This window comes from Anastrepha obliqua, chromosome 3, assembly GCF_027943255.1.
Source record: "Anastrepha obliqua isolate idAnaObli1 chromosome 3, idAnaObli1_1.0, whole genome shotgun sequence".
Taxonomy (NCBI): Eukaryota; Metazoa; Arthropoda; class Insecta; order Diptera; family Tephritidae; genus Anastrepha; species Anastrepha obliqua.
Window position 1 is genome coordinate 105,449,829 of NC_072894.1, and position 144,179 is coordinate 105,594,007.

At 35.3% G+C, this 144,179-nt stretch overlaps 2 protein-coding genes across 5 annotated transcripts; one reads left to right on the forward strand and one right to left on the reverse strand.

Annotated features, from left to right (window-relative positions):
• Positions 1 to 18,830: 18,830 nt before the first annotated feature.
• LOC129242957 (mucin-3A) lies at positions 18,831 to 84,373 on the forward strand. 4 transcript variants are annotated; one of them, XM_054879924.1, is made up of 6 exons: positions 18,831 to 19,497; positions 79,309 to 82,538; positions 82,613 to 82,741; positions 82,810 to 83,215; positions 83,369 to 83,497; positions 83,683 to 84,373. In XM_054879924.1, exons 2-6 carry the CDS (start codon positions 79,344 to 79,346, stop codon positions 83,829 to 83,831), a joined length of 4,008 nt encoding a protein of 1,335 aa, XP_054735899.1. In that variant the 5' UTR covers positions 18,831 to 19,497; positions 79,309 to 79,343; the 3' UTR covers positions 83,832 to 84,373. The 4 variants fall into 4 exon arrangements, with proteins under 4 accessions (XP_054735899.1, XP_054735900.1, XP_054735902.1 ...); XM_054879925.1 differs by having other exon boundaries at positions 18,831 to 19,411; XM_054879927.1 differs by lacking the exon at positions 18,831 to 19,497 and adding an exon at positions 24,694 to 24,914.
• Positions 84,374 to 97,358: 12,985 nt separating this feature from the next.
• On the reverse strand, positions 97,359 to 113,801 carry LOC129242140 (mucin-2-like). Its single transcript, XM_054878701.1, has 5 exons — positions 113,053 to 113,801; positions 105,748 to 106,376; positions 105,040 to 105,676; positions 98,304 to 98,986; positions 97,359 to 98,232 (listed from the first exon to the last, which is right to left on the reverse strand). Exons 1-5 carry the CDS (start codon positions 113,225 to 113,227, stop codon positions 97,504 to 97,506), a joined length of 2,853 nt encoding a protein of 950 aa, XP_054734676.1. The 5' UTR covers positions 113,228 to 113,801; the 3' UTR covers positions 97,359 to 97,503.
• Between the last annotated feature and the right edge of the window lie 30,378 nt (positions 113,802 to 144,179).

Consider the following 144,179-nt stretch of genomic DNA (forward strand, 5'->3'; position numbering starts at 1 on the left):
AATAGGTTTGTTGTTGGATATCTTCACGTATGCTTGCAATAGAGCTCTTGAGATTAATTGGCCACTAATACCGATCTCGTCGTCGAAAAATCGCCTTGGTGAGCAACTAAACTTTCTGAACTTAGGGCTTCGTGTAGATAGTTTTCTAATAGAGTAAGAAAGAATTAATTTCCCTAAAAATGGGTGCTCTACAATTGAGATTATAAAATACCACAGAGTACATGAGGTATGAATAGAGTGGTTAGAGGATGACCAGTGAAGAGTCACTCAAGTTATTTCTCGACGCCCATTTTCTGATGAATTCCGATTCGAGCAACACCAGATGAGGAAGCTTGCGAAACATGTGTGGCATCTGTAGCTGCTTGATGGATAAGCCGTCTGGCTCCGGCATTTGGTGTTTTCAAACCCTTCAAGTCCATCCCATCAAGATCTCTATGGTATCATAAGAGCTGCATAAGCAAGAGTTATATACCCAGGCTATGGAGAGCTGTGCTGCATTCATATCCTAGGTAGGCAAGAGCTCACATATATCCCATTGGGATTTTAGGCCAATCAGTATTTCAAATTTCTTGTTGAACACCCTTGAAAGGATGCCTTAGGGTATAGGTAGAATATCCCTGACATAAAATTGCTAAAGATATAGAGCAATTCCTATTTCAGGAAGCGTTTACAGTGAGTGTCTCGCTCGTCACTGAACGAGTTTCTGTTTTCCCGTAGGCAATCAAAAAATCTCTGGCTAAACTGGGGTCAGCACCGTTCTTATCGGGTTTATCTAAAAAGTATTTAGCGACAAAATGTGCGTGACAGTGTGAAGCGTAGTCTCTTTCCGCCGGCAGAATAGTGGGCACTAAGCAAGACTCCCTGCTCTCTCACCGTTACCCTGAGATCAAAAAATCCTCTTTAAGACGGGGTTTCGTCTATTCAAGAAGAGATGTAAAATACCTAGAGTTCATCGCTCATTAGGAGGCGTTCCGTTGGTGAATTAAATGGGTATAATCCTTGAGAGGTTTTTCTAATAGCGGTCGCCCCTCGGCAGGCAATGGCAAAGCTCTGAAATTATTTCTGCCATTAAAAATCTCCTCATAAAAAAAATATCTCCCGTTCGGAGTCAACTTAAAACTGTAGATCCCTCCATTTGTAGAACAAAAATAAGACGCACGCCACAAAAACTGCCTTGTTTTCCTGCAGGGGTGCCAGTGTCAAAGGACGTGGCCGCCACAATTATAAAAGCAATTTTTTTTGCATGTAGTCCTCATCTGTGGAAACTGGCTGAAGAAACGACTTCGCTCAAAGAAACTCTGGTCACACGTAGAACACCTTATCACTGAGCTCCAATGCAGCTCTCTGATCCACAAAGCCAAGTTCGTTTTCCGAATACAACCATATTCAAAGTGGTCACATAGAATGAGCTGCACGCAACTTCAATTTAAAGGAGCAGCGTGAAACCCCTTATCGGCTATTAAAAATATCATTCTTGTAGCGCGTACCCTGCACAAGAGCAGTTCGTGAGTGTTTACTAACGAATTCTATGCAGCTTCGAAATTGCTTCTGTACGAAATTGCCTCTGCATTTACTAGTACCTTTAACGAATTATCCACGCTACTTGGTTAACAATTGAAAGGCCCTTTTTACAAACTAATTATGTACTCTGTTTTGTAATACTAAAATAAATTAAAAAAAAAAAAAACATTTTGCTCTCAAAAATCAAAAATATGCGTAGTATAAATAATATATAGCAGTTTCGCCCTCATGTGCCTTGTTAACATTAAACATTCGAATTTCGTGCGCACTGAAACCTAGTAATTGTAATCTGATTAACACTTTGTGCGCCACATATCAGCATCCATGTAAAAGAAAAAAATGATTAAAACTTCGTAGAACTGCACGATTTTAGGTGTGATACAATAGCAGTCAATTTTAGTATTTTTAGCTTGTTCTTTCTTTTTTTTGTTTTTTTTTCATCACATTTTTATTCCATTTATTCTAATTGCTCGTTGCCACCTATTATTCTGAAACAATTCTTTTAACAATTAGTAATTTTCTTGCCTACCAAGTGATTTATTTTTCATATCTAATTTTTCCATAATTTTTTATTTTTATTTAGTTCTTTGTTCGTTTAATAATCCACCTTGAAATTCTAGTTATTGTTTAAATTGGCCGCTAACAAACCAATCAGTGTGGAAAAAATATGTATTCTAAGCAAAAAGCAGATCTCTTTAGGATTTTTTTTTTTGTCTTCGTTGTATCTGTTTCTCCGCTTCGTGGTACCAACCAATCTGTAAATCACCAGCAACGTTTTGGGAATTGCGGTCAGAACAAAGTGCGAAGTTTAGACATTCCAATCAGCCACTGGCTATGAGTAGTTGTGCTCGTATACCTATAAGCTCATACATTTTAAATCAAAGAGGTGTGCGAAGGGTGTGTATCGGAGCGCTCAGCTTACGCTTTAGTAATTTTTAATTTGCTGATTAATCATTACACATGGTGGAATATGTATTGAGGATTTGAAAACAAGCGCTGAATTTAGGTTTTTTTTTTTTTTTATTGCCCCTGTGCTTTCATTTGATGGTCTTGCGTAGATCAATTCCCATTCTGTAGTCACTTTCTTTTGTGGTTGGCATTGATGTTGTATGTAGATTCAGTGCGTCTACATAGTTTTCTCCTGTTTTCGCTTTTGCCGTGTATTGCAAAAAAAAAAAATGTTTGTTTTGTTAGTTCTAGTTTTTGTTTGTGTAGTACTTTCTTTGTGGAATTTAAATGATGTTTACTAAAGTTTTACTATTTAAATATTTTTTGCGCACTCAACTTTTTCTATTTTATTTGATTTGTTTTATTGAATGCAATTTATTTTAATTTTATTTTATTTTTGTTTTTAATTTTATTTTCGTTTATTTGCATTTATTTTATTTTAAGAGCTCTGACTGATTAATGTGTATTTTAGATTAGATTAGATTAGATTAGATTCACTCTGAGGCTTACACTTTGAGCTCATGGTCTTTTATGCCCTCTACTCAGCACAGCACCTCATCCAAACCCAGGTCCCCTATTAAATTTAAGTTAGAGCTGGGTTGGGCTCCGGCTATGAGCCTTTCTTCTGGTTGCAGGCTCTCTTGCCAATGAGAATTTACACTTTCGTTAAGAAATTCGGAGTTCAAAGAACATTTGTTCGAATCTCGGTGAAAGCAAAATTAATAAAAACATTTTTCTAATAGCGGTCGCCCTTCGGCAGACAATGGCAAACCTCCGAGTGTATTTCTGCCATGAAAAAGCTCCTCATAAAAATATCTGCCGTTCGGAACCGGCTTAAAAATGTAGGTCCCTCCATTTGTGTGAACAACATCAAGACCCACGCCACAAATAGTAGGAGGAGTTCGGTCAAACAACCAAAAAGGGTGTACGCGCCAATTATATATATAATATATAGCTCTGGCTGACCAATGAATTATTTTGATAAGAGTTTCAGTCTTTATATTTAATGTAAGTTTTTACTTTTATTACTTTTTGTTGTGTCTTATTTTAGTGTTCTCTTTTAATTTATTTAATAATATTTAATTTAATTACATTTTTTTATTCTATTTTCCTTTTTAATTATTTATTTCTAATAATGTAATATTTTCAACTAAATAATAAAGATTAACAATTCCGTAGTATCCCATTCTTTGTATTTAATATAATTTATTATGTCTACTTATTTCTTATTTCTTATTTTTTTATTGTATTTAAAACTTTTTCTATTTTTTATTATTTTATTTTTTACTACTATTTTAAATTATGTAATTTTGTATGCTTTGGTGGACTAATGAATAACCTCAGCTTTGATAAAGGGTCTTTATATCGATTCGTTAATCTATCTTTTTTTATATTTAATCTAATTATTTAGTGTAATTTCATTTAATTGGTTTTTAAATTTAATTTGTTTAAATTTAATTTAATTTCTTTCTTATTATATCAATTATAGGTATATCTATCTTTATATTTAATCTAGTTAATTATTTTAGGTTCATTTTATAGTTTTTTGTTTAAATTTAATTTATTTTTATTCTTTTTTTTCAATTCTATAACCTCTCTATTTTTATATTCAATCTAATTAAATACTTCAATTTCATTTTTTTATTTTTTATTTAATACTAATTTTATTTTCTTTATTTTGTTTTAATTCATTTTATTTTATTTTTACTTAGCTTATTAATGAATTCTTTTTATATCTCTATATATATAACTAATTTCCTTTTTTAAATTTTTTGGATTTTATTATTTTTTATTTAATTTATAAAATTTAATTTAGTTTATCTAATTTTTTGTAATTAATTAAGTCATATTTTATTCTGTACCGTTTCATTATATTTTGTTTATTTATTCATTCGATGTTAACTTATATTTAAAATTACAATATTAGCTTACAATTGTGGCAGGAGCAAAGTCAGCACAGACATTCAGTTATATTATTATTATTACATATTATTATTATATTTATTTTAAATTTATTTTAATATATTTTATTTTATTTCATATTTTATATTTTCCTTTTTATTCTTTTTTATTATTTATATTTTTTTATTCATTTTTATCTATATTTTTTCATTTTATTTTTATTTAATTTTATTTTATTTTGTTTAATTTTTTATATTTTATTTATTATATTGCATTATATGTGTTTCACTACTAGTCTGTATAGTATTATGAGATCTACATATGCATATATGCATAAATACTTGTATACTATATTATATGTGTATATTATATAGCCTACACCATGGCGTACACTGCGTGATCCCACGAAGGAAAATACAGAACAGAAAACAGCAGACTCTCATAAGATTGATAGTTTTCGTTATACCGCAATAGAAAGTATTAGCAGGAGTAAGTGAAAAGGCAATGGTGGTCGGGCATACCCAGCGTATGTCCAACATGCGAAAAAGTTTCGTACGTTTCTAATCAGCTCTTTACATGCGCACTGAGACCAACTCATCTAACATCTCCCTCTCTCTCTCTCTCTCTTTGCGCTACGTTTAATGACTGCGACGACCACTCTTACTGGCGCACCGACCGAGGAAAGTCTCTATAGGACTGCCATAACCGCAACTATATGCACTAGAATTCTTTAAGTTTATTAACTTTCCAGTCAGACATCAGTACGACGGCTATCACAAGCCTTTAATGCTTTTAGTGTCGGACTCTATCCAGAGGTCTTTTAATTTATGAAATTCCACCCTCTATTTACTAAGTAGTTTTCGCACCATAAAACCTCGATCTAGTGCCATGTCATAAATTCATGCCAGCATATCTCCAGTTCACTGGATCAGCATAACTCACTTATTGATACTGTTGGTGCTAAATACAGGAAGACATTAAGGTGGAGTTCGAATATATATTTACATACTTGCAGAAGTAAATTTAAATTTAAGTAAATTTAAAGTATTTACCTCGAAGAATGTACTTCCTACCATAGATCATAAAATTTGAATTTCTGCTAAAGAATTGTGATTCATCCTCTCATTGATATCTACTTCACGAATTTCGGTCCAAAAATACATAAGCTTTGGTTTCTCAAGCTCAATCTACTATCCATTCCAGATCTCCGATCCAAACCTGGCATGAATACCCCTTCACTTTGATAACTCCATACTTCTTTTTGTGGTCGAATGTATGCAGTCAATTACAAGTAAAGTCGGGTATGCGCTTAGATGAGCAAAGTTTGTGATAAAAAGTTAAAACATGGAGCTTTGAAATGCTCCGTATTACTAGATATTAATTAGTGAAAATTCAATTATTGTGTTTTGAAAAGCTAATAATCGAACTAACTTTAATATCTGATCGAAATATTGAAAGTCACTTTGTATACGAGTACACATTTTGCGCTTTTTCAATTAATGATTTAATAATATTATCACATCGGCTATAACATAAGTGAAACCTTTGCGGAACCTTTTAAAAAAGTTCGCAAGTCATATCCTAATCATACCCAGTTTATTTGAAAAACCGACTGCCCTTCAGTGCACTTTTCACGAAATTCAAAAACGTCCGCCCATGATAATCCAATTGAACTCATTACGTCCAAGCGGCAGCACAACAATAAATCACACATGCAAGGCAAGCAATAACAGCGCTTAGACAAGTTGCTTTTGTTTTTCTTGCTTCTTTCTTTTGAGTGTAGAGCAACGAGATCAACAGCAGCAGCAGCAACGGCAGCAATTTTTCACAATTTTTCTAACTAAATCAATCAAAACAAATTGCAATCAAAATCAATTGGCTGCATAAATGTTAATATATATGTATGTGTGTGCGTATATGTGAGCACATACACTTTAAAGATGACGATGGGCGAATTGTTAGTTAGCTACTGCTGAGTTATAATCAACATAATGACTGCCAAGATGAGATTTGTGATGTAGTAGTTGTTGTTGACTATTACAATTAAAATTATTTTTAAGTACTCTTATATGCATACTTACATATATACATACATGTATATGCGGCCATTCAAAGCCTGTTGGACATTGTGAGCCTTCAGAAGCTCGATGATATAATTCCGAAGCTCCGAAGCAAATAATGTTCACCCTGGCTGAATGTTCACATACCTATTTCCTTTGTAAGAATTCCTGGATGAATCTTCTTATGCCCAGGGTGCAGTTTTAAAATAGTTAAGAATCTGGAAAATACACTTAAAAAGTTTGTTCACTTGTTTCCTGCAAAGTCGTTCATATGACTTGGCTTGAGCGGAAGATATGATATGTCACAAAAGGAAGGCAAAAGTAGGACTCAACGCATGCCTTCATTATAGTGTTCAGAATCTAGACCTTAGTTAGTATGGGATAGCCTTTACAAGGCCTGTTTTCACTCAGCCCACGACTCCGCTTTTTAAGGTTCTGCTCATTGTGCAGCTAACAAGACTTGATCTAGACGACTTTTCTATAAGAAAACTCCCTCCAAGAGGTACATCTCGAAGAGAAATGATATAAATAGATTCGACTGTAAAATACAATAGATTTTGCGCAAAAAAAATACTGAAAGTAATAGAGAAAAATCGCCATCCACATCTGACGACGTAATCAAACTGATCAGGGACAGGTATACATCACAAGGATCTCACAGCAGCAGGCATCTATGGTTAAACCCTCTGAAATCTAAACTGGTTTACGTTCAAGGATTCTCCATCTGGTATCGCTAGGGACCAAAAGGTCTATGCGTGGCTTATTGTCAACCAGGCTAACCTAAAACATGTTCAAGGATAAATCGAAGTCTCCACACAGAGAATGTCATCTTAACTTCTATAAAGCCTAGTTGGTGTCAATGTCAATCAAGGTTGGGAAATTGGGAGCCAAGAGCCGTTAAAACATATTGCAATTTTAAAACCCATTTGAACTCCAGTAACAGGGCAACTGGCATAAGTAGTGCCTTAAAACTCATAATCTTCGTATCGAAAACTTCATACCCGTCAGAAAAATTCTCACAAATGATTAGCCGATAATGGACCCAATCACAAAATTTTACATAGATCCTATGGAAAGCACTGTCAAAGCCATATGTGCGACCTTCATAAGAGCTTACGTCGATTTTTTCCAAAACACTATCACTTCCGAGGACAGTAACATTGATGGTGATGAAATATTTCAGAGGTAGAAGAGATGGCTTTTGGCTGAGTCTCATCAAGCGTCAAATTTCTTAACTCAGGTCAAGCTTGGCTTCAATTCCATTAGTTAACTCGTTCTTGAGTACCCGCACATCTGTTCGATGCTCCCTACTCAATAATTTTCGAGCGTTAGAAAACGTTTTTCGAGTATTTTAAGCAATTTTTGCTTTGGTTTTTTTAAATTTTTTGCCAGAAATTTGTTTTAAGTTTCACAAGTTTCCAAACCAAAGAAATGCTGACACATAGAATTGACAATTTTCGTGTTCAAAAGCTCGAAAATTTCGAACAAACACTGGAGCAGTTTAGCAGTGAACGAGTTTCAAGCGAGTATCGAGCTACTTCCACTACTCGATACTTGGGTATTTAGAGCTCTACTACAGACAAACTGTTCTTTTCACTGGCTACTAGGTACTGAGTGCTCACGCAGCCGAATGCAAGTAGCTTATTTGCCTCTCATTGGTCTGCTCATAGGTGCCAAAAGGAAGGATCTTTTCACCGGAGCTTTATTGCTCATAGATATGAAATGTTCAAGCCAACGTAGTCATATTATTTTTATGTTTCCATGTCAGATCAACATTCTCACTTCTTCGGTAATCCTTTTTAATGAGAACAAAGACTCCGGGAATCTTCTGTAGAATAAAACTCTTACGTACTTCTCATTTTCGTTCAACAAAGTCCTCGTTCTGCGCTAAGGATTGGTTATGATGCAGGGCGAGTATGACTTTTGTTCGTCGATAGGATACTTTGCTTTCTGATTGCCTACTAAGCACGAAATATCATCTCTTGGCAAGGTTTTAGCTCAACTAACCTTCTGCTCACACTGAAGTCGAGTTACCGGTTGTTAAGTATCCAATAGACCCAGCTCCGGTAGATTTTTCTACATTTTCCTGCATAGGAAACTCAACACAAAATGCTCTACAATACCGACCACTCTCCTGCTCGGCTCATTGGAAGTCGAGTTACCGGTTGCTAAGTACCCAGTAGACACCAGTTCCAGTAGATCTTTCAACATTTTTATGCTTTGGTAGATCTTTCTCGGGTAGATATTTCTACATTTCTGGGCCTCTTTCCTGCTTGGTTCATTGCTGCTATCGAATTGAAAATCGCACTTTTGGCATGCGACAATCGCAATATTTTCTTTCTTACGCAAGCAGCTTTCATCAATTGAATCCAGCGGCGGTAAAGAACAAAGCAACGTCGCAGGGCAATAGTGAGAAAATTGAAAAAAAACTGTATAGAAAAATACGAAGAATACAAATGAACGCAATAGTTTGAAAATATCTGTCAACTGACAGTAAAATACGTCAACTGCGTCAAAAGTAACAATTTATTTGCGTGTTCATGAAGACAGTACACACACACACACGCATGCGCTCTCGCATACGAGTGCCTGTAACTACACTAGGCGACACAAAGCAATCAGTACGCCATTAGGGTGACCAGCAGCCACGTGGCGCGAAGGCGATCGACATCGAGCAAATGCGGAAAATATGAAGATAAATGCGTACATAGATACGTTTGGCCGTGAGTTTATCTAAAAGAGGCGGACAAATTGCTTAAAAAGTGGCATGGAGGGAGTGGCGTGCCCATTCAATGCGTTGCACAGTAGCCACTGGCGCATATTGTGTGGCATACACACAAAAGCAAGTTGGCGATTTCTTAATTGAACTTGGAAGTCGGCGGGCAACAAGCACAACAAACGACAACAAAAACAACGAGGCATTGGAAAAAAGCTAAAGGCAGTCTCCGTTGAACGCATTGAATTGAGCTCCATTGAAGTGCGCGTTATTAAAGTGTAATTAATAAAAATTATTTTATTAAAGCTCAGCACTGTCACAGTATCGAGGGCTGCAGCACTCTGTGGCATGCAATAAAGCTGTGCGCTTTTAAAGTGGATAAATGTATGTATGTACAGTTGCGTTCGCAATAATAGCAGCGCGATATATTGCAAATGTTTTACTATTTATTTATAATTTATTTTATTTTTTATTTTATTTTTTATTTTATTTTTCATAGAAATATTTTTTATAAAAATATAACTCAGTGTTTCAAGCTTTGCACAACATTTAAAAAAAATAAACAAGTTTTTTTCAATATTATAAACTTTTTAGCAAAGATATTTAGAAAAATTTCTGGTATGCAGTTTTATAGCCCTTTGAATTTTGATGCAAAAAAATGCAAGTTTAAAGTATCTCAAAAATCGGGTTGATTCTTCACATTTTTTTTTTTTGCATTTTCTCCTTACAAAAAAATTTCGAACATTTGGTTGTGGAAGAAAATGCAAAATACCGGAAAAAATGTTATTAAAAATTAATGCGAATTGTGAGCCACCTTAAACTGGCCCGTCAATGTTTCATAATTTAATGAGCCACAAAACTGCATGCGTCTGTAAAACTTTTAAATTTTGTAGACATTTTTTTGGAATTTTTTGAAATTAGGTGAAAAGTTCAAAAAAATTATCTTGAAATTCGGATTAAAACTTCGAAATTTTTTTTTTTTTAATTTTGCGCAAACTTTGAAACATTTTTCTAAAAATTTTAACCTAAATTTTTTAATTTTTTGTTTATTTATTTTTTTAAACCTCATATAAAGCTTCCGAGTACTACTTTTAAAATATTTTTGAAAGTTTTTTAAATTTTATACAAAGTTTGAAACATTTCTCTAAAACTTCTGAATAAAATTCTTGAAATTTTTTTCAAAATTTGTTTGAATGTAATAAAATTTTGTGCAAAGTTTGAAATACTTTTTGAAAGATTCTAACTAAAACTTTTAAAATTTCTTTGAAACTTTTTTAAATTTTGTTCAAAATTTGAAATATTTTTCTAAAAATTTAAACTAAAATTTTTTAAATGTGTTCGAACATTTTTTTGAAATTGTTAAAATCTTGTGCAGAGTTAAAAAATTTTATAAAAATTCTGAGTAAAATTTTGAAATGTTTTCGAGAATTTTTTGGAATTATTAAAATCCTATGGAAAGTTTAAAAATTGTCTAAAAATTCTGACTGAATCTTTTGAAATTTTTTAAAGTTTCATGCAAAAATCCTGATAGTGCTTGAAATTTGTTTTGAAAATTGTTTGAACTTTGTGCATAGTTTTAAATATTTTTCTAAAAATTTTGAATAAAACTTTTCAAATGTTTTGAACATATAAAAATTTGGTGCTACAAATTTTTTGAATATGACTTTTTTGAATAATGACTAAAACTTTTGATATTTTTTTGACATTTTTTGTAAATACTAAAATTTCGTGCAAAGTTCGAAACCTTTTTCTACAAATTCTAACTTAAACTTTTGTAGTTTTTTTTAAGTTTTTTGCACTTTGTGCATAGTTTTAAATAATTTTCTAAAAATTCTGACCAAAACTTTTGAAATTTTTTTGAAACAACTTTCATTTTTTAATTTAGTGCAAAGCTTGAAACATTTTCTAAAGATTCTGACCAAAACTTTTAAAATTTTTTTTGGGGAGTTTTTAGAATTTTTTAAAAATATTTGCAAAGTACTAAACCCTTTAATTATATGATATTTCTTGTAATAAAAACTAGTTATATATTTTTATAAAAAAAACAAAGTAAAAAAAACTTTGCAATATGTCGCGCTACTATTATTGTGAACACGGGTGTAAGTATATGCATACATATATGATATATTAATATATACATATAATTAGGAAATATTACGCAATTTGTTTTGTTCGATTGCTTAGCGGGAAAACAAAAATTACAAATTAATTTTCATTGACTTTCTTGATGGCCCCCTTTTTTTAATGCATACTGTATTTATTTATTCTTTGTTTCTTACTGATTTTTTTTTTTTATTTATTTATTTATTTTTTTTTTCATTTTATCATTTTTTTTTTTTTGCTTAAGTAAGCTGGTGCGCACAGTAGTCATTCGTGAGACATTAAAGTCAACAACAGTAGCGGCGAATTAATAAAATCACTTGCAGGCTTTGTGCCAACTGGTTGAAGACAAATAACGGTTGAATATACACATAGAAGAAGCTCAAGCCACTGGCTAATGAGCGTCTCAAAAAATTAGCGGGGCTCTCCACTCCAGCAGGGCAAATGTCGTCTTCTTTCTCTCATTTTTTATCATTTTTATTGTGTGTTTATTCACATTCTTTTTGTTTTGGTCTTTTGGTAGAAGAGAAAGTTTTGGTTTATGAATTGATTAGCTTGCTTTCGGTTTTTAATTTGAAATCAGCTTAAAACCACAGCTTAGGAAGAGTATTTCCATTTCGGAAGAATTCACTAAATAATGAAAGTGAATATTGTGAAAAAAAAGAACGCAGCCGCATAAGATTTAAAATCATAACAAATGGCTGGCTAGCACAGCAATAATGAAAAAGAGGTGGAAATAAGAAATGTTTCTCTCAATTAATGGGTAGAAAGGTATTCTATCAAATGCATTACGCCATGCAGATTACCTTTTATATTTTGCGCCCACTAATAAAAATACGGTAAAATAATAATGAATATGGATTTATTGTTGTTTGCCAATCAGAAATGGATAACTCCAAAACGAATTGCTAAGAGGTCCCAGTGGCCTTTGAATGTAAAAGAAGTTAAATAAAAAGTCTAAAAAATGTAGATATTGTTTTTAATTTTTTTCATTGTAAAAAAAAATCCTGAAAATACTGTAAATTTTCGAGCTCTCGACCACTGGGGCACCTTAAAGGGATCAACAGCTTCCTCAGGCGTTGGAAAACGCTGTCCTCCCAGGAAAGAGAATCTTTAGACGTGTAATCAGGGATGTAAGACAAATGACCCATTAGTTCAAAAACTCTCTCGTGTGAGCCGATACGTGAGAACTCGCATTGGCTTGGTGAATGATGGTGATTCGTCTTCGATGGTTAGTTTTCCTTAAATCTCTGCAAACTTTTGGCAAAAAAAATGTTTGTGTACCGCTGAAAATTGACTGTTTTAAGTTGCCTTGAGATGTAGTTGCCAGATGGCCCGATTTCCCGAAAAAAACAAGCGACTAATTGCTAAGATACGCCACCCGCGCTTTACGTCACTGCCGCTGAATTTCTTGAATATTTCTCTACAGATATCGAAACGGTTCGGTAGTCAACCAGCGCAAATCGTTTTGACACACGCAAGTGATTGGAAGCCCAAGAAGATAGTCTAAATTATGCACTTAGGTTTCTTTATTATCCACCACTTAATTGTCAAGTTCGCCAAAAATAACGTAGGGATTTTCGGAAGGCGCCACCTTCTCCATTCTCTACATGATAGTACGATTTTGTGCTTACTTCTTCGGGAAAAATGTTCTTTGTACTGGCTCTGGAGCTGGCAAATGGCACGCTTGTTCCCTTTTAAATCGGTTCTTTCAAGTTTATTTCCTACCTCTTTGCCTTGATATTATTTTATTTCATTCATTGTGACAACCTTCCATACTATGTGCTTATACAAGGTGAAGTCCAAAATAAACAAGACTGAGCTAAAATAGAAACGACAAGACCTTTGTTCTGATGACTTCGAGTTTACTATTATGCGTGATCTAAAAGCTTATTGAAAGTGTTTCAGAATATCGACCGGAATGTCTTTCAAAATGTCGGTACAAAACGTTTTCCTTTGATGGCCAAATGAAATTTTCCGAATAGGTAGAAGTCACAAGGAGCCACACCAGGCGAATATGATGAGTGATTGATGATTAAAATGCGATTTCTAGTCAAAAGCCAGTCACAAGTGTGGATCGATGAGATGGTGCATTAGCCAGTTGGCCTTCCATTCGGCACTTTGACGCTTCGCGTTTCATCACAAGTTACAATGTTGTAAAGGAAGTTCTCGTCTTTTCTCGCCTCTTTAAAGAGGTCTTTCGAATGCTGAATTCTGAGGAATTTTTGGTCCTCAGTTAAATTGTGTGGAATGAAACGTACAGATGATACCTTTCGTAATTCCAATTTATCAGTTAAAATGCAGCAAATCGATATTTTGGAGATATTCAACTCTGATTCCATGAATTTCAACGATGATTTCGGTTCATTTTTGATAAATTTACGAACAATTTCGATGGAGTTTTCGGTGATTACTGACTTCGTATGTTCATTGTCATTTATGTCCTTACAACTATCTCTGAAACGTGTAAACCGTTCATGAACTCTGGCACGAGATAGACAAGTATCACTATATACTTTTTTCATCAATTCAAATGTTTCGGTACATGTTTTTCTGATTTTAAAACAAAATTTGATATTAGCTCTTTGTTCGAAACTTATTTTTGTACCGATGACACAAACATATTGGCACTTTAGACGCAATAACTTCGCTTCTACTGTACCGAATGTCACAAAGCTTTCACTGGAAGTCAGCTAGGGATGTAACTACAAGCGCACCTACTCATTAAAAGATGGCGCCATTTAAAACACTTTTATAACGCCAGTCTTGTTTATTTTAGACTTCACCTTGTATAATATAAAATTCAATTTCACTAGCTTTCATATGTAGCTCTTCGCCATTCCGTTTCGTTTCATTCCTTATTGTTTCATTTGCCACAGCTCCTCTCATCTCCTTTTATTGTATCCTATTTCACTTCAGTTCATTTCACAACGCACTGCCCATTTAATTCGGTCCATAAAATTCCCTGTGTTTTCAATGCATTCCATTTTGTTCCATTTCATTTAATTCCATTTCCATTACTTATAATACATTGAATATAATTTCATACCCCTTCAATCCTATCAATTTCACTTCCTCATAATTTATTTACCCATTTATTATCCGGTTTTATTGAAAGTAAACATTTCTTCTTTCGCCTTTCGCTTTTCCGCATCTCATCTCGTTTGACCTACTACGCTCACCTGTTATTTGAATTTATAATTTTACGCTTGAAAAAAATGCAAAGATATTTGCGAATTTTATCACAATAAATTAAAATTTATCTACGCTCGCTTGCAAATTTCTTTCGCTGTCGTAGTTTAAGCGAATTTATGCTTTTTTATAACAAAAATGATTAAATTTTCTGCGCAATTTTACGCTCACGGTAGTTTCAGTCTGCTACTTAGTCCGGTAATAAAATTTAATAGATTTAAAATTTTGTGAACGAGTGATAGTTATTTTAGTAGAAATATTCTTCGGATCGAATAGTAGTAAAAAAAATATATACTTTATAAAAACAAAATATATACAAACATCATCAATGAAAAAGATGCAAATAATTTTAGAATTTATTGAAAAAGTTCTACCGGCCAATAAATGCTGCAGACGGCATGGAATGCTTAAATTATTATCCCTTAAAATATATTATAAAAAATCTGTTACAAATTAATCAGGCCGATAGCGTCGTCCTATAATTATATTTAAATTTGTTCCCCTTGTTCACTTCACTCGAGAGCATAGGGCCTCTACAAGACTCAGACTTGCGTTGGTTTCGTTAATCTATTTTGATTTCTGACAGAGTAGGTGATTAGCCTGCCGCTACCAGTCCTAAAGAGATGGAATGCCCACCTGTCGTTGCTTAGGAACAACGCCTTCTAACTGTTTGGCGCGTCATCGATGTTTCACATTTGTCCGTCATCAGGATCACACAGATGGTTGAGGACTTCGCTAAATTTAGTGTGTCTGCGCTATTTATATTTCACATAAATAAATAAATATTTTTCCATCAAAAAACCAGGGAAGTTTGCAGGGTAGTAGTGAATTCTCACCCCCCTTGTCTTTCCCTATCCTTTAAATACTCCCTCTAGGTCTAACGTACAATGAACAATATCTCATGAGTAGATGATTTCGGCCATTCACAATTCCATGGCTTTTTATTATATACTTGAAAGACTCAGGTCAGTAGAGATTATTCTGAAACTTTTAAATATACATCCCGTAACACTTTCGCGCACTTCACCTTGACGTAAAAGTCAACAAAATGCGTTTGATTATGTACAAGGATAATAGATTTCAAGGTTTACTCTTTAGCTGTGATGAAAAAGGGAATTGTGAGGTGAACTTTGACTGCCATGCCACTTGGGGACTCGGAAGCCGAATTCTCCACGATCATTTGACATCATCAGTCGCGGTTCACAAGGTTTTGGTGCAGCTTTAGCTAAAAAGGTGCCGAGAATTTCTTAAATTGCTTCTTTTTTTTACTGAAAAGTTGTATTAACTTCTAGTTTTTGTAAACGTTTTTGAGTACTGGCCGACTTACAAAGCCAGCATTTTTGTAATTGCTTTCAAATATCATCTGCTGGTCCATCGAGTGTGGCTAGTAAGCAATTGTTCGGTGCTGCCAGTCAGTTCTATACCGGTAGACGGTGCCGCTAGCAATGTGAAAATAATGATAAGTTTTGGTTTTCACATTACAATGCGAGTTTTTTGCTGTTTAGACTTTTCCTACGGGAACGCCAGTCACTGCTCTTAAATGTCTTTTACAAAAATTTGGTTGCGCGTGCGGAGTGTTGGGTTACCATCATCTTTTTGTTGAGTTCTGTGAAGTTATGTTATGAGCTGAAATTAATGTGATTGGGACTTATATACCTTTTTTTGTTTCTTTATCTAAAATATAAAAATGCTGGATCGCTTAAAAGTCATTCCTTGTTTATTATTTGGACCCTTTAAAATATTCGGTTCGATTTCGGCTGAAATTGACCGCAGTTCAGTTCGGTGCGGCTTGGCTTCAAAAATCGATGTTCAATCGTTCTCTAGTTATGATTGTCTCATCGAGAGATTTCCAATTTTGATAAATGCGAACAGTAGTGTGGAGCCTGAGAGAAAGTATAACTGAACAGATTTCAAGAAAGGAAATAAACTTGGACGCACGAAAATCGGGACTTTGCCTATTTACAAAAGAGAATTTTCAAAACTATACAAAAATTTGCATGGGGTTTTCACAGGCAACTTCTCTTTTACTTCTTGATTGGCGCGCTAACCGCTTAGGCGATTTTGGTTGAGTATAACAAAGTGCGCTTGTCGTTTTTTTTCGTGCTAACCGGCGTCAGTTAGACACACCAAGTGAACCCAAGTCATTCTTTACCTGAGCTTTCCAACGCAAAGAAGATCTTCCTCTTCCTCTGCTACTACCAGCTGGTTTTTTTTTTCTTGTTCAGTCCCCTCGGGAGCATAGGACCTCGACAAGACTCTTCTATCGAACACGGTTCTGTGCTGTTATTTTCGCACTGTCGACCGCGACGTCTGCTCCCTTGCGGGTTCCATTCCCGTGCCATTCTCGTGATGCTATCTGATGGTTTTCTCAATGTGTGACCTATCCATCGCCACTTTCTGCGTTTGATTTGCCTAAGGATGGGTTCCACTAGCTGGGAACGCATCGAATACTTTCAGAGATGGAGCGTTTGTATCCATGCGGACGGCATGATACAGCCAGCGTAGCCGCTGGATCTTTATTCGCTTCGCTATGTCTACGCCGTCGTAAAGTTCACACAGCTCATCGTTCTATCACCTGCGATACTGGCCGTCGCTAGCGTACAAAAATCCAAGAATCTGCCGCAGCTAACTTCAGCTAACTACTACTCTGCTACGGCCAAGGATAAAGGGAGCCTAACAAGCAAATGGTGAGCTTCTTATTTAGGTTCTCCACCGCCGAACCGGGCTCAATAATATGACCTTAAAAGACAATATGAAGTGTTTACGTATTCCATTTGTTAACGAAAAATTCAAAAAAATTATTTTCAATGTGAAAGCTTAACAAACTTTAAATACCAAAAGCAATTTCGAGCTATTCAACAACGAAAACTTAGAACTGTAGTAACTTGCGCTGGGAATGGCCAGTGCAAAAATGAGTTACGAAACATAAAAAAAGTAAGAAAAAATACATGCATACATACAACGGAAATATACACGTAATAGAAGTGTTGAAAACAAAAATAAAATTAAGCATAAAATAACAAAAAACAGCTAAAATTTCGCGTAAAAATAAAAACCAAGCTTTAAAAAGGAAAGAAGGTATTAATTTCACGGCGCGCCTGTGAAATGTGGCGGAAGGTATGCATAAAAAGCCAAAACAAAGCAAAGCAAATCATGCAAAGCTTCAGAATGAACTTGAAGACTGGCTGACTGACTATCATATGGCTACACTGCCCATACGATGACTACATACGAGTGTATCTGAGTATATCTATACATACATTTGTATGTATGTACATATGCGCGTACATTTGTCGTGTGCTCTTTTGTTCTTGTAGTTCGACGGCCGTTTAGTTAATGCACTTAGTTTCGGGGGAATGCCAGCGGGGGTACCAACAACACCGGCGGTAATTGCTTAATTTCTAGTTATGCGTACGCAAACGGTAACAGGTAGTGTAGGGCAAGGGTGCTGATAAGAGAAGCGAGGGGTAGTGCAAGAATGAGGAAGAGAGTACAGAGCAATGTGAGAGCGGTGCTAAAAAGTTAATGTTGAAGGTAAGTGGGAGCGTAACTTTTCGAAAGTCGCTTAAATGAGAGCGTGAGAAAGTTGGAGAAAACATGTGGAGTAAAATGAAACGGAGACTTTGAATGCAATGAGCGAAAGCAGCGCTGCAGCATAGCTATTCTAAGCTTGAGAAGCGCACAAGATCCTCTGCTTGAGTAGTGCCACTTGATAGTTCCTAGTCGAAGTTGCAGCAGTTTGATGCACAAGCGCTTGCTGTGTTTGAAGAGAGTGTAGCATTTTTAGGCTTTGCAGTGGAAGAAGTTGCTCTGTTGAGTGAAGATAGAGCAGAGCGCCTTGCATGTGAAAACGCATGGGTGAGAAGTTCTTGCATATATTTATGTATGTGTATGTATATATATTTCTTCATTTGCCCGTTAGCCGCTTGTGGCAGTTAACGTGCTGAGTTCTGCAACTTTTAATTGATCGCTCAATCGTTGCGCGACAGTCAGCATGCGCTGCTCAAACTCTCCAAACTCGCGCGGCGCATTGTCATCACCAACAGCCAACTGTGCCACAACTTGCCACTTTAGCTCCACTTCACCTCCGCTGTTAGAAGATCGTTGCTCGCTTAGCTTTCAAGTGCTGCGTTTCGTTTGCACAGACTTACACCCGCACTCTCGCGCTTTCGCTCTCCCGCTATCTCGATCTCTCTCTCTCTCTCTCTCTCTCTTGGCCGCCCACAGCACTAGCGCTCAGTTCTTTACCGGCTCGGTACTCCGGCACCAGCCAGCTCTTGCTGGAGCCCTCAACTTACGCCACACCGGCAGCTGTTGGACTTTGTTGGCTTTCTGTTGGGGAGTCAGTCTACCGCTTGCTTGCTTAACATTCTTCGCGGCCAGTCAACCAAGTTCAGTTCGTCTTTGTTGCTCGCGTCGTGTGGTTGTGTTTCACCAACAATCGCTTACCGCCGCTGCAGATTTACCAAGCGCATTCGTTACACATTCCGCTCGTTTTATTTTTTTTTGTTACTTACATCGCTGCTTCTTCAAGTTTTTTATTGTACGTATTTTTTGTTTTTGTCTTAATGTTGTCTGTTGTGTTGGCTGAGCTATTTTTTCTCACCCGCTTGCGGCCAGTGAACCTCGTCGTCGCATAGCGCAACAGTTGTATTGAAATTTTTCTTGCGTGCAAATTCTACAATTACAATAAAAACAAAGCAACACTAAAAAGAAAAAAAACAAGAAACAACAACCAAACAGTGTATTATTCAAGTAAAACCAATTCCACCAAACAAAAGAGACCCATCGCCGCCCCCTGCTCGCAAGTAGTGGGGCAGTAGCTTGCGCTTCGGTGCTGGTATCCTACAGCAACAACAAAAGCAAAGTGCAGAAAAAATTCGCAAAAACCGGCTGTGGCAATTTTACCTTCTTTGCCTTAACGTGAAATACAACAAAAACTAAACAAAGGCCAACTGTAAAAATATTTAAAGTAAGCCAGTAATTGCAAAAAAAAAAATTAAATACAAATTAAATGTGAAACGCAAACTGAAAAATATAAAAAACAACAGCAAAAAAGTAAGTGCGAGCATAAAAAAGTATAACAAAAAAAATCTTATTAAAAAATTGCTAATTTTGCAAAGCAGGAAAACGTCCATAAAATTATTTGCCTCACCACAAAAAAAAGTGTTTTTCAACGCGTTCATTCACTCGTTCAGCGCTCATATAATAACGCCAAAAATAAGTTGCAAAAAAGTTACCAAAAATCATTGAATTAAAAACAGTTTAAAGCAGTAACGAACCTTATTCGCAACTTTTCTCTGTAAACTTAATTTTATGCAAATTCTGCAATAATTTTTTTTTTAATAATTTATGGCAAAATGCTTTCGATTTCAACTTGATTGAGGCTCAGCCACCGCACTTGCCCACTCAAGTGGCTTAGTATCTGTGTTAGGCAGGCCCGTGCGAGTGACTGTCTAGTGCGTTTGAGGGAGTAGGCGAAGAAATTCTTGTTGAAATTTTATTAATGAGGTATTTTTCTTTGAATTTATGATTTTCATTTCGACAGGTGAGTGTGTAGGAGGTGCAGGTTGTATGTATTAGCGAAATTGAGTGTCCAAGGAATAAAATACGCGACCATCTCGTTTAAGCGAATTTAATTGTGTGAAAAATGTAATATTTTCCAATAGAAATACTTGGAGAGACTATTTGGAAAGTAGTCAAGTAGTTTTGCAGTTGAGTTGTGTACAGAAAACTAGGTGATTATGTTCTAACAGTGTGCAATAAAAATATAAAACAAATATTTTGTAAAATGTGTATTTAAGCTAGTTAATTTTTTTAACAATTATTCCTATCGGAAGATTTCTAATTTTTGCTATGGAACGTACGTCACTCATATTTGACACTCGTGAGCTTCACATATCCAGTATACAAACAGACAAGGAAGGAAGCGCGCAAAGATTGAAATAAAGATTTTAAAATTATTATTTTATAATAAATTATAAAATTATTTTTTTATATAATTTTTTTTAGTTAACAAATTACGCAAAAACACAATTGATTGATTAATTTCGCGCCAACTTGTATATCTATGCATTTGCTCATAATAAAATCCATTCAATGAAATTTCTAAGAACTCTTAATAACAACTTCAAGTTAATAAATTAATCCAAAAATGTAAGAAATTCATCAAATGAGCAGAGTAATGTAGAGTGGAAATTTTGCTTAAAAATTCCATAAAAAATTTTAAATTTTAATAGATTGCCTTATTCAACTTTCACAACATTTCCAACATTTCCCAACGCTTATATATCAACATTTATTAATGGAATAGTTTTTTAAATAAATAAAATATAAAAAAAAATACAATCATTTTTAATCGTTTAACTTTTTTTACAACAACAAAGTTCATTCATTACTCACGAAGTTATTTAATGGAAATTTCTCTCAAAAACTATTCAAAATTTCGCTTCAAAAATATTCAGTTTTAAAAAATCGGCAAAAAATGTGTGCATAAAATTTTAATTCTATAAGCGTTTTAGAGCATCGAAATTCATATATACTTTTCATATATACTTGAAATATATTCAAAATTTATCCATCAATTTTTCAATGCTACTTAGATATGCATCCATTTGTAAAGCGGATCACAATAATTTTCCTACGAATAATTGTGTTAAAAAAATGCATAGAAGTTAAAGAAAATATGCATGAATATTATCTTGACAATGAAAGTTAACTTGTATTTCAAAAATTGTTTTAAAATTTCTTTAAAAAAACATTATTAGTAATAAAATTTCCCAAAAGCAATTTTTTTAAAAAACTTTATAAATTTAAAAAACAAAATGCATACATTTCAAACATTTTTTATTTGTTTTTTTATTGTAATATTATTTTTTTTTAATTTTTTTTTTTTTGTTATTTCTTTTTTATAAAATTTTAAATAAAATGAGTTATATAACAATTTATTGCGTTTAAAATAGAAACTAGCATTTTTATTTTAAATTATTATATAACTAATCTTAATTATTAAGATTTTGTTTGCAAAAAAGTAAAATATTAAAAAAAAACTTAAAATAATAATAATACAAAAATCATACATCTTTTTGTAACAATTGAGATTAAATTATCTTTCAAACATTTTTTGTTTTTATTATAATATTATTATTTTTTTTTATTTGTTTTTTTATTTATTTTTTGTTTTTTTTTTTATAAAATTTTAATTAAAATTAGTTATATAACAATTTAATGCATTTTAAATCGAAACTCGCATTTTTTATTTTAAATTATTACATAATTATTTTTAATTATTAAAATTTTAACAAAAAATAAATAAAAATAAAATTATAATAATACAATACAAAAAAATAAAAATAAAGTAATAATAATAAACAGATTTCATACATCAATTGGTAACAATTGAGATTGAATTCTCTCTCAAACATTTTTTATTTTTTTATCATTATTATTATTTTTTTTAATTTTTGTTTATTTTATTATATTATTTAATTTGTTTAATAAAATTTTAATTAGTTAATTTAATTATTTTAATTTATACAATAATTTAAAACAACAATTTTAATTTCTGTTTAAAATGCATAAAATAACGTTTAGTTAAAACTAAATATTTATTTTTATATAAATTTTATTTAAATTATTTTGGATTTTTTAGATAAATTTTATTTAATTTTTTTTTATAAATTTAATTTTAATTTTTTTTTTTTTGCAAAACTAAAGTTTCGTATACTTTGTTTACAAATCGTGTTTGGTAAACAAGGAGGTCCCCGAAGTCCCAAAGTATTTTTTTTTGCAAATATCACAACAGAACCTTAAAGAATTAAAAACTACATTTTTTGGGTTTCCCTTATTATTTACACTGTCGCTGTCTACAACAAACTTTGTGCTAAAAAGTTACTACCTTTTCTCTTCTTAGTTGTATATATCAAATTAAAATTTCCGTATTTGAAATAATTCAAAAAGAGTTTTTGTTTGAAAGAAATTTTTTTTTTTTTCAACTCAAAAATGTGCCGAACAAATATGCAACGGAGCTGGGAGTTTCCAGCAAGCCACATGGCGGCAGTTCCCGACTCGTCTTCGATCCAAGCTTTCTCGGATTGAGCATTTTGTTCCCTTATCAATACTGGCGGAACTCCTTTTTCTAAGACCATCTGCTCCATTTTTGTTGACTTAGCTGAAAACAAACTTTTGAGTATTTTTACTCGTATCAGTTTTTGTGAATTTAAATTAAAAAAAATATGCATACACGACTGACTAAATTTATAAAAAATTTTGGCAAAAAAAATATGTAACATATATTTCAGTGAAGTAATAAATTTCATTGAAAGCATAAAAAAAATGTAATAAAGAAACGAGACTAGTTTTTTATTTTATTTGTTTATGAAGTAGTAAAACGTTCAATATAAAATTGCAAAAAAATGTTCTGTTTAATCTCAAAATATTTACAAAATTTGTTTTTTCTTTTTTTTTTTTGTTTTGTTATAATAAACCTAGCATTTGGTATTTTTTTAATAAATCCACTTGTTGCAACTAGTACATTTTTTATTTACTTAATTATAAAACCTTGACTACTAATTTTTTTAATGAAGATGAACTAGCAGCCAGTTCTTATTTTTGTTTTAGTCCAAAGGAGACTATTTTCCCAGACACAAGCAGGTAACTTTTTATGCTAATTACTTTTTCCACTTTCTAAGCAATTCATAGCTTAAAATTGAACAGGGAAAATCCTGAATTAATTTATATTTTTTAATCCAAAAATATTTCTTTTCATTTCTGCTAAATAAATAAAATGTAATATTTTGTATGGATGCAAAGCAAAACAAATGTAAATAATTTTGTTAAAATTAATTATAAGGTGGCGCAAAATAAATCTCCCTATTGGAAGATCTATAATTTTTGCAAATGGTGCCATATTCGGTACTTGCGAACTAAACAGCTGCGGCATACAAACAGAGCAGCAATGAAGCGCGTAATGGCACAATAAAGATTTCCATCACTCTAAAAAAATTTTTGTTTTTCATTTAATAAAAATTTTATTCTAAAAGAAAATTAGATGATTGATTTTGAATGATTTACTCGTATATATACATACATTTATTTTCATTTTTTTCATGGTAAAATAATTCAAATTATGAAGAAGAACATCAGGCAAATGACCACCACGACCACGCATACAGGACAATATCCTTTTCATGAAATTTTCCATAACCGAATTACAAAGTGGCTCGATTGCCTCACGAATTCCATCTTTGAGGTCTCGAATTGACCCTGGGCTATTGGCGTAGAACTTCTCTTTCACTTGGCCCAAAAGAAAAAAGTCACAAGGTGTTAAATCACAAGATCTCTGTAGCCAATTCTGATCACCTCTTCTAGAGTTAACACGGTCCGGAAACTTTTCCCGTAAAAGATCAATGGTTTCGTTGCTTATGTGGCACGTAGCGCCGTCTTCTTGAAAATAAACGTTGTCCAGATCAATACCATCCAATGACGGCCATAAAAAATCGATAATCATCTCTCCATAGCGCAATCCATTCACCTGTAACACCTGTTATTGGAAAACCCTATTTTGAATATTTGCCGTTATTGATGTTTCAGAAGAAAACGCATGAAATTCCTTTCACTATTCCACTTATTCTTCTAGGATTTGCTTTTTCCAATGAAAAAATACTTAAAAAATTATTACTGGTTTTTTTATTTATAGTCGAATTAACGCACGATTTGTGTTAAACTCGCTGCACAAAATGACTTTAGCTCCGTATACAACAAACAAATACGTAAAAACTCATTTCCCTCACTCAGCTTATTTCAGAAGAAGCCAGTAAGCCACAATTTTCCATATCCATTACTCTCGTACACATACATTTTTCAGTACATAGTACTACGCAGTGCTACTGGAAACTTCTAAAGGTTTCTTAAAGAACACCACTTCAATTTCCATTTTTCTTTGTTTGCTTCTGTTCCAAAAATAATTTCATGGTGCCACCTTAAATCACTAAATAAGCGCGCGCATGCGCAGTCATGTGTGACATTAATGACCTTATACGCCAGTCATTTGAAAAAAAGCAAGAAAAAGTGCATAATAAATAACGAACATTTCGAAAGCAAAAAGCAACGAAAAAAACGAAAATCAAACATTGAAACAAAAATTAAGAGAAATGTCTTCTTAAATAACGTGAAGCATTTGCATTATTCTTATTTATTGTTTTTATATTTGTATTTTAAATTTTGCATACATTTTTGTCACACGTTTGTTTTAAGAAAACCGAAAATCAAGGCAGAAAACAAACGAAAAAACAGTGAAAATTTGCAATGTAGAAAAGACGAAAAAATGGTTTTACTAAAAAGTGAAATTTTTGCTTTCAACAAAACTAATATTGTAATAGGTAGTAAATAATGCTGGGATGGTGTTTTCACTACACACACACAGGTATACGCACGACCATATAAATCATTGCCGACTGTGTGCATTCGCCCGCTAGGTGAGTGGTAAATTAATATTGTTATTGTGCTTGCGTTTGTGTGAGTGCGTGCAAGTGTGCGAGCGCGAATGTTTTCATACACGTGGCCGGTGTTTCTGTTGTCTGGCAGATGACTGATTTTAATGATAACATTAATAATATTTACATACAAGCGGATTAACATGGCAAAGCTTTGAAAAACAAACCAAAAAAAAAAAAAAAAACTGGGGAAAATAACAAAAGCAAGCAAACATTCAGCGAAGCGCGTATTGTTGTTGTTTATTAAACATCTGCAACAAGTACAAAAAGTGAGTGTGTGGTGGTGGTTGGTTATGAATATTTGAAAAACATATACTTTTTAGTAAAAAATAATACCCCATTAGCAAATAGAAGCTCGGGGATAATGAAAATATTGCAAAAATATAAAAAATAAAAAATATAAAAAAAAATTTATGTTTACTTCGGTCAAAAGTATGTGGAACAAAATTTCACTAAAAATATATTTTTTAACAACATTATTGTAACAACATTATTATACTAAATCATATTTTAAAATTTTGTGTTTTGGAAAACAAAATTTCTTGCAGTTTAATAAACATTAAAATAATAAATAAATAATCAAAATAAATAACCAAAGCACTTATCCACAAAATATTGTTTATGTGTTGGAAAAAAATCATATAATTTCATATATGCGTAAATGTTATAATTTTCTAAATATTTTAATTTTTTTATATATTATAATAATTTTTTTTTTGGAAACTGGTTTGTGGTTTATTTCTATTTTTTTTTTTATTTGTATGATTTGGCTTTTCTTTTAACCAAATAAACCTTTTTATGAAATATATTTTTTTAACGTAAATATCGGAAATTTTATTTTTCATATAATTTTTTTTTTTAATATTTTTGTATTGAAATATTTATTTAATTAAATTCAATTTAGTTTTTCGTTTTAATATTCAAATTTTGCATATAACCAAGGAAACATAGCCAAATATCGTGCGCCCCACAGTAGGTTATACGTTACCGGAACGACCCAATTTATATTCGGATTAAAACAGTCACAAATTACTATTTAAGAGTAGAGATTTCGTTTGTTTTAAAAATTTTGACATAACATACTATTTTTAGAAATTCTTTTATTTAAAATATATAAAATCAATTTTTATTTGGAAATATTTTATATAAAAGTATTTTTGCATATTTTTTATATTAAAATTAATATATTAAATTTTTTAATTTTCATTTTTGAATTTTTCTCGTAACCAAATATACTTAACCAGAAATTGTAGTAATTTTTTTTTGTTAAATTTACAGAAACAAATAAAATTTTTCATTTTAAAATATGTGTTTTTATATTGGTTTGTAAGGTTTTATTGAAAAATATTGTAATTAATTTGAAATATTAAATTATATAGTAAATTATAGAAATTATAGTAATTTTTTTTGCTCAATTAAAAACAAAATAAATTTTTCACTTTGAATTAGTTTTTTTTTTGTTTGTTACTTTTTATTCAGAAATATTTTAATTTATTTGAAATATTGTATTAAATTATGTAGTAAATTATAGTATTTTTTTGTTAAATTAAAAAAGTAATAATAATTTTTTCAGTAAAAAGTTGTTTGTTTATCACGTCTTATCGAAAAATATTTTCTTGAAATATTAAATTATATAATAAATTATCGAAATTATAGTATTTTTTTTTGTTAAAAAATTTTTTTTTGTTTAATTTTTTTGTTTTCTTGTAATTTGAAATATTAAATTAGATAGTAAATTATCGAAATTATAGTTTTTTTTTTTAATTTTTTTGTTTGCTCATTACTTCTTATTGAAAAATATTTAATTCATTTTAAATATTAAATTATATAGTAAATTATTGAAAATATAGTATTTTTTTTGTTTATTACTTTTTATTGAAAAAAATTAGATTTTTCACTTTAAAATATGTTTTTTTTGTTCCTTTTCAAACAAAAATATTTTCATTAATTTGAATTATTAAATTATATAGTAAATTGTTGAAATTATAGTCTTTTTTTGTTAAATTAAAAAAAAAATAATACTTTTTTCACTCAAAACAAATTTTTTTTATTCGTTACTTTTTATTTAAAAATATTTCAATTAATTTTAAATATTAAATTTTTTAACTCAAAACAGAAAATTTTTAAAATAACAGTCACCATTTTTGAACTTTGCAAACCATTCCTATACTGCATACTCGACTATGACACCTTCTCCGTACACGTCGAAAATGTGCCGGACTGCTTCCCAGCTCTTTGACCTCGATGATAAGCACAGAAGAGCAGGTGTCGGAAATGTTGATGTTTACCTCCTGGGTGTTCCATTTCTAAGCCTCAAAAATAATAAAAAATTAAATAACTCAAAAATACAACTAACACAGTTTTAGAGATCAGAAAGATTTCTTTCGAATGAATACTAAAAGCAGGAAACAAATTGTTGTAAAATAAAATAAAATTAAAATGAACTTCAATTTCACACAAACAAATTTTAATTTTTATTTTAATTTTTACAAAATGTTGGCTTTGAAAAATGCTCTTGTGCATTTTATTAAGCTTTTAATTATTTTAAAGCTCTCCTCGGTTTGAAAGGGTTTCGAGTATCGCTTGCTTCAACGCTTGCGTCTTTCATAATTGTTCCCTGTAATCTGTCTTTTTGTTTAGCCAGCTCTTCGTGTGACAGAGTCAAGACATCGTCGAAATCATTTTCGTATTCTTATTACATTCCAACCATATTCCAAAAACAAAATCCGTTTTCGATTGCTTGTTCGTAGCTCGCACGATGTCGCCGAATCGATGAACGCTTAAAAGAGACTTCTTACTTTCTTATATAAAATAAATTGCAACCAAAACCCATTTTAAGGCCCGCAATCAGTTCATATATTTTCAAAATTTCCATTTTACTCACCCATGTACCACTTGTGTGTTTTAAATGAATTTAACCGCCCATTTGTAAAGAATTTAGCACCAAAAGTGAGACGAAATGTCGCTTCGAAAAACGATATTTCTTGGTAATTGGCGCGACATTTATTAGTCAGTTCGAAAGTGCCACAAATACATGTCGGTATGTAAAACATAAACTTTCAAATTCTCCCATCATATTATCATATTAGCAGAAAATTCCCAGACTATGTAGGCGCAAACGCATCTGTATGCTTGTCACACAGCTGCGCGTACACATTAGTCGCATTTCTTCAAAGCTCTGATCACAACGATTTTCAGGCATTTCACCATCATTCAGTCCGTAATTTGACCATAAGCAATTTTGTTAACGTGTTAACAACCTCGTTACATGCCCTCAATACCCGTCATACACCCTCCTTGGGTTGCCGATTCGCTGCCTGGCTAGCTGGTGGTGGCTTGAATTTTGCACACTTCATTCAAAAATCAAATTATTCACTTTTTTCCCACTTTTTGTTGAGTGACTTTATATCAATTTACATGCACACACTTACAACAAATGTGCATATGTTTTTCCTTACTATTCACATTCACACATCCATATGCACTTACGGTCAAGCATATCTGCATACTTACACTCGACACTTTCATGCGCTGTCGTATACCTGTAGAATGCTTGCACTGCATTTTAAATTGTCACATCGCCACAGTGGCTCATTTGCGAGTGTGCATACGTATATGCATCTGTGTGTGTGTAGTTAAGTATATCAGCATATGCTAAATGGTCAGCAGCTACCGGCGAGTAGCTACCTCTCCACCTACCTTTCTACCTTTTGCTTCACCTGTAAGCTGAGTTCTGTGTTGCTGTGCTGCTTCTGCTGCTTTTTTGTTCTCTGTTTTTCTTTTTTCTCTTACATATTTCCTACACTTTTTCTGCTGCTCTCCTTTTTGTGGTTTTGTAATGCGATTTGGGCGTGTACTCGAAACATAAAATTTAATTCGAAAACAACTAAATCGTAACGAAGGCAGGGAATTGTTGAATTCGCAGTAATTTCCATTGTCAAAAATCCAATAAAGTGGTCGTTAACATACATACTTGCATGTGTGTGTGTGTGTGTGTAAATGTAACGTACATATAAACTTACAAATGGAGAACTGCTTAAAATTGCACGCACATACAAAAAACATATTTATACAGACCTGCTGCATACGGAATTAAGTTTTCAACTTTTCCAAGTGGTGTCAATTACTTTCCAAAATTAGTTTTTAATGAATTGCAGTGTTGAATTTAAAGAATGTTTGCCACTGTGAATTAAAATTAAAAAACAAAATTTTATGAATTTAAAGAAATTTGATTACTTTTAATTCTCGAATGCTATAAAAGGCCATAAAGAAGATCTGCTAAATTATTGCTATTAAGGTGAAGGATGTATTAAGTTGGCGAATAAGTTCGTAGCGTTTTTACCGTATATATCAATAAGCTAATCAATTATCTATTCGCCGTTGCTGTTTACAACCTCTACCCACCTCTCGACCAATTTGTTGATGCCGCTCTTCTAAAAATCGTCTGATCTGGTGTCAAAGAAGTTCTTGAGCCAGTTTTTAAGGACATCTTTGTTATCCAAGGTAATGCCTTTTATACGGTTTGACACGGAGTGGAAAAGATGGTAATCGGTCGGTGCAAGTGCCGGAGAGTACGGCTGATGCTGAAGGACCTGCTAATCCAGCTCTTTGAGTGCGACTTTGACGATTTGTGCAACATAGGGCCTGGCGTTGACAATCAGGTCTTTTCAGTCGAATAGCCTCATTCACGCGGTGCAGATGAGCAATGTAGAGCTCCTTGTTGACCGTGGCACTGTTTTCGAACATTTCCCAGTCACTATGCCTTCCCAGTCCCACCAAACACATATACTCATCTTCTTTGGATAAAGATCCGTCTTCACTACGGTTTTGGCGTATCTCCTGCAGTCACCCACTCCTTTCTTTGCTTCATATGGATGTATAGACACCATTTATCATGACCTCGTGTTGCTCGATGGCGGGCGAGATGCTGCGGAGCAATTTGAAGGCGACTTTCTTTGTTGTTTTCGTTGAGCTCGTGAGGCTCCCCGGCTCCCAATTTTTCAATAAATCCCTTAGAATGAAGGTGATTGAGAATCGTTTTATGATCGCAGTTCGTTTTTTCCGTCAATTCACGACTGGTTTGGCGACGATTCTCTTTCAAAAGTGATTCTTGAGAGGTGTTCTTCATCGAATTCAGAAGGTCTTCCGCCTTTCGCTGCGGGACGTATCATCGACGTCAAAGTCGCCATTTTTGAACTTTGTGACCCATTTTCGTGCTGTAGACTCACCTATGGGACTATGGGCAAATGTGCCGGACTGCTTCGGCAGCTTTTTGTCCTCGATAAAAAGCAAAGAAGAGATGTCGAAAATGTTGATTACTGCCTCCTGGGTACTCCATTTCCAAACCTAAAAACTAAAAACTTATATAAATAACTCAAAACTACAACTAACACAGTTTTGTAGAGCAGAAAGAGTTCTATCGAATGAATACTTACCCTTTGCCGAACAGCTATCAAATTGTTGTGAAATAAAAGAAACAAAAACGCTTTGAACTTATTCCCCAAGCCAATATTTAGCAAAAATTTTGCGTACTGGATTAGAAAAAATTAGCATTACGCCACCAAAAATTACCAGAAAAATCGATACGTGACGCACTAAGTCAACTGATTTGGGTTCTGTTTTTTTTTTTGTTTTGTTAGGTTGCCATATCTGTCATTATCATTCCGGCCGAAATTGTGTAGCCAATTCTAGGCACTTGAAAAAGTTACGCCGTATTGAGTAAATCTACCTCTGCACGTGATTTCTATTTTTTACAGTTTTGAAAATGGATTTAAATTAAATAAAAAAAAAACATCAGAGAGCTGGCAGGCGACTTGAACATTACTTATGGGTCCGTTCAGGACACTGTAGTTAATGATTTGGTGCAAATTTTGTCCCAAAGATCCCGAATTTCATGTAAAAAAGGACACCGTGTTGATATCGCCTAAGACGTGATTTCCAAGGCTGGATCCGACGAAATTTTGAACAAACGTTTCATTACTGAAGATGAAAAACTTTCAAAATTCATCCAATTTTAAACTCCTAGATAAATACAAGTGTATGTTAGGATAATGCTAAATAATCTAATTTTATCATAACTTTGTAAACTGCTATGTTAAATGATTTTGGGCAATAAATGAAATGAAATCCAATTTAGTACGAAAATCTTTATTGAAATTGAAAATGATTTAATACGAAAAGCTGATGAAAGGTTAATAAATAATGGTTCAACTCTCATACTTGCCGACGTTTCGATCTTTTTAAGCATATTTCGAGCTGCTCTTTTCTCAGAAAATATTCAAAAGAAAATAGATTTTTGACGGTAATAAGAGTAGTTATTTTTTAGATTTAAGCCTCATTACAAATACTGTGGGAAACTTTCAGAGAAGAAGACTGTTCAGCACTTTCTCTGTAAATGTTCGGGTTTGACAGCTAGACGATTAAGGTCACTGCTAGATGACTAAGATCTCCTTTCTTCGGCAGCCTGAGACAGTGCTCCAACCTAAATCCCATCACTCTTCTTCATTACAACAACTGCTCTGGCTGGTTGTAGATATCTGCCCGCTGGGGCTCTCATAATGTTATTAAAAGTGCACTTTAGTGCTACTTAGGAGTGCCAGACTGGTACTTCAACTTTTTCACGTACCTACCTAAGAGTAGTGTTCAGGTAAGCACATGTTGCCTAGTAGATGGTCGAGTACGGAGTTCTCACAACAGATGATTAAATGAACTGTTAATGATGACAGAAACTGTCTCAAATGTTTCATACTTAAACAAGAAACGAGGCCTATGGGTTACCCAAACGAGATTCCTTAAACGAGTTTTGGGCGATAAGTTAGCCAGATAGTTAGCCCAAGCCCGATAGGATTTATAAGCATCAAATTACGTGTACATACACAAAATCAGAAAATGCGTCGTATTTGGTGAATTGCCGCAGAATAGCTAATGTTGTGTGACCCAAATAATGGTCTTAAGAGAACATCCAACATCTGCTAGTGAAAAGTAGATCTGCAGTTGCTAGGATCGTGACCGGATTCTTGCCGGACTTTGGCCCATTGGCATCTCAGTGGAGACGTTGTGATTCCTTTGTTTTGGTCCAGTTTGAAATTGAAATTTGAATTGTCGAGCCAAGGAGCACCAAGAGATTTGGTGGTTCCTAAAACACTCAGGCTAAAAGCCCATTGTATTTAGAGCTCTGGAAAGACTATCTACCGTCAAGGGGGAAAGGAGAAAAGTGTCAGAGAAAGAGATAGGAAAGAATAGAGACAGAGACAGAGGTAGTTAGTCCTGTGAGAATTTTCCGGAATCTTTGGTAAATCTGTAAATATCCTCCAGTTTTAGAGAACGAATATTACTCATTCTCACGACATCGGAACCCAAAACTCGTAGTCTTGCTCTAGCAAAGGCAGGACACTCACAGAGAAAGCGCTCAGTGCTATCCGCCTCTTCCAAGCAAGACAGGAACACTGGATCCTCAATGATTCCAATGGTGGTCATATGCTGACCCCATGGGTTATGTCCTGTAATAATACTGACCACCAACCGAACGTCTTTCCTTCCAAGTAGTAATAGAAAGTTTGACAGTTTCTGTTCGGACTTGCCAGTTTAGTCTGAACCGCTTTACTAGAAATATAAGCAGCTTTTGTAGATATTTAGCAAAGCGAAGAAGTCAGAAGCACAAGGAAGGAATCGACAGATAAGCTAAGAATTCTAAGAAAATGATATGTATTTTACGATCGATATTGGAATACAGTCTATCACTTTTTCTTCATTTTCGATTTAAATTAAATAAAAAAATATTTACTATTTATTTTTATATTTTCTTACCTTTTAAAGAGTCAATGTGTTGTATTGCAGCCTTATACCGATATTTATAATTTAAATAACCGCAAAACTCAAACTACTCCAAACTCCCGACTATTTGTTCTAGCGCAAGTTGAGCATGGAGCCTAATTCGCTACTTCAGATTACGCAAGATTGTTTCCCAGCAGTCTCCATTTCATGACCTTTATTGTAATACAGGCATTTTCCCTACTAGTACAATATATTTTCCCCTCTTTTTTTCAATATTACTCACTTCAGTCGGTGTACTCGAATTTCTAAATAAGCAGAATAAGCGCGCAAAAAATGTTGCTTCTCTTCTACTACATCTCGATTTTTCCTTATTTTTTACACATTTTTTATTAAATAAATAATTTAATTTCAACTTCAACTACTTCCTAAATTATTGCCTTTCTTCACAAGGCGAGTTGTAGTAATTCGCATTCTTATGCCAGTAGAAGTTCTTAATTAATTTCTTCTGTACAAATCATTTTTCTTCAAAACTTCCCAGTGAATTGCAGCAAATTCTTTCTCGAATTCTCCTCAAAGGTTAACGGCAATTGGCCAACTAGCTGCTATTACCATTAAAGTACGTCTGCAATTTGCACTCACTGTCAAAAGAAAGGTGTATACCTGAGTCAGTGTGTGTATGTATGTGTGTGTGTGTGCATAATTGCCGTTTGTACGCCGCTCATCAGCGCTGAATCCTTCCGTCATTTCATTGACATTCCGTAAAGTTTATGGGATTGTAAATTTAATTTTTTTATTTTCCCTTTATTTGTTGTTAGTGCATTTTCCTTTTCGGCAGACGTTCTACTCACTGCCATTTAATTAAATCGCAAGCAAAAAAGAGCAATGAATAATGCAACAGTAAAAATGTTTTTTTTTTTTTGTTCTTTTTTCTTTTGTTTAAATATTACCAACTACATTTCTTTATATGCATGTATGTGTGACTCGTATGCACACACATACGTGTTATCTAATTGTGTATTTGAGTAGTTCGCAGTTCGCAGTTAGCATTTCGTTTTGAAACGAGGTGATGATGCGCGCGATTGCCAGTTTAGATGCTCGTATGCGAATTTTTTACGGGCTTGAGTTTAAGTGTTTTTTCCATAATTTTTTAAGTTTATTATAATTTTTTTATGCTTCTTTATGCCAGGCCTTGTGATGAGTGCAATGAACGAAGGTTGAAAAATTTTCAGAATTTTTCAAAGTTTTCTTCACGTATATTTTTCTGATTTGTACTCAAACTAAGCCTGGGAACAAACTCAGATAGTTGAATTGCAGTTCGAAAACGCAGTATAAATTCCCTGGGCATTTCAGTATTATATTAAGTTGATATTTTAGATCCCTCATTTTGAAAATCTGAATCCTTCGTGGCTAAATCCTGTAATGCTTCCAGAAAAGTTCTTTGTAAACCTTTATGAGAACTCAGAACTCATTGTTTCCTCAGTCAGTTCGCACACCAAGCGCCTTGCTGAACCACAAAGCGGAAAATAAATATTTACACAGACGAAAGAAGTTCTATCATAGAACGCAACAATGCCCAGTTGCCAAAAGAAAGCTCTAGACACCAAAACGCGGTGTTAAAATACTCAAAGAAAACAAAAACCGTGGCCAAATGAAAAACTTCAAAACTTCAAATGAACACTTCGTTGAACTCTACTGCTTACTGAAACTGGATTCCATGTAAAGCATATGTTCGACAGTCTCTTGTATGGAAGGAAATGCTCAACATTGCATGTAAAAAAATTTTTTTTCAAATAATTGGGACTTTTGAGCGACTTCAAACTTGCACTTTAATATACTAAAACTTAAGGGTCTATAAAACTGCATGCTGAAAAGTTTTCTAAAAATCATATTTTTGAACTTCGTTAATTTTTTTACAAAGTTGGAACTTATTATTAATTAATAAGGCTTTTGTTGTATAAAAAAGTATAAAAAATTAAAAAAAAAAATATTAGCATGAAAAGTACATATATTGAATATCGAAAAAAGGTAAACTGTCTTACTTATTCGAGCACAAGCATATATACAAAATGTAGTGTACTCCCTTTTAAGTGAACACCTAAGCGACTGATAATTTTCTCCGCTCATGAGAAAAGTATAAAAAAAGGGAGTAATAAAGTCTCCCATAACAGAGTTAAGGTAAATGGGAGGACTGTGCGTCAAGAGAAACACTTTTTTTTTTATTCTTAAGGATTTTTGGTATGTACTAAAAAAATATTCGCTTATGGGAGGTGTCCGCTTACGAGAGGTGTTCGTTAGGACAGAGTACCCTGTATATACGATATAATTTTTTTTTTTGTTTAATTTAGGTGCTTTTTCCGTAAATGGAAGGAGCTACATTTTTATATCGTCTCCGAATGGCAGATATTTTTTATGAGAAACTTTTTCATTGCAGAAATTCACTCAGACTTTGCCAGTGTCTGCCGAGGGGCGACCGCTACTAAAGAAAACTTTTTTAAAACGATTTGCTATGTCCAATATGGAGTTTTTCCCCTGGGCCAACTGAACTGTAATCAAGCATAAGCCTCCTGCGACCTGTGGTCATATCTTGTCTTCTCATAAATGGCACTGTGCAAGGCAAAAAGTTGGCGGAAAGTTTTGGTAGTTAATCTTATATATTTATAAGATTCGCTGCTATGTAAGTTGTCTATAATAATATTTTGATCTACTGCGTAGTTTTCTTCGGTTTCATCAAGCTGACCTCTAATTAGATGTATTATTTTGCACTTATCTGTCCCAAATTCCATTCCTACGTCATCACTGAAAGCTTTAGTGACATCTATCAGCTCATGAAGCTTATGCTTTTTGTTTGCGTAAAGTTTCAAGTCATCAACAAATAGGAGATGGTTGAACGTATGCTCTCGTATTTCTGTTTTAAGTGTAAAGCCGTTTTGCTTATGTGTAAGAAGCCTGCTAAGCGGGTTGAGGCCGATGTAGAACCATAGGGGGCTTAAGGCATCCCCACATTTGATTGAAATCTGTTTTGAAACAGTTCCATTTAGAACCAGTTTTGTATTCCACTTGCTCATTATGCGGCCCAAGAGGGCAACAGTGGCAGCATCGATTTTGTATATTCTTAATATTTCTAATAGGTAATTTTATTTTATTTTATTTTACTTTATTTTATTTTATTTTATTTTATTTTATTTTATTTTATTTTATTTTATTTTATTTTATTTTATTTTATTTTATTTTATTTTATTTCATCTCTTTTCATTTTATTTTATTTTATTTTTTAAATTATAATTAATTGAATTACCTTGCATACCAATTCTTGCATTTTACTCCATTTTATTACAATCCATTCCAACCTATTCCATTTCTCTCAGTACCATTAATTGTCATTCCATTTCGATAAAAATCTCATTCTCCCACATTCAGTCCCTATTTACACTATTTTCAGTCATGATTTCAATTGTGGCATTGCAATTTGCACTCAGCTTTGCAAATGCCAACCGTTTGCTCCCGCCAACACCAGCTTCGACGCCAACCGCACTGAACGAACGCCTCTTCAAAACACTATAGAATTAACACTACTATCCTACCCTTTCTTGGTGGCGATTCCTACTCGTGTTTTGTTTACTTTTTTAACCTTTTAAATTTATTTGTTGTTTCTCTATTTTACTTACAACACCATTGCAGTCATTGTCTTGGTGTTCCCCTTCTACATAGCTGCAATACTCATACGAGTACAGACAATTCGTGCTGCAGGCCTTTGACTCTTATTTCTCTGCTCGCCCCAACTGATGGATTTTTTCTCAACTACAATTGTAAGGGGTACGAATTAAAATTTTTATTTACATTTACTGATACTAAAGTGCATTGCAAACTTGCATGCCTAAGCACATGCCTACATACATATGTATATATAGTATGTTAACACTCGTACATATGTATGTTCGTATGTGTGTGCACTACATAGCCTCAACATCTAGTTCAACTTTAAGTAATTTTATTGCTTTAGTAGAATTTTTATTGCCGCAACACTTGTTTATATTAATATATTTTATGTGTATGTATTTCTATGCAGGTGTGTGTGTGTGTGTATGTGTGTATGCGCTGTTGTCGTGTTGCAAATTCGCTATGCATTCATTCATTCATTCATTCAACTGCTGAAGTGTTGCTTGACTCAAACCTGAGTTATTGTTGCATGACACTGCCAAAGAAGGCAAGCAGCTGTCGTCCAAAGTACAAAAACAGAAAAATTAAAAAAAACAAAACTGGGGTGGAAAAGTTATCGTTACTTATTTTTTTCGTAACGTTTTCTTAAAACCGTGCAAATACGTTGAAAATTTGTTCGCAGAATTTCGCCCGGTAAAAATTAAATAATGAGAAATGCATTAACTGTATTTTTATGGCTCATTTCTGGGAACTCATAGGTAGATAGACGAATGTACAAGTAAATAGAAATAATGCAGTTTGAAGGAATACAAATACGCATAAAAATAATTTGAAAACACTTTTTAGAATAGAATCAAATTGGTGTTTTTTTAACTGTAGCGCGTAGTCAAGACAGAAAAAAATCGACTTTGAACACAGGCAAAAATATTTATATTTGTCATTTACATACGTATATGTATCTTTAAATACGTATGTATAGGTAGTTTGCGGTTTTTTTTTTTTTTTTTGAGAAAATCAGCTATACGAATATCCAACACCTATGTATTTGCTCGTAACTATGAAGCAACAGCTCAAGATAGACCGCTTTGGAGGAGAATTTTGAAGGAAGCTTTGACGCACCCCGCGTTGTATCGCTATGAAAGAAGAAGAAGATTTGCTCGTATATCTTGCAAAATTAAAAATTTTTTCCCAGCTCTTACTTCAAAACTGCAGCAAACTATATTTCAAACCAAGAAAAAGCCAAAAACAATTCTTCAAAAAAAAAAATTGTACTAATGAAATCCAGAGTAAAAAATTCAAATTTCCTCTAAAGACCGCTACGGTCTCTTCCGCCGAAGTTAGAAGTGATATGAATGTATATATTTCTCGAAAAGCCTTCTGCTACAAATATGACACTCATAGTCTCTTTAATTTTCTAATTTTAATTTCTCTCTTTATTTATGATTTAGACCTGCACTAAATTTATATTATGAAAACAAGTGTACATTTGCTCAGAGGAACTCTATTCCTTCCTTTATTTTATAAAGTCCCCATTGCACTTTGTACCCTATTTTAGCGCTGATCTCATCCGCCTTGGTTGAGTGCAAAATTAAGTCAGGTAAAATATTACTTGTTTTTGTGTAGTTTTTGCTTTACTTATTTATTTTTTGTTTGTTTCTATTTTTGCGTTTTTCTGTGCCTTTTGCTGATAAGCGTACACAACTCTTATTTTGCAGTAATTGGCTGCACATCGTCTGGCTGCTGAAAGCCGCACTTCCAATAGCCTTTGTCAACTAATATTGCTAATGTGCATAAAACAAAGTCTATGAGCGACTACCCCGCAGTCCAACCTACTAGTTCTCAATTACTTAACCACCAGGTGGCTTTGCAGCTCCACTAATTCGTTTTCTACCTTTTTTCAATGCCTGCAATTCGTATGTTTAATATGACGAGTACCTGGCACGGCATGCCAATTGGCAGGCTCTGCATTAGCCCAATATCAGTTAAGGAACTAATTAGCCATGCATTCGCCTAATATTAGTTAAAGATCTGCTTCAGAATTGACAAAAAACAACTAGTCCGATTTGTGGCGAAATTCACCAGTTTAGGGTGAGTTGAAATTTGAAAAATTCAATGAAAAATTGAAAAAAAAGTTGTTAAATTAGCGTTTCATATGTATTTTATTACAAATGAGAATAGTTAGTTAACTAATTAGCACTGCATTCTCCTAATATCGGTTAAAGATCTACTTCAGAATTGGCAAAAAACAACTAGTCCGATTTGTGACGAAATTCACCAGTTTGGGTGAGTTGAAAAATTGGGGAAAAAAGTTGTTAAATTAACGTTTCATAAGTATTTTATTACAAATTAGAGTAGTAAATCAAAATTATTCTAATATTTGAATTGCCTATTTGACTTAATACGATTTTGTATTAAAAATTAAAATTTTCAAGTGTTCACTGATTCTGAAACTAAGCAAAAAGCAAGTTAAATATTGTCATTTAAAAGCATAGCAACAATAAAAAGTTAAAATTTTTTTTATATATACTCTATGTCGCTCTAATTGAACAATTTGCAACCGGTACAATTTCAAGCACTCTCGAACTAGTTGACTTCCTCCTCAAAATACCTGTTTATGAGCTCAAATATTCGCTGGCCATTTTCGCTTTTCACTGCAGGGTAACTAACGCTTCACTCTGATTACTTTGGCATAAATAAATGTATCTATATGTACATATGTATGCATGTATGTATTTTTCAGTGGACTATTGAACACAACAATGCTGATGACAACAACGCTTTTTCGCACTAAGCAGTCAAGGTCGCTTTTGTCCTTGAACAAAATAACGCACTCTGAAGTACGAATGTGACGTTAGGTTTAAATATATTGGATTTGTATCGCTTTATTGTTTTTGTAATGTAAGCAATATTTTGTTTACTGTGAATATGCGTATTTGGCGCAATTCTGCAAAACAGGTACTTGAAGTGTTTTATACATAATAATTTTTATATGACTTTATGTATGCAGGTTTAGGTACTTGCTTACACATATACATACATACATATATAGATGTACACCTACATACATATATATGCACTTCACATTTTGCTGTTTACGCCAAATCACTAACGTCAATCAACTTTATCTCATTTGACGATTTCGAGTGTCGCCAAGTGTGGTGCGGAGTAAGTGAAGCAAAGACAAGTGGGCGACGTGCGGTTGGCATGCGCGGAGGTATTCATATATGTATGTACGAGTATTTATAATACATTGAACAGCTTAGATTGCTATACAATTTATTGGCAAATAATTTAAACCGATTATTAAAAATATTTATATTTACTAGTACACAAACTTTCTGGAAAACGACAGCAACAAAATGGTTATCAGTCAATGGTAACTATAAATTTAGATTTTATGATTTTTAAATTTAAATATGTGATTGAGTCTCGCTGCTTAATAAGTTGCAAAAACAAAACAGGTATAAAGTTCGTGATTCGTGATTGCAAACTGTAAATAGATAATATTCGCTAAAATTAGAAAACTGAAAGCAGTGCAGTAAAACGTCCTTCCAAGGTCGCAAGCAGTTAAGTGGCGAATACTCAAGTGAGAACAAGTGCCGATGATAAGAAAAATATTGTCAAGATATGGCTTGCGGAAACTCGCCTTTAAGCATTGTCAACTCTAGATAAGAACTTAGAGAACTAAAACTAAGTGAGAGGCTAAACTAATGTGTTGATAGGCTGATGACTGGCCGCAACAGTGGCGTGTGAAAGTATAAGTACTAACTAACCGGTGCCCTATTGTTAGTAAGGAGTATTAGTACTAATATCATAGCAATGAAATTTCGTCAGCAACATTGATTGACTCAAATGAGAAGAAACATCAAAATGAAAGTTGAAGCAGCTCGTTTTTTTGTTTTAATTTAAAGCAAAATATAAAATCAAATTCGATATGAATTTTATTTCATTACTGTTTTCTTTTATTCCGGTTAAGTTTAATATACAACATACACAACAGGCAGAAAATAAGTTACAATACAAAAAAAAAATAAATTATTAGAATAAATTAATCGAAATAAATAAAAAAAAAATAAATAAAATAAGTAAAAATAAAATAATAAAATATAAAAAAATAAAAATAATAATAAAATAAAATAAAGGAAAATAAAATAAAATAAAATAAAATAAAATAAGTTATTTACAAAATACTTACGTCGTGCATAACTAACATCTTTTATGAGCATATCGAAACACATAATCTGATTGCAGAAGAGCAGAAAGGATGTATACGTGCATCACAAGGTTGTAAAGAGCAACTGATTATAGATCAAGTTGTCCTTGGGCAATCTAAACAGAAGAACAGAAACCTCTATGCAGCTTATATTGACTGGATGAAAGCATTCGATTCGGTTCCACACTCCTGGCTTATTGAAGTACTTCGTATTTACAACTTCAATTCCAATATCATACTCTTTCTAGAAAAAGTTATGCAACGCTGGAGGACAAGAATAAAAATACCTGGCCCGGAAAGCTCTCAATACACAACCGAAATAAACATTCGAAATGGTATCTTTCAAGGTGACTCGTTGAGTCCGCTCTGATTTGTTCTCAGCATGAACCCCTTAAGTCACATCCTGAATGAGACGGGACATGGGTTTGTATTAAAACACGGACAGTCTGAAAGATTCCGACTGAGCCATCTTTTTTACGTAGATGATCTGAAACTCTACGCCAGCAATTCCAAACATCTAGATAAGCTTTTGAGATGTGTCGAAACCTTCTCCAATGACATTAAAATGCCTATTGGACTTGATAAATGCCGAAAGATCACAATAGTTAAAGGTAAAGTGGTTTATCGACATGTAACCGCGGAAAGTAGCGGACTCGACATAGCAGAAATGGAGGCAGGAGAGGTATACAAGTACCTTGGAGTTATGCAAAGCAGCAGTATAAATACGATGCAAATGAGGAAAAAACTGATAGCAGAATTTAAAAGGCGCCTTCACGCTATCTGTAAAACCCAACTTAATGGGAAAAACCAAATCCACGCCATTAATTCATTTGTCGTCCCGGTGGTATCGTATAGCTTCGGAATTGTAAAATGGTCATCTACTGAAATAGAAAATCTACAACGAATAATACGCACAATTATGACTAAATACAAGTCACGTCACCCAAAAAGCTCTGTCGTTCGAATGATGCTACCCAGAGGACAGATTGATGTTGGAGCACTGCATGACAAACTTATCTTGAACATAAGAGCATATTTCCAACATAAGTGTTCCCAATCCGAGCTCCACAAGGCTGCAAATGCTGCGGATGATAATTATACCCCACTTCGGATGAATCAACCCTACGAAATCAAGAACACAACCACAATAGATGAAAAAATCCAAAGATGGTCTGAAATGGCTATCCACGGCGTATATCGAAAAGACTTGCTGAGCCCACATGTCGACCAAAAATTGTCGCACTTATGGCTTACCAACAGGTCGATATTTGCCGAAACGGAGGGTACCATTTTCGCCATACAAGATGGTGTGATTCCAACGAGAAATTACATTAAATACGTAATGCGAGATCCAAATGCCGCTGCAGACAGATGCCGAAGATGCAATAGTCGAAGTGAGACATTAGACCACGTGCTAGCGGGATGCACCACACTGGCAAACTCTATGTACCTGAAGCGACATAATGACATCGCGAAAATAATCCATCTAAAACTGACGCAGATGTACAACTTCAATCCAAGCAAAATACCGTACTTCAGATACACCCCAGAACCTGTTCAAGAAGACTCCAACTACCTTCTATATTACGACCGAACAATTTTAACAAATGCCACAAGAGACCACAATAGACCAGATATTTTCCTTATTGATAAATCTCAAGCGACTGGTTATATAGTTGATATTGCTGTTCCTCTAAACAGAAACATGCAAAAAACATATGCAGAAAAAATATCCAAATATTCTGACTTAGGCATTGATGTCAAACGCCAGTGGAAGCTAAGGAAGGTGCACATACTACCAATTATCATCTCAGCCCACGGACTAGTGCATAAAAACTTAGCAGACAACGTGAAAACTCTCCAACTCCCAGAATATTTAATTTTCGACATGCAGAAAGCAGCTTTACTCAATTCTTGCCATATAGTCCGAAACTTTTTACAGTAAACGTTTTTCTTGTTAGTAAATTTGTTAACTATTTTGTATAATATTTATATATATATTTAATTGTAATATTTTGTACCTGTTATTGTATAAATTATTGGCTTGCAGCAAAGCTGTCGCCAATTAATGTAAAACACTCCTTCTTTGGGATGCTTGGTTGGTTGGTTAGAGTGGTGATTCATCCAGAATCCAACTAGCGCTTCCGCACCATTTTGTTGCCACATCCTCGTTACCAAATTGTTTAACAGTTATTCGCAGCAGGACTATATCCAGTCTGTGCGGTTTAGGAACCTTATTAGGTTGTTGACGTCTACGCCAGACAGTTGCTCGAGACTCTCGAACAGCGGTTTGCCCAGGGTTAACATTCTGTCCTTCCATAGGGCAGGGCATTCACAGAGGAAATGGAAGATTGTTTCTTTTTCCTCCGGTTGTTTACAACTATGACAGTATTGGGATGCAATAAAAAAAAAAAAAAAAAAAAAAAAAAAAAATAAAATAAAATAAACTAAAATAAAATTTAAAAAAATAAAATAAGACAAAAAAAAAATAAAATACAATAAAATAAAATAGAATAAAACAAAAAATATAACAGAACAAACTAAAATTACATTTAATTAATACTTCCTTGTGGCTTTTCAGTCCTCTTGTAGGCCATTTGTGTGAATTTCGCCCCCAAAAGAAAACCGACGTGCGGCAACTACTCCAGAAGTAACTCGAAGTGTTGTAAAAGAGGTTTAAACTTGAAATTTGAGCTAACTTTGCTTTTCTTAATGGTAATGGTTGTACGAGCTATGCTAAGGCCTTTATGCAATGCGACCAGATTGATCTATAGCGCGCCCCCAATTACTTAATTATAATTATTTAGTACCAGCTCCTTAGGAGGGAGCAATTGTAGGTCTTCCTTCTCTAGTAGGCACGAACCCAGAATTCTGCGTCTCCTGTGGCTTAAAGCCTCACGGTTGCTGATTAAGTGTTCCATAGACCCTTCATCACAACTGAACCTGCATGATCTTGTACTAGATAACCCTTTGCTTTTCTTAACTCCACAATATTATTCATTTGCTCTACAGTTTTCTGTGCTGAAGTTTGTAGAGTCGCTTTAGAGTTATTGGAGCGCTTTGCCAATGAATAGGTGTCGACGTCTGGAAATAGAACGGGAATAATGTTCATTAAATTATTTATCAATTTTTTTAAAATTATAGTCGGAGTTATCGAAACTCGAATCGTCGAAGCTGGTGACTGCTCCTAGACCGCCTATGCCTGAAAATGTTCCCCTTTGTCGTGAGATACATATGAAATTTCATGCATATTTCACGACCATATAATTTGTATGTATTTTGACATACATTTTAAGAATTTTAAATTTGATGGCGTAGGTGACCAGCATGATAAAGTGTTTATATGAAAAAAGTTATGTACTGCAAACTTTGTTGTGACAGGTTTGCGATTTCGATAAGTGGTCAAAAATCAATGCGCGAAATTTTATAAATATAATATTGTTTAAATCATTAAAGAGGATAAATGTATTACATATAATATACTAGCAAATACTCCATATGCCTAGCTCTGCCGTTAAGGCAAAGTACTTTATTCTATTTATTCTAAAGCGTAGTGGAACTCTTCTCAGCAGATATAGAAATTAATATAGAAAGCTTACAATTAGCAGCTTTACTTTATCTGTAATTTGGCGCACTACAAAGAACTACGCAAAAAGTATTTTTGAAAAAATGACGCTTTATGAAAAACATTTTAATGATAATAGAAAATAATTGCTAAATAGTTTTACTGCAGAGTGATAATAAACATCTCAAAGTTTTATAACAAAAAACAGTACACTTATCGGCTGAGTCGTTTATGATTTGTTGAAGTTTGAACGAAAATTTTATGATTTTTTAACACATTTTGGCTCAAAGACAAAACTCGTTTGTAATTTTAAGCAATTTATGGAGGAAAACCCATATGAGAGAAATAAGCTTCAAATTACAGAAATTCTTGTGCAAATCGGAGCATTCTGTGTCTAGTTATTAGCTTACATATAAATTTTAATGATTCATTTTATAAGATGTGGGGAAATAAATTTTTTAGAAAAGCAATTAAAAGACATACTCAATATGTCCAGCATGTGAAAGCACACCGCACGATACTAACCATCTACTCACATGCCCTCTCAAGCCCACTCACCTAATAACCCTCTCCCGTTGGGCCCAACCCGTAGAAATGGAAAGTTTCCTGATCTTATAGTTAGATGAGTTAGTCCCGCACTGGCAGGGACTAGTAAACTGTTACAACAACAACAACAACTCGCTGAATATTACATATAAATTATTAAAGATTAAGATTAAGATTACTATTTTTTTTCTGGAACACATTTGATGCATATTTTTATTAGAACAAATGATTCTAAATAAGAAACAAACACGACGCGACTTTATTCCGAATGTGCAAATTGTAGTCAAAATGTTTTTAGCGCCAAAATTTCAAACAAAAACTCTTTATGTACCTATCAAATTTTTAAGACCAACTGAATAAATAAGAAAATAATGGCCTTGTATGGCTTGCACTCTTGTTAGTAATGAATTCGCTAAAAAATAATAATAAAAAAGTAATAATAAAAAAAATAATAATAAAAAAATAATAATGAAAATAGTAATAATAATTAGATAAAACGCCTAATATAAAAAACAGTTCATAACCTCAACGTTTGAAGCAGAAAAATTAAGAACCTGGGCGAAACAAGAACAAAACAAGAAAGTTTTTTTTAAAATTGTTAGCCGAAATCAAAGTGGACTCGCACGTTTTTTTCCACCTCTTTCCACAAATCACTGATTATTGGGTATGGGAATAAGTTTCTTAGCCAAAGTAACGAACTATTTAAATAATTATTGTAGATTAAAATGTTGAGTATTAGAGAGCCACTCAAAACTTGTTCCCCCTTTTTTTGTATTTCAATGTGAAATTTTCTGTCTTTTTATCTTTCCATGTTATTGATACTGCACTTCGGCATACCAGAATATTTAACTGAGATAAAGTTCGGAATTTTGCTGCTTGTGAACATTTAGCAGCCCTTGAACCCTATTTTGCAGATGCACGCCTTAAAAAACCCCCATGAACTAATACTTGCGGGGTGGTATTTTTTTTTTTTTTTATTTTTTAAAAATTTTGTTCGCTTGAATAAATTGCACGTACTTTTAGCATAAAACAAATTGTCTTACAAAATTCCAAAATGTAGTGGACGGCAAACTTTTAGACAAAAAGAAACACTCCAAAAAAAAAAATAAAAAGTAATGGAAAATAATAATAAAAATATTTGATTCAGTACAATAAACATTTTTGTGAATAATAAATGAAATAGAATTAAAATTGAAATCAGGTAAAAGAAATTAATTAAAATAACCATTGAGAGCCAAAAGAAATTTTTTTTAGTGTAAACAAATTTTAGTGTAAAAAAATGTTGTTCTTGATATAAAGGTTGAGGTTATGATATAATGTGTGGGATGAACCAAACGTAATGCTACGGTGCCTAAATTTAGGTTTTGTTTTAGTGTAAGCATTTTTTGGTGTAAAATTTCTTTTAGTGTAAAATTTTTTTTCTTGATATGTAGGTTGAGTTTATGATATAATGTGCCCAGTGGACCACTTTTGGTAAACAAAACTGGTAAATAAAAAAATTGGGTAAAAAATTATTTAGTAAAAGTTAAAGTTCCAAAAATTTTTTTTACTTGAATATTTTCACTTATAAATGAATTACTTTCTTTGTTCTTCCTTTTTTCAATATTATACACTTAGAAAATTTTAAAAATTTCTGGAAAACAAATTTAACAGAAATATTTCTGTTACGTAGCACAAGGCGCAAAATTTTAGCCAAAATAATTTTTGTATTTTTTTGTTTTTGGCAGACAAAAGTGGTGCCTAAAAAATAAGGGCATGTCATTTTTTTTAATAAATAAATATTAAAAATACAATAAAATATCGAAAAAGTAGTATAATAATATATTAAAAAAGAAATAATAATAATAATAATAATAAAATATTAAAAAAAAAAATATTAAAAATACGCACACCACAAATAGGAGAAGAAGCTCGGCCAAACACCTAACAGAAGTGTACGCGCCAATTATTTATTTATTTTATTTATCTTTAGTTTTCTAGCACACTTTGCTAGGGAAAAAAACTTTGCTATTAGACACAAATTATTTCTGTAATTTGATGCTTCATGCATGGAGATTCGAGCCTGCGCACTTCCGAATGGTAGTCACGCACCAACCAATTTGGCGTAAAAATATTTGCACTCAAGAGTTTCTCACAGCTTGTCAATTGCCCACAGTCTTTAGGAAAAAAATATTATTTGACTATTTCTTATCCAAAGTAGGAATTGCACTTCCTTAGTTTCGCTGTTGCAACATTTAGGTCCATAAATATTTGTAAAATCAAGAGTACGGAATAGTTAATGAAAATTCCTGCTTCTTGATTCTTGGTTTTCTCTTAAGCTTTGAGTAAAAATGAGTTTTAGTAAAGAAGGGTTTCCATGAAAAAAAAATTAAAATTGGGACAAAGTTATTTTTTACATTCATAAATCTGCAAGAAAGTGTGACATACTCGACAATTATTTTTGGCACACACACACCTCTCACCTCCAATTGCAGTGCCCTAAAAACTTGATGGTACCTACCTAATAATTTTTCACGCAATTAGACCATGAACTATGGGACACTTCCTCTAAAGGCAGCCAACAAAAACGGGAGCATAAAATTAAAAGTCACTTCATTACAGTTATTTGCGCCTTATGCGACGGAATTTATTTAATAGCAAATTACATATACGAAATTTCTATACTCGTGTGGAATACTTCCCGCATTCCAAGTAATACAACTTAAATGTGGTGCAGAGTAGCGACTCAGGTTCATCTGTAAAGCATTAGGGTGGAAAGTTTGGAAAGTTGGGCAGCTGAGGTTACGGTGCTGCAAAAAATAGTAGACTTGGTTGCCTGGTCTTAGCAGTGGTGTGAGCACTTTCGAACTTTACACTCATCCACGCACATATGTATGCATGAATGTGTGAATGTATCTGCACAGATACATATGTTTTGGATGCATGTGTGTATACCCATGCGTACGTGTACTCGTATGCGTGCTAGTATGCGTGTAATTACGCATGCGTGTATTGACGAAAAGAGCCATAATTGCATTGCCTTTACAATTGTTTGGTATTTTTGCGGTTTTCAACGCAACAAATAGAATAAAGGTGAAAAGAAAATATTTGTAAAAATTCTTACTTGATAAAAAAAGAAAGAAAGAACGCTCATTGCTTCGATGAGCACTTGAACAATTTTTTTTTTAATTTTTAATTCATTTTTGCTTTCCTTACATTTGACTGCATTTCGGTTACGCCGGCAGGCAGCCATCCAATCAGCCAGTCAACCAGCCAGCCAGCGCTGCAGAACTTCTCGCCTTTGTGCTATAAAATTTGGTTAAGAGTTAAACTTTTTCCATTGCCAGCAATCGACGCAGCACCGAAACACCACGCAACGATCAACGGGTGTGTGTGATGGTGTTAGTAGTTGGCAGTTGGCAGTTGCCACTTGGCTGTGTGGTCAACGATGGCCATCACCTTTGGCACTGCCACTGCATGGCCATTGGCCGCGGCTGCCTGGCCGCCTGCTTACTTAGCGGAATGGCTGACTACCACGACAACCAGCAGAACCAAGTGGCGCAACGTTTATTATTGGAGTCAGCCAAGCGTGTGGTTTGTTGGCGTGACCGCAAAAGAGAACCCTTTTTGTGAGCAAAAAAACAAATAAAATATTCTTTAAAATGAAAACCATAAAATATCAAAAGAATTTGCATTCATGAATTAAACTAATTTCCAGTGATCAGAAAAAGTAGATTGGCGCAATTTTAAGCAAAATTTTTCTTGAATTTGTTCTCTATTCTATTAATAAAAAACATTAAAAGTGTTGTTGCAAACAAAATTCGTACGCAGTTCTCTAAAATTTCAATACCAAGAAATGCAAATCTTCAGCTGCTTAACTGTCAACGCATTCATCCTGCCGGCCGGCACTCTAACAGTTCACTGAACGACGGGCACACACTTGTTGCACTTCAGCGTTCTCCGTTTCGTATTTGAAATGCCACAAACTTATTGGCATGCACAACAACAACAACATTAACCACGTAAACGAAAACAAAAGACACATTTTATAGTAGCAACAAAAATTCTCACATCAACCATCCGAACAATGAAGGAAGTGAATTAAATTGCGGTGGAAGCCAAAGCTGCGTTGCGGCAAAGCATAGAAAATTTCGAAAATGTTGTAAACGCTTTTGAGAAAACATTGACAACACACAATCGACAAGTTGCTGTCATTTAGCGATTGCTCGCCGCTGTAACAACAGCAGCTCATAAAAGAAGCAGCAATTAAAGTAGCAGTCAGCGCGCGAGAGAAGCGCAGAAGATCAAACGCGCAAATGCCGACAGAACGCTTGAGTGTTGTTGCTGCTGTCATTGCTGTTTTTGTTTTTAATATTAGTATTGCTGCTAGCTTTTGGAATTTTTTTTTTTTTGTGTTTTTGATTGCTTTTGGTTTTATTGTTGGCACTTATGTCAAAGCTTCAGGTTCTCAATGGCAGTCGGATGGCTGCTGCTGGCTGGGCAACGAGAAGTGTCGGGAATTATTTCTAACCGCTGACTGACTTTTTTGTTGAAAACGTGGAATTTTACTTATGAAAAATTATTAGTGTTTTATTAATGTAATAATTAGTTATTTATTTATATAATAATTATGTATTTTATTTCGGCTTTGTTCTTAATCTTAAGTTGATGGCAAATATCGAGAAAAAAATTTTCACAATTCCTGTGGGTGCAGCCTTCCCGTATTGAACCCTCGTTAGCCTTTGCAGCTTAGAAGTCTATATTAAATTACTTTGTAATTATTTGAATATAATATTTTATAAATTTTATGTACGAATTCACTAATAAATTTTTTCTTTATGTATTGAAAATTTCACTGGAAAATATTTAATATTAATAAAAATATTTTATTGGTTATTTGAACAAGTTTTCATATCTAAGCTTACAGGTATGTTTAAAGTGAAAAAAATAGGAATACTTAAAATGTTTTTAAGCGCACGACTATTACGACGCCTTCAAATGCCAGATGCTTTCAGAAGCTTTTCTAAAGCGGAAATAAGCACGGAACTTTATTATGATCCAGAGGAAGGTGTTAGAATTCTGTTTTCAATTTTTTTTGTTTTTGCACTCCGACCTCTCGGACCCGTGTGGAAGGGATATTAGCGAGATATGTTTGAAAGAACATGTCAGCCATTTGTCCGGATATTCGTTCCTCCTAGACAACTTTTTATTAGGTATTAACAAAAAAATAGTAGTGTTAGAATATTACAGAAAGCAAAGAAATAAATAAGTGAAAGGTTGGCAGATTTTAAAAGCATCAGCTATTCAAATGGAAATACAATAAAATCTCATTCAGGTCCATTGAACCCGGCCAGTAGGCATAGTATTAAGATACGTCTAGTTTCGTGCGGGATTTCTTTACATCGAATAAATTGGAGTTCAACCTACTACAATACCCAAACGTGCTAGTGTGCCTCGGGTTTCATCACGCAACTTGAGCTTTTCGCCTGCGATGGAGTATGTTTAGTTTCCGATTACGGCTTTACTTGATCAACAGCTTTGGAAGTTATTATTGCGGTCTTTTTCTCGCCCTGGAACTATAGGGATAATAATAATAATATTTATCTCTTGTTGAATGTCGTTTAATGACTGTTGGTAGTCCGTTGATTCCAACAATTGGCGTAGGTATTGCTGAACCTCAACATCTGACTCATAGAGGTGGGCTCTGATGTGTTAGAGAGATAGCTTATATATATAGGTATATACGAGGGGTGCCTTTTATATGTCGGGATTTTGCAACCCTGGTGTTGCAATCTGGCAACTGAGAGCTGCATCGCAAAGTTTGACATTTTTTGGCTTTTACGTACTCAGAACGTTTTGAAATACTAGCGCTGTTTGTGTTGTTTACAGTAACTTAAAAGATTCATCTCGGTCCAAAAATGGAATTAAATCGTGAACATTTTCGTGAGATTATTTTTTACAACTTTCGACGTGGATTAACTCAGCAACATTGCATGGATGAACTTAATTAATTTTTTGGCGATGAAGCTCCATAAAGGACCAGTGTTTATCGATGCTAAGGTGAATTCAATCGTGGTTGTAGTTCACTTCAAGACGAATTTCGTGATGGTCGTCCAAAATCAGTTGTTGTTCCGAAAACCATTGATGCTGGTCTTAGGCATTAGTGGGACCAGCATACATTCAATATTGCATAAACATTTGACTGTCAAAAAAATTTGATCGCGTTGGATCCCACACAATTTGTCAATAGCTCAAAAAGAGGCTCGTGTCGATTGGTCGAAGGAAATGCTCAAAAAATACGATCGCGGGGCTTCGAAACACGTCTATGACATCGTGACAGGTGATGAATCATGGATTTACGCGTATGAGCCCGAAAGTAAACAGCAGTCGACTGTATGGGTGTTTCAAGATGAGCCAAATCCAACAAAAGTTGGAAGTGCACGAATCACTTCCAAGCAAATGGTCGCCTGTTTTTTCGGAAAAACTGGACATGTCGCAACCGTACCACTAGAACAACGCAGAACAGTAAATTCTGAGTGGTACACAACCATTTGTTTGCCAGTTGTCTTCCAAGAAATTAGGAAAACCAATCGAGAAAGACGGACCACTCCTCACCAGGACAATGCGAGCTCTCACACATCGGCTCAAACAACTGCATTTTTGAGCACCCAAAACATCGAATTAATGGGTCATCCGCCGTAGAGTCCTGACTTGGCACCGAATGACTTCTTTTTATTCCCGTACGTAAAAAACAAACTGAGAGGTCAACATTTCGACACCTGAAGAACCGGTTGCGGCATTCAGAATGCATGTTTTGGAGGTACCTCATTCAGAGTGGCAAAAGTGCTTCAACAATTGGTTCAAACGCATGCAAAAGTGTATAGATCTTCATGGAGAATATTTTGAAAAACAATAAAGTGATTTCCGATGATTAAAATTTGTTTTTGTTCTCTAATCCCAACATATAAAAGGCACCCCTCGTAATTGGCGCGTACGCCACTTTTGGATGTTTCGCCGAGCTCCTCCTCCTATTTGTAGCTTGCGTCTTGATGTTGTTACACAAAGGGACCTAAAATTTAAAGCCGACTCCTTTTTATGAGGAGCTTTTTCATGGCAGAAATATAGTCGGAGGTTTGTCATTGCCTGCCATCGCGGAGGAGCGACCGGTATTAGAAAAACCTTCTTCTTAATTTCTCTACGTTCTCTCTGAATTCCGAATGATAGTCACGCACCAACCGGCCGCTTGGCTTAGATATCTACAAATATCGTCTCAGGTTGACTTTAGGCGGACAAAGACTGTTGCGTCAGTGTTGTAAGCCTCTTTAGTTCGCTGAATCTCACTATTTTAAATTATATTCCTTTTCTAGTATTTTCGAGCAGTTCTGTGTTTTCTGGAAGTTTTCGCAACTCTTGATTTCTATTTATTATTTCTAAAAAAATTTATGTTTTCTCGTGAATTTTTCTCCACCTATTTTCCTATGGAGTTTCCTGCATTTTGCTAACGCCTAACCGCCTAAGCTCAACATTTGCGCTGTTGTAAAGGTCAGAAATTGTTTCATGTTAAAGTATTCATTTCCCTTACATTCCCATCAAACAAACTTTTACCATTTATCAACGGCGTTCACCTGCCATGAGCACAACGACCACCACCACCATCAGCACTACTACTACTTTTATACTATTATTGGCGGTCAGCCGCAGTTGCGGAGCGTCACTGGCCACTCAGTAGCCACTTAGCATACAACTTACGAATAAATATTTAGCTCGGCGGTGTGTGTGTTTTTTTGTTAAATTGTCTCAAAGAAATTCCAAGAAACTTTTTACGGCACTAAGGCAAAGGCTGGTATAAATTTAAAAATATCCAGCAACAACAATAACTAATTTAACTTTAACAAAAAACGCTTTCAATTGCCACAGTTTCAAAAGAAATTCGATTGTTATCATTCAATTGCGCTGGACCGTGTTTATATTTTTAACGAGCGTCGCCTCTCATTGGTCTAAGGAAACTTAAATAATAAATAAAGATTTGGCAAGAAAAAAGTAGAAATTTGTGAGGCAGTAAAGCATTTAAAAAGACATTAATTCATGTGCATGAAAGCATAAAGCTACGAAATATTTTCGAGATAAAAAATACATTTTAATTTTTATAATTATTTTGTGTGATTTAATGGCCGGCGTATAAAAATTTGTTTTAAATTACCATGAATAGCAAATTATGGCAAATGTAAAAAGTTTTTTTTACGCTTTCATATAAAGTTGTTGCATAATCGAGGGATTTGTCGAGAGTGAAGGCGAAAATATTTATAAATTGTGACTTAACAAAACCAAGAAAAAAACACCCCAATTGACATAGCAATGGAGTAACGTCGAAAGTAAAATACATTTTTTGATAAATTGCGGGTGAAAAGACACCAAAACTATTACACCAAAACATAGATATTAAGCATCTCAGCGTAGTAGTAATTAATGTTTACCCAATTTGGCAACATTCATATGAGAAAATAAATTAGTGTGCAGGAAATTGCAGCTGGTATTAGTATTTGCTATCATTTTTGCAACTTGCTTTTTAATAACTACTTTTTAATATACATTTTTTAGTACTAATTTTTTTATTAATTTTTCACAGCTCTTTTCACATCTCACCAATAAAGTAACTTTACTCTTTTTTTTTTTGTTGTCGAGACAGACTTGCAAGTACAGCACTCAGACACAATTAAGTCCATTGTACTGCATCTTTAAATCTACCCGACCTCCGAAGAAATCTGAGTAGATCTTGTGGTGCCAAGGAACCAAGGTGAGCGCTTCTTAACACATCAGTACCAAAGACCTCAAGCCTGATTCAAGCCTCCTCTCCACACGCTGGGCAGAGAGCACTGTATTTTGACCATAGAAAGTGGTCCGCCGTCTCAACCAGCCACCTACATTCCCCTCTGCTTAGTGACATGAGGATAAACTATTCCTAACTTTAAAATGCCTGTTAACTCTTTGAGCCCGACAAAGTCAACTGCGGTAAGGCTAAAGTAAAAGTACACTATTTTGCTCAATTATTTGCAAGACAAAGGAATAAATAGATTTGAGGTTTACACTTTGACCTCATGGTCGTTTGTGCCCTCTACTCAGTACAACACCTCATCCAAACCCAGTTTCCTTATTAAACTTAAAACAGAGCTGGGTTGGGCTGAGCCTTTATTCTGGCTGCGATTGGCCGAGTTGTCTGAACCTTCTCCGCGCTATAGCGGCAGCCTTGGCCAAACAGAATGAAATGGACCCACTTCTTAAACGGATGGTGACTGGGGCTGAGAAACGGATCACATACAACAAAATTGTGCGAAAACGATCGCGGTCAAAGCGTGATGAAGCAGCTCAAACGCTGGCCAAACCAGAACTAACGGCCAGGAAGGTTCTACTGTGTATTTAGTAGGACTTGTAAGGAGTAATTTATTATAAGTTGCTTCCATATGGCCCAACACTAAATTCAGATCTCTACTGGACCAACAACTGAAGCGTTTGAACCTAGCGATTTACAAAAACCGGACAGAATTGGCAAACAGAAGTGGTGTTGTATTCCGTCTTCCGTCACGTCTGTAGTGACTCGCCAAAAACTCCGGGAACTTGGATGAGAAGATTTAAGTCTTCCACCCTAAAGTCCGGACCTGGTACTAAGCGACTAATACCTTTTTCTCTCGTGCAAAATTTCCTCAGTGATAAAAATGTTTATCAAGAGAAGATTGTGAAAATCGATTACTAGAATTTTTCACCAATAAGAACCAAGATTTCTATGAAAGAGACGCATTATGAAGCTACCTTTAAAATGGCAACACATTTTACCGCAAAATGGTGCAGATTTGATCCAAATCATACGATTCGAAACATCGTAAATAAAGTTTTGAATTCTACGTGTTCAAGCTTACATTTTCTGATACCAAAATTAAATGAGCTAAATATAACCCTGCATATGCCAAAATTTTCTAAAATTCTTTTTAAAAACTAAAAAAGTGCAATTTATCGGAATGTACGCTTGGGTATTTTCAAATACTCCTACAATATACTTTTCACTCTACACTGGAGATATTTCATGGCTCTTCAGAACTTCGCTCAAGTCTGCACTCCGTCTCGATCGCCTATCGTCCCGGACCTTTTCATTGATTTTATTTACCAGTTTTGAGTTAGTAATTTCTCATCTAAATTTTTCGCTATTCCTTGCTATTTTTTGCTTGGCTAATGTGGCAAAAAAAAAACCTTTCCCTATCTTCTCTGATATTTCGTGGCCAAGCAGTTGGGGTCAACCGCATACTACAATAAGTTAAACGCGATCTGATGCAGCTGCGGCAGCCGATATATTTCATATGATTTTTATTTATTTGAAATTTAATTCCTCGTAATGCGCTAGTATTAATTTCCATTTACTAAATTGTATATATGTTTTTAATGCGAATATTCTTTTGTTCCGAGCCCAGGTGTTTTGTGTTTTTTTTTTCTTCTATGAAACTAATTTTTTTATGATTTACCTTTTATCTCCACATTGGAAATCATTGGCATTTACTAATAATATTTCCAAAACAGTATTTTAAGCCAACTTTATGGCGAACACTTTACACGTGCTCAGAGTTATTTTATCAATACCTATGTATTTACATTAGTGCGGATCGCTTTTTGCCTATCTTGTAATAAAAAAGCTAGCAGAGTAATTTTAGACAATAGAACAATGCGCTATATTTATTGAAACTTAAATATAATGAAAATAATCTTCCGGCTGAGTCGACCATTCAAAGGTTGGTTAAAAAATTTCAAGAAACTGGTGCTTTCGAGGGTGGAAAAAGGATAGGCAGACAAGACTGGGATTTTTTGGAAAGTAAGTCTATTTGCATAAGCCAACAACGATTCCACAGCTGATAATCAACCTTCGGATCGCGAAATTACTTATCTCAATTTGTGAGCGAATCGTTGATAAGGTCCAATTCTCGTAAAAAAGCGACTTGAGCGAAATCTCCAACGAAGTGCCAATCAAATGGTGAAAGAACCGTACCATCCGCCGCGTACTGAAGAATCGAATCAAATCTCAAAGTCAAGCCCTACAAGATCCAAAATTCGCATGATCTTACACCAAAGCAGCAACAAGTCAGACTTGAGAGAGCGAAGGAGTTTCATCGCTTGGCCGAAAGCGGCCAATTTCCGAAAATTGTGTTTTCTGACGAGAAAATTTTTCAAATTGAACAATTCGTAAACTCTCAAAACTATAGGGTTTATTTAACCGACCGTTCATACGAGAATTTGAGTCATCGACTGTCCACCAGGAGGTAGCACCCGCCACAGGCAATCGTTTTCATCGAGCCTGGCGTCAAGGTAAATGCGAAATATTATCGGGAAAGTATTTTGGAGGATGCTTTGAAGCCGTGGACAGACAAACATTTTAGTGACAGACCAGCAGACCGTTTCAACAGCACTCGGCACCATCTCACAAAGCTCGAATGAACCAAGAATGGCTAAAAAACAACGTTCGGAACTTCATAACGTCCACACGATGGCTCTCAAATTCACCAAACGCGAATCCGATAGATTATTCTCGTTGGGCCATTTTAGAGAGCAAAGTCCGAACTAAATGATTCATAAGTCTCGAGGCGCTGAAAAAAGCCACTATCCGCGAGTGTGCCAAAATACCGGCAAGTCACATTGGGGCAGCTTGCGATTCGTTTCTGGACCGTCTCAAGGCCATTGTCAAGACAAAAGGTGGTCATATCGACCAAAAGTAAATTGAAAAAAGTATTTTTTTCACACATTTATTACTTTGCATTGAATAACAGTAGTTTTCCAAACTAAAGCTATTACCTTTTTAATTGGTTACACTTCGACTGTAATTGGTTACACTTCCACTCCCGACGCTGTAAATAAACATAAACTTTTCAACGCAACATCAAAACTATCATAGTTTCGGACTACCAGCTACTTAGCTGTTCGTTTTTTGTAATATATAATTAAAAAAATCGATACAATAGTAAATTTTATAATCTATTATTTATCTTCCAACTTAAATGATCCGCACTAATAATCGATTTGATGTAAATATGTCCACATACAAACCTCCAGCGATTGAAATTAAGCTCATCTATAGTCTATAAAATAATTTGACAAATAGTCTGCGAGAATTACGTCAAATTAGTATTTTTGTATCATTAATAGAATGGTAATTTAAGCGTAATAAATAGCCCAGCATATAATTTTCACCCTCAAGCTATAAGCAGTACGTGTGGATGTGGATGGTGATGTGGTTGGAGACATGTGTGTGTGTGTGTCTGTGCGGTGGGGAGATTATATAAGCCTTAATTATAATGTAGGTATGTGTAATTATAATAAGTATTGGATATCGTAGATGAGCATTAAACACTTGCAGACGGTCATTTCGAGTTTACATTTATTAATGCATTTTTTTTTTTAATTTTTTACCGTAATGTTGAGACACACACAAAAGGCATTTTGCGTTTTGGATGTTCGATACAACTACTGCCTCAACTTAGAAATTTCTTAATGATGGTTTAGCTTCAATTTTAATCCATACTACTGAAGAAAATGGAATGCTTTAGAAATGGAAACATTCCTTCTAGCATTTTAAATTAACTACTCTTGGGCAATTATCAGCTGAAAGTGCACATTTTTTTGATGTGAAACGTAGCACGAAAATTCTTGGCTCACCTATAAAGCTGAGTATTAGGTGCCACTTTACATTTTTAGTACTTATTGCAACATCTTCGCAGTATAACGTAAAATATAAGTGGAACGAATTGGATTGGTATGCAAAAACAAAATCTTTAGCGACTAGTCAACAAAATAAGAGTATAAAATTCTTGCTCTGAAGCAATTATCAGAATACTTTGCTATGAGGAACAAAATGGAATTGAATACATAATGTGTCAATTTTTTCATTTCTGACTCTAAGGCAATTATAAGCTTAATTAATATTGAAATAGGGTAAGATTCAAATCCTTCCTTCTTGAGTTTCTAAAAAACATTTTTTTCTTTAATTTTTAGCTTAAAACAAAACGGCACCGACTTCTTAATCGACATCTGACTTCTTAACTGACAGAAAAATGTTTAACTTTCACTCTCCAGCAATTGGTTTGATATTTTTCAAGTGGAACGAAGTGGAATAGAATACGAAAAACAACTTTTCTCAATTCTCAACCGAAAATGCTGTAGCTCTCCCCCTTAAGCACTTATTAACTTAAATTTGATATTTGGCAATGGAACAAATGGAAATGGAATACGAAAAATACCTTTTCTGACTTTTTAGTCAACCAAAAAATGTTTAGCCCTCACTCTTGGGCAAGTATTAACTTAACTTTGATATTTGTCAATGGAACGACTTGGAATGGAACACAAAAAATACCTTTTCTGGGTTTTTAACTCACCAAAATCTTTTTTACTCTCACTGTTAAGCAATTATTAACTTAACTTTGATATTTGTCAATGGAAAGTCTTGGAATGGAACAAGAAAATACCTTTTCTGGCTATTTAGACAACCAAAAAAATTTAAGCTCTTGCTTTAAGGCAATTACTGACTTAAATTTTGGTACTTGTCAAGTGGAACGACTTGGAATGGAATACGAGAAATCCCTTTTTTAGCGTTTTTAGAATGACAACAATTTTTAAGCATTTATAGGCATAATTTGTATATTAACTAAGTGAAACGAAGTGGAATTGAACAAAAAAAATTTAGATGAGATAAAAAGTTCCATATCTCATCTTGCGCATTGACTCATTACTCTCCTAAAATAAGAGCAAATTCGATACAATCTTCAACACACTACGGCCATGTTAGAAAGTTGGAATGGGCCACTATAAAAACTTTTTCAACTCAACCGCAAAGTAAACGGCAATTTGTTGAAATAAGATAAAAATAAAATAAAATCATGAAAACCGTCGAGTCCGACAGGCATGCGAGTACTTATTCTATTGATCAGAAATTGAAAAGTTATCAGAAAACTGTTTGGAAATATTTGCATAAAGATAACTATTAACTATTTTATTGAAATTGTAAAAATGTTGAGAACTTATTACTTCATTAAACACTTTTTGCCTTGCTAATAAAACTTCTAAATTACATTGATTAATTTTTGAGCAACTATCGACTTACTTTTGCATTTCTCATGTGAAACGAAATGGAATAAAACGGTTTTTTTGAGAATTTTTGCAAAACTCTCGTTTTTATTTGCTTCATTGTGAGAAATTTTAAATTCAAATTTTTATATTTTTTTAGTAGAACGAAATGGAATGGAACACGAAAAGTTGTTTTCAACTATTAAAAAAAAATATGTTTTACAATTATTTCGTTGTAGACAGTGTTATTAGCTTACTTTATAAAGGGTTTTTCAATAAGGGCGGGTAGATGTTGAAATGGAATAAAATGGCGTTTGCTGTGTGGCACTTAGCGCCGTCCTACTGGAACCACATATCGTCTAGGTCCATATGGTTCAATATGGGCCATAAGAAATTGAAAGGGCCACCACGTCTACCGAAAAATGGGCGCAATGCGCGCAACGTTTGCGTTAATGAACACTCATTTTGATAATAAAGTTTTACCATTTGAACGTGCTGTTCAATCGTGTAACTTGCCATGATGATTTGGCATAAACAACTGAATAATAAACAAAAGATTTGGCAGATGCCACCAAAACAAAATGGCTGCCACAGTGCGCCAAAATCAACCCGGGCCAATCGAAAGACCCTTTATTTTTCAAGTGGAACGTGCTTTGTCTTAATAGCAGAAAATGGAATGGAACGCAAAAAATGCTTTTCGAAAGACCAAAAAAAATTTGAGTTTAACAATTACTTCCTTTTTTGAACAATTTTATTAGCTCAGTTTATATTTTTCAAGTGGATGGGGATTTCTTTTAGTAGAACGCAATGGAATGGAACACAAAAAATCAGACAAGAAAAATTCAAGTTTAACAATTACTTCCTGTTGTGCACAGATTAATTACCCTATTTTTATATTTTACAATGGAACGCGATTCGTCTTAGTAGCACAGAATGGAATGGAACGCAAAAAATGCCAACAAAAATTTGAGACTACTAATTTCTTCCTTTTTTTGACAGTTTTATTAGCTTACTTTTATATTTTTCAAGTGTAACGTAACTGCGTTTAGTAGAACAAAGTGGAATGGAACACAAAAAATACCTTTCAAACGTCCAACAAAAATTTGAGTCTTGCAATTACTTCCTTTCTTGGACAGTTTTATTAGCTTACTTTTCTATGTTTCTTATGGAATGTAATTTTTCTTAGTAGAACGAAATGGAATGGAACAAAAAAAATACTTTTCCACAATCCAACAAAAATTTAAGTTTACCAATTACTTCCTTTTTGGGCGGATTTACTAGCTTACTTTTATAAGTTTCGATGGAATGAGTAAAATGAAACATAAAAGGTTAAACAATTTTTAAGGCAATGCAAAAAACATTCATATCTCTTCATTTTATGAATGTGCATTGCTTAATTTTTATGGCCAACGCTGCGAAATGAGGCTGCACAAATTGATCGCGTAAATGCATTCGTTGATATTTTAACGATGCCATACTTTACATTCACACACTCGCGGGGTGCATCATCACTGATTGAGTGAATCATCAGCAGCAAACAGCAAAAGCACATGGCCATATTTGTAATTCGCACTGCTCACTTTTATTCCACATTTCCATGTCCGTTGATAAACTGGCATACATACATACATACGCGCATATGAATGTGCTATATAAGTTGCATGAGTATTTAGGTCTGTATGTAGGCACATATTTGCAGTATCTTGCAACGCTACGGTTATTCAACTCACATACCTATCGACTTCAAGCTGAAATAAATTCATTACTTAATAGTGCGTCTTTAATGCGTTGGCAATAATAAAAGCACATACATACATATCTACGTACGAGCATATGTATGTGAGTGTATATATGTATGTATGTATATATGTATGTATTAAAACAAGAAAAGCAGTATATGGGTAAAACGTACAAGCATTAATACAAAAGTCGACAGACTTACATATGTGCGCATACTTGCCCTGAACATACATACATACATGTGTACGTATGTATTTATATATTTGTATATTTTACTTGGCTATTAATAAACTACATGCTTCACTGCAACAACAACAGCAACAATAACAATAAACCGTTGATTTTTGTAGCTCGCTTTCTTGTCGCTGGTTTAATGCTTCACTGCCTTCACTGCCTTTGTGCCAGCAACCAGCAACAAACAACCAGCAGCCAACAGCCGCAGCCACTTCCACACAGCTCTACACTCAATTCGCTTTAGACTCCACCCATTTGTCATAACATTTTACCACAGTTGGCCACATTCTTTCCCAGGCCTTGAGCTTCCGAGGAGCAGCAGCCCCACCGGCAGCTACGCAAATTTTTCACTTATGACGGCCACATTTTTGCCTTTTCTTCTTCATCTGGCTATTCCAGTTTTATTGTTTGTTTGTTTCTTTTTTCCCATTGTTGGTATTCCTTTTGCCGTGCCGTTGCTGCATTGAAATACAGCAATTCCTTGCTTACTGGTTTGCTTGCTTACGATTTCCGCGAAGGATTTTCAAACCGCTGCATTGCAAACCGGAAGTGGCAATAGTGTCGCCGCTTCACAGGCGTAGCGTAGTGATAAATCGTTTCGCTGGAAGCTGCTTTGGCTAATTTAGAACTTGAGCACTTAAGTGCTTAAGCGCCTAAAAGGCGATTATAAAGTGGCGCCGTGGGAAGCGCTAAGCAGCGTTGGTGACGTTCAGCGACGTTCCTTCCTACAACTTTGCTGTGGTCTGTCCAATTACAAAAAAAAAACAAAAAATAAAAATTAAAAATAACGAACAACGCATAATACAAAATAAGAGAAACAAAACACCTACTTGTAATTTATTTAATTATTAATAATGCGCTTTGCTGTAGGCAGCATGCTACGCTTTGTTGTTTTATTGCAGTTCTAGCTCTTTTTTACTCCGCACTTCTGGCTCATTACTCACTTGTTGTTTGCCTTTACCATTAAATCCACTAGAAATTGCCAACATTTAATGTTTTGCCGCTGTAAAGCGCAGCAACAACATTGTTGTTGCCGCTCTGACTGCCTCTTACCTGACATACAAGTTTTAATCGGCCTGACTTAAATTGGCTGGGAAAAAGCTGCTTAAGCGGCATGCAACATCGTAAGACAATGTAATTTATATTAAGAATAGTGGCTGTGGCTTGTCGTTTTGTTGTCTGGTTTCCGCTGCCGCTATTGTTGCTTCTTTTTACAGCATCAGTGTCTACAGATTTTTTATCAGCTAACCAGTCTTTTTTCGCTTTTATTTCCTACTTGAATGGTGCCGCTTATCTATCACTTTAACGTGTGTTAGTCGTTTTTTTTTTCTTTTTTTTACAATTTGCCTTTTCTCAAAAAATTTTCTCAGCACCTATTCTTCGCTAGAACTTTTTCTTCACAGTTGCATTAAAATTGTTTTATGGAAGGTAGCGAAGAATTGTGTAGCATGAAATTTAGAATGTAGCAAATTATACAAATTGGCTTATGGAAATCAAATGGCATTTACTTACATTACACGCTTTGTAATTAATATGAGAAGAATCTACTTTTCGCGTGAAAGAAATAAACATTCGCAGCCGATAAAAATTTGTTACGTTAGGAACTCATTTTCGACTCAAGTGCACAAGATTTCCGATTTTTGTTTGACACACTCCATTTTATGCGAATTCATTTAATTTTATTCCCTGTAAACCATTTTTTTTATTTTAATTATTTTAAATTTTTAGCCTACTTCCACGAATATTTTCATTGCAGTTAAGAATTCTGTTACGACTTCTGTAGAAGTTGTCTCGATGAGGAAGAGAAGGAGACAATCTTGCACCTTCTGTGCCATTGTCCTGCTCTATCCAGACGGAGATTTACTATTCTAGGCAAACAATTTTTTAACGAATTGGAAGATTTTAGTTCCGCAGAAATAGGAGATCTTCTAAAATGTTTGAAAAGCGCACAATGGTTTTAGGAGAAATAGGGAAAGCTCCCCCACGCGGCATCACAATGGGCTATGAGCCTGAGTGTGTCCCACAAGACAACCGCTTCAACCTAACCTAACCTAACCTAAGAATTCTGTTACACGAGTGTTTTTTACTTTTCAATAAATAATTTAAATAATTTTTTTTGTAAGTACTCGTATATGTATTTTATCATATTTGGTTTCGTTACTTTTATATTTTTATATTTTTTCGTTCTCAATCAAAAAATATATAATATTTTCTGAAATATTTTTTTTATATATATTTTATCTTAAAAAAGTAAGAAGAAAATTAGACAAATTATATTTGTCATTTCATATTTTTCGTCATTTATATTCATATACCTATGAAATGAGACTTTCAGATGTCGCTAGGAGTATTTTTAAACCTTCCAAATGTCTCGTTTTTTTCGTCTATCATCTGTCAACAATATTCAGTTCATTGTTTGTTACGTTTCATACAACAATGCATTTTTGTCGATTTTAAAAATGTCGAATTTCGTACCTTCAAACTACGATTTGCGGACATCGAAAAACCACTTGTGAAATGCTGCTCTCCCGGTTCAAAAGGAAATATTTTTTGCATCGAATCGTTACGGGTGATGAAAAATGGGTGTATTTCTCCAATCCCAAGCGTAAACGACCGTACGGTCCGCCCGGCCACAAGCCAAACACAACGGCCAAACCAAATCGCTTCGGCCGCAAGGCAATGCTGTGTGTTTTCTGGGATCAGCGTGGTATGATTTGGTACGAGCTATTAAAACCAGGTGAAACAGTTGACGGTGCACGCTACCAACGACAATTTGCCGTATTGAACAGCGCTATACACCGAAAACGCCCAGAATATGCCGATCGGCGTCACAAAGTAATTTTGCTTGATGACAATGTACCGCCACATCGAACAAGAGCGACCCGGGAATTGGTGGAGACGTACGATTGGGAACTGCTGGTGCATGCGGCTTACTCGCCAGACTTGGCGCCTTCCGATTATCATTTGTTTGCATCGATGGGCCACGCACTTTCCGAGCAGCGCTTCAATTCTCACGAAGAAGCCAAAAAATGGCTCTATGATTGGTTTGCGGCCAAAGACGGCCAATTTTTTTGGCGCGGCGTCCACAAATTGCCTGAGAGATGGGAAAAATATTAAATTTGTAACCATTTTTTGTTAATAAACGTTTGAAATTGAAAAAAAAAGTTTCAATTCATAGGCATCTTCCAATAAAAAAATAAAATTTTCCAAATTAATTTTTTTAAGTATATTTTATCACATAAAACTTAAAAAAATTATATAATCAATTATATTTACAATTTCATGTATTTTCACTTTTTTTTAATAAAAGAATATAATTTCTCTCAAGTAACATTTACGAAATATTTTTTTATTTTTTAAGCATATTTTATCATAAAAATGTGGGAAAAAACTTGTAAACATTTTGCATTTATAATTTTTATATATATTTTTTTTTTTTTTTTTTATTGCATCCCAAAAAAGGAGTGTTTTACATTAATTGGCGACAGCTTAGCTGCAAGCCAATAATTTATAACAGGTACAAAATATTACAATTAAATATATATATAAATATTATACAAAATAGTTAACAAATTTACTAACAAGAAAAACGTTTACTGTAAAAAGTTTCGGACTATATGACAAGAATTGAGTAAAGCTGCTTTTTTTATATTAAATTTTTAAAATTAAACTTAAGTTATTATATTTTTAAGTTTTGAATAAAACAATACATTTTCTGTCAAATAAATTTTTTTTGTATATTTTATCACCTAAAAAATTATAAAAATCTGAAAATTATTACATTCTTCAAATTTATTTTACTTTATTTTTTCTTAACTCCTTTTTTCTTTCTTTACTTCTTATTGTCCTAAATACTTGGATAGTATCGATTCTAAATTCTGCTTTACAATATTCTTTTGGGTAAAAATTCTGGACCAAATGTGAAGCAAATTATATTATAAATAATCTAAATTTCTTTGGGTCATAACTTCAAAAAGAAAAGAAATGCGATTCTTAGAATTTTTAATACACAATTTTGCAAAGCAGTCCGTGATATCTCAATAAAGAATTTTATCAAGTAGAACCTTTTACCGTACAAAACATTTTACCGCAAAAATTTCGTGCCCAATCCTTCTTACACATACACGGGAAAGAAGTCATTCAATATTTCATATTTAGTTGCACCAAAAAAGGTTCATCTACTGAAAGTTTTTTGAACTGAAGTGCTTGTAAAATGTGGCGCAAAATCAATCACCTAATCAGAAGGTTCATAATTTTTGCAAATAACGTCGTACGTCAATCATATTTGACACTTGAGAATTAGACAGACAAGCAATGGATTGCGCAAAGGTCAAAATAAAGAAATCAGTCAAAAGCATTTTTTTTTCTTATTTAGTAAAAAAGTTATTCAAAAACAAAATTGGATGATTAAATTTGCGCTATCTGGTACCTATAATCTGAAATTTATTATGGAAAATTTAGAAGAAAGTCTTCTCTTAAAAAAATATATCTATTCTCACATCTGCTGAAGCATGTGTGAAAATTTTTGAGTTAATTATGGACTACTAGAAAACTCAATTAACCTAGATAAGATTATGACTCAGTATTTAACATTCCTTATCAATATTTGGAGTTTGGTTCACTTCTTCCCTCTTCCGCTCTCTATTTTATCGAATGAAAATAAATCATATCTTGCGTCGATATCAAAAGTAGCCATTGCGTGCCAATTCATTTATTTGATAAGAAAAAAAAATGAATTATGCTTTACGTCACTCTGACTTTGGCCCAACAGTATTAGGTAAATATAACTTATTACGTATTGTGAGATTTTTCACACTAAAGTGATTACTTCATTCATGAATCAGCCACCAAAGATCGCGATTTTTTATATTATTTACCTTGACAAAAATAATGAAAAAAAGATTAGAAATAAACTTTTGAGATCACTCACCAGGTTGTATTTTTTTTATTTTTAACTTTTATTTTTACTTTATTTTTATTTTTTTTTTTTTGGTTTGAAAAACGATAACTAAATACGAAATCAACATTAAATCATCATTTAAAGTACAATAGCCACACATCGACTTTACCTCTTTTCACCGGCCACAGGCGCACAGCACAGCACCCTTGTCAAATATTGCACCTTTTGGCACATACTGACATACTGGCATACAGTGCGTGCGTAGACTTTTTGTAGCCCATGCATGACTCATTTGGTGACTGGTTGGTTGCTTGTCTTGGCCTACGTTCCGTCATTGCGGTGGAATGGTCTGATTGTCTGAAATGTTTTGCTTTGTTTATACTCGTATGTTTGCATTGACCGAGTGGTGCGACTGTTGGCTTGTCTCATTGTTATTGACATTTTACATTTGGCCAAGAAATTCTGAATCAACCGTAAGAGCGGGTTTTTCTGCAGTTATGCACACATACGAATATACAGTTATTCATATATTCACAACGAAGTGTTAATGTAGTACTTTTATTTGGATTTAGTGTTAACTATATTACAATTTTTTGGAAAAAAATTCTTTTTTTTTTAATTTTTTTGAACAACTTAAGCAGCTTAAAAGTTTTACACCACTATGTTAATTATAAGTTCCGCAGCTTTGCATAAAATTATATATAGGGAAAGTCAAAATAGATGGATGATGGTTTTTTGTGTTTTTTTTTTTTTTTTGTTGTATATTGCGAATCTTCTCAGTAGGAGTAATTAAAATTTTACCTGTTAGTCGAAAGTCTCTACTATCTAGAGGGACCTACAGATGAATTCTTTACTTTATGCACCTTTCTCAGAATTTTCTATATTTACTATTGTACTTTAAATTTTTCAAATTTTGAAATTTTTTAAAGAAAATTCAGAAGAAGAAAAAAATGAATTACCAAACCGCTAATGTCGTAGATTCAATACCGGCTTCTTGGTCATATGGCCTAAAAAATTATAGAATTTTTCACATATACAATAAATCGTAATTGGCTGAAAATTTTCTAGAGATTCCGATTAAAAAGTTTAAAGTTTTGAGAACATAAATGGCAAGGAACATACGGGCCGTCCAAAATCAGTAATCACAGAAAACTCCATCGAAATTGTTTTTAAAACTTTATCAAAAATGAACCCAAATCATTGTTGAAATTCATTTTAACTGATCACTTGCGCTTACGAAAGGTCTGTGCACGTTTCGTTGCGCACAAGTTAACTGAGGACAAAAAATTGCTCAGAATTCAACAATCGAAAGGCTTCATTAAAGGGGCAAGAAAAGACGAGAACTTCCTTAACAACATTGTAACTGGTGTTTCCAATATGAAACTAAAACTAAGTATCAAAGTTCCGTATGGAAGGCCCCAGACGAGCCATCACCCAAAATCGAGAAGTTAAAAACCCAGTCGATGCTCATTTGTTTTTACGATTTCAAGGGAATTGTCCACAAGGAGCTCATGCCAATGGGCCAAACCGTCAATGCAATTTTCTATCATGGCGTTTTGAAGCGTTTGTTGCATCGCATTCATCAAATTCGCCCTGAATACCGCAAAGGAGGAAGCTGGCGCTTATTGCATGATAATGCACCATCTCATCGATCCACTCTTGTGACTGATTTTTTGACTAAAAATCACATTTTAACCATCAATCATTCACCGTATTTGCCTGATATGACTCCTTATGACTTCTGCCTATTCGGAGAATTTCATTTGGCCATCAAAGAAAAACGTTTTGCGCCCGTAGAGGCCATCGAAAAGGCTTGTACCGACATCCTGAAGGACATTCCGGTCAATGGCCTGAAGCACTATTTGGAAAAGCTTTTAGATCGCGCAAAAAACAGTGTATCGAGGCCAGAGCGGGCTATTTTAAATAAATAAACTCGTTTTATTTTAACTTAGTCTTCATATCTGTTATTTAAAATTTTACTATTTTTTCTTACACATTTCATAGTTTGTTTTTCTCGTATTTTTTTTTATAAAAAAGCTGATTACCTTTGACACTCTTACAACACACTTATTTTTGATTATTAAGTGTTTTGTTTAAAATTTTCGTTACGTTAAAATTAGTTTTTTGTTGATACATAATTTGCATATACTCATACATACATCCATATAAAATATATATACATCTGCATGTATTTCGCCTATCTGTGTGCGCTTAGCAGTTCAGTGAGTTCAACGCGTCTTCTTGACCAAAGCTGGCAACCCGTTTGGTGATGCACCGATTCTCAACTGAAATGTGCGAGTTGAAATAAAAAATGTTAAAGACGATCCAAACTGAAATAATGAAGTTGATAAAATTACTATAAATGACAGGTTTTTCTTCACGAATTTTGAAAATTTGTTCTTGAAACAATTTTTTCCCCAAGTAGGAGAAGCAACACTTTGACACATCGCTGGCAGAATCATTTATTAAAAATTTGATAGCGTTAGCAGTGTACAGCAGTTAATCAAATAACTATGCGCAAACTATGCGAAAACTTAATGAAATTTGACAGAGTGTTCAAAAAAAATGGTAACCTTCGCTAAATATAATTTATTTTGCTTAAGCACAATTTGTCAAAAGTTACGCTAAACCTGTTTCAAAAAATTTTGTTTTATATTCTTTTTCCTTTTTTTGAGGACAAGATTAATTGATCAACAAAACTGTGGCAGGCATTGCTTTATGATATAAAAACAATACGAATTTAAAAACAAAAATGATTTGAAAAAATACTTTGAAAAAAAAAAAAATTATTAGACAAAATGCTGCCAATTTTTTTTATTCTAAATTTTTCTTTTAAATTTTTTTGAATTTTTTTTTTTTTGTTTTTACTCAAGCTTCTTATTATAAAATATTTTTTATTATCACACAAATATTTCTAAGCGCATAAATTGTTGGAAATTAACGAAGTGTACCCCTGTGATTAATTGATCCAGCAGTTGCCTTCAGCTAAAGGTTAATTTTTTTAAGTATTTTAAATTAAGACAAAGCTAAGAAAGGGCCGTTTTAAAACGGAGTAAGAATGTAAACAACAACAATGAATATTTAAATTTTTAAGCAATAGAAATCTGATAGTTTTTATAATTGTTTTTCTATTTAATTAAAAACTAAACTGTTTAACAAAAAAAAACAAAACAAAAGCAAAATTTTTGGCTAATTTGCAAGTTCCAGTGGGCGCCAAATTAATCACCCCTTACATACATTCATACATAATTGGCGCGTACACTTCTGTTAGGTGTTTGGCCGAGCTCCTCCTCCTATTTGTGGTGTGCGTCTTGATGTTGTTCCACAAATGGAGGGACCTACAATTTTAAGCCGACTCCGAACGGCAGATATTTTTTATGAGGAGCTTTTTCATGGCAAAAATACACTCGGAGGTTTGCCATTGCCTGCCGAGGGGCGACCGCTATTAGCAAAATGTTTTTCTTAGTTTTGGTATTTCATTTATCACCCCTTAGTCAGATTTATAATGTTTGCAAATGTTGTTGCACGTCAATCATATTTGGCACTTGCGAACTAGGCAGTTGCACTATATAAACAGATAAGCAGAGGAGCCCGTAAAGGCCAAAATAAATATCACAATTTATTTTTATTTACTAAAAAGTTATGCGAAACCAAAATTTTATGATTAACGTCAAGAACAAATAAAAAAATATAAAAAATGTTTAAAAAAAATATAAAAAAGTATAAAAAAAAACTAAAAAAGTTAAAAAAAAATAAAAAAAAAATAATTTTTCAAAACCAAATTTTTTCATTAACGTCAAATAAAATTAAAAGAAAAAATAAACATAAGAAAGTATAAAAAAAAAATAAATTTTTCTTTCAAAACCAATTTTTTTTTTTTCAAAACCAAGATTTTATGATTAACATCAAGACCAAATAAAAAAATATAAAAAATGTATAAAAAAAATATAAAAAAGTTAAAAAAAGTATAAAAAAATTTAGAAAAGTATAAAAAAATATTAAAAAAAAATTTTCAAAACCAAATTTTATGATTAACGTCAAACAAAAATAAAAAAATAAATTTTAAAAAGTACAAAAAAAATAATTTTTTTTTTTCAAAACCAAAATTTTATGATTAACATCAAGAACAAATAAAACAATATACAAACAAATAATAACAAAACAAATATAAATAACAAAACAAATATAAAAGAGTATGAAAAAATATCGAAAAAAATATAAAAAAGTATAAAAAAAATTAAAAAAAAAAATAAAAAAAAACATATAAAAAGACTTTTTCTCAAAACCAAATTTTATGATTAACGTCAAAAAAAAATAAAAAATATAAAAAAACTTTTTCCAAAACCAAATTTTATGATTAACGTCAAACAAAAATAAAAATAAAAAATAAATATAAAAAGTATAAAAAATATAATTATTATATAAAAAAAAATTCAAAACCAACGTTTCAACATCAAACAAAAATAAAAAATAAATATAAAATGTATCAAAAAATATAAAAAAATACAAAAAAGGCAAGAAAACAATAAAGCACCCAAAAACAACAAAATCAAGAAATAAATTTTGCAAAAAGCCCAACAAATGTAAAGACAAATCACAATTTTATTTTCCGTTCACTTTTATGGTCCTCCAACAGAGGAAAAGTGAAAATTAAAAAAAGTGAAACTATCAAGCAAATTATGCTCTGGAAACTCTTAACCTTCTAGTCACCTCCTAAGAAAAGAATCAAGAAAAGTAGATGTGTTCTAAAACCATATTCTTGGCGAAATTTTACTACATTCGTTCACTAAATATGAAATTTCGCTCAAATAAAAATTTTAACCATTTTTTTGCACTTTGTCAAAAACACTAAAACAGATAATAATTTAGTATTATTGAATTACAACAATAAATACTTTAACCCGCCGTTGGGCACCCGGATCTGTCCGGACTGGCTCTTTCGACTTTGGACGTAAATTTAACATATTTCTGATTCCCCGGCCTTGATAGCAACTTTAAGAATGAAGTAGCACTGCACTGGGAATCTCTCAATCCATATTGGAGCGAATTTACTGTAAATATTTTAACCTTAGCTCTGACGAACCATTTGCTGTTCGAAGTCCGCTTGAAACTGTAGGTTCTGCCGTGTGTGTGGAACAACAACGAGACGCACGCTACAAATAGGAGGAGGAGGAGCGCGTTGAAACACCTAACAGAAGTGTACCCGCCAATGTTGTTTTTTTTGTTTTTTTTGTTGTTGTTGGTTTTTAACACTGACGAGTTCACATTAACTCAATAAGAGAAGCCGTTGGATCATTTAAAGCACTGGCCCTTTTTAGAGATGCTGAGGAACGCATTTGTTCCGCACGATATACTCATATGTAGAAATATTATGGAAAATTGGAGTTGAGCCCAACTAAAAGGAAAACTTTTATGAAAATTACATACTAACGCACACATTTTTATTCTTCAGAAACCCGTAGTCATTACAGAATTGCTGTAACTTTCATTTTCTTTTCGAGTGCGCAAAAATCATTCATTTCTATTTCCAAAAAAACAAAAACTCATAAAAGCATCAATGACACCCGAACATCCACCGAAAATGAAATTAACAACTTTCCTTTTTCGTTTTCATAAACAACAAAAACACCAACATGCAAGTGAAAAGAAGACTCATATCTAATGTCATAGCGATTTTTCCTCGTAAATGTGATACGGAAAATTACAAAAGAAAGCTATAAATAATTCAGAAGAATAAAAACCACAGCGCATTGTTTTAAGGTTGATTTTTTTTTTTTGTTGCAAATACATTATTTTTTTAGTTCTCGCTTCTTTCTCTTTGAACTCCTGAAACGAAACCGAAAAGAAACCAACTTTTTGGCTATTTTTTCCATATGCAATATTTTTTTGTTGCAATTTTGTTTACGCTATTATTTTCGGTTGGTGGTTACCTTGTAATTAAAGTAATTGCATATGGCACTTTTAACCAAAACGAAAAAAAACAAAACAATAGCAACAACAAACCAAAATGAATAACAGCACCAACCAAATATGAATGATGTGAGGAGCTTTGGAAGTCCAAACATGAATGAATTTGTAGCTTTGTGATATACTTACATACATACATATATGTGTCTGTATGCATGCACATACACATATGTATGTATTTATGTAGTCACAAAGAAGGGCACACCATTTGACCAACTCGAGCAGAAACAAAAGATAAAAAATTGCCAAATACATTAGCAGTAAAGGTCAAGCGGGTGCGAGTGTTGTAAAAAGTTAATGACCATTTTGTGTGCTTTGTGATTGCAATAAATGAAAACGAAGATGACTTTTTGTAAATGATTTATTTGTTTCACTGCTTTATAGCTTTTTTCTTGATTAACAATTTCACATATCGCAATATTTTCAATATATCTGGACCGAAGAGCCAAAGAGCCAAAGATAGAAATAGCCAAAGAGCTGATAGAAACTAAATTTGGGGAGGGTCTTTGGTGCCTAGTGTGCGGCTTGGACGGCCAATGAAGTAAGAAAAATCATGCACAAGTTTCCAAAGTGCCCTAATATTTCAAATTAATGGATTTGTTTTTAAATAAAGGTTTTTATATTACACTTAGTTATTGTTTTTGTATATTTTGTTCAGTTATTTTTCTCTCATTTATGAATATCTCAAACGTTTTGTAAATCTTTTATCTTTTTAAAAGAGTTGAAAAAATATTTCATCTTAATATTCTATATACATACATATGCATGTTTTTGTACAAATACACAATCATGCATATACATACATACACGGCATATGCTCACTATTTGTAATTGATTGTCCTATCAAAAGTGTGCCGCAATTTATTGCCAAAATCTTAATCAAGATTTTAAAAAAGAGACCCGAAATCAAAAAAAGCACAAATGTAGTGGAATATCGAAAACAATCCACCAACCCGTGCATGGAAACTAGTTTTAGAAACAAATTATGCATTTTGCGCGATATTAAGCCATTCTATCTGGCGATTATTTTTGGTGATTTTTCTTATGCCCACTGACACTTGAAAAATGAATGCTACCACCACAAATTTTGGGGATTTTTGGATTGGTTGCTCAATGCAATTGAATCGAGTTTTGGCAGTAGTGGAGAAAAAATTAAAAAAAAAAACAAATTTATTCTTAATTAAGTGCAGAATATGCAAAAAAAGGGAGGTTAGGTTGGGTTAGGTTAGGTTAGATTGGTATGGTTGCCCAGGGAATGAGCACACTTGGACGAAGAAAGATTCGTCCTTTGCGATACCATTATGAAGGAGGTGAGGTGAAAGAGAAAGACCGATGTGATGCAGGGAGAGGGCGGGGAGAGGTGGTGCTGGGATGGTTAGGAGCGTGCGGATTATGAACGATGACTATGTTTGCGTCTACTGTGTTTGTTTGTGCTGCTGATGAAATTCATCAGATTTTTAATGTCAGCGCCAGCTATATCAGCAGGCGTGGCAAAGAAGCAAGAGCCAAGATGCCTGGATTGTAGCCCCGCCAGAGCAGGGCAGCTAAGCAGAAGGTGCTGAGATGATTCCACCTCATCCTCCATACATCCAGCGCAAAAAGTACGCGAGGTGATTCCAAGTCTCACAGCATGCATTCCTTGTGCATTGTGTTCTGTGAGAGAACCCACAAGATTAGGGAGCTGATATTTTGTCAGCCTCAGAAGCTCGCCCGAGCGCCTCCGGTCCACACGTGACCAGAAGGATTTCGTGACCTTACATGTTTGTGTACTTGCCCAGCGCTCGCTGAGTTAGCGTGATGCCCATCTTTCCAGGAGCAGACCGCAGGTAGTCAGGTGGCTGGAAAATCCCAACCAGCCATTGTTCGTAAGCTCAATCACCTCAAAGTGAACAAAATGTTTGTGTATCGCACTATAAAACGTTACAATACACTGGTAGCATTGCAAAATGTTATGGAGGAGGACCAAAAAAACCGCAACAACGCCAGAAATGGTTCGGAAAGTGAAGCCTCGACTTGAACGAAATCCACGTCGAAGTGGTCGAAAAATGGCCAAAGAACTGAAAGTATCGCAAGACAGCATTCGACGCATATTGAAAAATGAGCTCAAGGTCAAGGCTTACAAGTTCCAAAAACCACACGATCTTTCACCCCAGCAAAAAAAAGTTCGGTGCGAAAGAGCAAAGGAGTTGTTGCGCTTGCACGAACGTGGCGAATTTCCTAACATTGTGTTTTCTGATGAAAAAAATTTCCCAACTGAGCAGTTCATAAACACTCAAAACGATCGTGTTTACTTGACCGAACACTCATACGAGAATTTGAGCCTACGTATAGCCACTCGAAGAAATTTCCCATCGCAAGTAATGGTTTGGGCCGCAGTGACCGCTGATGGACGCTGTCCAATCGTTTTTATCGATCCTGGTGTCAAAGTGAGTTCGACTTATTATCGAGAAAATGTTTTAGAAGCTGCTTTAGAGTCGTGGACACGCAAACATTTCGGTCGTAGACCATAGACGTTCCAACAGGACTTGGGACCGTCTCATAAAGCTCGTGTGAACCAAAAATGGTTAAAAAATCATGTTCCACACTTCATTTCGTCCACACAATGGCTTTCGAATTCGCTAGACGCAAATCCGATGGACTATTCCATCTGGTCTATTTTGGAGAGCAAGGTGAGGACTAAAAAGTATGCCAGTATGGATGCGCTGAAAAAAACGATTATTCGAGAATGGGCCAAAATACTTCAAGATCACATTCGTGCAGCATGCAACTCATTTTTTGACCGTTTGAAGGCTATAGACAAGGCAAAAGGTGGTCATATCGAGCTAAAGTGAATATATGTAATGTAATAATGTAATCATTTTTGAACAATTTTGTCTTTGAAATCAATAAAAACTTATTTCACACAAAAAAGTTATGGTGTTTTGAATAGGTAACACTTCATATCGTTCACCCTGTATACTATTTTTCTTTTTTTTGCGTTATTTTCCACAAAATGGATTTTTTTTAATATTATAAATACGTATTGCCCACTGGAAAAAAAACAAAACAAACAAATTTTTTGAAAAATGAAAATTTTTTGAAATAAGAAATAAGTTTGAAAAAATTTAAATTTTTTATAGAAGCCCAAAAAGCCCCCATAAAACGAGAATCTAAGAAAAAATCGAAAAACAATATTTTATATTACTTTTATGAAAATAGTTAATATAAAAAAAATTAATTATTTCATAATTGGTTGTTATTCCCTGACCAATTATGAAGAGAAACTGAGTTATCCGGTTAAAATATATTCATTTTCCAGGTTTTTACATGAAATCTACGAAAAAGTATTTTTTTCCCATGCAAAATACATGGGATATTTCAAAACCCCGGCGGCACCATTAAATATGGTCTGATTAAAAAAAAAAAAAATACGGGTCTTTTTATTTTTCATTCTTTACTATTTTGGGGGGCGGCAGCATACAAATTTTTTTTGGACCACCCTAATATACATGTATACATTAGGCCGGGTCGATTTGCGGGGAGGCAAAAAAATCGCCCATTACTCTGTGAAAATCATATTTTAGGGATCAAAATAAGAAACTTTGCCGAAGGAACCATACCTCTAAAACGAATTTTGATGTCCCCCAATTTGGGTCGAACTTTTCAGTTTTTTTTCTCATGTAAAGGCCAAAAATGGTGATATTTTGAAATTATTGTATGGGGAACCCCCCAGGGGAGTTCCAGGGGGTGTGCCACTGGCATGGGTGGATCGGCCGTCCAAACTTAGTGGGGGTCGGTCATACATTTGGACTCGATTGGAGCACTCTAAATGGGTCAAAGTGGGATTTTTCGTTCGACCCAAATTGGGGGACATCAGAATTCGTTTTAGAGGTATGGTTCCTTCGGCAAAGTTTCTTATTTTGATCCCTAGAATACGATTTTCACAGAGCAATGAGCGATTTTTAAATCGACCCGCACTAGTGTACATATATATTGTTTTTGTTTTTGTTTGTTTTTTGGTTTGCATTGGGTTCTCCTAATTACCCGCCATCGACTTTACTGTTCTCAAAATTTCATTTCAATTTTTTTTTTCTTATTACCTTCTGTAATTTATTGCTTTAGTCCAAAGAGCACTCATATAGAAGTACAAGTACGCGTATGTAGGTCCATAAATAAATTTTATTTTCGTTGATTTATGCACTTTGATTTGTTTATGAGTGGCACTTTTGTTGCAATTGCGTACGCTAGTGCGACAAAATCATTATTCCATGTGGTTGTTGCACCAGCAGTAGCGATTTGCATACATTTTTGTCACATGTGGCGCATAAATAACAGTTATTAATGTTCAAACAAATGAGTATGACCGCTGGCTTTATTATTATTATATAAGCTTTCTTACGTACCTATGTATGTGTGGGTAGTGCATTAGAATTGTATAAATTTGGAAAAACTGAAAAAGCATTAATAATAAGTATTTATTTTTTCTTTTTGCTAAACTAAATTCACATACAAACACACACACATATTTAAATATATATAAATATATTTGAAATCCTATACTCGACACAGATTACTTTTGTCGTTCATATTATTTGTGATTGCGAAATTTGGATACGAATGCATAGATGTGCAAAAAAAATGGTCACATAGGCATACATATCATACATGCATATATATATATATATGTATATATGGATATGTACCCTTAAGTTAAATTCATTACCTTAAAACCCCACTTATATATTCCTCTGCTTGTGACACATTTTTTAATACCAAATATTAACACAATTAAATCCAAACCCAAATAAAAGTTTCCCATTGAAAAGGAAATTTTAAGATTTCATTTATATGGCTGCCTCTTCTGGCAAGCGGCTCACAATTACACAGGCCTGCGAAATTTAACTTTTTTCAGTTTCTAGAATGGCTGTACTTGTTTCTTGTAGTTTTTTATGCGCTGAAAACGAATCTGACCTTCAAAATGCTCCATCACGTCAGGATTTTTGGTAAATGAACCCTAAAAGGTCAATAAATGGCCATTTTAGCCATTTTTGATAATTTTTTTTGGGATAGAAAATTTTTTTTTTCAATTTTCGACGAGAAGGTTGCATAGTACAACTCTTTCGCTTTAAAACCCATTTTTTTAAATTATTGTACGATTTTTGAAAAAAAAGTTATAACATTTTCAAATTAACAGTTTCAGTTACGTATACGTTGGGTATAACGTCTATTGGCGTAACTGAAACTGTTAATTTCAAAATGTCATAATTTGGAATAAAAATCAAAAAAGTTATAACAATGAAAGCAAAACGTGTTGTTGCAAAGGAATTATTAAAAAATGTATTATGTCGAGAAGAAGTGGAGAAGTCCAAATTGTCCTCAGAGGAACTCGCCCACCCATACCTTTTGAAGCAGTTGTTTCTTTGAAATACTTTGAAGGTATCATTAACCTCTGCAATTTTACCTTGGAAGAAAATAAGTCCTTTGAAAAGTTTATATGAATTCGTGTAACTATTTTGATATCGAATGCAATCCATCTACGATGAACATCCTTTTAAATAAAAAGGCATGGACAAGAAAGATAGCTGCCGAAGTGAATTATCTAATTAAAGGGCGTGCCATGGGAGCATAGCACTACCCAATACCACAAACATCTTCTACTCAGTTCATCTTAAAGATCTGAATCACTTCAGCATTGTGCGCATAGCACAACGATCTTTTCGAATAGCAGACAAGAAAGTCTAACGTAAACTCCCGCTTTCAAATGTCATGCCTTCGGAGTACACTTCACTCGCAAACGAATTGTCAGTTTTCGCTCAAGTTTAAATGGCATGTACATTGGGTGAAAAAATGTTACTGGCATCATGTTACTCGTATCATGTTGCTAGCATGTTGCGCGGTGTTCCCACGGCGTGAACTGAGTACTACTTTTCAGTGAGATGCATATGAAATTCCACGCATATTTCACGGCCACATAATTTGTGTGGTTTTTGACAGCCATTTCACGTGAAATGCGAACTTAGTACTTTTTTTTTTTTAATATGCTTGTTATGGATTTTTATAATTAAATTTAATTGTATAACTTAATTAAAAATTTCTTTTTAGTCCACATTTTTAATGTTAATCGGTGCCATATAAGTCTGTCTCACCCTTACGTGCATTTTTTTTTAATAAAAATAGTTCCTTACTATAAAACGAATGAACTCTGCTCTTATTTTGTGAAAAAAATACTTCAATATCGTCCTTATTTGAAAATTTCAATGGCTTTATTTTGAGTTTATACCATTAAACAAATTTTGGCATTAAAATATTTTTTGGCGATTTCGAAAAAAACAAAAATATTCTTAATATCTATAAAAAAGTCAGTGTTTGACAAATTTTAAAACCAGTTTGTGAAGAAAACTTTTTTCAAGAAGTTTTTTTTTCTCGTTTTTATAAATATTTATGTTTTCAGTACATGCACAGTTGCCTGTGTAAAATATTCTTCATGTCAAGTTCTCGCTCAAAATAAATTTTTTTCAACGATTTTTTCTGCTCCCAATTCATTTTAATATTGAATTCAGGGCTTGTGCACTTTAAAAGGCTTGATTATTTTTTTTTTAAACGGAAATTTTTCTAAAAAAATATTTCAATATTAAATTCAGTATTTAATGCATTTCAGAAGGTTTCATGATTTTTTTTAATGAAAAATTTTCACAAAAAAAATATTTTAATATTAAATTCAGTATTTAATGCATTTCAGAAGGTTTCATACATTTTTTTCAACTGGAAATTTTTCACAAATTTATTTTAATATTAAATCAGGGTTTTTGGATTTCAAAAGGCTTTATGATACTTTTTAAAATGGAAATCTTTTAATATTAAATTCACTGTTTTATGAATGTCAGAAGGTTTCATACATATAATGGAAATTTTCAACGCAAACTATTTTTTTAAGCTAAATATTTTTTATTATTAATTTAAAAATGTTTAAGTCGCAAATTTATAACACAAAATAATTTTTAGAAGCAGATTTTATTTAATACAACAACAACAATAATTTCAATACTTTCTGGTGGAAAATTTACTCATTTTCATGTGTACATCTGCGTTCAAAATAATTGCTACGCAACGAATTTCCAAGTTTTATTAAAAAAAAATGGTATTTAATTTTTTTGATGTTTTTATAGTATATTTTACATCAATGTATATTTTTTTTTTTTGTATTTAATTTTTAATTTTTTTTTTGACATACGTTCTACAATATTCCAAAGAATTTAACAAATTTCAATAAAAATTAATTTCTAACATTTTATGCTTTAATTTTTCTAAAATTCTGGATATGCAGTTTTATAGCCCAATAAATTTTAGTATAACAAAGTGCTAGTTTCAAGTGGCTAAAAATTCTGAGATGTTGAGCTTTTCTTCCATATGAAAGGCTTCCGAATATTTCCTTTATATACAAGAAAGCTCTCTACATCGTATGCAACACAAAATCCTCAAAAATCCATGCACTTAAAACTTTTTAATTCGTCGCACTTTGCATGCGTTCCAAATTATTCAATTTTTATTCCTTTTCCTGAAGTTATTGACTTAATTTATTCCTAAGATCCGATACCCCATTAAGCTTTTTTTATAATATAATTTTGTATGTGTGTATGTCATCGCAAAAATTAATTTTGTTGCCTTTATTGTTTGCTCGTGACTAACCAATTATTTGTTTCTCCTTCTGTTTCTTCCACTCCCTCCCGAATAGATCTTGACCAAACTCATTTGAGTAGCAAAAACAAAATGGAGAACGGCATACAGGTGGTGCCGCAAACACCGTTACTCGTCAGCGATTACCTAACACTCAGCGCACCACCCACATATTCACGTCTGCCACCCGACGGCCATGAGTTTCCGCCCAATTTCAGCGAACCACTTATAATGCCCCCGCCCAGCACAAATCTCTTGAAGACAGCAAGCCTCATGCAGTCCACCACCACCACCATGACGATGTCCAGCACAAAGGGCAACAACAACAACACAAACACTGTTTACACAGAAAAACTGTACACAGCAGCCAGCGCCAATGGCGGCCAAACAATGGTCGCTAGCACACGCACCACGCACACACACATTAGCAATGCCGCTAACAGCACAACAGCCACAAGTATAGGTACCGCAGCGGCGACGACGACGACGCCAATGACGTCGTCACCACCAACGGGCGCGTTGAAAGTTGGTAGTAGTAAAGTAGAGCAGCCCACGCTGGAATTTACCACCACCAGCAGCGGCACTAAATTAACCGAAAGCACAGACGCCACTGTACCACCACCGTTACCCAAATCCGTCCCTCCACCAACTGTGCCACGTAAAGTGTATCGGCAGGATCTTGTGGTGAAAGTGGAGGATGCGCGTCACGCGTCTGATAAGCGCACCGATGTGCTCGCCGATGCCACCACACCCTCGGGCGCTAGTAGCGGTAAATTGGTATTCGAGTCACGTCACAGTCGTTCGACACAAAATCTTTCGTCGAGTGGCAGTAGCACACCAACAGCCAACAAATTGGAGCCACCCTCATTTGAATTGGGTGGCAGTGGCAATAGCAGCGATTATAAGCGTTCGTTGAGCGCACCGCGTCGCCACAGCGACTGGCGTAAGGATGAGAAGTCGGAGAAAAGTGTGCGTGACAAAATCGCTATGTTTTCAAATGACGCCGAGAGCAGTGGTGCTGAAACGCCAGTGAAGCCTTTGAGTTTCTCTCGTACACAAAACGCTACAAAGCCACTCAATCTGAGCACTGAGAACTTACTTGATACATCAACAAGCGCGCGGTATGCCACAACAGCCTCCAATCTGACAAAGACGCGTGCAATGAGCGTGGAGAATCTCAATGATGTTGCGCGTCAGGTGCAATTGGCCAAACAGCTACCAACGCAAACATTTTCGGATTCAATGTACGCACTGAATACGCTCGCTACCGACTACACACAGAGCTATGCATCGTTGCCGCGCCGCCACATGCAGCACTTGGAGCGACGCATTAGCTTTTCGGGTCAGCCAACCTACATGCCGGACGAGGCTTCGCGTAAAGCCGCCATAACGAACATACTGGAGCAGCGACGCCGCAGCATGTCCAAATTGCGTGGTCTGGTCATACCAGAACGTCCCCACGTACCGCTTGAGCCCATACTTGATCTACCGGAAATCAAAAGTCGTGATAGTGAGAAACTAAAGTCAGGCAACACGTCATCCACAGACTCAACAGATAGTGGCGTCGGTTCGAGTAGTGGATACTTCTCAACAGTGCCACGGCCCGCCAAGCGCACTGAAATAATGCACAACTCACCGCTGCGTCCACTTACTGTGGCCACAACAAGCAACACAGCCAACATTGCTGCCAACAATGGCTATCGTAGCATTTTCTCTGCACAAACTGCCGCACCACGGCACGCTACAATGGTACAATCACCACTGGCCATGCCACACCAGCCGCGCCGTTTGGAGCCGGCGTTAAATAGCATACCGCCTGCCAAACCGCCACGAACTTCGCTCAGTGTACCACCACGTCAGCATGCCATGCACGAAGAGAGCGACTCAGATTCTGTATTCTCTTCGAAGGTCTCCTCACCACCCATGTCGCCCTGTGTGCCACAGGTGCCTGAAAAATTCGCGCTCACACGCACACTCTCCTCAGAGACTAACACATCTATTGCCAGCTCCACGACTTCTACGCTCACATCTGGCTCGGGTTCGCAGGCAAGCTGCTCTTCGGTGGGCAGCACACCAACAGTTGATCTATCGCGACGTGTGCTCAAATCGGGTTCCAGTGACTCAGCAACGAATCGCAAGAATATACTGGCCTCAGCTAAGTGTCGCAATGGACGTGGTGATGCTTCGGCACTGCTACGCAATCGTCCATACGACGATGAAGACAGCACTGACGGTTATGATGAAGATGAAGTGCGACGAGTACACAAATCCAAACCGCGTTCCACATCGGGTGCGTCGTTGGTAATAATGCCCAATAAAGCAGTGCCAGCCTCAGCGCCAATCAACTACAAACTCGTATCCAAGAACGAGCAAAGCCTCGTAGATAAGGTTATAAATGTAGCAGCCTATGTTGAGGTTACCTCTGATACGGACGACAGCAGCCGCAAGTCAGACAGTACCTCGCCATCGAAACTCAGTGCCATGTTCATCGATGAAGAACGCAAAGCTAGCTTCAAGGCCGATCCCAGTCAAAAGGCCAGTACACCAGCCAAAGTGGCAATCAAACCGAAACCAGTTGCTATCTTGCCAGCGGTCAGTGCTGTACCGGTGCAGCCCATCGCACCACGCAAAGCCATTGAAGTATCGACTCCCAAGAAGGCGCAACCCGAAACCAACAATGAGTTGACACAGTGGATGAAAGTCGAAGTCGCAAAGAAAGCCACACAGATGCCGGGAAGGAATATGCCAGAACGCAAACCGCTAAAGCCGGTGCTAGAGAAATATGAATCCTCAGTGGTGAGCACAAAAACATACAGCAGCAAAACGTCCTCAGCAACGAAGATCACCACCGCCGAAATACGCGAGAAGTTCGAACGCACAGCGGCCGCAGAGAGAGCTGCCGCAGCAGCAGCAAATGCTGCCTCAAGCGTATCGCCAGCTGTCTCAACGAATAGTCTGCTTGCTGCCAAGGCAATCGGAGGCAAAGGTGCTAACTATCATGAGCGTTTCCCTTCGCTCGATTCCATAGCCTCGTCATCGTCGGGTGTTAGCTCGAGTACACAAAATGTGTCCACTCAGGAGAATACTAACGAATTCGGCAGCTTCTCGTCGCTTGGCAGCAATCAGAGCCTGATTACTGCGCAAGATATACAACAAATCATCGAGGAGGCTGAGCCGCCTCTCAAAACACCGGAGGCTTTCATTGTGGTGTTACAACGTGATACGCCCGAAAGTAGTATTGGCGTCACGCTAGCCGGTGGCTCCGACTATGAAGCCAAGGAAATAACGGTAAGTAATAGATAGCATAGATTTTAGTGAAAGTCCACAACCTAATTGTCGTATTTACTACTTGAATCAAACAGATACATAAAATCTTAAATAATACCCCAGCGGCGAAGGATGGACGCTTAAAAAAGGGTGACCGCATTTTGGCTGTTAATGGTATGAGCATGCGTGGCCTGACGCATCGCGAGTCCATCACCGTATTGAAGGTAAGTGACTTCTCTTTAATCTCTTAAATCTCTCTCAATCACAAAATTTCTCTCCATACCGCTTGCAGACACCGCGTCCCGAAGTAGTGCTCGTCGTAACACGTTCCGAGTCCGTCATCGTGAAACCGCTCACCAAGAAACGCTCCTCTCTCGGCTCGCTCACTTCCTTGAATGAGAAACCCACTGAAGTGGATTATGAGAAAAAGCGTAACTATCACAAAGCTTCACGTTCACTTGACTTGGACTTGGATATTGTTTCCGCAAGCGAAGATGCTAGCGCATCGAAGACACCGAGTACGGTTTCGAGTGCAAGTCCTACGCCGACGATGGCCGATACTACTGCAGCGACGCTGGCTAGCATACGGACACGTCGCCAGCAATCACGAGCCGATGCGAGCAAACTGAGCACCAGCGAACTGCTGGAACGTGCCGCCGAGACGCGTAATGCCATTGCGGCGGAAATACGTGCGCAAGGTAAATAGGGGATTAAAATAGACATTAGAGCTTGATAAACTTGCTGGGAGAGTGAAAAGGCTGTTGCAGTCCTAAAGACTCTGACCAAAGCTAAAGATTAAAAAAAACATTTTGTTTCTTAATTTTTTCATTTTTCTCTTATTCTATCAACAGAAGACGCGGCTGTTGGTTCACGCACAGTGGAAATCGTCAAGGATAGCTGTGGACTGGGTTTCTCCATTGAGGGCGGCTTCGATTCGCCGTTAGGAAATAAACCGCTGATTGTGAAGAAAGTATTCATGGGTGAGTAGAAAAATTATGTGAAAAAATATGAGGACTCAAAATATGATAGCCAGAAAAATATCGTCAAATAGTGCCCAAAACTAGACTGCAAATGTTAGGAAAAATTCTTTTGAATATACCCAGTTTCTTGCTAAAATAAATTACTACGTAATATCATCTCATTATTTATCTTATTTGTCCCCTAGGTGGCGCTGCACACAAAACTGGCCAAGTGCGAAATGGTGATGAGATACTGAGCATAAATGGAACATCCACAGCGAAAATGACACGCGTCGACGCCTGGAATTATATGAAGCAGTTGCCCCTGGGACCAATTAAGATTGTCTTCACTTGAAGTCCAAGAATAGTAGGAAGGAAAGGGGGGAAAGAAGAAAAAGTATGAAATATGTTATTGTTGTGCAAGCTGCAACGACTTGTAATTAGTATATTACATAAATTTGAGAAGCGTTCATCTTTTTTTTATACGTATATTGAATTAGAAGAAAAAATTTGATTGAATTGTAATGCATTATTTTTAAGCTTTGCTTTACTTAAAACTTAATTTTTGTCTGAAAACTGTGCTGTTTGCTGATTTTCGAGTTAAACTAATTATAATTTCTATTATGATAATAATCTTGCTAACATTCGTATATTTAAGGCTTTAAAAATCTGAGTTGTTAATTATTTTGTAATTAAATTTTTTTTTTTTTTGTTTCTTTGAAATGACATAAATGTTGAGACTGTGAGACATGTTAGCTGAATATTCGAGGACAAAGCGAATGATAATTATTTTGCTTGGCAAAATATGTAAACAGAACTACATGCATACATACATATGGACATTCGAGTATGTGGATATAGAAGTAAATAAAGCGCATAAAAATAAATAATGGAAAACATGCTTTGTTAATCTTGCCAATTGCAGCGCAGGCACGCAAATTTGCCAGAAATATAGTTTTTGAAAAAATAATAATAAGTAAAAAAATATTTTAAAAATTTATTAAAATTTGACAAAAAGATGGTTTTTTGAAAAAATTAATAAAACATATTTTTGAACACTTATTAAAATTTTCCAGAAACTATTATAATATTTTGAAAAAAAAATATTTAAAGAAATTTATTAAAATTTGTCAGATACACAGTTTTTGAAAGAAAAAAAAAACAAATAACTAAAAAAATATTTTAAAAATTTTTTTAAAATTTGACAGAAATATAGTTTTTTGAAAAAAAAAAAGTTTTATAAAAAAACACTTTTAAAAGGCTTATTAAAATTTGCCAAAAATATAGTTTTTTGAAAAAAAAATATATAAAAATTTTTAAAGAAATTTCTTAAAATTTGCCAGAAATATAGTTTTTGAAGAAAAAAATATATTAAAATTTTTTAAAATTTATTAAAATTTGACAGAAATACTATTAAAATTAAAAAAAAAAAATTATAAACGAATATTTTTAAAAGCTTATTCAAATTTGCGAAAAATATAGTTAAAAAAAAATAAAAATATTAAAAAAAAATTCCAGAAATACAGTTTTTTGAAAAATATATTGAAATTTCAGGCAAATTTTTGGAAAAAAAATCATTAAAAAGTAGAAACTAATACTTTAGTGGCCTTACAGTTTGCACTTATAAACCTTTACAGCAAAAGTAATGGAAAAAAATGTTACTTAAAAATATATTTTTACGTTTATTAAAAAAAATGTTTATGTATTTTTGCAGCTTGTGCAAATTTATATTGAAAAAATGTTTTGTTGTTGCTATGGCAGTAAGTGTCGAAAACAATAGTTGCCAGTATCAAGAGAAAGAAATTTTTTAAATAAAAAAAATTACTAAAGCACCACAAATTGACAAATGTTGACCATTTTTCATTTATTTTTTAATATAAATTATTTTCCTATAAAAATACAATTCATTTCATAACAAAACTCATATTAATACATTTTTTAAACTTTGTCAAAAATTTATAAAAATTTATAAAAATTGTCAATAAAATTCAAAAATTCTTAATAACAATTTAGAGAAAAAAATGTGGGTACGCAGTTTCGTAGCCCAAAAATTCTCAAAAAATTCTAAAAAAATTAAAAAATGTGAAATTTTCACACAGAACGACTGAATGTTTAAAAATGTGGCAAGCTTTGTGAACTTGGGGATATGTGGTTTTCGTCATAGAATGAAGAATATTTTTATAAAAAAATAATTCAAGTTAATTTGGGAGCTCAAGGTCGGCTTAACTATAAAACAAATTCATTACCGCATCTATTTGTTGTTTTATTGTAAAGACCGCGTGCTTATGTAATAATATAAATTCGAAAACTAGTATGTGGCGACCATTCAAACACTTAAAATCATGTTATCGCTAGAATAAAAGTAGAATTTTGAAAACAAAAAAAAACATATTTTTAAAAAATATAATAAAAAACAACAATATTAAAAGAAGACTAAACATTTTTTTTTTGCCTGCTGCTTAATGTTAAATGAATTAGACATTTTTTAACAAAAAAAATATTAAAAAAAATAAAATAAAGAGAAAAAAATTGAATAAAATTGGAGTTAAAAAAAACCAATTTTTTTTAATATTTTTTTCAAAAATTTCAAATTAAAATTAAAAACAAAAAAAAATTTTTTTTAATTTGAAAACAATTTTTTTTAATTTGAAAACAAAAACAAAACAAAAAAAAAATAAAAATTTTTAAAACAATTTTTTTAAAAACAATTTTGAAAACAATTCCTTTACAAAAAATTTTGAAAACAATTTAAAAAAAATTTGAAAACAATTTAAAAAAAATTGTTTTTAATTTTAATATTTTTTTGGATGAATCTGAAATTTTTGAAAACAAAAAAAAAATATTAAAAAAAATTGTAATTAAAAATAATATTTTGAAAACAATTTTTTTAATTTTAATTTTTTTTGTTTTCAAAAATATCAAATTCATCCAAGAAAACATTAAAGTTGAAAAAAAAATTAAAAAAAAAAAATTTTTAAATTTCAAAACAAAAAAATCTTTTTTAATTTAAAATTTTTTAATATTTTTTTTTTTGTTGCGAAAATTTCAAATTCATTCAACATTCAATAACCAGCAAAAATTTTTTTTTTTTAATTTCGTAAAAAAAATGTTTTCTTGCTTGGTGCTGAATGTATTATTTTTCCATATTTTAAATTACAATTAAAGCTCCAAATACTTAGTTATTAAAAAACAAAAGTGGCGCCACATTTATATTTAGCGGATAGTTTTATAATTTACTTGGCTATTCTTCATAAAAAGAATTTTTGTATTTGAAAAAATTTTTAAATTCTTCAACCTTCGTTGTTTTTTACTTTTTTTTATAATTTACTTGGCTACCCTTCATAAAAAGAAATTTTGTATTTGAAAAATGTTTAAAATTCTTAAATTTTCCATTTTTCTTTTTATTTAATAATTTTTTTTTGTTTGTTTTTTGTGTTTGTTTGTTCTTGTTGAGTGTGGAAAAATAGCATTTTAAAATTTATTTTTTCATAAAAAATGTCTTCTTTCTCTTCCAATTTCCATCAAATCCCCAGAGAGAGCTCAATAAGTTTGCAAATTCAATGTTTATTTGCCATGCCGCAATTCTTAGTTTCTTTCTTTAAAACTTCCAGATTTTTTTTATTTAATTTTTTTCTGTTCAGTGCAGAAAAAATAACATGTAAAAGTAGAATAATATTAAATAATATATTAAAAAACTAAAAAATAAAATAAAATTTCAAAATTGAGTTTATCCCAAAAAAATGTTTCTTATTTCTATTATAACTTCAAACAATTCCCTAGAGCAGAGTTCAAAAAGTTTGCAATTTCGATTTTTATTCGACAGGCCGCAATTTTTGGTTTCATTCTTTTAAATTTCCAGAATTTTTTTTTAATAAATTATTTAAAAGCAGCGCCACACACTTTTTATGCTTATTTGTTTTGTCCTCGATAAACTTCAAGCGCTTACTTAACTGTAGCTTATACACTTAACAAAGTGTGTAAAGGTTTTTCTCAAATGTTATAGTAAAAGGAAAATATTATTTCCATAATAATTACATTAAAAAATTACATCCATATATTTGTTTGTCTCAACATTTTGTATGAATATTTGTAACTATTAATGACGTATTTTTATTCAATGCAGAAATATTAAATCAACAACAAAAAACGAAAACAAGCGCGCAAATTGTTGCGTCATGGTCGGTCGTGCTACCGTGCGTATACGTAACCTTTAGTAGTTCTACACACATACACACATATACACGTGCAAGTGCAAGTGCAGGCAAATGTGCTTAAAAAAGATGAATAAAACAAATGAATAACTAATTTTAAATATTTTTATTATTAAACACAGGCCTACTGCGAGTTTTGAACGCTGCTGTTAGCTGTATGAAATATTTTGTGAAAAGTTTATACGATTATTTTATTGAAAATATATTTAATTACATACATACGAGTACATACTTATGCTATATTATATTACTACATTAAATTATATGGTAAATACAATACATATATACTTATATACCCATATATGTTTACTGTATACGTATATACATACATATCTACTATATAAATAATTATTGTTTAATCAATAAAGTGCTTATTAAATAAATAAATTAATTAAAAAAAAGGAATAATTTGTTTGCTTTATAAATTACCGCAGGAAGTTATAGTTTTATGACGCCACTGAATGGTAGATGGTTTTTATGTGGCGCTTTTTCATGGCAAAAATGCACCCAAATGTTCATCAATGGCTACCGTAGGACGACCACTTATAGAAAACAAAAACTTCTGTTCATATCATTTGCTCTTCCTTTTCTTCCTTCGAAAAAAACTCATCGTGCTGTTTGAGTAGCTTTCGATTATACAAAAAAATTGTATTTCTTTTCTGATCTTAGGTTAGGTTAGATTGAAGCGGTTGTCCACTGTGGCAATCACTCAGGCTCATAGCCCATTGTGATGCCGCGTGAGGAACTTGCCCTTATCCCTCCTAAAAACAGTGTGTACTTTTCAAAAATTTTTTGAAAATTCTCGGCAGAGCCGAGATTTTCCAATTCATTAAAGAATTGTCTACCCAAAATGACGAGTCTACGTTTGGATAGAGCAGGACAGTGATACAGAAGGTGCGGGATCGTCTCTTCCTATTCCTCGTCTAGACAACTTCTGCAGAAGTCATGTGTACACTCGTTTCGCTGCACAGTTATAACTGAAATCAGTATGTTAAGATTGTGCTTACTATATATCTTCTTAGTAGAAGTTCCATGCATTTAGCATTGAGAGTTGGCCATATCTGACAGGCGATTTTGCAAGTGGCTTCATTACGACATCTTTCATTCGCTACTCTTACAATTTCTTCGCGGATACGTAGCTTACATGTTTGTAAGAGTATGCATATGTCATAGTCTATGAACTCATCGGTCAATTCTCGCTAGTTCATCGACTCTGCAATTCCCCTCAATGTCACATTGGCCAGGAACCCATTCTATCATTACGTGAAATGACTCAGCCATCTCGTTAAGAGATGCGCGGCATTTCATGGCTACCTGAGAGGTTGTCGACTGCTTTGTTAGGGATTGTATCGCCGCCTAGCTATCGTTGAAAATGTAGATATCATCTCCAGGTATCGCATTACACTCTAACAGTGTCACGGCTTTCATTATTGCCATCAGTTCAGCCTGAAAGACACTACAGTAATCGGGAAGCCGAAAACTAAAGGAGATCCCCAGGTGATCGAAATATACACCTCCGCCCACCCTCCCCTCGAGCTTTGAGCCATCTGTGTATACATGGATGGACTCGCCCTGTCTTACCACGTCCCGTTCCCACTCTTCCCTCGAGGGTAGGAGGGTCGTGAACGTTGTAATGGCAAGTATAGACGGGACTGTATGGTCCACTGGCCCGGAAAGCCCCAACTGCTATCCAGGGTTTTACCGTGGTCATAGTTTGTGTTTGACCATTTGCTTAAAGTGCTCAGCCTTATTGCTGCCCTGCGTGTAATGTATATTGTCTGCAGGACTAACGGAAGGATGTTTAATATAGCATACAGAGCTTGCGATGGTGTGGTTGCCATTGCACCGGTTATGAGAACAGAACCTTGTCCACTTCTTTAATGTTCACGCCTTTCTCAAGGGGATTCCACCATATTAGATATGTAGGTGGGGTGGTTGTCATAAAGACACAGTTAGACCTTTCGCAGGTCCATTGTGATACCACTGGAGCTTATCCTTACTCTACGTGTTCCTTTCAAACCATCCGGTTGCTTTAAGGGGGTGGTAGGGTTTAGCGCTAAAAAAAAACACTTTTTTTTTGAATTTTTTACAGAAATATGGCTTAAGATACTTTAATAAAATCAGTTGCATGTTATTGTACATCTTTTCAATAAGTTTTTTAAAAAAAATTAATAATAAAATATTGACAAATAAGCCCATGACAGAGTTTTTTTGGAGATATGTTTTTCGAGAGGTAATGTATGACGTAATGCTCCCCCCCCCCCCCCCCCCCCCCCCCATGAATAAATTTATTTTTTTTTTTTCATTTTTGTAGTTTTGGTGGCAAACAAAACGTAAAACGAGCATTTTTGACGAAAAATTTCACCATATTTGTAAGTGAAAAACAACCTTAAAAAAAAACAGTGTGGGGGGGAGGTATTTTTGATTTAGAAAACGTTTGCCAAATTTGAAAAGAATCGGTTGAATAGTTTCGGAGTTGTGATTGGCACCGACTTTTAAGAAGTCGTTTCGGGAAAAACGCGTTTGAAAAAATGACTCTGAAAAATTATCTATGCTCCGCATTCGAGGTAGAGTGCCTACAAAGGCTATAACTTTGAGAGTTCTGCTCCGATCCACTTAAAATTTTGACACAACATTTTTGAAATGATTTACTATAAGATGAGTGAAGAAAAAAAATTTCGATTTTGTGACCCTACCCCTCCCCTTAATAAACGAGCAGAGCTTCGTTAGTTTTAGATGGGCTATGTCCGCTACATCGGTTAGAAATGCTGTATCAAGAGTGCGTAGCCTTCTCATAGCTAGGCTTTCACACTTACATAAAAGGTGTCTGACTGTTTCCTCTTCTTTTGTATTAATGCAGCTTCTACAGAAATCGAAGTACGGGCTAGCGTGGCTGCCTATTAAACAATGACCAGTCAATACACCTATCATGTTTCTTATAGCTTCTCTGTTAAATCTTAACAAAATATTCCTGTGGCCTGGCACCCAGATAAGGTGCACCTTGTAGAACTTAGATACGTCATTTAGTAGTTTAAAACATTCTAGAACTGTTTTTGACGAGTGCGTTTTTGATTCAAGCGCTTTTATTGCTGCTTGATTGTCCGAGTAAATGAAGACATCATTTGTGGATAATACTCTCGTTTTTATTTCTGTAAGTGCCTCTTTTATGGCAGTGACTTCCGCCTGAAATACACTGCAATGGTCAGGTAAGCGAAATGATTGGCATACTCCGAGTTTATCGGAGTAGACCCCTCCACCTACTTTGTTGTCCAGTTTTGAGCCATCTGTGTAGATGTTTACATCATTTTTCTTAACAATAAACCCGTTATCCCATTCCTCTTTGGAAGGAAATACTGTGACAAAGAATTTATTTAAATTGATGTCCTTGGTCTTACAGAAATCCGTTGTGCCGGGAATGCAGGGGAATTGTTCTAAAATTAAAGAGTGTCCTCTTTGGTTCGTTCTGAGTAGGCCGATTTCTCTTAGTCTGAGAGTTGCTTTGGCAGCTGTTTGCTTACCGAATTGCTCTATTGGTAAAATGTTAAGCATAATATTTAGTGCATCTATGGGTGTGGTTCTAAGGGCCCCGCAGATGCAAAGACTGGCCATTCTTTGTACGTGTACCATGGTTCTTTTAATGTACAATTTATCTAAAGCCGGCCACCATACTAATATGCCGTATGTTAGGATTGGTCTGCCAATTGCTGTGTAAAGCCAATATACGATAGATGGGGAAAGACCCCAACTTAGTCCTATCAGCTGTTTACAAGAGTATAGTGCTATTGTCGCCTTTTTTACTCTATTTTCGACATTTGCCTTCCCAGTTAGTTTTCGGTCTAGTATTAGACCTAGAGCTATATTTGTAATTTTGTGTTTCCTGGTAAATAGGATGAGTTCATTTTTATTGGGGTTGACGCTTAGCCCATTTGCTTTTGACCAGTTTTCAACCATGTTTAGTAATATAAATCTTGCATGACTTCTCTAAGTGTATTGGGAAATTTCCCTCTTACTACCATTGCAACATCGTCCGCATATGCTACGACGTGTTGTCCTCTCTCTTTAACAAGGAGTTTAATGCCAGCACCCATAGGAGAGGGGACATCACACCACCTTGAGGTGTTACTCTGCTAACTTTTTTCTTGATCTCTGAGGCCCCTAGGGTTGCGATCACAAATCTTCTCAAGAGCAAATGGTTGAGGTCGTACTTCAATCATATTTGACACTTGTGAGCTAGACAGTTGCAGTATACAAACAGACAAGCAATGGAGCACATAAAGTTTCGTAGTGAAACTCCAAGTTTCCCTTACTAAAGACTTTCGGTCAAAATTCTAAAGGGTTTTCCAATAACAGGTGTTATTTATGAATGGATTGCGCTATCGAGAGATGATTATCGATTTTTTATAGCCGGAATTGGATGGTATTGATCAGGACAACGTTTATTTTCAACAAGATGGCGCTACGTGTCACACAAACAACGAAGCCATTGATCTTTTACCGGAAAAGTTTCCGGACCGTGTTATCTCTCGAAGAGGTGATCACAATTGGCCACCGAGATCTTGTGATTTAACACCTTGTGTCGATTTTCTTTGGGATCACGTGAAAGAGAAGTTCTACGCCGACAGCTCAGGGTCAATTCAAGACCTCAAAGATGGAATTTGTGAAGCTATCGAGGACATAGGGCAGCCACTTTGCAATTCGGTTATGGAACATTGCATGAAAAGGATATTGTCCTGTAAGCGTGGTCGTAATGGTCATTTGCCTGATGTTATTTTCCACTTTTAACGGTATAGCTTCCTCTTTATAATGAAATAAACATCCGATCATTTATATTGTATAAAAAAATAGCATTTTTTTTGAATATCAAAATAACACCTCTTATTGAAAAACCCTTTAGTTTTCAAGCCTGTATGCAAAAGGAGTCTCTGAAATTTATACTAAGATCATTAAAATTTTGTGATCATATCCCATCTTACACATCTCGTTTGTTATTGGTCGACTTGAAGTCTTCACGAAGTATAGGAGCGATTCTTGCTCTCTCGTTTGTTTTCCCGTTTATCAAAGGTGACATTAATTGCCTTTTTCTGCTTCAAAGAACTAATTTCCTTAAACAATTCATACCTCCTTATTACTTATAATGTTTTCTTGACTTCTTGAAATAAATAAAATGAAAAATTAAAATACCACATTTCCTTGCAACGAAGCGTACGACGCCCAATGAGATTCACTGCCAGCTATTTTTGTTGTTCCTTTTCAAATTGCTGCAATTCTTAAACGGTGGTGCTCTCGTACTTTGTAAAATTTAGTATTGTTACGCTTAGAGAAACCCCCTAATGTTGGAGAATTGAAAATAACTCAACTTAACCTCAAGTTGATCTCGATTGGACGTCCATCTTATTTGGTTGTCCAATCAGATCGCATTCTCAGTTCTCCAACTAGACTAATTGCAGTAAACAGTTCATAGTTATAATGAAAAGTCAGAAGCAAAAACAAAGTCAAGAGTTTTCATACAGTACAGCAAATGAGACTTTTTCGCTGCTGGGAGAGGTAACACGAAGGACAAAATTCAGCTCCTTAAGTTTTCCTCTGATTTACTTGAAATTTTTACACAAAATTTGGGAAGCGTTAAACTTTAGAAAAATGTAAAAAAGCACAAAAATCTGCGTAAAATAGCTTAGTCTCGCCGCGTCCAAGTTTCCCGTACTAAATTCGTTCAGTCAAGGTTTTATATCTGCTGATTTCTTCTCTGATTTGTTTGAAATTTTTATACGCTTTTTCCTCGAGTCCTCACCACAAAGACTTTGGACGCTTAAATAAAATAAGATGAGATATTGTGTATGATTAAGTACGTAACCCGTAAGCGCTTTGCGATGATTTTATCACAACTGAATCCAGCCCCGAACAAGTAAACCTAACCAGTGTGAAGCGTACATTCTGCCACAAAACCCCTATAATCCATTTGGCAGTATACGGAGAGTAGACAAATATAACTTTTTTTATTTCATTCATTTATTGCCCAAAATCATTTTAACATAGCAGTTTACAAAGTTATGATAAAATTAGATTATTTAGCATTATCCTAACATACATTTGTATTTATCTAGGAGTTTAAAACTTATTTTTCTTTTGATTATACAATAGGTTATAATTAAAAAAAAAAAAAAATATAACTTTTACAAAATTATAAAGACACACTTAGAGGATTCATTTAAAATATTTTTTATTTGCTCCCCATAGTAATGTGTGGTATTTCCACTCTTTTCAGTAACTTTCAAGACCCTGTTCGGCATTGGGTGAAATAACTTTTGCAATATTTGTGCGCTAAGGGAGTCCCGTGAATGAAGAATGGCATCTTTCAACTCTTCCTTCGTAAATTACTGCTTAGTTCTTCCACAAACTGCTAGAACCAATACACCCCACAGGTTCTCCAAGGCTTCGAGATCTGGATAAATGGATAGCCACTCGAGAAATATTTTTCAGCAAATCAACTCAAAGTTGCGACGAGTTGAATAGCAGCCCGCATTATATTGCTGGGAAAATAAGATTTTCGCCAGAATGCACATTGAGAAATGGCAGCAATTCATCCGGAAGTAAGCTTATGGAATCTTCGGAATTCATGCGTGTTAATGAGAAGTAGTTATCGATCTTTGCAAGTGTGAGTCCTCACATCTTCCCAAACCATAACAGATCTACTGCCGAAGTTTGTTTTCAAAAAATCACTTGGCTCTAAACGCAAATCTCTCCAATACTTCTTAATCCATTGGGCTTATCGAACGTAAATTTATTTTCATCAGAAAAGATAATATTAAAAAAAATTAGCGAAATTTGGAAAACTTGCACATTTTTGAAAAGTTGTTTTATTTATTTTAAACTACCGGATTCCGATTACGAACCATTGCGTGCATAACGAGCGCAGGTTTTCCGTCTCGTTTTGTGGTCAGCGCCAAGTTTTGCTCTGGCTTCATTTTAGAGAACATAAAACTGCAAGAACGTTTTAAAACTCGACTTAACGTGGCCCGAGAAACTTTGAGGTCACATTCAGCCTTGATAATGTCACGTAAGCTCTTTGTACAACAACAACTTTTTGCATTTCACGGGTATTGAAAATTTATCTCCGTCCACGCTGATTACACAGTGCGACAATTTTCAGATCATCGACTCGGGCCCAAACCAAATCAATTGCAAATGAAAGTACTCATGTAGAATAGTAAAACCTCAACTGGGTTTTGGTCTACCGGGTCACATTTTTTTTGAGAAGGTATTAAAGTTACGCAATATTGATCAAATGCCATATTGAATTAATTATGGCTAATCTAGTACAAATATTGATTTTTCTTAAAATTCGTCTTAGAAGACTTTTAGTAAAATTCAATGATAAATTTTTTTGGAGAACATTTTAACCCGTTGAATCTCACCGTTATGTGACTATTTAACCCATTTTTTCAATAATTGTTCAAAAGTCCTCCTAAACTGGGTATTAAAGGGTTAATATGTTCTACAAAAAGATTCCTTGGAAAATTTCACTAGGGGTTGTCAAAGACATTGAGCACCTATGGGTTAGACGCACTTGAAAAAATGTAACAAAATCGAATGTATTTCATGTGTTCCATATCAAATAAAACTCTCAGATGTTTTTGGTGAAAAGAGCTGGGCTCTGAAAAAATCACCCATTTAGAGGCCTCTGTTTTTTTTTAATATCTTTTTAGATTTATGAGGTTTTTCAGAGCCACCTAAAATGTAGTTAATTTTTTTTTTAATAAAATATTTAAAAAAATATAATTAATTTTTTCGGCCACAATAAAAAGTAGTTATAGCATAGAAGAAGGAAAAATATTTTTTTAGCCGCTCTAAAGTACGAGGGTCGGTTGAAAAATCCGTGCACAAATAAAAACTAATTAATTTATTTATTTTACTTTTTTTATTTTTATATCTTTTTAGATTTATGAGGTTTGTCAGGGCCCCCATAAAATGTAGTAATTTTTTTTTAATATTTCTTTTTTAATATTATATATGCAAAATGCAAAAATAAAAACTACTTAATTAATTGTTCGGGTTAGACGGGATGTGAAACGAGTTAGAGCCCTATTTCCATTAATTTTGCACCCACAACTGCTGAGATGTGAGCTGTAGTCCGGGAGCCAGGAGTCGATTTTGGACCGCGTTTTTATACCGTTAAATTCTTGACTATATTTGTGATTTAGCTTTCATGAATAACGAAAGTGAACGTCAGCTGGCGAACTCGCGGTGGGTGGGATTGTGGGAGGCTACGAAACGTGTCGAAAAAAAATTTCTACCAACTCATTTTTTTGGTCATTTTTGTCATCATTGCGCTCATACATCTCGGCGGCGCGCGGAATTTTCAATGCTTCGGCTGACGGTCTTCCCACCGCTATAAACGCAGCTGACCATCATTATTATATTTTCATATGTGTCCAAAATTATGTAAAAAAATTTCAATCGGCATAAAGTAGTTTTACTTTTTAGTTTATTTTACAAGTTCGCCTGTTCAGCTGACGTATTAGTACCATGACTGACTGACTTTACACGGACTTTCCAAACGATCCTTTTGCGTATGTTTTATAACTAAATAATTTTATCAACCTCTTCTTCACATGGCCACTCGAAACAGCTCATCTAACACCTCGCTTGGGCTAAAAAGATCTTAAGGGGTTACATGGGTTTCGTCGGGTAAAAAAAGGCCTATTTTCAATATTTTTTTTTCTATGTAAAAAATTATTTACCATATTTAATTCAAACTTTTTTCTGTCTTATAGATACATATTTAAAGAATAATTTCTGAAATTTTCAAAAAAAAAATTAAAACTCCTCCATTGTGACGTCATTTCCGGTGACCCCTCGAAAAAAGGTGCGTCCGCATTGTCAGCATAACTCCTGACAGACTCATCAAAAATGAGAAACCAAAAATAAGTGCTCTTAACTAAAGAGCATAAACTCGTGCTTGAACGAAGGAAAGAAAAAAAAAGTAAAAATTGGAATTTTGGCAGACATTTTTCCAAAAAAATGAAAATTTCGGTCAAATTTGCTTGACATTTTGTTTTTTTAAATAGTTGTAATTGAAAACAAAAAAACAAAATCCTTCGTTCAAGCACGAGTAAATTGTATTTCGAACACCTGTGTAAAATTTCATCAAAATCGGTTGAGTAGTTTTCGAGAACATTTGACGTTTAAAGATTTGAGTAACAATAAAAGTGGCTTGGAGCACAACCTTCCAAAGGCTGTATCTCCGAATTTATTATTCGGATCGAGTTGAAAATTTAGGATAATATTCCTGAGATGTTGTAGAAATTAATAAGCCAAAAAAAACAAAAATCGATTTTTTGAACCAACGAAACCCATGTAACCCCTTAAGGACGAAGTGCAAAGCTCCATTTTGTTATAACACTTCTCTTCTTCTGATCCGGTATCGTCGTTACAGTCTGGGCCTATATTTGGAGCATTTTGAGAACAACACTTAACGGAAAGTAAGACTTATCCTTCCACACCTTGGATATACATAAATCCGGCCGAAAGACTTGACTAAAGCAACATTTTCCAACAGTTGAGGAATATTTTTTACTACTACACTAACAATAACATCAGTTACAAGAAGTTAACATGGTTTTATCCATTCGGTAAAAAATTGTGAATTTATTTGAATTGTTCATAAATATTACACAATTATTTACATTCTTACAAAGATATCTAATTCTTCGGTAAAATTCTAAAGCTACATTTTACCTAAAGCATGAAAAAGTTCCAACTAGTAAAACACACTTTTAAATAAAAAAAAAAAAACGAAATATATTTGCAGTAATTGACTCATTCATCCAACAACTCCTGCTTGACTGCTTGACTGGTCGCTGGTGTTGCTGCTGATGACCCACTGGCAGTGGATGTAGGGAGCGCCAAACCATTCACCATTGAAGTGCGAAAAAGATTTGAACTGGACCGCGTCATTGCGCCCCGATGTACGCTGACCGTCGCCGGTGATAGTGGTGAGGCTGTTGTCAGTGTATTGCTGGTGGTGCACCCTGCGGCATTCTTCGGCAACGCTGTCATAGCGCTGTTGCTGCTGCTAGGCGTCACCGTCGGGCTCTGTAACAATGAGCTCAGGCGACGTAACATCGCTAAATCGGTCGCATTTACAACGGTCGTTGGAGCGGGTGATGCGTTGTTTAGGGTATTCAACGGTGAGATATAACCGGAGGCGCTAGGCGATGTGGCAGGAGTTGGTGTACGTATAGAACTTCGACGTTTGTTGTTGACCATCGAGCCATTCATGTGGTTAGTGGCATAACCATTAGAGGGAGTGCGACCATTGCTACTGCCAATAGACGCATTACCGTTGTATGCGGGGTTTGGCTGCGACGGACGACGTGTTGCATTGGTATTTGGAGTATTCTCAAAAATTTCTCCAATTACTTCATAGATACGTTTCTTGAAGATTATCTTCTGACGAAAGTCCATCGCTTTCATTTCGGGCAACAGGCCTTGAAGAAAGGCAGCATCAAAATTCGAATCGGATGTGCAGAGTTCGTTGGATGGAGGCTGCAGGAAAATAATTGAATTTTTATTAAGAGCGAAAAATTATTAAACAACTAGCACCACCACCAACTTACCTTCACATCGGGCTCTTGCTCCACTTCCACACACATCATTGGCTCGACGACGGTGCGCAGGCGCTTTTTAAACGGATACATTGGTAATGACACTTCGCCCACTGTGCCGCCTTCCCCTTCAGTGGTAGATTCGAGCGGCAGTGCCGCTGGCGGCGATGGCTGCTGTTGTAGAGGTGGTGCAGGTTCTGGTTGTATTGGTTGTTGTTGTTGCGGTGCTTGCTGATGTATATATTGATGTTGCAGCAGTGGTAATGGCGAGCTTTGCTCGGGCAATTCCTGCCTCTTAGCATCTGCTTGTGTTTCTTGTGGTGAATGACTAAGTTGTGCCATTTGCTCCCCCCCTTTGCTCGACATGGTGCCTTCATCTAAACTACTATTCGAGGCATGTTCCTGTTGTGACTCCTCTTCATCGGTGCACTGCTCGTCGTACTCTTCATCGTCCTGTGCTGCCGTAGCGGCGAGACCGTCAAATGATTCCTCGCCGATCGACACCTCAATCTTTTCGCTCCGTCTTGAGCGGCGTGACACCGGAATACCGGGTGTAATGTGACGTGCGAGGAATTCCAGTTCTTTGTGTAGGTAATAGGGTTTGGTTCGATTCGCGCTGGATGGCACTTTATTGATATTAATGGAACGCGCAAAGGAGGTGCGAATGTTGCGCCAGCGGGATTTGCAAACGGCAACTGGAAGAGAAAGGAGATGGAATTAGATTTCTTATGAAATTATGGATCCGGGATAACTAAAATTGGATTTATGAAAATAAAATATATGGGGATTCCATAGGGTTTGTTTCAAAAATTTAATTGAAAAATTGAAAAGCTCTTACACTTCTTCTGCTTCACATCCATTTGCTGGGTATTCGCATTTACAGAAGTTTGACTTCCTTTTTTATTTAATATTTCATATTATTATACTTTAAATAAAAATATTTTTCAGCAGGGTTGCCATCAATATTTAATACAACAGTAATAGTATGGGTCTCGGCTTCAGTGATGAGGCTCAGTTCTGACTGAATGGCTTGTAAATAGTAAAAAATGTCTCATTCGGAGGTACACTAACCCACAAACGACTTATCAATAACCGTAGCACCAGAAAAAACGACCTCTATGCGCGCTTTGTGGATGGGAATGGGAATACTTCTTCAAATAACAAAGCAAGTCGAGCTGTAACCAACATCGGCGGCCGATATGCAGGCGCTGCCTACCGCTCGATAGACTTTTCAAATAAATGCACTTTGCGCACACGAATGTGCCCATATGTCGCCCGATTGTTATCTCTATGGCTAGGCCCTTATGCTCGTAATGCTCAACAAGCAGTGGCGCACCTAACTAGGCAGGGTCTAGTAAAGTTGCTATGACAACAAGAACCAACAAATAGAGATAGCAAATGACATACTAAAAAGGTCCGCGAAACCATCGATTTACTGGCAAAGCGAAAACTGGGAGTCCAGGATGAATTAACACAGCCCTTCACGTGATTCTTTACCGATGGGTCCAAGAATGAAATAGGGTCTGGAGCCGGATGGTACTTAAACGATAGTAATAAGTATCACTATGCTATGGGAGGAATGGCAACTGCTTTCCAAACGAAAATTTTTGCCATTCTAAAAGTAGCAGAATGGATAATTGAGAGGAGATGGTCAGTCAGGACAGTCAGGCTGTACTAAAGGCTCTGAAGAACGCAAAGTAAACCTCAAAGATTATTCAAGAATGTGAGAGGAAGCTTAATTCTGTTACAAGACTGAATAAGCTCGTACTTATATGGATTCCAGGGCACTGCGGGATTCAAGAGAATGAAATTACCGTTGAATTGGCAACGGTTCCCCACAGGGACCAAAGCCAATAATCGGTATAAGTTCTGCAGGAATCAAGAAGTGGATGATTTTGTGACAAGCCCGAACAGAAAACTGTCCGATTTTCTTCTAAAACTTGCAAGTAAAGACGTTCGGTTGATGGTCGGTATTATTATAGAACGCAATTCATAGGATCAACATATGGCCACCATTGAAATCATTGAAGACCCGATTTGCCTGTCTTGTTTAGAGGAGGCTGATGGCACGGAGCATTTTCTCTGTGAGTGTTCCGCATTTGCTAGAGCAAGGAGGAGGAGGTGGATAGCAGTGAACACTTTCTCTGTGAGTGAGTGTCCCGCATTTGCTAGAGCAAGGCTACGAATTTTGGATTCCTTTGTCGTGAGAATGAGTAAAATTCGTTCTCTCAAAGTGGAGTATATTTTCAGATTTATCAAAGAATCTTCTCACAGGTCTAACTATCTCTATTCCTCTATTCTATCCTATCTTTTTCCTTCTGTTACTTTTCTCTTTTCCTCCTTGACTATCTACCCTTTCACTTGCCAGTGATGATTTGGGTTCACGCCGTGTTGCTGCACGGTTGGTCCCAAAGAACCTGAATTTCATGCAAAAATGGGGTCGAGTTAATATCGTCAAAGACATGATTTCCAATGCTAAATCCGACCCAACATTCATCAAACGCATCAGTTCTGGAGACGTCACGTGGGTTTATGAGTACGACACACAAACGAGACATCAAACCAGTCAGTGAAGAGCTCCAAATGAACCAAGACCAAAAAACACCACTAACTTTTCAGTCAAAAAAGAAATCAACGTTCCCGGTTGTTATGGATTACAACGGCAGTGTACACCACGATTTTTTGGCAGAAGGTCAGACAGTTAATAAGGACTATTATTTGGGCGTTGATGAGATGGAATTCACCATAAAAGAAAGGATTTGGGGGAAACAACTCGTGAATTATGCACCGTAAGAACGCCTCGTTCCACAGTGCGATCTAATCCGTGTATTATTGATCAAAAACGGAACGAATACTATCCAACTGCCATCGAATTCATCTGATTTGGCTCGCTGAACTTTTTCTCTGTTTGATCGAGTTAAAAAAACCAGTACGGGGAACGCATTTTAACAGCCGAATGGAAGTAATGGAAAAATTGCAGACGGCTCAGCTCTGCTGGCTATACCGAAAATAGAGTCCCGAACATGTTTCGTTCGCTAAATCAAACATTGGCGTACTGGCATACGTGCTTAAGTAGTGATCGCCTTTGAAGGCGATATCACTTTTGAGGAATAAACTCGTACCTTAAATATTGTGAATATATTGTGAGATCTTTTTGATCATAAAATTTTATAAAATACTAGCAAACCCGGCCCGCTTCGCTGGGCACACTAAAATAGAATAGATATGGTTTAGAACAGAAAATATATGATTTTCATATAAGGTTGTCAAAAAAGTCTTGCGGTATTTTTATTGAATTTTCAATTGTTCATAAAATTGGTTATAATAATGCGATTTAAGTCAAATATGCGCCGTTTTGTTCGATGACGAGTTCCCAACGAGATGCCAACTTCATAATGCCCCTCTTATAGAAGTTCGCTTCCCTATTGTCAAAAAACTCGGAGAGCCAATTCTCACAGGACTCTCTTGTGGACAACTTCCGACTACCAAGCTCGTTCGCCATGGACAGAAATAGGTGGTAATCACTTGGTGCGAGATCCGGACTATACGGTGGATGCAAAAGAACCTCCCATCCGAGCTCCCGGAGCTTCTGGCGCGTCACCAAAGATGTGTGTGGCCTGGCGTTGTCCTGATGGAAGACAATTCGGCCTCTGTTGATCAAAGATGGCCTCTTCTGCATGAGTGCTGCATTGAAGCGGTCCAGTTGTTGGCAGTACAGGTCCGAATTGAGCGTTTGGCCATAGGGGAGCAGCTCATAGTGGATGATTCCCTGCCAATCCCATCAAACACACAGAAGAACCTTCCTGGCCGTCAATCCAGGCTTGGCCACCGTCTGGGCAGCTTCACCGCTTTTCTACCACGACTGTTTGCGCTTCACGTTGTCGTAAGTGACCCACTTTTCATCGCCAGTCACCATCCGCTTCAAAAACGGGTCGATTTTGTTGCGATTCAGAAGCGATTCGCATGCATCCATACGGGCAAAAATGTTTTTTTGCGTCAAGTCGTGTGGCACCCATACATCGAGCTTCTTTTTGAATCCAAGCTTCTTCAAATGGTTTATAACGATTTGATGACTCATGCCCAGCTCTTGGCCGATGCTACGGCTGCTACTATGCCAGTCTCTTTCGATCAATTCAGCGATTTTATCGCAATTTTCGACGACAGGCCTTCCGGACCGTGGCGCATCTTCGATCACCTCTGCACCAGAACGAAAACGTTGAAACCATCGTTGTGCGGTGGAAATGGAAACTGTATCGGGTCCATAAACTGCACAAATTTTATTGGCAGCATGAGATGCATTTTTGCCTTTATCGTAGTAGTACTGTAAAATATGCCGTATTTTCTCTTTATTTTGCTCCATGTTTGCGACGCTATAACTCACGAACGACTAAAAGCAAACCACAATTAATCAAACACGTGTTAGCACGTGAAAAGAGCTTTCCAAAAAGCTCTAGCGTGAACCGATGCGACGAATACAACTAGAACTACGCGCTTGCAAAGACAAGCTTGCGGAAATACCGCAAGACTTGTTGGCCAACCTTATATTATTTATTTCTTTATTCTTTATTCACGCGCTTTGGCATAAACAATATTTTTTGTTTTTCTATTTGTTTTTGAGTAAATATAAAATTGAAAATCAGGAAAAAAGAAGATTGTTTTTAAATTTCAAATCAACGCATATGAATAAACAATCGTCTTTTTTCCTGATCATCCATGAATTTTTCGTTTCAATTTATATGTTTTATTAAGCATTGGAGCTTTTTTAACCATTATCCATTTATTTTTTTCAAAAAAAAAAACGAAAAAAAATTTGTTTTCCACAAACACATAATTTCATTTGAACATTCGGATTTCACATTAAATTCTGAAATTTTCGTAAGAAATTATTCACTGTTCCAAAATCCACTCCAAAAAAATTCACAAAAAATTTTTACACTTTGCCCTTACGTCTTCTCCTTATGGCATCCAAATCAGAAAGAAATATTGACACATTGTAACTCACACTGTCAATTTGACAGTTCAGTTCCGCCCCAAGCGTTATAAAAGTAAGCGACATTATGGCTGGTTCAAAAGAACGCTGTACCCATTGCCAGTGTTCCGAATTACAACCAAACTTTGCGAAACCCATTTTCAATACTTACTTAACAATGTGTGTAAGTTTGGTTTAATTCGGTGCAAAGACACGGCAGATCCACGTTTTGGCATATATTTCGAGACCCCAGTCATCAATACGTATGAAAATTACCCCGTATTAAACCGCTTATCAACAGCTTTCATTTGATACCCATATTGTACATACACAACCAAAGGTTACCCGGGTCCACGTTTTGACCTATATCTCGAGACCCCAGTCACGGAGTGGCATGAAAAATACTCTGTACTAAAGCATTCACCAACAGCTTCAATTTGATACTCATATTGTACATACACATCCGAAGGTTACCCGGGTCCACGTTTTGACCTATATCTCGAGCCCAGTCCACCAATAGGTATCCAAACTATACGGAAACCATCTTCAATACCTTCTTAACAATGTGTGTAAGTTTGGTTTAATTCGGTGCAGACACGGCTGGTTAGCGAACACACACAAAAAGTTGACTTTATTTTATATATAAGATTTTTTCAGTTTGTGTCCGAAAAATCCAAATATCTTACGGAACCCTATTTTTTTCCAAAATAAAATGTAATCCATGTTACTCGTGGATAATGTAGTTTTCGAATGGTGAAAGAATTTTTAAAATCGGTCCAGTAGTTTTTGAGCCTATTCGTTACAAACAAACAAACAAACAAAGTTTTCCTCTTTATAATATTAGTATAGATTAATAAAAAGTAACTTGAATGCGGCGTTGCAAGTGATCCTACCACCCATTGATAGATATGTTTAAAGGAAGACCGGCCAAATCTGCTTATAGGATGAAAGCAGCAGGCAGGCTAAACGAAAACACACACAATCATGCATCAGTTCTACTATCTGCGGACGCATACTTGCCAGACGCATCGAAAACAGACTATCTGGTTCCCAAGATGGATGCGAACAGAGATTATAAGTTACGAATACCTGATAGGAAGGATTGGCAGACCAGAGTCATATCAGATGATAGTAGTCACCATATTTATACTATGGGCAATAGCACTGGATCGGGATTATCCTTAAATTGCTCTCTTAGATTTCCAGACTGGTGTACCTTCAGCGAGTGGAAGAGGACATAAGCATTCCGCTAAACGAACTATACACTGCGTTTGACTTGAGCGTAATCACGGAAACCAATAGAAAGTGGTCTCTGACTAGTAACTGCAGGATCTCCAAAACGCTCTGGTCAAAACTGAATCTTAAAAGTACGGGGCACTGCGCTATTGACACCCTAACTAATGGAACTCACAATGACTACTGCAAGAGTTGTGGAGATGAAGAAGAAATTGAATTGGTACAAAATTTATTCTGTGATTGTCTTGCACTTCAAAGAAGCCGTGCCAAATATCTTGGCGATTATTTCCTTAAAGACATGGGCAATTTTACTACTACAATACATTAACAATAAAATCACTTACAACAAGTTAACATCGCTTTGTCCATTCGGTAATAAAAATTGTGAATTTATATTTCATAAAATATTACACAATTATTTATTTTCTTACATTCATACAAAGATACCTACTTTTTGGTAAAAAAAAAAGCATGAAAAAGTTCCAATCAGCAAAACACACTTTTAAATAAAAAAAAAAATATATTTTCAATAGTTGGCTCAACCATCCAACAACTCTTGCTTGACTGCTTGACTGGTCGCTGGTGTTGCTGATGGTGGCCCATTGAGCAAAAGGTTAGCACTGGACCGCGTAATTGCACCTCGGGACGCGTTAGTCATCCGTGGCGTTGCATATGAAGCTGTTGTCAGGCGATTGCCTGCTGACGACATAGAGGCGACATTCTTCGGCAGCGCTGTCATAGCGCTGTTGCTGCTAGACGCCACTGTCGGGCTCTGTAACAATGAGCTGAGACGACGTAGCATCGCTAAATCGGTCGCATTTACAACGGTCGTTGGAGCGGATGATGCGTTGTTTAGGGTATTCAGCGGTGAGATATAACCGGAGCCGCTAGGCGATGTGGCAGGAGTTGGAGCTCGACCCTTGTCGTTGACCGTGTAGCCATTCATGTGGTTAGGGACATAGCCATTACAAGGAGAGGTGCCATTGCTATTGGTAATAGACGTCCCATGTGTTGCGTTGTTATTTGGTATACTGTCAAAAATTTCTCCAATTACTTCATAGATACGTTTCTTGAAGATTATCTTCTGACGAAAGTCCATCGCTTTCATTTCGGGCAACAGGCCTTGAAGAAAGACAGCATCAAAATCGGTATCGGAGGTGCAAAGTTCTTTGATTGGAGGCTGCAGGAAAATAATTGAATTTTTATTAAGAGCGAAAAATTATTAAGCAACTAGCACCACCACGAACTTACCTTTACGTCGCGCTCTTGCTCCACTTCCACACACATCATTGGCTCAACGACGGTGCGCAGTCGCTTTTTGAACGGATACAGTGGCAATGGCACTTCGGCCAGCAATGGCTGCTGTTGTGGAGGTGGTGCAGGTTCTGGTTGTTGTTGTTGTTGTTGTTGTTGTTGTTGTTGTTGTGGTGGTTGCTGATGTATATATTGATGTTGCAGCAGTGGTAATGGCGAGCTTTGTTCGGGCAATTCTTGCCTCTTAGCATCTGCTTGTGTTTCTTGTGGTGAATGACTCTGTGCCATTAGCTCCCCCCCTTTGCTCGACATGGTGCCTTCATCTAAACTACTACTCGGCGCATGTTCCTGCTGTGACTCCTGCTCCTCGACCGCTTCACCTCCCTGTGCTGCCGTAACAGCAGAACCATCAAATGATTCCTCTCCCATCGGCATCTCAATCATTTCGCTCCGTCTTGAGCGGCGTGACACTGGAATACCGGGTGTTATGTGACGCGCGAGAAATTGCAGTTCTTTGTGTAGGTAATATGGTTTGGTACGATTCGCGCTGGATGGCACTTTATTGATATTAATGGAACGCGCAAAGGAGGTGCGAATGTTGCGCCAGTGGTCTTTGCATACTGCAACTGAAAAGGAGGAGGGATGCAATTGCATTTCTGCTACAGCACTCATAAAATTTATGGCAAATGCATATAAGTGTGTGTGTGTGTGTGTATGAATTCACTAGGCAAACATAAATCCTGCCAGCCAAAAGTGGTGAAAAAACTGGATAAAAAGTGGGTTTTATTAACTTGAAAAGAGGGTAGAATACTTATAGGAAAAACTTCTATATTGGCAGCATCAACAAGTGGAGTCAGTAACCATTACAGATACATAGGAAAGGAAAAGGAAATCCGAGTATTCGTATATCAAAAATGAAACATGAATTCACTCACTACTTGCAATTTTGTTCTCTACTCTACAAAATTGGAAGATTTCGCAGTCTTTTTCAGGTTTAGTAAAAACTCCCGTGACAAGTTGGAAGAGTTCAAAAATGCTTGAAGTTCTTCAAATGTGGTTGATTTCCTCACTATGGCTTTAAATCTATGTATTGCGAGTTTTTCAGGAATTTCACCTCCTTTAAAAAACAAAATTAAGTATATTGTTTATTTAAGCTACATTAAAAGAAAATTCTTGTATCCTTTTAATGCAAATGCGGTAGTGATCGGGCTTGAAACCCATCGTGTTCATCGAACACCAAATTATAGAAAAAGACGTTCTCTAATAACGATCGCTTCTCGGCAGATATTTTTGCCATCCGCCGTTCAGAAGCGGTATTTGTGGAAAAACAGCGAGTCCATTTGTGGAAGAACATCAAGACGCACACCACGAATAGGAGGAAGAGCTCAATCAAAAACCCAATTTTTTTATTTATAATAAAATTTTTACAAATGCCTAATCGGGACTTACTTGTATGAAATTTCATAGACTGGTGGTTCCCCTTGCAGCAGAAAGACAGCTTTATCAGCAGAATTAAAACACGATCTAAATAATGAAAGACGCTATTAATTTGGAAAATAATTGAATTTTATTAAAATACTTACTCGAATATTTCCAATCAGTTGCCGAGGATATAATTTGCAAAAAAAGTTTAATTTTCACTACAATATTTGAGGCTTTTTTAGAAAACATTTATGTACGCACACTTGTAAAGAAGCCGCTTGTATTCAATTAAGGGGCCCGATTTGTCAATAGGCTGGGAGAAAGCTGCTTTATTAACGAACATTTAATGAGAGAATCGTGTGGTCGAACGACTTTAATTTTCATTTCAGTTGAAAATTTTCAAAATACCAAAAACAAAGCATGCATACGTTGCAGCTGTTGACTGAATAAAATTATATTTTGAATATTTGGTTTTTTTTTTTTTAGTTTAAATTGTATTGCAAATGAAATTCAAACTAAATTTTAATTTTGAATTTTTCGTTTTTTTTTTAATTTCAAATAAAATTCGAAATACATAAATTTTACATTTGAGTATTTTTTTTTTTTTTTTTTTTGAATTTAGAATTGCAAATAAAATTCAAAAAAAATTTTAATTTTGAAAAACAGAATTTTTTTAAATTTTGTATTAAATGATATTGCAAATAAAATTCAAAATAAATTTTGAAGAAAAAAAATTCAAAATCAGTTTTAAGCTTGATTTTTTTTTTTTGTTTTTGGAATTTTGAATTAAATTGTATTGCAAATGAGACTCAAAATAAATTTTAATTTTGAATTTTTCGTTTTTTTTTTTAATTTAAAATAAAATTCGAAATAAATTTTAATCTTGAAAAAAAAATGTTTTTTTTGTATTGTAAATAAAATTCAGAATTCAATTTTTGATTTTGAAAAAAAAAACCTTTTTTTTTTTGAATTTTGAAATAAATTGTATTGCAAATAAAATTTAAAATAAATACTAATTTTGAAAAATTTTTTTTTGTATTGCAAATAAAATTCACAATAAATTTTAATTTTGAAAAACAAAACAAAATTTTGTTTTTAATCTTGAATTGAATTGTATTACAAAAAAAATTCAAAATCAGTTTTAAGCTTTATTTTTTTTTTGTTTTTGGAATTTTGAATTAAATTGTATTGCAAATGAAACTCAAAATAAATTTTAATTTTGAATTTTTTCGTTTTTTTTTTTAATTTAAAATAAAATTCGAAAAAAATGTTCATCTTGAAAAAAAAATGTTTTTTTTTGTGTTGTAAATAAAATTCAGAATTAAAATTTTGATTTTGAAAAAACAAAAACCTTTTTTTTGAATTTTGAATTAAATTGTATTGCAAATAAAATTTAAAATAAATGTTAATTTTGAAAAAAAAATTTTTTTGTATTGCAAATAAAATTCACAATAAATTTTAGTTTTGAAAAAAAAAAAACAAAAATATTTTTTTTTTCAATTTTGAATTAAATTGTATTGCAACTAAATTCAAAATAAATTTTAATTTTGAAAAAAAAAGAATTTTTAAATTGTATTACAAAACAAATTCAAAATAAATTTTAAAATTGAAAATTTTTTTTGAATATTTGAAAAAAAAAATTCAAAATAGATTTTAATTGTGAATTTTTTTTCTTGGCATTTTGAATTGCAAATAAAATTCAAAATAAATTTTATTTAAAAAAAATTTTTTTTTTTTTGAAGTTTGAATTGCAAATAAAATTCAAAATAACTTTTAATTTAAAAAAAAAAAATTTCAATTTTTAATTAAATTTTATTGCAAATAAAACTTTATTGCAACCCCTCAATTCCATTTAAGTTGATTGAGTAGATATATACTTTTTCTCATAAGCCAATTTTAATAAAATATACCCTATGTTATTTACAGTATAGTCACTAGTTAAATTATTTTTGTTTTTAAGGTCCAAACGCATTGTTTTACGTGTTTCTTTGGCTCCGAAATTCTAAATAATATTGTAACCTTTTAAACCAGCTGAAGGAAAAAATTCGTAAAAAAGACCCAGTTTGCAAATGAAAAAAATTTTTTGCAGCCCTTCCAGATGATCACTTCAAGGATGGAACTCATAAATTGTAATCCCGTTGGCACAAGTGTATTGATGTTCAGGGAGACTGTACTGAATACTAAAGTGTATTCCAAACCATAAAACTGGGGTTTTTATCGAACCGCAAGACTTATTGAACAACCTAGTACGTATAATCAATACTCTTACACTTCAAAAACTATGAAAACCAGGTTACGTCCTGGGTTCCAGGTAGAGGGTAGAGGACTGAATTGGCCTAAGGGCCCTCCTAGCCAGTCATCGGCACGCCCCTGACTGTTGTTGAAAGGGAATTGCACCACTTATTTCTCGGGAAGGCGCAGGAAAGATGGAGCTCCATTTCTTCATGTGCTCAGTATTTTTCATAGTTTCAGAAATCATTGCAGACGCGATATAAAATCAAACAGTGGATCATTGGAATAAGTGCACTGAAGTTGAGTATTCAAAGTAATCACTTTGAATAAAACACTAACTTCATTAAAAAATTCGAAAATAATAATAATAATATGTAATAATAAATTCAAATTATCTAATTTTGACTTTCGATACTTTTGAACTAACCTGTAATTACAGATTTTTAAAATCACTTAATTAACCTATTATCATCTTACCATTAAGGGGGCCACCTAGAAAGAAAAACAAAACCATGTTGAAATCAACTGGAAAATTGAATTTGAGATAGAGTTAAAAACTAGGTTTTTCTCAAGTTGAGAAATACAATTTTTGTCATACAAAGAAAAAATTGTCGCATTGAGAGGGACATGATCCCCAAGAAGGATATGATGCCCAACTGGAGGTGCTGTTGAGAATGAAAAGGTGGATTCTCTATGTCTTACGAAACCCTTTATAATGGGCAATCAGATTGGAGGTACTTTTTCCAACGTGGTTTTTTTTGGCAAATCATGCGTGCCTACTGTCAAACTAAATACAAAATATTTTTCAGTATTTCATCATGGAAAGACTTACGCTTCAAATTTGATAAATGAATCTACACAATAATAAAGATTGCGGAATCAATTTTGAATTTTCGTTGTGGTATTTCAATTTAAAATTCGATACCTCTAAATTGATCGCCCTGTACTGCAATCTGTTAAAGGATCTAAAGATTTAGGTGTTTTTAACAGTCGCTTTTCGTTTCATAGTCAAATTAATTTCATCTTATCAAAATTATATTTTGTCTTAGGTTTTGTACGACGGCGCGTTATTTTATAGATCAATTTTTAATCATTAGGATCGTTAATCTTTATCAGTCGTTTTGTCTAAGAGAAACCTTTTTTTTTTTGGTACTTCATGCACAAAAGTTAATACAATGCGAAAATCCTTTGAGCAAAATACTTAAGAACAAAGCAAAGCAATAATGAAATCAGAAAAAATGCAGATGAAAGGGAAAAGTATACATCCTTGCATTGTTATTCTTTTTGACCTCATTAAACCTCAACAACGTTCCACACGCAAATTGGTCATATTCTGCGTACGGAGTACCTTTTTTACATCGTTCGAAAGATGTTCGATTGGATTTAAAGCGACACGCAAAAATGCCCAATCCAGAACAGTGATCAAATTGTCTTCGAACAACTTTTTTGCCACATGAGAAGTGTGCTTCGGGTCATTTTGTTGTTGAAATTACCAAATCACCGGTAAATTCTCTTCCTCATAAGGTAAAATTACGACTTGAAGTATCAGAACGTACTTGATCGCATCCATAGCACCTTCCATACGATGAAAACCCCGAAAAGAAGCCTCACATAATTATTGAACTTCCCCCTTACTTTATGATTGATCAAACGAACTTAAATGCGAATACTGCACGTTTTGGCCGCCGCACGTACTTTCTACCATCAGGACCAACTCTATTTATTATAGTTTCATCGCTGAATAAAATATAACGCCACTGATTTGGAGTCCAGGGGCAAAGAGCTGGGGTATAATTTTTTCCTTTCGACATTATTGAATCGTTTCAACTTAAGTGAAAGAACTTTACTACTCTGGAATGCTCCAGATCCTTCATTTTTTACTTACTTGCCTGTTACAAAATAAAACAGAAAACAAATCACAAAAAAACATCAGTGTTGCTACTAAAACGCAAAAACTCAATGAGAATCCTTCAAGAGAAATAGATAAATGAACTGTACTGAAATGTGTACTAAAATCAGTAAAATTTTGTGATCCTATCCCATCTCACACATCTCGTTTGCTATTGGTCGACTTGAAGTCTTCACGAAGTATAGGAGCGATTCTTGCTCTCTCGTTTGTTTTCCCGTTTATCAAAGGTGGCATTAATTGCCTTTTTCTGCTTCAAAGCACTAATTTTCTTAAACAATTCATACCTCCTTACTTATCATGTTTTCTTGACTTCTTGAAATAAATAAAATTTAAAAAAATACCATATTTCCTGTCAATAAAGCGTACGACGCCCAATGAAACTCACTGCCAGCTATTTTTGTTGTTCCTTTTAAGATTGCTGCAATTCTTAAACGGTGGTGCTCTCGTACTCTTGCAAAATTTAGTATTGTTACGCTTAGAGAAACCCCCTAATGTTGGAGAATTGAAAATAACTCAACTTAACCTCAAATTGATCTCGATTGGACGTCCATCTTATTTGGTTGTCCAATCAGATCGCATTATCAGTTCTCCAACTAGACTAATTGCAGTAAACAGTTCATATATCAACAATGCAAATCGAGACACATAATAAAAAGTCAGAAGCAAAAACAAAGTCAAGAGTTTTCGTACAGTACAGCAAATGATACTTTCTCACTGCTAGGAGAGGCAACACGAAGGACAAAACTCAGCTGCAAGGCAGCAGATATGTATGTACGTGACCGCGTCACCGGCATTTCCGCTGCCACAACGTCAAATAAATATTGCCCCCGCTGCTATCCATAGCCGCAGTTGGCAACATTGTAGCGCGCTCGAATAGAAGTGCAGAAAAAAAACAAAAACAGCCGGAAACAATACATGGCAAACAGGGAACAAAACAAGAAGAGACATAGCAATATGTGGAGGAAAACAAACGTTGAGAGAATTTTGGTGCGAGAGTTAGAGAGAGCGCGCTCAAAGCACGAATAAATATTGAAAGAACAACTACAACCACCACCACCAACAAAACAAACGCGCCGACATCATCGCTGGCGAGCACAGCGTAGACGCAGCAGCGATAGCATGGCAATATTAATAAGATGTCGTATTTTAGCACAGCAATGGGGAAATGAGCAACAACAAAAAATACACTAAGACTTTTTGGACAATGGCGGTAGCAACATTTTGCTTGCGTGTTTAAATGCGCACAGGGTGAGCGGAACACGGTTGATTGGCGGCCTGCCTGGTTGGTTGGTTGGTTGTCAACGGCACATGCAAGAGCCGCCGTCATCGTTGCCGTCGCAACGAGCACGCGCTTGCCAGCCACAACAGCAGCAAAAAGCGCGCAACGCAGTGACTACCAGCGTTAGCCTACTACCAAGCAATGGTAAAACAAAAATAACAAAAACAAATAGCAAGGCAAAAATACGAGAGGGCAGCTACAAGTAGGCTGCAAAGGGTTTTGCCTGGCAGGCGGTGGAGCAAACAAGCCCACAGGCACCGAGTGTAAAGAAAAGCAGTGATGTAGCAGCGGTAGGCAAGCGGGCAATGGTAATTAAGGTGTTTATGTTGTTGTTGTTGCTGTAATTGCATTCAGTCAAAAGTGTTGCCGTTTTTCGGTTACAGTTTTGTTTTTTGTATTTTCTGTGTTTTCTTGGATGCGTGTGTGTATGTACGTATATATATATGAATATGATACCTACCATCTTCACCAGCTTCCTTGGCAATTTGGTCCCACGCCTTATCCAACACATCCTTCTTCATGTAGTGTATATGCGAGCGATCATACATGCACGGATAAAGCTCCACTAAGCGGCAGATTTTCGCGTTACCTTGGTAAGTTTCCGGCTTTGAATCGGTGGATCCCGACTGCCTCATTTTGCTTTGGTAGTTTGTTTGAATAGTTGTTGAGCAATAAATTAAACTTAGCACACACAGCCAAAAAAATACTACTGGCAACAGCAGCGACAGGCGCCAAAGCGGTGCGTCTCTTTTTTGTTTTGTTTAAAACTTTCACAAGCGCAGAGCACAAAAACAAGTCTCGAAAATATAATTTAAATTTTTATTTCGCACAAACGGCTGCACACACACACACATACACATAGTCACTAGCAACAATTCTTGCAGTTCACTTTTTAGTTTGCTTCGTTTCAAAAAAACAACGCGCACAACGCGCACCTACTTCTCACCACGACGTTCGGTACAATGATGAAATCGCATAGCAGCAACAGCAATCAGTGTAGCAACAGCAATTTCAGCACAGCAACTTGCAATTAAAAGGAATGATGACGGAACGAACGAAATGTGGAGAACGATAACGAACAACTATGTCGGCGGCACGCACGAACAATACTCAGCTAAACGACAGTAGATTTTTAAGAGTGGACAAATAGTCACAGCAGCAGTCGAGCAACTGAATGTGAAACACGTCGTCGAGCTGAGCTAAGCTGGGTTGAGTTGAGTTGAGCTGAACGGGACGGCAGCGATTGCTGGCAATTACCTGCTGCAGAGTGTTTGTTAGAGAGGGGCAGAGCGCGTCAGCAGCAGTGAGAAGGGGAACGAGAGAATATGTGCATGCGCGCGTGCTCGATTGTATGTGTGTGTGTGTGTTTGGGTGAGTAGCAGCAGCAGCAGCGGCAACAGTGGTGCGAAAACTGAACGAAAAGCCATACAGTATCAACAAAAACAACTAAACCGGCGACCACAGTGACGCCGGCGACAACAATAACAACGGCTATATAGATTGTATGGTCAATGCAATGACGCGATGACGACCCCTAACAATCTGTGCATACAAATATTTAGTATAAGTGTGTGTGTGCATATATACATCCGCTCACTACCACTTGTTCACAATCCAACTCAACGAACAACCCAACTCTGATAGCAACGCTCACGTCACTGCTGCTGCTGCTGCTGCTGAGGCCGAAGCCAAAGTCGAAGCCGCAACCGCTGAAAGCAAAAGCGACGCCACGACGCAAAATGTGTCGAGAGACGTTACGTGTTGTAGAGACGTTTGCGGCTAGCCGGGTGGAGGCAATGACAACAGTGTTGCTCTGGCTATGTAGCAATATGGGGCGATGACGACAATGGCAAAGGCGACAAAACAACAGCATGAGCAATAACAACAACTACAGCTGCGATGCCGATGTACATATACATATATGTACATATGTGCGTATGGTTGTGTGGAGCAGCAATATGAGTACGGCGACGCGGCGATGAAACAAAAACGTAGCGATAGTGTGAATGACGGTGGTGATTATGTACACATGTATGTATGTATGTATGTATGTGCATACAGACGCTTGTACAATAATTTTTTGGCTTTAACAATAACATCAATATAAGTTGGGCAACACAAAGTCGCGTGTACTTCTGACAGCAACGAAATTTTATTAACCATTTTAAATAAAAATATTTTAAACAATCAAATTTTAATAATTCAACCAAAAATTGTAATAGAAAATATATGTAATTCTTCTTCTTCTGGATTGGCGCGATAACAGCTTACGCGACTTTGGCCGTGTTTAACAAAACGCGCCAGTCGTTTCTTTCTCGTGATGATAAATGGTTCATTAGACAGGGCTAGTTTACTGGGTTCGGCAGCCCTTGGTCGGGAAAAACACGAGTCATTCCGGTAACGTAGAACCGGTTGCTATGGGAATGACGTGCTAACCGCCGCCAAATGAAGCCAAATTATTCCCAACCGGATCTTTCCAACGCAGAAGGGACGCCCCAAGCTTCTGCTCTATACGTTAACACGGGCAAGATGAGAGCCTTATAGAGCCTTCGTTTTGTTCATCGAGAGAGGACTTTACTACTCATTTGCCTACTTAGTCAAAAGTAGCATGTTCCCCTGCCAGTAAGTAGCAGTAATTCCCCTCCGTTGGATTTCAAGGCTGGCATTGTTATCGATGTTAATGCTGGTTTCTAGATAAACAAAGTATCTTACAACAATAAAATCATAGCTGTCAAAAATATTTGTAATTACACTAACAAAAATAAATAGCACTGAGCACTTTCTCTGTGAGTGTCCTGCCTTTGCTAGAGCAAGACTACGAGTATTGGGTTCCGATGTCATGAGCATGAGTAATATTCGTTCTCTAAAACTGAACGATATTTACAGATTTGCCAAAGAATCTGGAAAATTCTCACAGGACTAACTATCTCTATCTCTGTCTCTATTCTTTTCTATCTCTTTCTCTGATACTTTTCTCCCTCCCTCCTTGACTATCTACCCCCCTTTCCAGAGCTTTAAATACAATGGGCTCTTTAGCCTGAGTGTTTTAGGAGCCACCAAATCTCCTGGTGCTCCTTGGCTCGACCTTTTCAAATTCAATTCAAATTAAACAAAAATAAAAGCACGGCTACAAACAGTGTAGGTACGTGAACTATTTCGAAAGTCATCCAATAGATCCCAGTTTAATCGACTTTGGATTCTGGATTCGTAAACAGGCAGAAGTTTTTATTCTAAAAACATTTTTTAGCCTTCATTCACATTAAAGCTGTGTAAGTATTTGCTACCTCGCCGGAAACAATAAAACTACGAATTGGAAAATTATACATAAAACCTCAAAAATCGCTACTGAAACTGAACTGAAGGTCAAATTGTTAGTCAACTTTACTTCCCTTCACTTTCTTCCTTAGTTCCGCGAAAGATTAAGAGAACAAAAGACGGCAATTACGGCAGCGCAAATCATCAGCGCTCCGCTAACTCACTCCACATTGCCTTTCAAACGTTTTCTAGTTAAATACAATATCCCCATGCCAGAAAATCGTCGAACCAATCATAGCGTCAAATTGTTTCTTAATAGGCCCATCTCGCATATAAAGCATGGAAGGCGCGAAAAAAGGTTAGGTATTGGATGTACTTGTGATTAGGTGCGTTTCAACCAAATTAATCAATAATTGAAACTTTTCATATCGAAAGAAAAAGTAAAAGAAAAGAATGGATGTAAACAAAAATCTACGATTATATAAAAGTATATAGGTGAAAATATAAGCATTGCAGCAGCATAAAATACTCGCAGTTACAAAACCAAAAAAAAATTGTTTGATAACGATATGAGCCAGAACCTTTTGGGCGATTACACAAAGAAAACCATATATGTATGTATGTATGTAGACAAGCATAGATACATACATACACATCACCAATCTTTTGTCGCTGTTGCGATACTTGACAATTGTCGCTGCGTTGTAACTTTAACAAAACTGTAATTGCACAGGAAATAGTGACTAAATTCGTTAACACAAGCGCACATACAAATGTTAGAGTGTACGTATATAAGTATAATAGATATGTGCATGCCCAAAATGCCTACCAACCCCCACTGGGTAAAATTGCTCAGACGACCGCCCGTAAAGTCGGCAACAACGCTGGCTGCAAACTCACTGGACGAGTACTTTTTATACCTACAGACCATACATACATACCTACTCCAATACGTAACCACATATACACATACCTATATATGTATTGTTTATTACTTTTACATTTTAATGTGGTTATGTGTGTGTATCTCAAAGGTTATTTTACCTACAACAGAAAGAGCAAAAACTGTCCACAACATTTGTAGCTAACGGCAATAACACCTCGACCAACACAACAGTACTGGCAGCGTTGGCAGCAATGTTGTTGTTAACAAATTAACAGCGTAGTTTACTGAGAGTAAAGGTTTTTTGTATTTGGGGGGCCATAGAAATGATTAAAGAGGTAATTACTGCGTAGGATTTAGGCAACCACGAACAAGTGCAATAAAAGTGGGCTTACCTCTACTCGAATATCTATCAACATCAGCAGATTTCGATTTTATGTAATGCTTTTTTTACTCCGAATCTGTGCCCAGCCTTAGAATAAAAATGAAAGAAATGTAATTATACCTAAACCAAGTAATAAGAAATATTAATTTAATCCGGTCATTAATGAGAGACGCATGAATATTTTTCAATGGACAGGCTGAACCTTACCTATCAAGTGACTTCCACGATGGGCTTATTTAGGTTTTGCACAAAGCAATGCTCTGAAGACAATTGAAAATCCGCATTAGCTGTCAAAGAGGAGAAAATGTTTCGTAGGCATCCAGGCAGTTTAAGGAGAATTCACTTTTGCTCCTACTTCGATTCTTTCGCGCATTACATGGAAACATCGCCGAATTTTCCAGTTATCTGAAATCATTCGCCTGATTTAGGGTCTTCGAAAAATCATAGACAGTGACGATGGCAATAGGTCTGTTCATGAAGCAAATAGTTTGTAAAAATTGTTACAAGTGATCACGTTTTGGTGTTCACGTACCCAAAAAACTTGAAAAGTAGGGGAAAGTGAGCGAGCAAAATGGCATTTAATTTTGAGGGGAAGTTGCAAGTTTTTACTCGATAAATTTTTTCTTGTAAGAATTTGCAAGCGAGAAAAACAGCTGATCGCAAAGTAAAAATAAACACGAATTAAAATTTGGAAATTGCAATTGCCAATGGAATGTGATTCATCTGACAGCGATGATGAAATGGAACAAATTATTGTGAACAAAATGCAGTTATGTGATTCCGAAGCGCGTTATTTTCCATTTGATTTGCTTCATATGTTGTTTTTTCAACTAATACAAGGTAACTCAAGTTATTTTTTTTTTAATTTTTGTGATTTTTCCTGCCAACAAATTAATCAGCTGTTCGTTAAATTTGCAAATGGTTACTGATTTTGCGCTTATGTACTGTTTTTGATATTTTTCTCTTTGAGAGAGAATTCTCGGAAATTAGTTGCTGCATAATTTTTGCATGAACAGACTTAATGAACGAATTGTGCATGTGCGTTCAATTTTCGCAATATTCGAAATAGGTTCACAAAACAAAATTGCATCGATGAACTAAAATCATTATACGGTGAGCAAGCCCCATCCCGGTAACACCGTAACAAACTGGTAGAATTTTCTTGTGGTCGCTGCTCACGTACTAATGAATTTTGATAAAACTGAACGTAATCAGTTGTTGTGCCAGAAAATATCGATGCTATGCGCGAAAAGGCCGCCGTAGCCGAATGGGTTGGTGCGTGACTACCATTCGGAATTCACAGAGAACACGTCGGTTCGAATCTCGGTGAAATACCAAAATTAAGAAAAACATTTTTCTAATAGCGGACGCCCCTCGGCAGGCAATGGCAAACCTCCGAGTGTATTTCTGCCCCGAAAAATCTCCTCATAAAAATATTGCCGTTCGGAGTCGGCTTGAAACTGTAGGTCCCTCCATTTGTGGAACAACATCAAGGCGCACACCACAAATAGGACGAGGAGCTCGGCCAAACACCCAAAAAGGGTGTACTCGCCAATTATAAATTTGAAGTGCATCCGACAAATACATTTCTAGTTATTCAACAATTAACAAATGGTGCTTGGGCGCTCCAGAGCTCGATAGCAAAACTTTAAATGCGTATTTCTCAAAACTATGATTTTTGAACTGAAAAAACTATGTTAAAAAACTCGTCAAAAATTTCGTTTTTCTTTAACAATTAGATAATTGTCGAAAATCTGAATTTTATTTCCTGAGGCCGCCAAAAAAAGCTTCGATCAGGCACAAGATTATCTATTAAAAAACCAATTCCTCTTGTCCGATTGATTTAAGATGAATCCCCAAAGGACTTGTGATGATCACCGCAAGGGACTTCTGGAGAAACGGGCTCCATACAAACAGCAATAACTTTTAAAATTATTAATTTTTTTTGTTGAAATTTTGCTAAAGTCAAGTCGATCAATTTACTAGCAAAAAAATGATTGGGGATCATCATTTTTCCGGGCCTCTGACTACCCCTAACCCCTTAAAATGTGTTATCGATAATTAAATAAAGCTATTTCGATCGTCAAACAATTTTTTTTCTCAGTGTTTTATTGGTGACGCTTTTTAGAAGGTGGCGCAAAATTAATCATCCAATTTGGGTTTTGAATAACTTCTTAGCACCATTAGCAAAAATTATAAATCATCCGAAAGTGTAAATAATTTTACGTCACCTTGTGCTATCATTACTCTAGACTTAAACGTAGCTTAATACTTTTTTTCTTCAACTCGATTTCCGTCATACTCTTCTTTTTGGTATGACTGTGAGGTTGGCCTAGGAATGCACTCTCATCGAACTAATAAACCTGCAAATCAGGAACGATAGAATATTCTCTGCATCTCGCCTGCAAACAACTTGTTGAGTTGCTGACTGGCCATTTTCGTTCATGATTCAAACACCCAAAAATAATTTGCTTACATGAAAATCTCTGTTTCATTCGTAGGAGTATTCAGAAGTAACCACTTTTATGTCACCTTTACAACCCTCGCTAGGATATTCCGCACAGCTGTTGGAACAGATCCGTGAAGTGGCAAACACTTGATTTCGCTAAATATGCATACAAATCACTCTTTTCACCTACAAACGTGCATATGTATGTGTGTGTGTATCTCATTAAGCGAATGAGTTTACAAGTAATTTTCCAATTTTGATAAATTCTGCGTGGAAATTCTTGGCATTGGGCGGAAAACAATGCTAGTGCTGTTCAAAATTCGACTATTGCCTGCCAATTGTTTGTATGTAATTGCTATTGTTGTTTGGTGGTCTGCCTCCGTGCCGGTAAGTATGTACATACATATGTATATATGTGCGTGCAAGTATGCAGTACAAACAATCCAAGCAACTTTGGTTTATGTGTGTATGTGTGCGCGTTTGTACGATTTTATAACCGACTGACTGACTGCCTGCTTCGCTGAATAGCACAACTTGACTCGGCTCGGCTTCGCTTATTTGGCTAATGTCTGCGCACCTTTACGCGCCGTCTCTGCTTTTTGCCGCCGCCGTCGTTGCTGATGCCAGTGTGTTTTGGTATTGGCGTTGTTATTGGCATACATACATGTTTTTTTTTTGTTATTGTGTTTTTAATATTCATTTTTGAACAACAACCTCAAATGAACGACAGCAGCTGCTGCTACTGTTGCTGCTTCTAGTTACTAGTCGCCCATTTTCTTGCCTCGCCGCCACGCCTTTGCGTCACTGTTTTGATTTCGTTCTTATTACTATTGTTTTTGTTGTTGCTGACGTTGTCATTGTTGCTGTTGTCCCCGGCGTCGCTACAGTGGCGTTGTCGTCTGTGGTCATCCGCGTTGTTGTAGACATTTCTGTAAGTGCCGAAATATGCCGAATAAGTTTGTGTATAGATATGTGTGTGTGTGTGTGTTTTGTTGTTTAGACTATATGTCAATATTACCATTTCGTTTAAGTTTACCTTTATCAATACTGATGTATTTCTTAACTTGCTCGAGTCATGCAAATACAAGCTCTCAATTTCCTCTCAAATCTATAATATTGATCGCATTCAATGCGAGATCTTCAAATGTTCCTACAAAAAGCATCGTTAACTCTAATGATTGAAAGGAATGTCAGTAGACATGATTTGTCACTTGACTTAGCGTCATTCAGATGCATGAAGTTGGACTAATTCTTTGAGGCGGACTTCATACTCTCTGGCGCTCTCAAGAAACAGAAATGTGACCTTTGGGGCACCGAAAATCATCCACGAAACATTAAAGAACAATCAAACAGAATTTTTTTGGGAGGACTGTTTCTTTTTCAGAGCAGCCGAGACAGTTATTGGCGATCGATGCTGGTGGTAGTTGGCTCACTATTCTACCACAAATCAATGCAAAAGGTGTGGACAACTTCTTGCCCCATTGTCAGCTCCCAGTACGTTAGGTGTTAAAAAAGAATACTTTTGACTTTCCACTAAGATCTACGGATCTTACTTAACCAGACATTTTTTTTGGAGATTTTTTTAAAGGGTTAGAGGTAGTCAGAGGCCCGAAAAAATGATGATTTTTAATATTTTTTTTTTGTTAGTTGGTTGCTTTATTTTACAAAAATAAAAACATACCATTAATATATCATATTTCGACTTCTCTTTAGCAAAATTTAAAAAAATAATAATAATTGTAAAAGTTATCGCTGTTTGTGTGGAGCCCGTTTCTCCAGAAGTCCCTTGCGGTGATGATCACAAGTCCTTGGAGATTCATCTAAAATCAAACGGACAAGAGAAATTGATTTTATTAATAGATAATCTTGTGCCTGATCGATTTTTTTTTCAAAATTAATTATATCCTTAGGAAATATTTTTCAGATTTTCGAGAAAAACCGACAATTAATTGTTTAAAAAAGTCGAAATTTTGAAAAAAAAAAATCCTTCGATCAGGTACAAGTTTTTTATGTTTTCCAAAAGCAGTATACATTTTATTGAAATATGCTAGGCAGTTTTTAAGTTACAGTGATCACCAGTTCAAAAAACATAGTTTTGAGAAAAACGCATTTAAGGTTTTGCTATCGATTTATGTAGAGTCATACAAATTATTTAATTACTTACACTGTTTCATCTATTCCTGGGCCATATAATAGTTCTTCAGCCGTCATAACAGCTTCCAAAATGTCGATTTGCTGTTGCCTGCGTAGCATTCTGCCTTCTGGAGTGTTATCGTTAACGCGCTTATCTGCCACCTTCATACGTTGGTTGCTTGCAGCTGCTGCTAGCTAGGCCGAGCGCCTTTTGTTAATTGTTGAATAACTCGAAAAGTATTTCTCAGATTCACTTCAAATTTTCAAACAATATTTTTAAGATATTATACTTTAAGAAAATGCAAAAACAAAAATCAATTTTTTTTTAATTCAGACTACCTCTAACCCCTTAAGTTATTCCTGAACACGTTTTGTTTCAGCTCCGCTCGAAAATATTATACTTATTTAATAACTATTTTCAGATTGGTGGCAACGCCATACCAAAATAGGTCCGAAGCTTGCTCAAACACCTTTCGTTTGATAGCAATATTGTAATACTTACAGTTTTTTCTTCAACTAGCGTAGGTAGTTAGGGAAAGATACACCTTTCAGAGAAGGGCACTGTTAAGCACTTTTTCTGTAAATGTCCGGGTTTGGCAACTAGGCGCTTAAGGCCACTGGGTGCTCCTTTCTTCTACAACCTGGTGCAGTGCGCCAACCTAAATCCCATCAATCTACTCCGTTACATCAACAGCTCTGGCTGGATGTAGATATCTGCCTGTTGGAGGTCTCATAATGATATCAAAATGGCGCTTAAATGCTACTTGGAGAATGCCCGAGTGGTCCTTCACCTACCTACCTTAACTATTTAATTATATAGCACTACCATTCGGTTGTGCCGGGGTATGAAACACGAAATGTTATATATATGAATATATTATATATATAATTGGCGCATACGTCCCTTTTAGGTGTTTGGCCGAGCTCCTCCTCCTATTTGTGGTGTGCGCCTTGATGTTGTTCCACAAATGGAGGGGCCTACAGTTTCAAACCGACTCCGAACGGCAGATATTTTTAGGAGGGGCTTTTTCATGGCAGAAACACACTCGGAGGTTTGCCATTGCCTGCCGAGGGGCGTCCGCTATTAGAAAAATGTTTTTCTTAATTTTGGTATTTCACCGAGATTCAAACCTAAGTTCTCTCTGTGAATTTCGAATGGTAGTCACGCACCAACCCATTCGGCTACGGCGGCGGAAATATTAGAAAACGTTTTTTTCTAATAGCGGTCGTCTCTCATCAGCCAATGGCAAACCTCTCCTCATAAAAAACAATTTTCCGTTTGCATACGGCATAAAACTGTAGAATTCTCACTATTGTGGGAAAGCACAAAGGCGTGCAGCACAAATAGGAGAAAGATTTCCACTCAACAGAGAGGTAAGCACCAATTACAATGGTTTTTTTTTTTTTATTTTTATTTTTTTTTTTTGTTTTAATTTATTTGATAGATGGCAATCCTATTTTAAATATTTCTGTAACAAATTGCAATTAAATAGCAAAAAATTATGCATAATTTAATTAATTTAGTTTATTTTAATATTTTGGAGAGCTGGCAGCCCTACTCAAAAATATGTCTGTGTTAATTCTTTCTCAAACTGCTTTCATTTTCTGACAATATTGCAACATCTTTATCTAATTTGTCTTCTGTCCATTACAACTTATTTATACCCAGGCTGGAGAATTTCATGTACATATGTAGGTATGTATATTTTGGACAAAAAACATAATTTCATATAAGGCAAATATATTGATACCTATCATCACCTGTTTATAGATAATTGCACTGACTGATTATAATTTGCGCTAAACTGAGCGTTGAATTCTACTTCAGTATGGGCTGCTTCAGAAAATTGTTGAGCATTGATATTTTTCATATGCATATACAAATGTACATACATACATACATATGTATGTATGTATGTATGTATGTATGTGCGAGCAACATTAATTTCCATTTCAGTTGGGAAAAATCTACAACAAGAAATAAACACCGGCATACTTAAGTTGATGCCATTGAACAAATAAAATTTTATTCAAAAGAATTTGTTGCAAAATAAGTTTTTTTGTATTAAGTTTGAAAATAGTACAACTTGTTTCCCAAGTTTGATCAAATATACCCCAGGTTATATGCGAGTTTCTAAAACTGATACAAATGTATTCCTTCACGTTTTTTAAATTTTTTTAAATAAATTTCCAATGCATAGACAACTTTTCTACAATTTTGTTATATTCGTAGTACAGCTAGATTGCCTTCTTTTAGTGGCAACACTACATACCATGGTTTTTTACTACTTCCGAATAGAAACACTTTGTACGGTTAGCCACTGCTGTTGCTGCTGTTATTGTTCTGATTCTCTCTTTTCCTCGTGTTGTTGCCGTTATTGTTGTTACAGTCGCTGATTACGTGTGAATTCAATTTCTGCAAGCGCGCTTATTATTAGTATTGCCTTTGTACAGTTTTTCAGTTATTGTTATTTTCTCGCTCCGTGTGTAGTATCGCTGTGTGTGCGTGTTGTTGTTTGTTATTGCTATTGCTCTGCCAGCAAACAACAAAATATCAATTTTTTTCTCCTATTGCTCACATCTGCTCTGCCTTTGGCAGAGAAAAAATGGAGAAGTTGTAGTCTACATTGTTGTTTTTGCTGCTGTCATCGATCGGTCTCACTACGTCTAGCAACATTCGCTATGATACTCGTTAGTTATTATACAATAATAAATATTAAATATTTGTTGTTATCGTGCCATACTGGTCTGCTGCTTTCATGCTCACTATTGTTTTTGTTAATCGTCACAAAAAACAAAAACTGCCTGGCTTGACTCTCAACATTTCTACTTGTATTAGCAGCGTTCACGATTGTTGCTATTCAAGACGTTCGTATTGTTGCTGTTTATTTTTATTTTTATTTTGTTTTTTTTTTTGTTTTTTTTTAGTATCGAGCACAGCATGTCTTTGTTATCGCAATTTGTTGTTCCTGTAATTTTTATTGCTATTGCCTGCCGCCGCCAGCACCTCGGCAAATTTTAGTCAGCGGCTTGCGGCGGCATGAGCTGCTTGCTGCTGCTTTCATATAACTTGTGTGTGTGTGTGTGTGTGTGTGTGTGTGTATGAATGCATTGTTGCTGTCATGCTGTCTCTACTACACTGTTGCTCGCTTGCTCACATCATATGCATACATCGCCAGGTATACGTATATTTGTATCTGTATAATATATTTGTATTTGTATGTATGTAAGTACGCACGAATTCTGGCCCAACAGATAGCAGCTGCTGTTGTTGCCATTGCCGCCGTCGCAGTTGCTGCGTATTTATATTGTTTTGCTCTTCCTATTGCTGTCGCTCACACACAGTTCTCCTTTCCTACCTACATACATATGTATGTATGCATGTGTGTATTACTCACGGCCTCTGTCGCGTCGCTAAAAATTTGTTACTTATCTGTTTTTGTTTTTTACCTGTTATTGTTATCGCTACTGTCTTGCGCCGACACTTTTTACGCTGCTCTTCATTGTCAACGCCAAAATAAGTGCGGCAGCAGTCCATCATTTAGAAAAATTCGAGTAAAATGTGGACGGCCACTATTTGTTAATGATGTTATATTTATGTACATATGTATGTATATGTATGTATGAAATATGTATGTATGTATGTGTATTCATATTTTATTTCCAATACTTTTATAGTATAGGCGCTGATTTTTCATTTTCCAGTAATTAAAATTCGAGGTTCTATTATTCTGTTTATCTTTGGAGCTGCTAAAGCTGAGGTACTGGACTTTGGTATGGCTTTATACGTACTTACATATGAATGTATGTAAGTACATACACAAATCCCTGAATCTTACCCTAGCGTCGCTCTTTAAGTTAATCCTGCGAAGCGAATCAACACAAGTACTCGCACTAATTTCTTTGCTTTCACCTATTCTTAGTTGGTATTGCGGCGAAGTTGTTTTTCTGTGAGCGACCTTTTTGTCATATATTTCTTAGTTTGGTAATGTTTGGTAAGTTGCACCAGCGGATTTATAACAATTTCATATAGGCAAGTATAATTTAGAGCAGAAAAACTAAAAATGTCGAAATATGTATAGCGAGAAAGAAAAAATAATTCAGGGGTTAGGGGTAGTCAGAATTTGCAAAAATGATTTTTTTGCATTTTCTTAAAGTATAATATCTTAAAAATATTGTATGGAAAATTGAAGTGAATCCTACAAATACTTCTCGAGTTATTCAACAATTCACAGAGGGAGCTCCGGAGCGTTCGAGAGCAAGTTTCTACTTTTAAATGCGTTTTTCTCGAAACTATGTTTTTTGAACTGGTGAGCACTGTAACTTAAAAACCGCTTGGCAGATTTCAATAAAATTTATACTGCTTTTGAAAAACATAAAAAACTTGTGCCTGATCAAAGGATTTTTTTTTTCAAAAATTCCGATTTTTTTTTAACTAATTGTCGGTTTTTCCCTCGAAAATCTGCAAAATATTTCCTGAGGCTGCCATATTGTTAATTTAAAAAAAAGAAAGCTTCGATCCCTTGTCCGATTGATTTAAGATGAATCTCCAAGGACTTGTGATGATCACCGGAAGGGACTTCTGAAGAAACGGGCTCCATACAAACAGCAATAACTTTTAAAATTATTAATTTTTTTTTGGAAATTTTGCTAAAGTCTAGTCGAAACATGATTTATTAATGCTAAGTTTTTGTTTTTGTAAAATAAAGCAATTCGCTAGCAAAAAAAAATTATTGAAAATCATAATTTTTTCTCTGACTACCCCTTTAAAAATCAGTTAATATATAAAAAGCGTGGCGGGATAAATTACTTTGACTGAAGGGAAATTGGTTCACCTAATAGTGCATAGAATTTTATATTCAATACCATAGAATTTGAGCACAAAAGATATTTGTTTACTTTTTTCCTTCACTTTTTTTAATATTTTAAACTTAAATTTCGTGCTTGACCTTTAAATACCAATTTTCAAACAGCTGATTGTTATTTTCCCAACTACCGAACAAATTGCCACGCTGGTCACCACGACACTTCGCTTTTGGCACTTAGGATTTGGCTTTCATTGAATGAACAAAAACAAAATATGCGTAAAACTGCCAAGTAGCGAGCACCCTAATGTTTCATACTCTGCCGCCCCTTTTTCGTTCAGTACTTTTTTCGTGTTCGATTCCAAAGTAACTGCAATCCGGCGAGAAAATTCTGTGTTCGCTTCTAAAAATGTCAAACTCAACGAAGTAAAAGGAGGCAAGTTTTCTCCCTTGAGGTGCTTTATCAGGGGAGTTGCTTGTCCTGCAAATCAGCTGACTGCTTAAAACGTTAATTAATTTTGGAAGTGCGTGTGGTAGACAAAAATAGACAAATAGTCACGTGTTTTGTGCTCTTTTTTGAGTAGGCAAAATAAATACTTTTTTACAGAGTTGAGTCCAACAATTCAACAATTTGTACACCACGGGAAGACAGCATTTCTTCGTGGAGACGAAAACTCTATAAGATTGATTCGCCAAATTTTGCTACCAATTGCGAGGAGGGTTCAATAAGTACCCGTGTTAAAAATGAAGACACCATCTTTTCAAAAAAAAAAACTTTTTTTATTTATCAACATAGACCCCTTTTAGAAAGATACACTTCTCCCAACGCTCCGGCCATTTTTTTTAACTTCTACAAAAAATAGAATTTGTCGAACACTCCAAAATACGGCTTTGTCTCACCGATGACTTCCTCGTTTGAACTGCCACGTTACGGGGGATTCGGCAGCCGAATTCGCACAAACACATATTCACACACGAGTCCAATCAGACGTTGTTCGGACGGCAATGAAGTGATATTGTGCTAATTTTTACGTATATCACTAACACAATCTTAGTGGTTTCGTAAACAAACCGCTTCGTGACCTTGCTAAAGTCAGCCAATCAGCTGATTCTTTCAAATTCTCTGAGAGCCGGTTAACGGTCTGATCTCGGCCACACCTTCTCAATTCTTTTCACCATCCAAAACAATGTGACTCATCGAAACAGAAAGGATGAAAATATTTCCATTTCTATTAACGAAGCACTGGCCTGACGCTGCGAGGCTCTTCGCCGTTCTTACTGACCCTGATTATTGCAGAAATTGTAGAGATAAAAAGACAGCAATTGATGTTATGTATGTACATATATACATACACACATACATATGTATCGTATATCTCCTTTTAATAAGGAAACAACGAGCAACTCTGGGAGTGTTTAATCACAATTTTCCACAGAATTTGTGCAATCAGTGTTTTCGTCATAACAGCTATTATTTTAGTGGAGAAGTGTTGCTGATGGATGGCCGAGTTCGATAGACACTTATCCAATATGTAAGTGTGTAGGTATGTACATGTGTATGTATTTATGCATTTATGACTATTTGCTTGTAAGTCAGTTAGTTGGTCAGACGGTCAAACTTGCATACATCGAGAGTGTATTTCCAAGTATATACATACATACATACATATATGTAGGTGTAAATGCATGCGCGCATAAGTACAGCAACAGCAACAGCAAGTAGCAAAAAAATATTATATGAATTCGACAAACAACAGCTGAAAAATAGAAAAAGAATACTCCTAATGAAAACAATAATCAAAACAACAACAACAACAACAACAATATCCCCCAGACTTGGCATAACCGATAGCAACAGTAATAATAACAACGGCAAGGGTTTATACACATATACACATACACACATACATATTTTCATCTTTTGTTGATTTCGTTTGTATTGACAACAATAGCAAGCAACCAGCGACAGGCTGGTACAGTGAGCAGCTAACAATGAACAGCAGTTAAGCAGGCGACAGCAACCGATAGCGACAACAAGCAAACAACAATAAAATAAGTGAAAAAGAAAACGCACGCGGGCAAAATAGTAGAAGCCTAGTGTTGGCGGAAAGGCCTGGTCAGATGAGAGAGTAGGGGAAATCAAGGGGACGAATGTGGCGGAGCAATCGCAACAAGCCGCGTGTATAAACAAGACTGGACGCACGCAAAGCAGCAATAACAATAAAAATAAAATATGTTGTTATTGGAGGAGGGTAGCGAGAGTGATATGAGTGCAGCCAGAAGTGTTTAAAGCCAAAGCGGGCGAGTAGAGTTACCATTTCCAGGGATTTTGGCGAATTCGGGTAGAAAAATGTGGTTTCGTTAGGAACACTAATTTGCACTATATGAATGTAGTGTACCTAGAAGTTTTATGGATTTATTATTTCTTCATTCTATTTATTCGAATAAGTACACAAAAAAGGCCTGCTATTTTACAACGGAGATATACAAAATTATTTAAATCTAACAATAATATTTCTTAGCCAAAGTTACGAATTATTTAAACAATTAAATAATGTAAGTTTTTATGTGAAGTATGTGCCATTGGAAGCTACAACTTTACTCCATCTTTCAGGCAGCATACGGATTCCTCTGACGAGAAATTTGAGTTCTTTTGACTTTATCCACTCTTAGGGCCAGTTTTCGATGCCCTCGTAAGAAGTGAACCGCTCTCCAACAAGGACTGACTGCACTGATCGGAACAGATGGTAATTCGAAGGTGCAATGTCTGGGGAATACTGCGGATGGGGCAAGATTTCTCAATTCAGTCCCTCTAAATATTTCTGGACCGATTTAGCAACGTGTGGCCAGACGTTGTCATACATGCAAAATCAGTTTATCATGTCGGCCGTCCCATTCGGGCCGCTTTTCTTTGAGAGCTCGATTCAAACGCATTTGCTGCAGTCGGCAACGATCACCAGTGATGGTTTCAGATCATTTAAGGAGTTCATAATAGATGACACCCTACTGATCCCACCAGATGCACAGCATAACCTTTGAAGCATGAATATTTGTTTTCGCTATCGATCCTAGTTCACTTCACAAGCTCCAGCATTTTCAACGCTTAGAGTTATCATTAGAGATCGGATTCTTATGCAAGTGTATATTTTGTTTAACATCACATGAAGTTCGCACCTAGGTGGAAATTCATCATAATAAAATATTCAATTTGCATAAAAATCCGATCTCTAGTTATCATATTGGATTCATGTTTCATCACCAGTAACGATGAGATGCAGAAAACCTTTTCTTTTCTGCCGTGCAAGAAGCATCTCACACGTCACCAAACGTCTCTCGTGGGCGGAAACTTGTTCCCATATCCAATATGATCGGGCAAGTTTTGTAATTCATATCCGAGTGAATCTTTTTTTTTTTTTTTTTTTTGTAAGTATTTTATTTGCAATCTATCTTAAAATAATGATATTCAGCAAATTAGGTCTTATTATCTAATAGCAGCGGTAGTATTTGCACAAATGCAAAACTACTTATAAAATTACGATATTTGTTCTAATATTTGATCTTAAATGTATTAAATTTCAATTGTACTAATGAGTTGCTTATCTTCATATAGGAACTTATGTATGTAACTGAAATTTTCTGGCAATTACTTCGAAATTTCATCGGCAGTAAATTACAGAACCCGCCCGAATAGCTTAGAATTAAATTAAAATTAATAGTAGGCTTAAAGGTAAGCGTAAAGAGTAGAAAATAACGCAGATAACAAGAGAGCAGAAAAATAAAGGGAACCGTAAATTTGAAGCGTATTGTGTACAGACTAAGTAGCAGCTAGCCTAAAAGTGGCGCAAAAAAAATGAGCAATGAGCGATACAGCCTTGAGCGGAATCGAGGTAAATATAAAAATATACAGATTAAATATATGTATACATGTAAGCCAATACAGTTAGTTACAGTTAATCACATTCAAACATAAAAATTATCACCCTATTTCAAAATTTCACAATTTTTGCAAATGCGATCTCACGTCAAACACTTGTAAACTGGACAGCTGCAGTACACAAACAGAAAGGCAATGAAGCGCGTAAGGGTCAAAATAATACAAATCTTTTTCGTTTTTTTATTTAGTGAAAAAGTTGCTTAAAAAGAAAATTAGGTGATTCATTTTGCGCCATCTTTAACAGAAACGAAGCTGCACAGCTCCATATACAGATGTATACCAATATAGATGGCTGCATTCAAACTATTCAAAATCGGGCAACAATCACGCAATCTGCCATATCAATTTAATTTTGAAAGATGCAGGAACTGCAGTAATTTGGAAACTACTAAATAAAATTTTATAATTATTGAAACAGTTATAAGCGATGATAGCAAACAAAGAAATATCATTGTTATATGCCACTATAACAACAATAAATTTGAAAAATAACAAAATAAAAAATATATAAAAGATACAAAGGTTTTACAACGAAATTGTAAAAAAAGGGTCTACTTGTTAGAGACTCATGATGGACTTTTTCCCAATTAAGCATGTTTCTGTTTGCTCATATATAAACAGGTTTCGGAATTTCTTACTCATATTACAAATTTTATTATCTCTTTCATAAATGAAAGAAAAATAATAATCATGAATGCGAATTATATACAAAGTGGAAGAAGAAATCCATTTTTTTCTCAGTAGATGGCTGTAGTAATCGACATCTCGTAAAGTATCGAAAGGGGAGAAAGAAATCCATTATTTTCTCGGTATATTGCTGTAGGGGTTGACATCTCGTAAAGTATCGTTCAAACAATTTAATGCTTATGGTCGTTCTCAAGGTGACATTTCACATTAAAAAAATTCTTTTGCTGTATTTTGTTTGTTCCATTCAGTTGGGTGTTAACAATGGAAGTCAACAAAGAGAAGCTGCAGTATATTTTACGGTTCTTCTGTGGTAAAGGCGTAAATGTAAGACAGGCACCTGAAATTGTGAATGATGTTTATGATGGCGTTACTGTAACATTTAATTACGTACAATTTTGGTTTCGCTGCTTCCGTTAAGGCATTTTTGATGTAAAGAAAATGTCAATAAAATCACAGAAATAAATGAGGTTGACTAGGATCTTAATAGTCGTAACATGGCCCAGGAGCTATAGATCGAACATAAAACAATTTTAAACCATTTGCGCAAAATAAAAATAATGGAAAACCAAAGTGCTGGGAAAATCGGCTTCAAAGTTTCCAATTTACTATGCCTTCCTCTTCCTCAGTTTACGTTCTATATTTATAGATATAGAATAAAAGAGTTTGTGGCCATTTCTGCATACTTTTCTAAAATAAATTATTTTCTATTGCGGCACCCCTGACAATTTCGACAGAGCACAAGCAGTCGTTTGGGGAGAGGGAGAGCGCGCAGTTAGGCAGCGCGTCGCAGTCAACGGCTGTGGCCGAAAAACAAGCGACAAACTGACAAGCAAACAGGCGGATTAACCGGCTAGCAGCGCGTTGACTGGGTCAGGTAGTAATTGCGAGCAACAAACGCTACCAAAACAACCACCAGCAATGACTGCAACAAAAATATACACACACATAAATATGTAAGTATGTATAAATGAACGTCCACACATGTGCAGCTTAAGTAATAAAAACCCAAGGTATGGTGAAGTTACCCAGCAAAACCATTACGCGGTGTCGCTGCTGTAATGGCAACAACAATAACAATAGTACCGCAGGCGAACGAGCAATAACCAAGGCAACAAACGACTAGCAATGCTACAAATAAGTTAACAACGAGTACCAACAATATCGTATACCGTTTTATATACATACATACAAGTTATGTAAGTACGTATGCATGTGTATAAGTGTCTGTTACCATAAAAATCTTGGAAACACGCAAATAAGTACTAAGTAAGAATGTACTACAAATGTTTATGTGTATGTATGGGCAGCAACATTGTAACAGCAACAGCCGCCATTATCGTTGTGCCCGTCAGCGTCGGCAAGTAAGGAAAAACTGCAGTCTAGCAACAGAAAGAGCAGCGAACAGCGAGCAGCTGTTGCCGTCCGATACCGTTGCCTGAGTTTTTTCGCTTTTTATGTGGTTGTTTTGTTTTGTTTTTTCTGCCTGTCTGCCTACGGCCATATTTGGCCACAACAAACACGTACGCGAACGCACACAACCATGCACTTGCTGCCTGCTTCGCTGCTTACTTCAATTTTACTGCTTGCTTTCTCGCTCGACTACTCATAAATATTTCCCAATTTATTCGTTTCGTTCATTCATCGTTCAGTTTGCTCCATGTTGGTAGCAGCAACATTAGTATTGTGTTGTTATCTGCTCGTTTATACGTAAGCGACAACTGCGTCAACAAAGTTAGCACAAACACAAGAGGAGGGAGAACAGTTTGCAGCAGCAGCAATAATAACAATAGCACTTCTCGCACTGCTTAAGGTGAGCAAGGGTGTGAGTGTGAGTAGCAGAAACAACTGTAAACACTGTTCGTTTCTTTTTTTTCATTTTGTATGCTCTCTGGCGCTCTCACTCATGACACACTCTTGAGAGCCTTGTTTGGGTTTCAATTCCTCCTCCATCTCATTCACATATCAAGCATTTCCCCTTATACACTTCTTTCTAAACATTGTTTGCGTCTTTATGGCCACGTGTAACGCTGGCGCAAAGGTCGATTGCAATAGCAACCGAACAACGAAGTACCTGCCTAGTCAGATTGGTTTTCCTTGAGTAACAAGTATGCCATGCAGCGTTGCCATAACCAAATATTCGTTAGCTTAACGTGATGGATTTTTGAAATTTTCTACATACATACATATGTATGTACAATTTTGAAGCCAATGTGTAAGAGTTTATTATTCTTGACAAATGGTTGGGAGGATATGTAAGTATTTAGATGTATGTATGTATGTACATACAAATGTACATTAAGCCACAAAAGTTATTGTTTTAAAGGAATTGTGAAAATTATGACCCTAAAATCTATTATGAAGGGGGCTTCAAAGAATGTCTTTTAATTTCGCCCCCTAGGGAAACTTGAATATGTAGTCTAAGTTTCTGGAATTCTTTCTTTCGTGTCGGTGCAATGCAATTCTCGCGGCCGCTTACATCCCTTTGGGTATTTGACCGAGCTCCTCCTCCTTTTTGTGACGTGCGTCTTTATGTTGTTCCACAAATGGAGCGACCTACAGTTTTAAGCCGACTCTGATTGGCAAATGGGTTTTATGGGGAGCTTTTCCATGGCAGAAACTAATTTGCCTGCTGAGGGGCGACCGCTATTAGAAACAACTTTTCCAATTTTCTATTATTTGATCTTCATGCACGGCGATTCAAACCTACGTTCTCCGATTTCCGAATGGTAGTCACGCACCAACCCATTCGGCTACGGCGGCCACCCATTCTCATTACCAGTTTAGACAAGTGATAATACTCGTAGTTTATTCTACGATGTCCTGTAAGAATTTCTGTGGCAATTTTCTCTTTATTTTCTCTTCATACATTCCTTACCGTCTTTGCGGTCGTAGGATCTCAAAAATGCCCGGAATTGCTTTAAGGGGTTAGGGGTAGTCAGAGGCCCGAAAAAATAATGATTTTCACGAATTTTTTTTTGCTACTTAATTAATTTATTTAACAAAAATAAAAACATAGCATAAAAACATCATGTTTTAACTTGACTTCACCAAAATTTCAAAAAAAAAAATTAATAATTGCAAAAGTTATCGCTGTTTGTGTGAAGCCCGTTTTTCCAGAAGTCCCTTGCGGTGAACATCACAAGTCCTTGCAGATTCATCTAAAACCAATCGGACAAGAAAAATTAGTTTTATTAATAGATAATCTTGTGCCTGATCGAAGCTTTTTTTTTTTTTTCAAAATGAACAAAATGGCGGCCTCAGAAAATTTTTTCCAGATTTTAGAGCAAAAAACCAACAGTTAATTGTTAAAAAAAAATCGAAATTTTTGAAAAAAAAAAAATCCTTCGATCAGGCACAAGTTTTTTATGTTTTTCAAAAGCTGTATAAATTTTATTGAAATCTACGTAGCGGTTTTTAAGTTACAGTGTTCACCAGTTTGAAAAACATAGTTTTGAGAAAAACGCATTTAAAGTTTTGCTATCGGCTCCGGAGCGGCCGAGCGCCCGTTGTTAATTGTTGAATAACTTGAAAAGTATTTGTCGGATTCACTTCAATTTTTTACACAATATTTTTAAAACATTATACTTTAAGAAAATGCAAAAAAAAAAAATTAATTTTTTGAAAATTCTGACTACCCCTAACCCCTTAAACCTCAAATCTTTTCCCAATAAAATTTCCCATGAGCTTCTTCCTCCCCTTTTTTAAGGTGGGTTGAGCCCCTTTGTCTACATAACGGAAGGGGTCAGGACCTATAAACGTAGTTTACTCTTTTTTCTTTGCGAATTTATGAGGAATAACACTTTCACACTTTCACAGTTCAAACTTGACTCAGACACTTCAGTAGTAGTTTTGAGGTTATATGACAAGTTATGAAGACCTTAGTAGCTCTGACGTTGAAATTTGATGCTGAAATTTCCCTGGAAATTTAACATCTGTTTCCCTTGGCTTCAGAGTATCTAAGCCTCGATTCAAATGGGTTAACCTTTCTCCTATCTCATTGATCCCCCCAGTATCTTCATCAGCTACTGGCTAATTATATTAGGTTAAGAACAACTAAGATGAAATGTCGGTAGACATAATAGCCTAATGCTAACATGGGTCCTGGGATACGTGGGTATCGCGGGTAACGAGATCTCTGACTCCTTAGGGCTGTGTGGGCCAACGTCTTCTTTGTACTCGGAGCCCGTTCTGCCACTCCCTTCCACAGCCATCATAGCCACGGTTAGAAAACGAGTTAATTTAATCCACAAGCGAGCCTGGCAGGTTAAGAGAGGCTGCAAATGGACTAAACTGATGTTACCTGTAATGTCCGACCCTCTATCGCAGATCCTCCTGTCATTAAGCAGAAGGGACTATAGGCAGCTTATTGGACTGATGACGGGCCACTTCTATGGGCGAAGCGCATGGAAAAGGTAGGCACCTCAGACAGTGCACACTGTCCAGGATGTGGAGAGGAGGATGAGACGGCGGACCACTTTCTGTGCGTCTGCCCGGTCTTCGCACGAATCAGGCGTCTATGACACTGATATGTTAAGAAGCGACCACCTTGGCTCCTTGGCATCATAAAATCTACTCAGATTTCTTCGGTGGTCGGCTAGATTTAAAGAAAATTGAAAAGGGAACTCAAGTGCTGTACAATGGACTTAATGTTGTGTGAGTGCTGTACTTGATAGTCTGTCCCGACAAAAAAAAAGAGCCACCTTTATCTTATGAAGTGAAATCTGGTAGTTGCCACATAAAATTTGATTATTTTTTACTTTTTCGTTTTATGAAATTTCGCAAGAAACTTGGAAAGGCTGCGACTGAAGCTTATAATTCATTGAATTAAATGTATGGTAAGAATTTTTAATGCGTGTATCGATGGATTGAGAGACAAAAAAGCTCGAATGAGCAGACCGATATTCAAAGCAGTGATGCTTTTTTTTATTTTCATGGAACTGTGCAACTGGGTTATTGAAGGGCAAACATCAAAGTCTATGATAAATGCATTGTGAAAGGTCACAAGTTACGGAAATAATGCCCCGTGATTAGAATATCCCAATGTTAAGCCATTTGCCTTCATTTGTCAGATATTTCTAAAGATGAAATCTACATCAAAAAGAACAAGATATTTTTTCGCTGAAGCTGTGGAAGTAGAGAGGCGTGAGCTAAAATAGCTGACAGAAGAATATTTCCAGTATTGCTTCGAACAGTCGAATATTTGTAAGGATCGTTGTGAGGAAAGTGAGGAGGTGAAATATGCATATTAAAAAAAACATAGTGACATATCTGCAATCTCTTCTAGGCTGAACAGAAGGCAATAATAGAAGGCATTTAGGCCCTCGCCTCATTTCAAATGGTGTTTTTGGGGTGTTCCTTTAACCTTGGACAGTCATGCCTCGTCGTTTCGACGACGCGAGCTTTTATTTTATCGTTATCACACTGTTCCTTTGTTTGTAAGGTGCCTTTCTTCTTTACAGAACGATCTCTGTAAATATTTATTTTTTAAAAATGCGCAATCGAAAAGACGAACGATGAACTTTGTGTGAGTTTTTCGTTCCGAAGTTATTTTTCTTGTTTATTTATCTGTTTGGTATGTACAATTGTAATACAATATGAGTGGCAGCAAAATTTATACTGACGAAGAAATTGAAAAATTTCTTGCAATGTGCGACGACGAGAATGGGCTAGACGATGAGTTAGACAACAGCGAACTAGAATCTGATGCAGAAATCGAACAAAACGAAAGCTTAGGGGATACAAGTTCCTCAGAAGAATCAACCGACACAGATGAAGATAATATACCTTTACATTTATTGAGAGCCAAGTCAAATATAATTTATTTTATTAAATCTATTTTGCGAGCAAAAATAAACATAAGTGGTCAACAAAAAAGGTCAAATCTTATCGTTATGGTGTAAATGTAGTACATAAAGCTCGAGGACCAACACGCCATTGCAAAAATATAACAGACCCACTGCAATGCTTCCAAATGTTCATTACACCAGAGATCGTGGAGAAAATTGTTCAATGGACAAACATTGAGCCTGCCATCTTACTTGTAACTACAGATGAACCTCAAAGGAAAGCAACTTTTTCAAAGTCAAGAGAGATCAGCATCTGTCTACAGATGAATTGTTCGACAGATCTTATGGTGGAACAACATATATTTCGATAATGCCAAAAGCAAGGTTGAAATTTCTTATGTCGTGTCTTCGATTCGACGATAAATCTGCACGCCTTCAAATAATTGAAGACAAGTTTGCCTCCATTAGAAAAATGTGGGAGATGTTCATTCAAAAGTGCCGTGAAAACTATACGCCTTATTCACACAACGTATTTCAAACAAATAAAACACCTCTTAGTCGTCCAGCTTTTATGAAAAAATTGCATTCTGTCCTTATTCCAAGTCACTTGACAAACAGACTTGAAGTAACAGCATTGTCTACGTCGTTGCGATCAAATATTGAAAATGTTATTTCTTATGATGAAAATACCGCAGATACTAATCGCCAAAAAAATTTAACAAAAAAGAGTAAGATTTGCGCAATTTGTCCCCCTGCTAAGCGACTGATGACGAAATCATTTTGTGCAAAATGTAACAAAAGTCTTTGTGGGGAGCATAAAATAGAGCTTTATGCCTCTTATACAAAGTGAGAACTTTCATTCCTTGAAGTATTTTATTTTTTTAGTTAATAGTATTATCTTTATGAAAAAATACCATTTAGTGAATAATATGTTATTAAATAGCTACTTTTTTTTTGTTTCTTAGTTTGTATTTTGTACAAAAGCCAAATGAATCAGAGCTCTGAAAATTTTATTTATAATAAAAAGATTTAAGAAAAACTATTTGATATTGTTTTATTTAGAAGACATATAAACAAGGCAATGTGAATATATTGATTTGCGTAGGTTTTCCTAGGTAGGATAATATATTAATGACTTTGAGTAATGCCGTCGTCGAATCGACGAGGGAGGACCTCTACGTTATAAAAATACGGATGACCTTCTAGGGTTAAAAGCGTGTAAATACGAGACCAAAAAAGATTTTTCGCTTCTGTTTCCATTATTTCATTTTTTGATTCATTGTTAAAAAATAAAATTTTTCATTTGGCCATACGAGGTTCGTTCAAAAAGTTGTCAGCCTTAAAAAAATGGTTTTCGAAAAAAAAGGTATGTCGCTTGGTTTTCAGTATTTATTTTTTTGATCCATTGTTAATAAATAAAATTCTTCATTTGGTCATACGAGGTTCGTGCAAAAAGTTGTCGGCCTTCAAAAAGTGGTCTTCTAAAATAAGGTATGTCGCTGGCCACACTGATTCCGGGACTCACAGATATCTGAAATCAAAAAGCCAGAAAGGTTTTTGTCGTTATTGTGTGAACTACGATCTGAAATTTGACTTCATGGCGGACGTTCAAAGATGGAAAACCTTGTTTTGACCCTTTTTTTTACTTCAAAGGTTCGAAAAAAATACTACAATTTTTTTCCGAATGATTGTAGCTCACACGATAACTACATCAATTCTACGTCATATAAATTTTATTTCATTTTATTTGATCAAAATCGGTTCAGTAGAACCGTCTATGTCTGTGCCCATTGTCCATGTAAAAATCATTTTTTGAGCGCTGACAACTTTTTGAATGAACCTCGTATGGCCTAAATTTTTTTTTATTTTTTAATAATGGATCAAAAAATAATATACTCAAAACAAAAATTATTTTTTTTCATTTTCGTTTTACACGATTTTAAAGAAACACTCGAAAAACACCATTTCAAATTAGCCGAGGACCTTTAGCATTTTCTTCATTAGCAGCTTTAGTCCATACAGTGTCTCCTTAAGGGCATCAGTATCACTCAAGAACGATGAGCTAGAGTATCTAAACCTAGTGGCAGGCCTCGCACGGTAGGGATTGAGAAGATATCTGATAGACAGAAAGTGGAGTGACTGAACGGAAAAAAAACTATCGACTCCTCGATTAAATTTGATATATTACTATCCTTTCAATTTCAACGAACTCAATTCCTTACCATATCATATATTCAAGGGCCATACACAAGTTTCAAAGGCGCACTTTTTGTGCTCTTGACAAATCATATCCTGCAAATTTTACTTACTCTTGCAGCTGAATTTTATTCTAAGCCAATAATCAGAAAATTTAGTGATAAATTGCAAGTTATAAAAACACATATCTATGCATGGTTGATAGAATATTGAGAGTTGTTGTAATGATAATTATGTTTCAAGGCTAGAAGGTATACAAGGTGACATCGGTAGAGCAGTTGATTTTCGCTTTTCTTAGGATTTGGTGCTTGGAGTGTGAAAGTGAACTTGCTTTGTTGTTGTTTTTCCTATTAGTTTACATTCCAATTGAAATTTTGACAATTCAGAATACCAAATAGTAACAACAAAATACATACATAGAAATGTTGCAGTTGCGCTAGTGCCATAGATTGAATTTTTAGGTATCGGATTTTAAATTGAAATAAAGCAACAAAAACTCAAATTGATTGGATAATTGTTATTATTTTTGGGTAGTATCATTCATGACATTTATTTTTTGACGATAATCCCTTTCAAATATTGGCGGCAACTACGCCGTAATTCGGCCATCCATAAGCACAAATTCTGAACGACTCGCTGGAGGACTTTGGTCCGTATCTCGTGAATAACTTTCGTAATGTTGGCTTCCAATGTCTCAATCGAAGCTGGTTTATCCACAAAGCATTGAGATTTTACATACCCCCAAACAAGTCCTAAGGTGTTATATCACACGATTTTGGTGACCAATCCACTGGTCCGAGACGAGAGTTTAATTCCACACCGAAACAACGACGCAGTAAATCTATTGTTTCACGGGCTGTGTAGCAAGTAGCGTCGTCATGTTGGAACCAAACGTTGTGGAGATCATGGGCTTTAATTTTCGGCAATTTAAAGTCATTTAACATGACGCGGTAGCGTTCGCCATTCATTATTACATTGGCACCAGCCTCGTCTTTGAAGAAATGGGAGCCGATGAATCATTTCTGGACTGTACTCGCACACTTCTCCGCATATTGTAGCCAAGTAAAAGTCCATTCTCAATAAGTTGGAGCATACTTTATTTAAAAGTGTACCATATCTTAGTCAAAAACGAGTTCGAGCCGGTTAGGGTGACGAATGTCTGTCACTAAAACTGTTGGTAAAACTTTAAAATTAAATGAGAAATCAATTCCGCGTGAATTTGGAGTACTAGGAGATTAATTTTTATAAAAAAAGTGAATATAATGGTGTCTGGATATAATGAGTAATTACAAGGCCTATTCACTATTTTTTTTCGTGTAGATGTTACATGCCTCCCATCGGACGCGTCACCAGGTGGCTGATAGGGAAAAGCTCGGTAGATATGCAGGGTACGCACAGAGGGCGATTTGGCTGATCTAGCGTAACGAAATACCAATTTTCAACATTTAAAATTATGCGCCATTTGATTTCCCTCCGATAGTAATATGTTCATTTAGCAAATCGATAGCATTTATATCGATAATATGTATATCGTTAATCAGACCTGAGCTCACAAACACAAAATATCGAAACACAGCTGTTCGTTGAACTTTACCCACGTGTTTACACAGATCTTAGATTGTTGAAAAAAACGTTGTTTTATTCATTTTTTATCCAGTTTTTTTGTATTTCACAAAGTGAAGGTATGTATTTTAAGAATCTAAATGTTTTGTGACCTGTGAATATATGTTGTGTTGTTTAATTGTACTTTTAACCATCTGTCTCTCTAATACCCTATTGTTAACCAATTTCATCTTCTGTAGAATAAAAAATTAAGAGGCCGGTATTGGCCCGTAAAAATTTTATTTTTGTGATATTATATTGTTCGTCCACTATGTGAATTGTCCAACATTAGCTGCCCTGAGCTGCCCATTCTAACAAAGTACCTTTTTTTAGAAACCATGTCGGTCTGCAAGCGGCACCTTTTTATAGTATGGCATGAGGAAAAATGCGCTTTAAATAAGTATTCCGCACTTGTCGACTACATTTTTTCTAATGTTCTCAAGAAATCGGACTGTAGTGAGCAGGACTACCATTCAATTATGGATAAACTCAAAATTTTCCACAAAAAATTGTCTGAAAAGTGGAAAAAAAGCAACAGAGATAAGAATCGATTGGAGAGCAACAACGCAGCCTGGCTCAACGATGATTTGGTTCTTCTGAGTCCTGAAGAAAAATTGGCTCCAGGGCGAAAACCAAAAGATATTGAAAATTGCCACCCCAACCGTCAGTGCACAAAATTCTCACATCTTGTGAAAAACAATTCTTGCAATGACCTTATGAGAGCAACACGTATAAGCCTATATAAATGTGGTAAACGGAGTGCATCGGACATTGTTTCAATGGTACAAGCAGATCCCGACGCATCTAAAAAAATAAAAAAAAGTTTGGGTGCAGAACAACAATTTCCCATTAAATATTCTCCAGAAGAAGCATTGGCGCTTTATATTGATGGCGATTACACGAAAAACTCATACAAGCTATTGCAAGCAGGCACAAAAGCGCGAAAAGCTAATATTTTTCCAACATATGATGTTTTGCGATCGGCGAAAAAAATGTGCTATCCGGATTGCATCAGAACGGAAGAAAGTTGGGCTGCAGTTCCTTTACAAGAAATGCTGGACCACACCATTACGAGAATTGTTGGTGCGCATCCCGAAGTTTTTAGCCAACTCTCGGATAATGGCGATAAATATAAGTCTTTGAGCCTCATTTCTAAATGGGGTTGCGATGGGAGTTCGGGACACGCGACATATCGGCAGCGCTTCAGCAATTCGGAGCTTAAGATGGCAGATGAGCACATATTTTTCATATGCATAGTGCCGCTACAATTACAATTGGAAACCAGCGTACTTTGGCAAAATCCTCGCCCGGCATCGACTCGGTATTGTAGACCATTAAAAATAATGTTTGCCAAAGAGTCTACAGAATTGGTTAGAGCGGAAATTGAAAAAATGAATTCACAGATATTGAAAATTGTGCCTACGCGCTTAAGTAGCTTTCAAGTTTACCACAAATTGCAACTTACCATGATCGATGGCAAAGTTTTTAGCGTGATTGCCGAAACATCATCGCAAACATGTGGTATTTGTAAAGCAACGCCCAAGGCTATGAACGATTTAAATGCAATTAACAACTTGGCAAGAAATGAGGACTTGCTGAAGTTTGGATTATCGACTTTGCATTGTTGGATTCGCTGCTTTGAATGTATGCTACATATCGGCTATCGTCTACCAATTAAAAAGTGGCAAGTTCGTGCTTCGGACAAGAGCATAGTCGATAAACAAAAAACAGTCATCCAAGAAAGATTCAGAATCGAAATGTCTTTATTGGTAGATATTCCAATGCAAGGGTCTGGCAACACGAATAGTGGAAATACAGCTCGAAGGTTTTTTGAAAAGTCAGAACTGTCCGCTCAAATTACTGGAGTAAACCATGACCTGATAAAAAGACTTGGTGTTATTTTGCGTTCCATGTCTTCAGGTTGTGCAATAAATGCCGATAGCTTTAGAAAATATACGATAGAAACTGCGAAGATATTTGTGCAAGAATATTCTTGGTTTTACATGCCCAGCTCATTGCACAAAATATTAATTCACGGAGCCGAAATTATCGAATGTGTACCACTTCCGATTGGCATGATGTCGGAAGAAGCTTTGGAAGCAAATAACAAAAATTTACGAAATTTTCGGCTCAAGCATACACGAAAAAACTCGCGTGTAAATACAATGGAGGATTTAATGAATTCATTATTAGTTGCTTCAGACCCACTTATAACAAGTTTGTGCAAAAACAAACGAAATAAATCTAGTAAAGAAATAGTGTTTGATAAGGAAGTTCGAAGTCTGCTATTAAATTACCCTTCAGATTCAGAAAATTCCGATTCGGAATCGTATAACTAATATTATTAATAATAATAATAGTTAAAATAATAGTTAATAATAGTTAATAATAGTTAATAATAGTTAAAAATAAAGACAATAAAAATGTTAAAAACATGTAAATAAAAATAAAAAAAAAGCATAACAAAAATTTTTAAGTTGCAAAAAGTTATTAAATATTGTGCCTTGAAGGGTCTAAATAATATAAACATTACCATTATTGCAAAATTGTTTTTATTTTTTGAGTAATTAATTTCGTTACGCTAGATCAGCCAAATCGCCCACTGTGGTACGTGGGGAATAAAAGATCACTCGCGGATCAAAAACAAGCAAACACCTACTTAAAGGTGTAGCCAGTATTTATATCACCAGTTAGGGCAGGCGGTTTAGCAACCTACTTGACTGCAATTTTTCATGCTAACGAATCGTCAAATTCACTGCCTCGGATAATAAAATCAAACCCACCGTTGACGACCTTCGGCTATCGTATTAGGACTAAGATAGGATTTCCTAGTACAAAACCGTGCCGAAAATCGCCTGGTCTGGAGTGAAAGAAGTTGTTGAGCCAGTTTTTAAGCACCTTGTAGAGATCCTTGTTGACCGTGGCACTGTTTTCGAGCATTTCCCACTGCACCGTGTCGTCCCAACCCCACCAAACACACATCATGATCTTCTTTGGAAGAAAATCCGGCTTGACTTTCGGCTTTGGCGTATCTCCTGGAGTCATCCACTCCTTTCTGTGCTTCATATTGATGTATAGGCACCATTTCTGATCTCCCGTGACGATTCGGTACAAAAAGCGTTGCTTATGACCGCGTGTTGCTCGATGGCGGGCGAGATGCTCAGAAGCAATTTTAAGGTGGCTTTCTTGGTTTTTTACGTTGAGCTTGTGAGGCACCCAGACTCCCAATTTTTGGGTAAATTCCATTGAATAAAGGTGATTCAGAATCGTTTTATGATCGCAGTTCATTTTTTCCGCCAAATCACAACCGTGGCGACCGTTTTCCTCAGGTGATTTGAGACGTTGTTCATCGAATTTAGAAGACCTTCCACTGCCGGACGTGTCATCGATGTGAAAGTCGTCATTTTTGATCTTTGCAAACCATTTCCGTGCTGTAGATTCGCCTGTGACGGATTCTCCATACACGTCGCAG

What these genes read in the sequence shown, in the direction of transcription:
- LOC129242140 (XM_054878701.1), bottom strand. Translation starts at nt 113,227, where the DNA reads ATGAGGCAGTCGGGATCCACCGATTCAAAGCCGGAAACTTACCAAGGT. An exon ending in CAAGGAAGCTGGTGAAGATG is followed by an intron (nt 106,377 to 113,052) that starts GTAGGTATCATA and finishes CCTCCTTTTCAG; the next exon opens with TTGCAGTATGCAAAGACCAC. An exon ending in AGCAAGAGCCCGATGTGAAG is followed by an intron (nt 98,233 to 98,303) that starts GTAAGTTGGTGG and finishes ATTTTCCTGCAG; the next exon opens with CCTCCATCCAACGAACTCTG.
- LOC129242957 (XM_054879924.1), top strand. Translation starts at nt 79,344, where the DNA reads ATGGAGAACGGCATACAGGTGGTGCCGCAAACACCGTTACTCGTCAGC. An exon ending in GGCGGAAATACGTGCGCAAG is followed by an intron (nt 83,216 to 83,368) that starts GTAAATAGGGGA and finishes TTCTATCAACAG; the next exon opens with AAGACGCGGCTGTTGGTTCA. An exon ending in TGTGAAGAAAGTATTCATGG is followed by an intron (nt 83,498 to 83,682) that starts GTGAGTAGAAAA and finishes TTTGTCCCCTAG; the next exon opens with GTGGCGCTGCACACAAAACT.